Raw genomic sequence first — 144,179 nt, forward strand, 5'->3', positions numbered from 1 at the left:
AGATAAAGATCCGATTTGGAAAGACATCAAAAGTAAATGGCACGAAAAGACACACACACAGATTCGGCATTATTATCTGGTTAGAAACAACATACTGTTCAAACGCTGCACTGTTGATGACAAGCTATGGGTACTTTGCATTCCAGATGATTTTGTTAATAAGCTCATTTGGTACATTCATTTCAGCTACGTACATTTTGGTCCACGAAAATGTTATCATATTCTTCGGACGACTTGTTATTTTAACAATATGGAAAAGAGAATTCGAAGAGTCATGTCTATTTGTAAACTTTGTCAAAAGGCGAAACCATCTACTACCTCCCATCGTGCTCCGCTGTTTCCTATCATTCCTTCTAAATTAAAAGAATTTGCTGCTGTTGATCTCTTGGGACCGCTTGTCAGAACATCTAATGGAGTTTCGTACGTTCTAGTCGCTGTTGAACTTACTTCAAAATTTGTTTCTTTCACTCCGTTACATAAAGCCACTGGACGGTCTGTATCCAACGCCTTTGTTAAAAATTTCTTACGTGAAGTTGGACACGTTAGTAAAGTCATTTCAGATAACGGACCGCAATTCAGATCTGCTGTTTGGTCACGCATGCTTCGAAATCATAAAATCAAACCTGTTTTTATTTCATTGTACTCACCGCATTGTAACTCCTCAGAACGGATTATGAAAGAAATCAATAAGCTTTGCAGACTTTATTGTCACAGAAAGCATCAGCATTGGGACAGATATTTACACTTATTTCAAAACGTGTTGAATGAAATGCCTCATGACTCCACTACTTTACCACCTACTCTTGTACTGAAGAATGAAGAACCACCGAACAGAATCAGAGAGCTTGTACCTTTCCGGAATACACGTAAACTTCGACACAAAGACATATTTGATTTGGCTATTATAAATATAAAATCTGCAGCAGACAAAAGGAGAAAACTACACGGTAAAGCAAATGCAAAGAAATTATATATTGGTCAGAAAGTTCTCATTAAACCTCATTCATTGTCACGTGAGAAGAAACACTTGAGTCACAAATTCTTTCTAGTTTACAATGGACCTTACAGAAGCCGACGTATACCACATGATAATTGCGTTGAAGTTGAAACTCCGTGTACTAGGAAGAGTAAAGGTTTACACCACATTTCACATGTAAAACCGTTTATTGAAAGATAATCTGCTTTTTAACTTTGTCTTTGCCATATAACTTTTCACTTTACATTACTAGTATGCTTTGTCAGACTTAGAATCTGTTAATATGCAACAATGTTTGAAGTTAAATATCCAGTCAAGAACCAAGAGAACTTATTTAAACAGAAATTACGAATGCATTGTTATTGTGAACAGACGGCACAGTGTTATTGTGTGTGTACATTCTTGCTTGTTAGTTGCACGATTATGTAACGACTATAAGGCTCACATACTTAGAACATTTACCAGTACTGCTAATGAGATTTTAATGCTACATTTTGGTTTACTTGAAAATACATTCTGGATTTAAAGTACTTTCTGTGAGATACCAGATGACACAGTGGTTAGTTTATGTGACAGCTACACGATTTTATCACGACGCTACTAATGAGTGACAATTTACAATGTTGTTTTTGCGGTGTATGTGTTTTATATCTGCACAGGTTTTCTGAATTCTTCTGGAAAGTAAAACGTGTTTTAGTAGTAACTTTTGTGGTATAGCTACAATGAGACAGCCTTTTTCGTAGCACAACAATACATTACATTATAGTACTTTCTTCATCACGGCAATAAGCATAATAACTACGATATCTATACGCAAAGCATCTCACTTTTGTTTATGGTGAGGTGAGTACATTAATTTCAGCAGAACTTTGCTTACAGGGGACGATAACTACGACACTTCAACAGAATTATCTTACAGCAAGACGCACATTTAGCGCTACAGGACTCGCATTTCAGTGATTAATTTTGTACTTAAAACATTTATTTTTAATCATTTTTGAATTACAAAGAAAGTTTTCCGTGATACATTTCATTCCATTGCTGTAATCTGTAACACCTGAGGGTATAATTACATTAATCCTCAAGGGGGTACACGCTTACTTTGTGTACCATGTGTTTGGCAAGCACAAGGAGCCCTAGCTAATATGGTATCTGCTTATACAACTTTACACTTCGGTACCATATTTATCTAACACATAAATTACACAGCTATCTGATCATTTAACTGAGAGACAAACATTTTTTTTACTACATCAGTGACACATGTTTACGCAATTACACAGTTGGATAATTTCATACTTATGAAATTGTATTTTGTCTGTACTTTGCGAACTGTTCATATTTTTTCGGAACCATTGTGATACTATGAGGGCTTTGAATGATATATTTGATATGGGATCATGATTTTTATAGTACATTTGAGGTAGATGACACTATTTAAATGAGCAGAGAATTTTATTTAGGTTTTGAAATAACTGCAGAAAGCTACGACGTTTTCAAGATTTGACTGAGGTGTTATGATGTTATTATTACGACGACGATGTGTATTATGCTGCTGAGGTATGTTTATGATCAATAAGATGATGCTACCATATATGATGAATTTGATTATGCTATGTATTTCTTATGATGAAATATTGAAGAAGTGTCGACGAATATGTATATGTGTAATAAAGTAAGGAGTAATGAACAGTGGTTAGGGTCTCTGATATGTGAAAAAGGATGTTGGAAACCAAGAATCGTACTTTAAGAATTATGAAATGTGCATACATGCGTGAATGTATTACAATGCTGTCGAAAATTTTTTGGACAGTGTTATATTTATAGGATTTTGTTTCAACACTTTTCTACTGTAATTTCTCGACTTGTGAAATGTTATTTGTATATGAGACTGTCACTGTAGTGCAAACTGGTGTCGTAAATATTTCGGTAAGAAAGTTAAGTGACCACCTGCACGTAATGCGTCATGGGCACCCAGCTGCGCGACAATCGCCTGGAAAAAAGCCATTTTTGTGTTCCTTGCAGAGGCACAGGTGAAAAAAAAGGGGGGGCCATCATTCTCACTATTGACATTCCTTTGTAGAATGCATCGCAAATACGACGCGCTCAAACTTGAAAACATATGATAACACTGTGGAGCTCTTAATTTATTATATTTACTCAAATGTCTAACGAAATGACGAGAAATATGTTATGTCTATACACCTGCTTATGACTACTGTCTTTCTAGTTGAGAGATTTTTTTTACTACCTTATGAAATGCCATATTGGTAATGAATGATGTTTCATGCCTTCCTTTGCACATATTTGCTCATTTTCTTTAATATCTAGTTTCTAGCTGCACTGCAGCATTGGTTATTATAAAATTTAATATATGTACTAATATCACTATTTTCTGTCTACAGACCCACTAAAGAATACGTTTCTCATATACTTTCTTAGAAAAGAGAGCACAAATAGACATTTCCCTTCACAGGAATTGCATAAATAATTTTTTTAATGACTTGGTAACTTTCTTGTAGAGTAAGTTTTTGTGATGCATCAACCTAGTGTTAAGATGTGACATAGGTATTAGACATGGCCATTTTTAGTGTAATATTTTTTCTGCTTGAGCTATGTCATGTTTAGATATAACTTATTGCATTTGCTGCTGCTGTTTGCCAGGCATAGTGCTACTAAATTTCACTTTACATTACTCCGTTAAGCCAGTTTTACTACGAATTTATTTTTCTTGTTTGCTGCGCATTGCCTTATATTAGTTGTAATATTGCATTTGCTTTGCTAATTTATGCTGCTTGCTTTGCCATTTGTATTTTTTATCATTGCTGTTTGTGTTAATTGTTTTGTGCTGCTGTATTGCCTCGTTCCTTAGTTTAGCATCTGAGCTCAGTAGATTTAAGTTAGCTTAAGATGGGGTAGGCTATATGAGAGAACGAGTTGTGATGAATTGGAAGAAATGCATTGAGAAGCAATAAGAAAATGGTTTGGCCAAAAAAAGTATTTTGAAAGAGGATATGAGCAAAAAGGTAGGGTTTAGGGACAACAGGTTTAGGTAGGATTTTCTTGGATATAAATGATGAGGTAAGATAATAGAAAATAAATAATGAGGTGAGAAATATGTGAACATAAAAATACAGAAAGCATGCTTGGATAGGATTTTTTTGGTGGAAACAAATGTTGAAATAAAACGAAAGATCTATGGAATGAAGTTTTAGGTTGGACTGCAGTACCAAATGTTACACTGAAAACAAACCCTGCCCTTTCCTCTTGTGTTATTCTGCTATGTGTTTCTGTACTCTTGTATATTTGTGTTTTTCCTGTCTTTATGTGTTTAGCTGATATGAGTTATGTTGTGGAATTTTTCTAATAATATGTTATTTTCTTTGTAAAAATGTTTAGACATTATTTATTCTGTTTTGCTTTAATGTTCATGTGTGAAGTTGATGTTTCAAAAGTTATTCTGATCTTTTATGTATGAACTTATGTTATAATTCCTGTAACACTGATGTATATGTTATTTTGATTCTTTTGTAAAGCCTGTACTACAAATGTTATCTGTATTGTTATGTTCTTTAATGGTGTATTTTGTACCTTTGTAATTTTATTCTTACGTTATAAAATTGTAATTGACACCAGTTCATCAAATTAAGTAACTTGTAAGTTCCATTTCACTGCACACGTTTCTGTTGGTCGTAGTATATGGACAATATGTGAGAAGTAGGGACTGTTAGTGTTTTCACATGTGTTAAAAATTCAGCAAGGGACTGGATAACAGCATTGCTGGTTCTAAGGACAATTCCAAAAACTTTGTGAGTGCACAAGTGGTGGTTATGGACTTGCTATATTGTCTGCAAGACTCTTCAATGGTGATTGTGCACCTGCGCAGTCGCAGCAGATGGCTGCTGGCCATCTCTATTACGACTACAGTGGGTCTACACCTTTGCTGACTCACCAATACCGTTATTTCTACAAGGACTGCAGTGGGTCTGCACCTCTGGTAGCCCACCAATACCACAATCTCTACCAGGACTACAGTGGGTCTGCACCTCTGATGGCCCACCAATACCGTAATCTCTACCAGGACTACAGTGGGTCTACTCTGTGATGACCTACCTACCAATATTCTTCAAAGATTCGACTGATTCTGCAGTGGGTTTGCTCTGTTGTGGCCCATTACCTGTCTGTATGTCAAGAGTCAGCACTGTCTTTTCGTTGGAAGGACAACACTACTTCTTCAAGACTGCATGGAAATCCACTACTTCCGTGTGCATTTTTTCTACTGCTCAGACTTTGAGAAAAACACTGCTATTTTACTGTGATGAACGATCAGGACTGTCTTTATGGACTGTGAGAAAATTCTAGCTTTTGACCAACATTGTATCAATAAGTGTGCGCATTTGATATCTTTGTTATTGTAATTATGAAAAATTTTATCAAATCGTTATTGGCCACTGCCCAAAACAATTTGTAAATTTTTTTGTGGGGAACATGGGGGCTATGTAAGTAGGCTGTTTATGGTTTCTTATTGGCAACGTTACATAGCGCTCTGTATGAAACTCACTGGCTGTGCTGTGTGCAGTCTGTGGCTAGTTTCCATTGTTGTCTGCCATTGTAGTGTTGGGCAGCTGGATGTGAACAGCGCGTAGAGAGAGAGATGGCGGAGTTTTGACATTTGTAAGACTGGATGTCATGAACTGCTATATATATATATATTATGACTATTAAGGTAAATACATTGTTTGTTCTCTATCAAAATCTTTCATTTGCTAACTATGCCTATCAGTAGTTAGTGCCTTCTGTAGTTTGAATCTTTTATTTAGCTGGCAGTAGTGGCGCTCGCTGTATTGCAGTAGTGCGAGTAACGAAGATTTTTGTGAGGAAAGTGATTTGTGAAAGGTATAGGTTAATGTTAGTCAGGGCCATTCTTTTGTAGAGATTTTTGAAAGTCAGATTGCGTTGCGCTAAAAAATATTGTGTGTCAGTTTAAGGACAGTCATGTATAATTGATCAAAGGGGACGTTTCAACTGGTCTGTAGAAAACAAACTAATGATAGTAGCACACAGAACAGTGTATATTATATATAAGCCTACAGGCTTTCGTGGCCGTTGCCAGTGAAGTTAAAATCTTCTGGGTTATTAGGCCGCGTCATGTTTCTTCTAGCAGTAGTGGACATCAAAAGAACCTGAGGAAGATCCCAGCAGAGGGGTCGATACGTCGAACATTTTAGAAGAAACATGACGCGGCCTAATAACCCAGAAGATTTTAACTTCAGTGTATATTATATTTGAAGGAACATTATCAAGAATGAGAAACCCCTGAATCAGAATACATGACCACCCTATGAAAAGAAAAGAAGTGTAAAGTTATCTTGGAAAAGCAAAACTTTCATGCACATCTGTATATTATCTGCCAGATAGGTATTAAAATCCTAAAGAAAATAGCAAAAATTTCCAATAGAAGTTTTTCAGCTGCCACTAATAGGATTAAGAACGTACCGCAAAAAAGTCTTACTCGCTATCGGGAGCAATGGGTCTAACGTCTGGATCATAGAGCAAGACAGGTATGGACAGCATAGGCTCTGCGGCGAACCAAGAGAAAAGTACTCTTTCGCCCGACAGGTCCGTGAAGATCAACGTCGACTGAGACGCTGCTGGTGATAATAGGGTTGCTACCTCTAGATCTAGCAATAAGAAAGAGAGATATACAATATTGGCTCTTAAAGGGCTAATATGACAGTCTACAGTAGATAATAGGCACAAGATGAACATCGATTGAGGAAATAAAGGCATGCATTGATTGAGAATGGCAAAAAATCTGAGACAGGGCAGAAACAGGGACGAGAACCTTACATAAAAGGACAATAAGCATGTAACACTTCCTCCTGGCCAGGGGAGCAATGTGAGCTATGCACTACCTGTCGGAACATGGTCAGTGTCCCAGCTGCCTACTAAAAATGCGGCAACGCACCACAGACGCGGTATCCTGGATCACATCGTCTTGGAATATGCCGTTAGGCCAGATGTTACAGTTCAGGACAGGAACGCAATACAACCGTCTATAACACAATAAGAAATGAGAAACTGTGAGATAAGCTGCACTCGCTGGCAGCTAATATATCAGCTTATGAACGGTAAGCCTACATGGCTGAGAGAAACCAAGAAGAGGCCATACATCGTGATAACGAGAGAACATACGCCTGCAACAGCCTTTCGGAAGCACTGAGGAGACGAGCCTCGGAGAGGGCCAGGAAGGATGTCCTGAGAACCTGACAGCTTTCTTTCAGTGTCTGTACCTTGAGTGGCACAGCAGCGTAGCCACTGTGAATCCTCAGTTGTACATTAGCGCACTGGGGGCCAACAATCCAGACAATGAGATATCCTGCTTGTTTCTGATACCAAGAATAGCATAATAGTGTAGTGTTCTGTAGTGGAGTGCTGTGTAGTGTAGTACTGTACAGCTGTATAGTTCAGAATTACAAAATTGTGATCTGCCATTGCCACATAGTGTAGCAGGTCATTAGCGTGCGCCTTCTGGATACAGGATGAAGAGATATCTGTGCGCCAGATGGCCAAATGGCAGTATGTATGTATTTATTTTTTTATTAATTTTGTAAATTGTAGATATTCTATATAGATTTTTCCCATAAAGATTATAACACTTATACGGGGTGTTCAAAAAGTCTGTCCGCAGTGCCTATAATTGTTTGCTGCGCGTACCGTATGCCGCAGTGAATATGCCGAAATGAAACTCAGTGAATTACAAGTTATTAATTTATTGAATATTCATTTTTACTTACAAATTTTCACATTAAATGTTGAAAGTGTCCCCCCTGTTGTTGAATACACAATTCAGTTCATCTAATCATGTTTCCAAACACAAGCTGTAACATTTCTTCTGTAACAGAAGCAGTGAAAGTGGATATTGCCGTTTTCAATTCATCGGTGGATTTGGACGGTTTTTATAGACAGTTGTCTACGCTACACCCCAGAAGAAAAAGTCAGGTGGTGTTAGGTCAGGCGATCGTGGAGGCCAAAGTCCCTGTGAAGTTATGCGATCACCAAAAACATCAGTAAGCAGTGACATTGAAACGCGAGCTGTATGCGCGGTTGCACCATCTTGTTGAAAATAACCGTTCAGTATTTCACTTAACACAATTTCTCCTATGAATGTGTACAGAATATCACTGCAGTATCGTTGTGCGTTTATTGTTTCGTTGAAAAATATGGACCCAAATCCGACGTCTTGAAATTGCAATCCAAACTCCTATTTTCACAGAATGAAGTGGTTCCTCATGAATACGTAATGGATTTGCGATACTCCACATACAAGAATTTTGCGAGTTCATGTACCCGGATCAATGAAACCTCACCTCATCAGTGAAAACCGTTTCATTAAGAATATCCCTTCGATTTTGTTGAACGAAATTTTTGAACCATTGACAATTATGCAGTCTCTTCCCACGATCAGTATTTTTCAGTTCTTGCACGACTGTCACTTTGTATGGGAAAAGTTCTAATTGTGTCCTTACAGTTGTGTGGGCCGTTCGACACTAACATCGATTTCTTGGGCGAATTTTCTTACTGACTTGTTTGGACTCATGGACATTTTACCGGAAATATCGAGTAGTTTATCCTCAGACAAAACGCTTGGACGACCACTTGTCGTTGCATCTGTCACTGAACCCGTACTTCGAAATTTGTTAGTCAAATCTAGCACAGTATCGCGATGTGGGAGCGTTGTTTCCGGGAAAACTGAATTAAATGTTTGACGAACAGAAACTGTGTATTTGCCGCCAGCTTTGAACACTTGTTCGACTAAAAACACACGTTCTTCAATAGTTAGCATTTTAACAGTGACAAAAACGAAACAAACGAACAAAGGAACTAAATTTAAACGTTCACGACAACACGTGACGACACACACCAACGATGCTACTGACGCTGGCTGAGATAAACGAAACAGTGGAATGTTGGGAGAGTCCACTTGAAGGGAAGTAACCCAAGCAGGCGAACAATCATACGGCACGCGTGGCTAACAATCACACGGCACTGCGTAGAGATTTTTTGAACACCCCGTACTAACAGATATGAAATTATTTTACAACATTATGTTCTACATTGACGAAAAAAAAGATCTCTACAGTAAAAAAACATCATTGTAGACTAGTAAAACTCTGGAAACGGCCGGCTGCAGTGGCCGAGCGGTTCTAGGCGCTACAGTCTGGAACCGCGCGGCCGCTACGGCCGCAGGTTCGAATCCTGCCTCGGGCATGGATGTGTCTAAGATTGGTGGACGTATGTTCTTATTTGATTTTTGCTATTATTTTGGATAGGAAGTGCTCCGCAGCGTGAAACGACGTCATGAACCAACAAAAGCTGCCACGCAAACAGTGATTCGTATTAGCTACTTATCGTAACACTGTCTGAACGAGCGCCGTCTGTCACCTACACAATGTTGATATGAACACTGCTCGCATATATTGAAACAAGTCGGACAGAAGCCCTCGGCAACACAACTCGAGAAAGTCATGCCCACGACTCCCACAATAAGTCCTGCACTATCCCCAAAACTCTTTGATGAGTGTGGAATTTCAGCTTTGATGTTACGATTTTAGTCTTCATAGTAACAGTGCCAAAACTGTAGGTATGCAGTTACAGGGTCATTGCCAAGATTCGTCATTCTACTGCTACGAGTAAAGCTTCGTCTGCTGCCTCAAGATGTTCCTGTTGAAGGAATAGAATGTAACTGTATGGGCGACAGGCAATATTCAAGGTCCAGCATAACAAGTGTGGAGAGAAACACTACGGACGATATTGTTCAAGGTCCAGCACTACAACAGTTCCGTGTGAGGAGGAAACAATATTTATTACGCCACGTCTTCGATGCGCTAGTTCCATTTGTACTTACAACGAGAAGTTGCAGGATGTGACATATTTCCTCGTCTTTTGTTACAGTTCTGAAACTCCCTAAGCCGACAGATTACAGCAGTCGGACCGCCTACTGCGTCGGATCATTGTGAAAATTCATACAAGATACTAAATTTATTTTCTTGCATAATATTACCGTACAATTAGAAACATTACACTGCAAACAAGACATGAGATGAACTGGATAACGTTCTTAGAGTTTCACGCAGCTGCTTTGCTGATATCTGGTTGTGAGATCACCAGAGCATAAGATAGAGCATTAGCGGTATGGAGAGACATGTGGACAAATAGAGGAGGTGCGCTTCAGTCGTTTACGAGACAGGATAGGTTATCGCGCTGTTTTCGCCACGTGTCTCGCTGGAGACGGCGGTACTTATAGCGCCGGATATAGACATACAGTCTATTTCTCGGAAAAGGGCTGGGAAAAGTACGACCGCAGCAAACATAATTTTACTGGAAGAACTCTCTGGTATGTTTCAGTTTTACGTAATTTTCCAAGTCCTTTTACTGTTACCAGCCGGAGGTTCATAGACACGTCAGACTCCAAAACTTGTGTATTACCTATTATCGAACTCATGCATCTCTAACGTATATAAAGGGAGGTTCAGAGAGAGCGCCTGTTTTGAAACGGCTGGTTAATTATTGTTTGTCGGTTGGTGACACTGTTTTGATTCATTGCTATTATCAGGAATTTTCCGATTGTTGACTCAGTTCGAATTTCCAGAATTCGGTGTCTAATCATGAGGCAGTTCACTTGTGCGCCATGTGTGCTGATCGTGAAAACATTTTATCACTGTGGAGAAAGTTATGCAGCAAGCGTCAGGCGATTTCAGACGAATCTAGGGCGTATTGAGGCATCAAATGAATCAGAAGTTAACAGACTTATGAAAAAGTTCTTTGAGATGGGTTGAACAGTAAACCGTAAAAGTCCTTGGCGTCGTCATTCTGGCCAAAGTGGGCAGAACGTTGCGGTTGTTCGTGACAGTGCGGCTGTTAGTCCAATGAATTCTCCAATGCGGAGAATTCTCCGGTATGATTTCCGTTACCACCCTTCTAAAATACAGCTGACGCAGCAGCTGAAAGTGACGGAACACCGGAAGAGACGACAGTTTGTTGACTGGGTCCCGAGAGCACGACAGGACGACGACAGCTTCGCGTACAAAATCATCTTCAGTGATGAAGCTCATTTCCACTTAAATGGTTTTGTGAACGAGACAAACTGCCGCATCTAGGGGTTAGAAAATCCTTGCATTATCCAACAAAGGTAAAAACATCCACAACCAGTGACAGTTTGGTGCGGCTTTTGGTCGGGAGGGGTGATCGGCCCGTATTTTTTTGAAGGTGAGGCATACATTTTGTGCAAAGCTAATAATCAGTGGTCATCAAGGTCATGTGACTTAAATCGTTGTGACTTTTTCGTTTGGGGTCATTTAAGTCGGTGGTGTATGCCAATAAACGCAGAAACATCCACGACTTGAAGGAGTTGTCAGCGAAATGGATGTGGAAACTTGCGCAGTCATAATGCGTTTCCTCTCTCCCACATATATCCTTTACCGTCTCATTAATTCTCACTTCTCCTCATCCTCCCTGAATACCTCCAAAACTCCTACACTATTCACAAATTACTCCACCCATTGTCTCCTCTTTGATCACCAATTCTGGTATGCAGCCACACCTTCAGAAACACGTCTTACCGTCCTTGCACCTATACACACTCCACGTCCTGTCCCAACGCAACTCCAACCAACTCCCACTCCCAGACAATGAGCGCCACCCCCATATTTATCTTTCTTACCAATATTTACTCTTTCCTACCTGTGGCACTACCCATCACGGCTCCTCTCGTCCTTTCCCTATCCAAACACTCATTTCCCTCTCCAAAATCACACACACACACAGTGATGGATTTCCAGCTTAATGGGACAGAAGTAAGAGCTTCAGTTAGTCATGTAATTGAAAAGATGCTAAGTTTCAAACAAATGTGGTTCATTGTGTTTAGTAAGTCTTGCTACATCAATGCAAAAAACGAAACGAAAGAAAAATTTGGAGAAGGAATTAAAGTTCTGAGAGGAAGAAATACAAACTCTGAAGCTTGCCAGAGACACTTTAATTCTGTCAGACACAGCAAAGGACTTGGTGGAGCAGCTGAACGGAATGGACAGTTTCTTGAAAGAAGGATGTAAGATGAACGTCAACAAAAGCGATACAAGGGTAAAGGAATGTACTGGAATTAACAAGTAATGGATTTGATGAGTATTACTATTTGGGCAATAAAATAAATTACGATGGCCGAAGTAGGGTGATATAAAATGTACACAGGCAATAGAAAGGGAAGTGTTCTTGAAGATGAGAAATTTGTTATCATCAAATATAAATTTAAGTGTTGGGAAGTCTTTTCTAAAGACTGGAATGTAGAGGTGTGCGGAAGTGAATCACGGACGGCCGATACACAGTGAAGGCAGCAAGAGAATCGAAGCTTTAGAAACGTGATGCCACAGAAGAACGCTTAAGATTATATGAATAAATCACGTACCTGTTGAGGAGGCACTGAACAGATTTGGGAAGAAAATAAATTTGTGGCGCAATCTGACTAAAAGAAGGGATCGGTTGATAGGACACGTTGTGAGACACCAAGCGATAGTCAGCTTAATATTTTAGGGAATTTTGGGGGTAAAAATTTCAGAAGAAGACAAAGAGACGAGTACAGTTGGCAGATTCAGAGGGATGTGAGTTTTAGTAGGTATTGGAAGATGAAGAGTATTGAACAGGATATAATGACGTGGAGAACTGCATCAAATCAGTCTTCAGACTGAAGATCACACCACCACCACAACCACCACCACCACCAACAACAAGAACAACAAACACAACAACAGTTACTAATACTACTACTACTGCAAAATGATAGTGGTGAAATATCTCAGAGTGCTGTAAAACTATAACTGACAATGAACCCATTCAGAGGTAAGTGGTTGAAATAAATGGTATCTTTAACATACTGAAGCAATATTGTATTTCTTGTTCAGGTGTGGCACCGGTGAAATCTGAGCACACGCGGATCCAAGGTAGTGGAGACGGAGGGGGCCGAGAAGGTCATGAACCTCTCCCCCCCTTTTCTAACAATAGCCGCTTCACTACAATCGCTTACATTTTTTACTTAAATCATTTCCTAAATTACTCTGCCAACTTTCGGAGAACAAACTAGCATGAAATCTAAGCATTCTAGAAAATTATAAGCTGCTTTAACACAATACCAGTTGCTTGCTCGAGTACGTGGATGGTCTCGCTGCCTGATGGGCTGTAAAAACCTTTCCAGGGTAACGTTTCCTTCTAATATAAAAGTCCTCTAGTACGCTGATGATTTACGTATTTACGTTTCATCCCTATGGGTTATTTATTGTCACTTAACGACGCAATGACAGCACTCCATGCATGGTCACTAGAAACGGAACTCATGCTACCAAAAGATGTATCACAAAGAAGGAGCTGACATCGACAACAGATATGACTGTTGCTGCATAGCTCGAGTAGTAAACCATGTGTCAGATTCCTAGAACTGTGTCTAAACAGGAGATTATCGTGGTCCGACACATAGAATAAGTAACGTTAAAAAGCGGGGGAGAGCTGTATATCCTCGGATCCATCTCACACACACACAGGCGGGATCTGCGCCAGATACTCTCCTGATCCTCTACACACCATTAACACGCTCTGTGCTAGACAGTGCGAATAAATCTTACGGGAGCTTGCCAAACTCCGTAAGACAAACTGGACCAGCTACAACACAGAACAATGAGAACATGTTTCGGTGCCTTGTCGACATCACCGACCAACGTACTCCCTGTCGAAGGAAAACAAAGTACAATCCACATTCGGCAACAGTTATTTGCAAAAAAAAGTCTTAGTAAAACGACACTCGGACCCCAAAAACCAGACGACCAGGAAAATACTACTGCTAGGTCAGCTCCTATAAAAAAAGCAAGAACCTGTAACGAACCAGTGAGACCTCACAATGGTAAGCCTACATTTCCCCAAAGTTGGCTACATCTCCTCACTTTACAGTGAATTTTACATACGTTACTGATTTTTTGCATTGTTGCTTCAGTGATGTCTGGGCATGATGGCGGATGCATTTGCAGCTACAAGACAACAGTTAAAATCATATTTTAATAATGTTAAAGTACATTACATTGATTCCAAGAGCCCAAACCCGGTTTCACTTTGTAACCTCCCCACAAAAAATAATAAAAATGAATAAAATGAATATTATTGGGTTATGATTCTGATTTTAGTGTAACCTCAGAACAAAATTGGTTCTTTCACATTTAACCTCCATACAAAATTTGTTTCCCATTTAATGTACGCACAAAATTCTTTTCTCATTTAATGTCAGTTCGAAACAGAAAAATTCCTAAACCTCGTAATAAAAAATAAATTCAGTAACCTGGTAAATTTTGGGCGACAGCACTGCTGCGTCATGGCCCTGTAAGATCATTCTGAATAAAAAAAGGAAAATTCTTACCTCAATAAAAACGGCGAATATATCTGCTCTTATATAAAATTTTTCCGGCACAGCTCTGTGCAATGCTGGCAGATAGATTTGTCATTTATGAAAGGAAGCAACTGATTTTTCTTTTGCAACAATAGGAATGATCATGGATTGGAGAAATTAGTAAATTCTTTAAATTGAAATGAATGCTTGTTAAAAATTACTTTATATCACAAAGATTATTATTAGGACATTTTTAAAACATTTACTTGGGAGTTCACATAATATTACTAGATATGCGCGAGGCTGCTTTTTTACCTTATACAATAATACTCAGACTCCGGCGTCGCAGCACCGCGACCGGCCCAGCCAACACGATACACTATACCAGACCAGAGCAGACTCCAGACAAGCGCAGACAAGCGCAGACTAGCGACAACTTACTGCTACAGCTACACAGTTCCTACTCAGTCAACACTGCTCTCTGGTCAGCGATTCTGTTATACCTTGCATATCGCAGGCAGCGCATGAGCAATACATCGAAATTACATCTGCTCGGAGCTCTTACATAACATTACATCTGCATTACATCTGCTCGGACCTCTTACAACATGCCAACAGCACGTAAGTTAAACACTGGAAGTATTTAAATGAAACTGTTGGAAACTCTAGCAACGAAATAGCAGATAACAAAACATTCGCAGAAAAACGGAGTAAGGCATACGCAATTATCTGGAATATGTAAGTAGGCTGTTTATGTTTTCTCTATGTAAGTAGGCTGTTTATGTTTTCTCTATGTAAGTAGGCTGTTTATGTTTTCTCTATGTAAGTAGGCTGTTTATGTTTTCTCTATGTAAGTAGGCTGTTTATGTTTTCTCTATGTAAGTAGGGTGTTTATGTTTTCTTATTGGCAACGTTACGTAGCGCTCAATATGAAAATCACTGGCTGTGCTGTGTGCAGTCTGTGGCTAGTTTGCATTGTTGTCTGCCATTGTAGTGTTGGGCAGCGGCAGCTGGCTGTGAACAGCGCGTAGCGTTGGGCAGTTGGAGGTGAGCCGCCAGCAGTGGTGGATGTGGGGAGAGAGATGGCGGAGATTTGTAATTTGTCATGAACTGATATATATATTATGACTTGTGATGATATTAAGGTAAATACATTGTTTGTTCTCTATTAATATCTTTCATTTGCTAACTATCCCTATCAGTAGTTAGTGCCTTCAGTAGTTTGAATCTTTTATTTAGCTGGCAGTAGTGGCGCTCGCTGTATTGCAGTAGCTTGAGCAGCGAAGATTTTTGTGAGGTAAGTGATTTGTGAAAGGTATAGGTTAATGTTAGTCAGGGCCCATTCTTTTGTACGAATTATTGAAAGTCAGATTGCGTTGCGCTAACAAAATATTGTGTGTCAGGTTAAGCACAGTCATGTAGAAATGTTCAAAGGGTACGTTTCAAATATATACAACAAGAAATCGCTGTTCATCAAAGCCAAACTTTGTCACTGGCAGATAGTCGTTTTTATAAAAGTACGCTATGCAACGAAGACGCTGTCATTAACAACCAACGTCAAAGACGTCGAGAAAATATAAAGACGTATACTGAGAAAAATATTTGGCCCGTATACTGAGAAAAATATTTGGCCCCAAGATTCAAGATAGTATCTGGGTACGCAAAAGCTCGGAAGAACCGTATTCGCTGACTGAGCGGTTCACCTCACTTGCACAGAAAAGATGTATGTAATTTTACGGTCATGTACCACGAATGGAAGATTCTATCTTCACCAAGAAAGTCTTCCACGTCATCAACGGAACCCGACAATATAAAATACGGTAGACATTCAAAGAAACCTCACAGAAATCTGTATTGACACAATGACACGTACAGGGACTACATACAGGCAGAAAGTCAATACACATAACTTCAAACCCGAAAACAGGGAAGAAGGAATTTGAAAGTTGAAACTACGGGGATGTAAGAAAGAAGACAGACCGAAAATGAAAGGATGAGGAAGTTTTGGGAAAAGAAGAAGTGCTAATTAGCGGCTCCGCATCCTCTTTAGAAATATAGGCCTATTAATGAGTGTTGGTGCATATAAAAACAATGATACTGTTTTGAAGCTAATCTGAAACAGAAGCTTATGACTAGTCCTGATTTATCAATGTTACTGCCACTCAGCTTTGGATACACTGTTTTAGAAAAAGTCCATTTTCAGACAGTGGGTAATAATTTTTTCTTTCGGACCTACTATGACACAAGTATCGTGTGCAAAAGGAATCACTTATGCTTAGTCAATGTCAAGTGCAATGTGAAATAGGAGTGGACCCAAAATTGAAGTGGGCCCAAAAGTGTACAGTTCGGCACTCCCTTAATGATTCAAGGTTGTTTGAATTGTGCATCACAAATTATTACATTCTATTTGTTAAGTATGACTCAAGCCATCTATTCGTAAAGCCAATAATTCCATAAACTTTTTCTCAGAGAGTAGTATCATTTACGCAATCAAAGGCATTGGAAAGGGCACAGGATATACCAACTGGCAATATTTTATTATTTAAGGCTTGTAATATTGATGAATTAAAAATGAGAATATCGGCAAGCTTTACTGAGGAGGGTGGTGAGGGGGGTGACAAGGGGGGGGGGGGGTACAGAGACGTTGACAAACTGTTTCTTGAAGTAGACTTATTTTAAAAATTTACATTTGACATGCATTTGTGTACTAACTAGGGCATATTTTATATTGAACTCAGTGACGGCACGAAACCACATAATCGTCAGTAAGGCATGCGGTCTGAGGCTTCGAGTCCTCCCTCGGGCATGAGTGTGTATGTTGTCCTTAGCGTAAGTTAATTTATGTTAGGTTAAGTAGTGTGTAGTTTTAGGGGCTGATGAACTCAGCAGTTTTATCCCAAAGGCCTTACCACAAATCTCCATTTTTTTAAAAAATCTTTAGTCTTTCGGAAACAGTTCGTTTGTGAACTCATTTTTACAGTGTACTGTTTGATTCTCCTATCAACCGCTCGAGTAGCCGCGCGCTTTAACGCGACCGCTACCGTGATTGGATGTGTGCCGGCGTCGTATGGTGCCACCCGGACGATTCGGTGTGCCGACCAGCCTGGACGTGGATTTTGGGCAGTTTTCCACATCAAACTTGGTGAATACAGGAATTTTTCCCATGTTCCGCCTCAAATTACCGACATGCAAACATTTTGAGCATTTTCTCACAATTGAATCAGCAGCTTTGATACACATTATGTAAATTGAAGTTGGAGGGGGATGAAAGGAATGGAAATGAAAGGAATTCATGATGTGAACTGCGTCGCGACCTCATGCGGAGTCAGCCGCGACGAGAGATATGTGTGCCGGACCAGATAGATGGAGCTAGGAGGTAATGTGTGTCGGCCGAGGAGTGTGCCCAGACATTCCACGCAATTGTAGTAAATACTGTGTCTGGGTGACGCAGCGGTTAACGTAAGTGCTTAGTAAGCAGGAGATCCTTGAGTCAGATCCCAGTCCAGCACACATTTTCAGTAGCCACTGCTGACTCCGCGTAAAGTCACGGTGGACATGACATCACTAATTCCTTCCTTCCATCTTCAGTTTACATTTGATGAATGGAGTGCTGCACGAGGTACTACTGAGTTGCCTACCCAATACCCAGACATTAGTCCCATGAATTCTCCAGTCTGGGGTGTAAAAAAAAGATTTATTCCGGGAAGGTTCGCGATGTTGAGAATTTGATGGAACGTATCCAATAAGAACTTGAAAACCCACAGTCCCCGTATATTGGGGACAAAATTTGTAAATCTGTGTTGAGAGGATGCAATTTTTGCTTAGAACAGCGTGGAAACCACTTTGAGCATCTTTTGTTCACGTATTTCTGTGTTATTTACAAACATATATATTTTAATTTGTTTAATTTATTGAATTAAAAGCATTTTTGACAACTGGCTTATGGCATACTCAGTATTTCTCGTCGCTGAGCACACTTGTAGAACGCGAAACGTGCGTGGTAGAACGTAAATTACGTCTATTCAGTTTCACACGGAGGTAACCTCAAAACAATCGGGAAGGAAAAACTGTTTTCTACATCTACATCTACATCCATACTCCGCAAGCCACCTGACGGTGTGTGGCGGAGGGTACCTTGAGTACTTCTATCGGTTCTCCCTTCTATTCCAGTCTCGTATTGTTCGTGGAAAGAAGGATTGTCGGTATGCCTCTGTGTGGGCTCTAATCTCTCTGATTTTATCCTCATGGTCTCTACGCGAGATATACGTAGGAGGGAGCAATGTACTGCTTGACTCGACTCCTCGGTGAAGGTATGTTCCCGAAACTTCAACAAAAGCCCGTACCGAGCTACTGAGTGTCTCTCCTGCAGAGTCTTCCACTGGAGTTTATCTGTAATCTCCGTAACGCTTTCGCGATTACTACATGATCCTGTAACGAAGCGCGCTGCTCTCCGTTGGATCTTCTCTATCTCTTCTATCAACCCTCTCTGGTACGTATCCCACACTGCTGAGCAGTATTCAAGCAGTGGGCGAACAAGTGTACTGTAACCTACTTCCTTTGTTTTCGGATTGCATTTCCTTAGGATTCTTCCAATGAATCTCAGTCTGGCATCTGCTTTACCGACAATCAACTTTATATGATCATGCCATTTTAAATCACTCCTAATGCGTACTCCCGGATAATTTATGGAATTAACTGCTTCCAGTTGCTGACCTGCTATATTGTAGCTAAATGATATGAGATCTTTCTTTCTATGTATTCGCAGCACATTAAACTTGTCTACACTGAGATTCAATTGCCATTCCCTGCACCATGCGTCAGTTCGTTGCCGATCCTCCTGCATTTCAGTACAATTTTCCATTGTTACAATCTCTCGATATACTACAGCATCATCCGCAAAAAGCCTCAGTGAACTTCCGATGCCATCCACAAGGTCATTTATGTATATTGTGAATAGCAATGGCCCTACGACACTCCCCTGCGCCACACCTGAAATCACTCTTACTTCAGAAGACTTCTCTCCATTGAGAATGACATGCTGCGTTCTGTTATCTAGGAACTCTTCGGTCCAATCACACAATTGGTCTGATAGTCCATATGCGGAAGCCAAGAAACACTGCATCTACCTGGGAACCCGTGTCTATGGCCCTCTGAGTCTCGTGGACGAATAGCGCGAGCTGGGTTTCACACGATCGTCTTTTTCGAAACCCATGTTGATTTCTACAGAGAAGATTTCTAGTTTCCAGAAAAGTCATTATACTCGAACATCATACGTGTTCCAAAATTCTACAACTGATCGACGTTAGAGATATAGGTCTATAGTTGTGCACATCTTTAATACGAAGATACGAAGTGCAACAGTTTTCCGTTGTTGAGAACGGCTCCCGCTACGGTGCTCGTAACTAATTCCTGCAGTGGCGTCAGTCCCCGTGCTCTGCACCTGCTGACCCAGTTCCCGCCACGTAACCTGCTGACGTCACGAGCGGCTGCATAACGCGGCGATCCGCGCAGCAGACGGGACGAGCCGCTTCTCCGTTACCCATCGCGACGTGTGTACAGTTTTAACGGATATGTAGCGGCGAGCCGGAGAGAGAGAAAGAAAAAGGACGAGCGCGCGAGGGAAAAACCTCCCTAGGTGGGGACGTTATATAATAGGTGCTGTGGCAACGGCTAATCGGCGCCGTCTGTTACTTCGTACCGCGAGCTAGCGGCGCCAGACGAGGATATGTAAATGACTGGCGCCGGAGTAGGAGAGGGAAGGCGAAAAAGTGGGGGAGAGGCGCTGGAGGAGAGAGAGAGGGACGGGGAGAGCGAGCGGCGGGGAACGGCAGAGGTAATATGACGAAAGAGCGCGATTTTAAAACCGCACAGGGAGAAATAAAAAGCGATGTATGCAGCAGTAGGGAAGCAAATGAGGCGTGCCGGTCGACCTTCGCGCGGCTGCTGGCTGTCGCTCGTGCCTTCACCGCGCCGATTGCCGGAAACATTCATCAGGAGCACGCGACCCACGCGAGGAGAGGATAGACTGGGGCCAGCTCAGCCGAAAAGCCCCGCGCGGCCCGCGTCACGGCTGCTGCCAGTAGCTGCTACTGGTAGGTTGTAGTGGGCTGGATGCCGCTGCCCGCGTGCGACTGTTACGCACTGCGAGGCCGAGCGCACAGTCACAGGCACGCAGTGGGCGTCGCCCGCCCGGAACTGACACAGGCGGAAGTTGCGAGACCGAAGGGATGCCGACGCTGCAGGGGCCGCCGTGGACGATCTGTCTTGCGCAGGCTGACAGCTCCCTGCTTTAACATTAAGGGGAGGTTCACTATCTTTGGCCCGAAAAAAGCATGTTCGTTGAGAATTTTTTCCTCGGGATGTGTTTTAGATATCAATGTCAAATTTGTTCAAAATGTTTATCGATATTTCCTCTACAAACTGGAATTTTGTCGACCGGAAATGTACACTCCTGGAAATTGAAATAAGAACACCGTGAATTCATTGTCCCAGGAAGGGGAAACTTTATTGACACATTCCTGGGGTCAGATACATCACATGATCACACTGACAGAACCACAGGCACATAGACACAGGCAACAGAGCATGCACAATGTCGGCACTAGTACAGTGTATATCCACCTTTCGCAGCAATGCAGGCTGCTATTCTCCCATGGAGACGATCGTAGAGATGCTGGATGTAGTCGTGTGGAACGGCTTGCCATGCCATTTCCACCTGGCGCCTCAGCTGGACCAGCGTTCGTGCTGGACGTGCAGACCGCGTGAGACGACGCTTCATCCAGTCCCAAACATGCTCAATGGGGGACAGATCCGGAGATCTTGCTGTCCAGGGTAGTTGACTTACACCTTCTAGAGCACGTTGGGTGGCACGGGATACATGCGGACGTGCATTGTCCTGTTGGAACAGCAAGTTCCCTTGCCGGTCTAGGAATGGTAGAACGATGGGTTCGATGACGGTTTGGATGTACCGTGCACTATTCAGTGTCCCCTCGACGATCACCAGTGGTGTACGGCCAGTGTAGGAGATCGCTCCCCACACCATGATGCCGGGTGTTGGCCCTGTGTGCCTCGGTCGTATGCAGTCCCGATTGTGGTGCTCACCTGCACGGCGCCAAACACGCATACGACCATCATTGGCACCAAGGCAGAAGCGACTCTCATCGCTGAAGACGACACGTCTCCATTCGTCCCTCCATTCACGCCTGTCGCGACACCACTGGAGGCGGGCTGCACGATGTTGGGGCGTGAGCGGAAGACGGCCTAACGCTGTGCGGGACCGTAGCCCAGCTTCATGGAGACGGTTGCGAATGGTCCTCGCCGATACCCCAGGAGCAACAGTGTCCCTAATTTGCTGGGAAGTGGCGGTGCGGTCCCCTACGGCACTGCGTAGGATCCTACGGTCTTGGCGTGCATCCGTGCGTCGCTGCGGTCCGGTCCCAGGTCGACGGGCACGTGCACCTTCCGCCGACCACTGGCGACAACATCGATGTACTGTGGAGACCTCACGCCCCACGTGTTGAGCAATTCGGCGGTACGTCCACCCGGCCTCCCGCATGCCCACTATACGCCCTCGCTCAAAGTCCGTCAACTGCACATACGGTTCACGTCCACGCTATCGCGGCATGCTACCAGTGTTAAAGACTGCGATGGAGCTCCGTATGCCACGGCAAACTGGCTGACACTGACGGCGGCGGTGCACAAATGCTGCGCAGCTAGCGCCATTCGACGGCCAACACCGCGGTTCCTGGTGTGTCCGCTGTGCCGTGTGTGTGATCATTGCTTGTACAGCCCTCTCGCAGTGTCCGGAGCAAGTATGGTGGGTCTGACACACCGGTGTCAATGTGTTCTTTTTTCCATTTCCAGGAGTGTAGAAGAGCAAAGCCGGAAGTGCCGTCGGAACGAAACAAAATTCCGATGTAGACCTCCACTCGCGATATGTCACAGGTCAACCGGCTCGTCTGAAATCAAAACTGAGTTGACGTTAGCGAGGTATATGAGATTCTTTAGGAGTTGTACCTCGCTTAAGTTATTTGGACCATAGGAAACAAAATGGCGCCCATTTGGAGAAAATCGGTTTTTTTAATCGATTTTTCGAATTCGTTCGAAAAGGAAAAAGTATTTATAGTTGATGGATCGGAATAAAAGTGATACAACTCCTAGACAACCTACACTACTGGCCCTTAAAATTGCCACACTACGAAGATGACATGCTACAGACGCGACATTTAACCAACAGGAAGAAAATGTTGTGATATGCAAACGATTAGCTTTTCAGAGCATTCACACAAGGTTGGCGCCGATGGCGACACCTACAACGTGCTGACATGAGGAAAGTTTCCAACCGATTTCTCATACACAAACAGCAGTTGACCGGCGTTGCCTGGTGAAACGTTGTTGTGTTGCCTCGTGTAAGGAGGAGAAATGCTTACCATCACGTTTCCGACTTTGGTGAAGGTCGGATTGTAGCCTATCGTGATTGCGGTTTATCGTATCGCGACGTTGCTGCTCGCGTTGGTCGAGATCCAATGACTGTTAGCAGAATATGGCATCAGTGGGTTCAGGAGGGTAACACGGAACGCCGTGCTCGATCCCAACGGCCTCGTATCACTAGCAGTCGAGATGACAGGCATCTTATCCGCACGGCTGTAACGGATCGTGCAGCCACGTCTCGATCCCTGAGTCAACAGATAGGGACATTTGCATGACAACAACCATCTGCACTAATAGTTCGACGACGTTTGCAGCAGCATGGACTATCAGCTCGGGGACTATGGCTGCGGCCACCCTTGACGCTGCATCACAGAGAGTGAGCGCCTGCGACGGTGTACTCAACGATGAACCTGGGTGCACGAATGGCAAAACGTCATTTTTTCGGATGAATCCAGGTTCTGTTTACAGCATCATGATGGTCGCATCCGTGTTTGGTGACATCGCTCTCAACGCACATTGGAAGCGTGTATTCGTCATCGCCATACTGGCGTATCACTCGGCGTGATGGTATGGGGTGCCATTGGTTACACGTCTCGGTCACCTCTTGTTCGCATTGACGGAACTTTGAACAGTGGACGTTACGTTTTGAGATGTGTTACGACCCGCGGCTCTACCCTTCATTCGATCCCTGCGAAACCCTTCATTTCAGCAGGATAATGCACGACCACATGTTGCAGGTCCTGTGCAGGTCTTTCTGGATACAGAAAATGTTCGACTGCTGCCCTGCCAGCACATTCTCCAGATATCTCATCAGTTGAAAACGTCTGGTTAATGGTGGCCGAGCCACTGGCTCGTCACAATACGCCAGTCACTACTCTTGATGAGTTGTGGTATCGTGTTGAAGCTGCATGGGCAGCTGTACCTGTATACGCCATCCAGGCTCTGTTTGACTCAATGCCCAGGGGTATCAAGGCCGTTAATACGGCCGGAGGTGGTTGTTCTGGGTACTAATTTCTCAAGATCTATGCACCCAAATTGCGTGAAAATGTAATTACATGTCAGTTCTAGTATAATATATTTGTCCAATGAATACCCGTTTATCATCTGCATTTCTTCTTGGTGTAGCAATTTTAATGGAAACAAAGATTCGTGCCAATCGGTTCAGTATATTTGAAGTTACCATATCAAGCTATAAGAGAACGTCATTTCGAGAAAAACTCGTTTGAAGGTTTGACTAAAGATAAATGCAATATTATGCAACGTACGTTCAATCTGCTATTCCGGGCACATAAACTAATCCTTCCTCTTCCTCATAGAGGGCGTTCTGCTCGATCTGGGCCATCCTGCGCTGCTCCAGAGCCGCTCGTACGACCATCCTGTGGTCGTCCGAATGCTTGGCGAACTGCGTCGTATAGAGTCCCAGGGTGACGTTCATCGTTGATATGGTCATCACAATTACTGAATACCCTTCGTTGAAGCTGCTCACTGCCAGGAATGTCACAATCTCCATAGTCTTCGCACCAGAATGCAAATGCTTGGGGACAAACTTCCAAACATACGCGTCCAAACTTTCATTTGAATTTTGTGTGTTTCCTCCCAAGCACCGGTACAATAACTCGTCCTCCGAAAGATGAAAACTAGTGCGTGAAGCAGGCCGATTTCAGGCAGGTGCATTATTTTGTTCAACCATGAATAACAAACATTTCCGTTCCGCATTCGGAAAAACCGTTTCAGGGGTGGATTCCAAACACTTTTATGGATCCAAAAATGCAATTTAAGAAAATCGACTTTTTGAACCAAAAGATGGTAAACCTCCCCTTAACATCAGTTGCAGAGCAGAAGTGGAAAACGTTCAAAGTCCAAAATCTCACATTCGTCAGGAGGGGGGGAAAAATAGCTCCCTGCGAAAAGGAATTTCGCTCTGAGTGTTCCTTACATACTTAATAATGTATGTAGACAGCATACTCACTTCAGAAATCGAGAATCGCCACCATTTTTGCCTGCTATCGACACTGACACTGGCAGCATATCAGTCCCGGGAAATTCAAGACTTTCTAGAATGTATAAGTTTTGATGAGTGAGTTTGCGAATATCAAAATATCTGACATAAATGGCATAAACTCCATTGACTCAGAAGCTTACATTTATAACACCACCAGGGAACTGTAGTCCTTTGTATGCGACATACATTTCAACTCGATACGTATATCCGCTTCTGAGAAGAAAAGGGGTCTTAGCAGACGGACAGAGAGACATTCGGATACGAAATGACAGAAAGAATATGTTTTTCATGTTACATAATTACAAATTAACATTTGCCGGACTTTTTTCCTTTACTTGTACTGTGAACCTTGCTTCTTGCCAAATTTAATGATTCTAGGTCAACGGTAAGTACCCTATACGTCTTGAAGAGTGAGTTTGCGTATATTTCGACTTCATTGACTTCAGGGCTAACATTTATTACACCGCTATGGTTCTATGCACCTTAGTACGTGATATAAGTTTCAACATGATACGTGTACCTGTTTCTGATAAAACAGAGGTCTTAACAGACGGACAGACCGACAGATGTGATAGAAAAAATATGTTCTTCTTTCTGTATAATTGCATATAACACTTTTCGGTTTTTTTCCCCATTACTTGTACTGTGAAACCTTGCTTAATGCCATATTTCATGACTGTATGTCAACTGTAAGTACTCTATAGGTTTTGAAGATTGAGTTTCAGTATCTTAAGATTACACTGACATAAAAGTTTACATTTATTACACCATTAAGTAACTATAGGCTTTATTATGTGACACAGATTTCAACTTGATAAGTCTACTCGCTCCTAAGAAAAACGGTTTTTAGCAATCAGACAACAGACAGACAGACAGACAGACGGAACGACGGACAAAAATTTACCCTATAAGGGTCCCGTTTTTACCTGTCGAGACACGAAACCCTCAAACACTGTATGTACATAACTTACTTGCATTCAAAAAATTGAGAGGCTCTTCTGATTCCACAGTATTATGCTGATCACCTCATCGCAGCAACAAATAATGAGGTAAATTAGAAAATAAATAATTTATTAACAACGTTCTGTATGACACACCAGGGAACTGACTGGTTGTAAGCTCCAATACGAAAGCGTTTCTGCATGATGCCATCTTGCTTTGAGCTTTAATTGTTTTATTTTACTATTGCAGTTTGGCATGGAGCCATTTTCAAGCGCCTACGAAACATAATACGACGTAATGAGAACAATGTAAAGTGGGATTAACAGTACGTACAACCAGTTCTGTTAGCCTGTTGATATTCATATAGTTACAAGATCTTGACTTAAAGGTTTACGTTGGGCAGAGATAAAAACGTAATATGTACATCGAAGAACAACTATTCAGTGATACTAGTCAATATTCCATTTTATGTATTGCAGTTCTGGGTGGACTGTATATAACCACACATATAAAAGTCTGCACTTACAATAAATTAGGGTAAATGTGCAAAACAAATGAACAAATTTTTATTTCTGATGTCTGTTCATTGAGTACGTATTATGGCCGTTCCCTGAAAGCACTATAAATTTCATTTTCTTCGAGAGTATCCATTAAGCTGCCTTTCTCTGTCATTTGTAGTACCTATAAAGATTTCTCGATGCTGCTGCTTTTATAACTGTAGTTCTGTAGGTGTGCACTGAATGAAGACTTACATTTATCGCTTATGTTTGTATGATCTCTGAATCTCACTAGAAACATCTACCTGTTTGCCCCACATAGAAATTTCCACATTCTCCATGACTCTACAGAAGCTGTGGGCCATATTAAAAGAATGTAAGGAAGTATTTGTTTCAAGAGCAATTAATACTGAGGTACTACGTAGTAACTGTGGCAACACAGGTACAGAAATACAACAGTAATGTTTAACTATTGAACCTGTAGTCAACAAAAACTATTTCTCATACCATTTACATTTTCTGTAGGAGTAGAGCAAAATTAAATTCAAAGTAAAAGTGTTGGCTTCCCACACAAGTCTGTGCCTACGATCAAATGTCAAAAATATTAGTGTAGATCTCCTTGTGCTCCTGACGGAGATATGGCAACATAGTCAACAGGTCTTTATGTGTTGTAAATGGTAAGAGGGGTTCGTCTTTCGGATGAAGTAAGTCGTGCCATATATCAGCCATGGCCTTTCCTCTTTCTAATACACTGTAAAGTTTCCATCCTTCTTTTCCAGAGTTATAATTACTAATTTATATTTGAGATGAGAGACGAGACACTTTGATCATCGAGATCTTACATGTCTGCACTGACGACAAAGCTGGAGCAGTATGTTTAAACCAAAATAGTCATTTGCATGCTGCAGAATTATAAGGAATGGGATCACAGCTTTAAACGGCTCAGTAATCTCGTGTAAGTCTTACATAACAAATGTCTTACCTAGCTTTCTTTGTTTTTCTACAGTTGCAAAATTTCAGTCGCATCTCAAATAGCTGTACTCTCTCTCCAACAGCTTGTATGTTACCTCTTACATCTATCGCAGACGCAAGGTACCTGGAACATCATTGGGAAACTCTGCTTTGCAATAAGACCATCCACCATTTAGTAATGCCTGCTTAAAACGTTTCGTCCGCGATTTGGTACTTGACATGCAGGTATCGAGAACACAATAGCACTGACAATAAATTTTCTCAAAAAATTGTACTTAGAACGTTTAATGTTCTCATTCTTCACTTGATAATTGCAAAGGGACTTACTATTTACTAAACCAAACAACTGCTGTTGTATTAGAGGTATGTCGATACGGTACGGAGATATATTCGTGTGGACCAAGGGGTATGCTGAAATTGCGAGGACTGAGAAAGCAAAGCAAAGAGCACAACGAAAAATGAAATACAAGACCGATGTATTAATCCTGCAAGACGCAAGTAAAAGAAACGGGACGGCTCTGCTGCATACGTAACGATACAGTGGCCTTATGTAACGGCAACAAGCCTTAGAAAATATTGCACAACCTGGTTGACAAGAGACTAGTCCATCATAACGTATGAAATAGACATCGTCACATTACATGTACTCGTTCTTGACAAAAATAAAGTGAAACCTGCCCAGCCAGAGTGGCAACGCGTTCTTAGAATCCTCCATCGAATGTATTAACACTTTCGGCAACAGCTGTAACAGACACTCATAATTTACTTCTGGAATTCTTGTTAAAAGTTGGGATTAAGTTGTAACCGTTAAGTTGTGTGTGTTCATGTGTGTGTATATGTGTGTGCGTGTGTGTGTGTTTTTGTGTGTGTGTGTGTGAAGCTATTATACTTAAATACGTATTATCAACCATGTCAATGAAATTCTTGTCCTGAATTCCTGAGAGACTACAGAAAGGATGTACTCATTCCTTCAATGTCAAGGCCACCCTATATTTATGCTGCGTAAAGCTGAAGGTTGCTTGCCTTGTGAACGGTACACCTCTTTTTTCCTTTTTTCTTACAGTTTCGGAAGGAAAGATGATGCAGTGATTCCAACAGAGGGAACAAATGCTTGTACCACATCAAGTATGTAAAAATGAATAAAGCTACCCCCATGCAAAGGTTTGTTTTGACTGCTATGATAACTGGTCATGAAATTTTAACTACCACATACATAAAACAAAGTTGCAAGTAAAAGAAGTTAATGATAAGTTTTTCTTTGTTTTCAAGTGTGTCTACAAACGTGGTATACACTTACAACCAGGCGCCACAGTATCTTAACCAACCGCTAGACGAGACAAAATGACGTGACCCACTGATAAAGAGGGGTTGCTGCGACGACTTCTTGAAGCCTCAGGATGTGCCCTAACAAATGATAGCTTCCGCTTAACCAGTTCGATTCAACAACTTCTCATTAATTATTCAATCAACCCATCTAATCTCTAGCATTCTTCTGCATCACCATATTTCAAAAGCTTCTAGTCCCTCCTTATTTGAACTGTTTATCCTCCACGTTTCACTTACGTAGAGTACCTTTCAGAAATAAATTCCTAAATTTAAATTTATTAAAATCATTATTTTTTCTGTGACACAGACTCTAAATGATTTATAAACGAAAGCATGGGGGTAGTAGGCTGTAACGTACATGTTCTATATTGAAATCGTGCACTTAGCAAATTTCGATAATAACTCATAATCATGCATGGAGGAACATCACATTGTTGGAATATATATCCATACAGTGCCATGCATGAATAACACACTACACTACTCGCACTAACACATGGAATTACCGTGCAATATTTCGAATTACATGTTTGATTTTACAAATAACAGTTATCAGATTGAAACTTCCTGGCAGATTAAAACTGTGTGCCGGACCGAGACTCGAACTCGGGAGTTCCCAAGTTCGAGTCTCGGTCCGGCACACAGTTTTAATCTGATAGGAAATTTCATATCAGCGCACACTCCACTGCAGAGTGAAAATCTCATTCTGGAGTTATCAGATTCTTTTACTTTAAGCGTGTATGTCCAGACGTCATACTCCGTAATTACATTAGGAATAGTCCCGGTGGAGGTTCGAGGGCTCCCTCGGGCATGGGTGTGTGTGTGTTTGTCCTTAGGATAATTTAGGTTAAGTAGTGTGTAAGCTTAGGGACTGATGAGCTTAGCAGTTAAGTCCCATAGGATTTCACATACATTTACACATACACATTACGAATAAATCAACATCACAAACGTTATAACCTCACGGCAGGAATTGGTAACTCTACCGTAAGTATTACGGCTCCACAGCATCTATTACGATGTTGTCAAATATACACATATACCCAAACATTGAGAATTCTCGATAGCAAATACATAGAGCACATTACACATATTACTGGTATGCCAGACTTATTTGATGCATCGTATAAACGATAATCAGTGATTATAGACCACTCAAAGGCATACAGATAGACGTAATACAATATTTTACGCAGTACATCAAAAGAAATGTATGAAGTAGGTAAAAATGGCATAAAATATTAAAAGATGAACAATCTATTAATTTCTGGCGCGCCAGACTAGACGAATGTGTCATATAGTAGGTCATCAGTGCCTGCAGATACACAGAAACCAACCTCCTGACACTTTGTACAGAAGAGTTACCTGTTGTTGTTGTGGTCTTCAGTCCTGAGACTGGTTTGATGCAGATCTCTATGCTGCTCTATCCTGTGCAAACAAAGCAAAGCAAAAGTAAAAATTTTGTAATATTTTGAAACTATATTATCGCTGCAAACCATCAGAATCCTTTTACACGTAATGTAATATAAACTTCATTCTTTTCTACTTGACGCTGCGTTCCCGTGTTGTTTGGAGTACAGATGGTAAAAAACCTATTGTGATGATGTTGTGAGTGACTGCGGCGTTCGTTGACCATTCCAGTGGTTGGTTTTGGGAGTATTTTGGACATGGATGGATTCGTACAGAGCATTGATTAGCAAGACTATTTTAACCCTGTCTTGTGAGCATTATAGCTTTGGCACGAGGGGCGTTCAATAAGTAGTGCAACAATTTTCTTCTGAAATCGGGTTGGCTTTATACAGGATTCCAATACATTACATTATTCCCCACTCTCTGATCTACAAAACTGTATTTTTCAATATACGACGTCCTTACACCACGTTCCTGGGAGGCCTTTTGTGTCTGCACTGCACCAATCTACTGGTCGATGTAGGAGCCAACGTGATGCTGCATCAGTAACCTCACCTTCATCCACGTATTGCTTCCCACGGAGTACAACCGTCATTGAGCCACTGAGATTTAAATCGGAAGGAGCGAGATCCGGACTGTAGGGTGGACAGGGAAGCTTTGCGAGCCCCTTTCGTATGCGCAGACTTGCGTTAGGCCTTGCGTTGTCCAGTTGAGCAGCGAAGGCTTCGACTGCGATCCATCGATCAACACGAATGAGAGTATCTGCATCTTCCAACACTGCAGGAGTCGCAGCTGCGTGCGGCTGGTCGGGACGCGGGACATCGGACAGATTTTCGCCACTTGTTACGATGATGACAGACGCCTCGCCCAACAACTCAGCGTGCTTTGTTCACTGCCAGGTCTCCGTAGACATTCTGCAAGCCACTGTGAATATCTGCAATGCTCTGGTTTTCCACCTAAATAAACTCAATGACAGGTCTTGCCTGGAAAGCACCTCATTAAAGAAGCCATTTTGAAGTCTGCGTATAGCGTCACTTTTCGGAACTTCTTGGATGTGTCGGAGCTGAAGTGGGAATATTTCACGATGTCCCGCAACAAAATCTGCTTTTCTTCAAGCTATATGGGCCGAGTAAGAAGTGTATTGCATCACTTATTAAACGCCCTCGTAATATATGTGTGTACAGCCTTGCATAAATATAAACCGTGTCCGTGATCAAAAGACTCCGACGTCTATGGAGCAATACGTCATGTGATTTGTCTCACGCTGCGCACAGTTAAGAGAGTGAGTGGACTCTGGCCGCAGACACGAGTTGGGCTCCGCAGGACGCCACGGAATCTCCATGGACAGGAAGAGGAGACGCGTTTCAGCTTATTAATGATATCGTGTGAAGTTATCGAACGAAAATGACCAAGATGTTCTAGTTTCGTGATTTTTATGACACCAATATGTGACTGAAAATATATTTTTATTTAGCCGTTTCATGAATTTTATTCTATACGTCTATGAGTTGCTGATGAAGGGAATTTAGCGCTGTCAATATATTCTACAGATAGGTTCTAATATTTTATTCGTATGTGGGGTGAAAACGTCTTGCAATCCATGAACTGGAAACTATTTAGCACTATTTTTCAAAATTTTCATAAGCAGCTCTTCCTTAAATTAGAGTCAACTTGTTATTTCTCAAATTATTCGTATCACCCGCGTAGGAAAAAAAAAAATTATCATCTAGCTACGTAACTTACGAGAAGTCTTTAAATACACATGCGCCGTTGTTATGACACCGGTTTTTGTTTTTATCAACACCGAATGAGACATTATCATATTTTAATTCAGTTAAAAGTGCGTTGTGATTTGATGCAGTCAAATTACTTTCAATAGACACAGTAAATGTTAGCAGCTTTTAAGTTTATTGTACAATCCATTAGGCATGTTCTCGCTGTTTGCGTAAATAGTTTTCTCAGTTTTGTGTGTATATTTAAGAAAATGTAGTTTCCAAACTATTTGAAAATGCTAGCTACAGTGAAATTGGACGGAAAGGGTTAGATTCATTTCAGAAAACGGTAATAACGAAGTGTGCATAAATGCAACGGCAACATAACGGTAAACAACCATTACAGAACACGCAGTAAATTAATAAACTGTTAGTGGGAAGATAGATACATTAACTTGCAATAGCCTCAAGGACATACGAAGGCATACTGACAAGTAATACCTCCAAATCTACATCTACCTCTACATCCATACTCCGCAAGCCAGCTGACGGTGTGTGGCGGAGGGTACTTTGAGTACCTCTATCGGTTCTCCCCTGTTATTCTATTCTCAACATCTGTTGTAGTGTTACGTGTCATGCATTTTACCCGGTCGACTTTGCAGCTTCGCTGGCGTGAGTTGCAACCCTATGCCGCTAGAGGGCTCCGAACTTCAGCGTGTAACATGGTGGTGTGTAACGTAACTACGTCGGTGCGAAAGAAACAGCATGCTGTAATCGAGTTTCTTAGCCGCGTTGGGTAGCCGCGTGGTCTAGGGCGTCTTGTCACAGTCCGCGCGACTCCCTCCGTAGGAAGTTCGAGTCCTCCCTCGGGCATGTGTTTGTGTGTAGGCTCAAATGCCTCTGAGCACTATGGGACTTAACATCTGAGTTCATCAGTCCCCTAGGACTTAGAACTACTTAAACCTAACAAACCTAAGGACGTCACACACACCCATGCCCGAGGCAGGATTCGAATCTGCGACCGTAGCAGTCGCACAGTTCCAGACTGAAGCGCCTAGAACCGCTCGGCCACAACGGCCGACATGTGTGTGTCGTCCTTAAGATAGGTTAGTTTAAGTCCACTAAGTAGTGTGTAAGCTTAGGGACCGATGACCTCGGCAGTTTGGTCCCATAAGATCTTACAACAATTTTCCAATTTCCGAGTTTCTTACCATAAAAATCGTGCCGAAGACTTCGTACACAAATGTAGCGCCCTCACATTCAGCATGATAACGCTAATCACACAAGAGTGCTGTGACATCTGCAACGATCCGACGCCTTGGGTCCATTGTCATTGATCGTCCTCCATAAATCGACATGGCTCCATCTCCTTTTCACGTGTTTCCAAAACTTAAAGAGCACCTTCGAAAACTTCACTTTGACAGTGCGAAGCGGTACAAGCAGAGGTGAGGTTGTGGCTCCGTCAACAAAGTAAAATGCTCTGAAATGACCCTGTCAGCAATGTGGTCTCTCGTTGGGAGTAACTATGTTCACAAATAAATACGTAGACACGAAGAATAATGATGTTAATAAAGTTCGTTTTATTTTAAAAGCTTTTGAAGTTTCTACCTAAAGTATTCGGAGGATTTACATATCAGTACGCACTCATAAAAATTGTAATCAGGCAGCGGAAAAGGTATCTCACATTTTCGCATTTTGTCGCTCAGAACTTTGATACTGATGAGATTCTCAAAGGAACCCATATACACATCAGTTGGATGAAAAATAAAAGTTCAAAGCGCAGTGCTCATCTGCGAGTGTTTCTCTGTTCGTTCCTTGAGTCACAGGCTGCGTCACACATGTGATCAACCCGACTGAGCGCCGAAGGAGTGAGAATTGGCACGAAATGAATGGGCCCCTTACGTCAGAGTAATTAAGAGACTAAGGCGATAGCAGCATTCTTATTCTTCACGGAGCCTGGTAGTTCCAGAGCCAGACGGCCTGTCCCTGACCCACACACAGCGCGTGGTCTGCCTGGGGCGCTACACACGCAATATGCCCCTCCCCCCCTTCCCACCAACTGTCTGCACTAAACATTTTGTGCTCAGTCAGCGCCGATACACTTCGCGACAGAACACTTACTGTTTCTACGACTGTCTGGAGCAGAACGGACAGCATCTGTCATAACTAGAGAGAATCGAAAGAAAACAAGACCACATAGAAGATACAGATTTTACAAAGAAAATCACACAGGTACCCAGCCACAGAAGGACTCTTAAAATCAAGAGAAGCACAGAAATAAAGGCACAAACACTGATTTAGATACGATCGGTAACCACAGTGAAGGAGACAGGCATCAAATGAGAAGGACATTCTGCGCAATTATGTGTTGTTTTGTTGCGGTCTTCAGCCTGAAAACTGGTCTGAAGCAATTCTCCACGCTAGTATATTTTGCGCAAGCCTCTTCAGCTGTGCTTAGTTACTGCAACCTACAACCATTTAGATCTAGTTACTGTAGTTGACTCTTGGTCTCCCTTACAATTTTTGCTCCTCAAACTTCTTTACTTTAACAAACTGACCATTCCTTGATGCCTCAGGATGAGTCCTATCTACCGATCCCATCTTTTAGTCAAGCTGTGCTACAAATCTCTTAGTTTCCCAGTTCAGTTCTTTCTCATTACTTACTCGATCTACCCTTCTAATCTTCACCATTCTTCTGTAGCATCACATTGCAAATTCTTCTAGTCTCTTATTGCCCGAACTGCTTATTCTTCACTTTTCACTTACGTGCAATGCTACACTCCAGAAAATTACCTTCTGAAAAGGTTTCCTAATATTTAAACGTGTCTGTGAGCTTAAAAAATTTCTGTGTTTCAAAAATGCATTTCGTGCGGTAGCCAGTCTGTATTTTATTTCCTCTCTACTTCGTCCGTAGTCGATTATTTTGCAGCCCAAGTAGAAAAACTTTTCTACTGCATTTCGTGTCTCACTTCCTAATCTAATTTCTTCAGCATCAGCTGATTTATTTCGACTACTTTCCGGCACTCTTGTTTTACTCTCATGTTGTAACCGCTTTTCGAGACACAATCCAATCCATGCAACTGCTACTACAAATATTTTCCTATCTCTGAGAGAATAACAAGATCATCGGTGAACTTCAATGTTTTTATTTATTCTCCCAGAGTTTTAATTCCCTCTGAATTCTTACTTGGTTTCTTTCACTGCTTGCTTAATGTACAGACTGAACAAAATCGGGGATAAATTACAGCCCTGTCTCACTCCTTTCTCAACCACTGCATCCCCTTTGTATCCTACGGAAATTATAGTTGCACTCTGCTTTCTGTACGAGTCGTAAATAACCTTTCGCTGCCTGTGTTTTACTCATACTACCCTCAGAACTAGAAAAATGTATTCCAGTCAACATTGTCAGAATCTTTCTCTAAATGCCAGAAGTTAGAAACGTAGGTTTGCTTTTCTTGAGCCAAAGATATGTCGTACAGTGAGTTCCACCTCGTTTATTCATAAATTTGTCCAGAAACCCAACTGATTTTCCCCGAGGTCGGCATCTACCTGCTTTTCCATTCTTCTGAAAATAACTCGTGTCAATATTTTGCAAGCGTGACTTGTTAAACAGGTCAGCACTTGCCTTATTTCGAATTCTTCTGTAAGTTTGAACGTTACACCTGTCTTATATATCTTGAACAACAATTCTGTCATTGCTGCCTCGTCAGGAGACGTCACTAAAGCTGACTTGATATCGTCTCCTGCAAGGGCCTTGTTCAAAATCAAATCTTTCGTTGCTCTAATTCTTCTCTCGGTATAGTGACCGCCAATTCATCTTCATTTACTTACTTTTTGCCTTCTATAACATTATCTTCAAGTTCTTTTCCCTTCTGTAGCCCATATATGTTTTCCTTTCACTTTTCAGGTTTTCCTTCTCTGCTTAGTGCTGGTCTCCTCACCGGAGCTCTCAACATTCATGCAGATGTTTCTTTTTTCTCCAACGGCTTCTATAGGACAGGGTGGGTGGCGTATACTGAAATACTCGGAAGATATTCCCAAACAACTTCTGAAAACTTGTTAGGCTACTGGTTCATCCGGCATAGACACTTGCTCCGTTTCTTATAATGTTGTCGTTATCGCTTTCCTCATCTTTTCCATCAAGTCGTTGCTAAGTGAGAAAATACGTAATTATTTTCCAAATACTTCGCAGAGTTCAAATCGTGTGGCATATACGTGAGCGACATTACGCAACAAGATATTATGAATGTGTCTGATAGAAAACGTGCATCCTGTAGCGCTTAAAGACCGGTCCTGGTAGATTTATTGCGTTACACAGCTGTTAAGGGGATCGCTTCAGCCCTAATAATGGCATTGTTCTTCGCGAGGTTCAGGCGTACGCATGCAAATGTACTTTCTTACACTAGATCATAATCGACTTCTTTTGCAGGTGAGCGGTTGCAGCAACGTCACGACGATTCGAAAATATCATTTATTGCTTGGTGCCTTTCGACAACGCTGTTCTACTCTACAAAAGAAATTGACTTTCCAAGCGGCTTCACGTCAAGGACTCTGCTATTTCCCCGTGTCGCAACAGCCGAGGCAGCAGTTTACGCAAAAAGCTCAGGCACGCATTGAACCTTCAGAGTGAAAGTTCGCATAGTAGATCCGAGCAGTTAATGGCTTGTGAAGACGACACGTCAGAGAGGTATTTCTCAGTCACCCCTTTTGAGTAAGCGACACGATCTTCAAACGAAAATTGAGGGTAGTGGAGTTGATGAGGGCTGTACTGGCGTGCTGGCAAACACGTACACTGCTCACTGGCGCCAGCAGCCTTCGACGGAGCAAGTTCGTACACTGTTTTTAGTTGCGTCACTGCGGCAGACGTAAAATTACGTTGCGATGCTGGCGGCGGTACTACTGTTCCATTAACAAATTAAAACTAATTCCTACTGAGAGATGAAACGATTTATTATCTTCTCTTTTGCTAAGAACCATACATGAAAAAGAAATGAAAGATACTGTGCTTATGATCACAACACGAAAATACAAATTCAGGCCAAGGTCGCTGTAAAGACTAAGACGTGGACAGGTGCTATTCAGTAAACTAATGCAAAGAGTTTGCAAAAGGAACCATTGTGGGGCAAATTCTTATCGTGAAAACTGTTCCCCATAATCAGTTCGCTGTGTTTAAGAAGTCAATCTCATACGATGATTCCTGCGAATTTTGGAACCCTCAGCTAATGCTAATAATGTAGGGAACATAAAGCAATTGATACGGAAGTTGAAAATGATGACACACCCGTATAGACGCGCGTCAGTAGCACATCGCTTCCGGGATTTGGGGAAGCGCGCAGGCCCCGGACTGAATCTGTCCGTCGGATTAACGACGATATTCCGTGTGCCGGCCAGTTTGAATGTGGTTTTTAGACGGTTTCCCACATTCGACTACTTGAATACCGGGCTGGCAGATATGCCCCGCCGCAGTTACACGTTTAAGAAATGTTTCGAGAACATTCTGAAGGTAAATGTCATCAACATTTCGCGGCCCTGTCAGCAACTGTGTGAATACTAATTTTAATTTTAATAATTAACAGCCTCAGTTGCACTGTTTGCCTAGAATGTACCTAGGTTTCAGTCAGGATAACCCAACCTTCTTCAGAATAACAGTAACTATCGTCTTTCCATAGTGATATCCACATGTCCACTATGGAAAGACGGTAGTTACTGTTATTCTGAGTATGGTTGGGTTATCCCGACTGAAACCTAGGTAAATTCTAGGTAAACAGTGCAACTGAGGCTTTTAATTACTAAAATTAAAATTAGCATTCTGAAGAGATAATACTAGACACAGACAGATGGCGTGTACAAATTATTCCCGGGAGAATAGGGTTGGCGACACAAAGGGCTTCCAGCCACACCCTAACACTAACAGTGCCAAATTCAAACAAACAAGCCGATTCCGTGAAGATACTGGAGAAGGCCAGAAAAACGAGGAAGGGAGAAGGGAGTTGAATATGACGTAACCCTATGCTACCCGAGACGTTTAAGTAGAAGCCAGTGTACCTACAACGAAGCTTATTACTCGATTCCTTTACTTATACTTACAGAGTATGAAATCAAGACACTTCCACAGGATGTGCGGACTTAGAAAAAGAGTCCAACGACGTAAAATGGTAGAATTTGTTCGAAATCCTCAGAAAAATAAGCGTAAGCTATAGCGAATGAAGTATAGTGAGGATGGAAAACCAAGAGAGAAAAGCTCAGATCAAAAGAGGCGCAAAGCACAATATAGCCTTTCTCCCCTACAGCTCGACCTGCACGACCAAGAAGCAATGAGGGAAATAAAAGATTTCTCAAGAAGTTAAGGAAATAAAATATATTTTCAGGAGTGAGATTAAAATTTTGGGTGAGAGGATACCAATGATAAGATCGGCCACTAACATTACAGCCCCCAATGAAAGTGAAGAAGAAATACAAGAGCCGTTGAACGGAATTAACGGTTTACTGATCACAGAATATGGACTGGTAGTAAACGAAACAAAGACGAAATTAATGAGAAGTAGGAGAACGAATGTTAGCGAGAAACTTAAGATCCGATTTGCTGATCATGTAGTGAGCGAGGTGAAGCAGTTTTGCTACATTGGAAGAAAAATAACGCATGATCGACGAAATAGCAACGATATAAGAAGTAAATTATAACACTGAAAGCATTTCTCGCTAAGGGTTATCTGCTAGTATCCCTCATAGGCCTCATTTTAAGGAAGAAATTTCTCGAATGCACACCTGGAGTAATGCGTTATAGACTGTGGAAAAACTGTTAAAGAAGTTTTAACAATTAGTATGTCATGTGACAAGATATTAGACATTAAGTGGCCAGGATAACAAATGTGGAAGCTCTTCAGTAAACCATCGAGGAGCCGAGGATACGGAAAAACTGGCTAGAAAAAGAGGCAGGACGACATGACATGTATTAAGAATCCATAGAACGATTTCCAAAACACTAGAAGATGCCACAGAGGCAGAAACTATAGTGGAAGATAGAGACCGTAATACTTCAAACAAATGCTTGGAAACGTTGTTCCAAGTGCTATTCTGAGATGAGGAGTTTGGCACAGGGCCGGATGTCATAGTTGCCCACATCAGATCAGGCGGAAGAATGATGAAAAACTACGTATTCAGATGAAGGTATACTTTCTAGCCAAATTTTCATTTAGGGGTTTCAGCCAAAGAAAGAGCAAGAAATATAATGTAACATAACGTTGTTATACACAGAACATGAGAGAGCACAGACCATAATCAACTGCTGTTTGCCGTGGCTGCCGCCACCGAAAGAGTGGTATGAACGCGTACTTCGCGCTGACCGCTTCAGCAAGAAGGAAAGACGTATGTACATCGCTCGTCGTTCCTTAAAACATAGAGTGGCTACTGTAGACATTCTAAAAATATCAACTTGACTCAGGATTAATGGAAAGACAGTTACTGTGCATATGGATCTGGTTTAATTGCTAAGCTGACAACAGACACATTATGATTTAGTGAAAGGCTTGTCATACATCAAACATATAACACCATACTTACGACCTGGGTACTGTTTATTTAGTTGGTCGTTCCGAGTGGAAATTTGGCTGGTCCGGTTTACACAGATATTCATGTTCTGTGTACGACTGTGTGGCAAAGTTCATGATGATTTCAGAATTCGACAAGAGCAGACGTAACTTAATCAGATCTGCAAGAAACAGGCGTTGAGGGAAGGGAGTGCTTGCTGGAATTTCAATTTGCCTGGTGATTAGCGCAGGCCCAGAAGGTGACTCATCCAAATACACTCCTGGAAATGGAAAAAAGAACACATTGACACCGGTGTGTCAGACCCACCATACTTGCTCCGGACACTGCGAGAGGGCTGTACAAGCAATGATCACACGCACGGCACAGCGGACATACCAGGAACCGCGGTGTTGGCCGTCGAATGGCGCTAGCTGCGCAGCATTTGTGCACCGCCGCCGTCAGTGTCAGCCAGTTTGCCGTGGCATACGGAGCTCCATCGCAGTCTTTAACACTGGTAGCATGCCGCGACAACGTGGACGTGAACCGTATGTGCAGTTGACGGACTTTGAGCGAGGGCGTATAGTGGGCATGCGGGAGGCCGGGTGGACGTACCGCCGAATTGCTCAACACGTGGGGCGTGAGGTCTCCACAGTACATCGATGTTGTCGCCAGTGGTCGGCGGAAGGTGCACGTGCCCGTCGACCTGGGACCGGACCGCAGCGACGCACGGATGCACGCCAAGACCGTAGGACCCTACGCAGTGCCGGAGGGGACCGCACCGCCACTTCCCAGCAAATTAGGGACACTGTTGCCCCTGGGGTATCGGCGAGGACCATTCGCAACCGTCTCCATGAAGCTGGACTGCGGTCCCGCACACCGTTAGGCCGTCTTCCGCTCACGCCCCAACATCGTGCAGCCCGCCTCCAGTGGTGTCGCGACAGGCGTGAATAGAGGGACGAATGGAGACGTGTCGTCTTCAGCAATGAGAGTCGCTTCTGCCTTGGTGCCAATGATGGTCGTATGCGTGTTTGGCGCCGTGCAGGTGAGCGCCACAATCAGGACTGCATACGACCGAGGCACACAGGGCCAACACCCGGCATCATGGTGTGGGGAGCGATCTCCTACACTGGCCGTACACCACTGGTGATCGTCGAGGGGACACTAAATAGTGCACGGTACATCCAAACCGTCATCGAACCCATCGTTCTACCATTCCTAGACCGGCAAGGGAACTTGCTGTTCCAACAGGACAATGCACGTCCGCATGTATCCCGTGCCACCCAACGTGCTCTAGAAGGTGTAAGTCAACTACCCTGGCCAGCAAGATCTCCGGATCTGTCCCCCATTGAGCATGTTTGGGACTGGATGAAGCGTCGTCTCACGCAGTCTGCACGTCCAGCACGAACGCTGGTCCATCTGAGGCGCCAGGTGGAAATGGCATGGCAAGCCGTTCCACAGGACTACATCCAGCATCTCTACGATCGTCTCCATGGGAGAATAGCAGCCTGCATTGCTGCGAAAGGTGGATATACACTGTACTAGTGCCGACATTGTGCATGCTCTGTTGCCTGTGTCTATGTGCCTGTGGTTCTGTCAGTGTGATGATGTGATGTATCTGACCCCAGGAATGTGTCAATAAAGTTTCCCCTTCCTGGGACAATGAATTCACGGTGTTCTTATTTCAATTTCCAGGAGTGTATAATGTGACGGGAACTGATGGCTCTAAAGTTGTGGGTTACCCCCCCCCCCCCCCCCCATATTAGAGATGTTTGATTCCTGATTCCTGCCAAAACGTCATCTGTTAGGGTACTGCCTGTCAGGTTGCTGTGAATGAAATTTATGTTGGGCAGTGTGGTATCAGTGTGTCTCTACATCAAATCCAAATATTCATATGGGAAGACCTTTCCTCATGACGAGCTGAAATATCCTTGATCAGAATGTTCAACTCTAGGGACTTGTATGTTCTCCTGAAGCATTGTCTAAGCGAGTTGTTGTGGTGGTGCATACGTAAAACGGAGTGAGTCTAGGAAGTGAAGAGATTAGTTCTTGGTGGTTCACTTGGAAAATTAGGTGTTTTTTTCAACTATTTCTGGCAGGACACTAAGCCAAAATCAGCCAAGTGCCCAAGAAACAGGTGAACATTATACCTAGTCAAATAATTGCTGTTGGTACATCAGGTTACAAACATATGTGCAATGTTACAGAACTTCCCCACTACATGACAGTGACTTCTATGTGGAAATTCCGCTTTTCTTTCTAACAGCAGCCTACAGAAATAACACTTAACTGAGTATTTCGGTAGATCATCACTCTCCTGCGAACTCTTTACTGGAACACTGGTGTCATAAATCTGATCAGGTTTAAGCTCAGAGAGTAATTATCTTGCAAGATTATCCCTTGTACGAATCGAAATGGTTAAGACTATAGTTATATGTGCGTACAACTTGATAGACCATCTCAAATGTTATATGCATATCTGTGAAGGTTCTATGGGAGACACAGCGATCACTCTGAAAGTGTGTCATAGGAGCTACAAGGCACTCGGAGCCAGTGCATACTACAAAATGACAATGTTTTTAACTGCGGTAATGCCTGTTCCTTTGTAGAGCGATCTATAAGATGCCTTGTCAAACTCTCATTCATAAAAAATGAGATAAGACATCTAGGATAAAAATATCATGCAAAATTATGTGCACTTGACTGGGAGGAAAGTGTTTTTGATCCGTACAGAGTGTTTATTCATCCCCTTGGAGAAAAGGAAGAAAATCACATGTTTGGGGTGATGAGAGACTACTTTGTAAAAGTAGAGGAGTCTGATGACTTAATGGTTAACTTTATTACCCTACACATCATGGCCCTTGTGGTGGCTTGATTTCATGTTCCCTCTTCATGCTGTAAATGTGAACTGATATACCTAGATTGCACCTTTCAAATTTAGGTACTTCCTGAAGTTTAGTGGGTAAACTGATATCGTCGTAGCTATGATCGTGGTGGTAATTTCCTATGGGACCAAACTGCTGAAATCATTGGTCCCTAGGCTTACACACTACTTAATCTAACTTAAACTAAACTACGCCAAGGACAACGAACACACCCATGCCCAAAGGAGGACTCGAACCTCCGATGGAGGGAGCAGTGTGAACTGTGGAACAGGACCTCAGACCGCTCGGTGTCATTGCTATAATACCCACGATTATTGTCACTCACATTGTAGCTAGTCACACTCTGAGCATGTTTGCTGTAATTTCATTTACAAGCAAGAAATTACCGAGCAAAGCAAAATTCGTCGTCTTTATTCTGGACAGTAAAACAGACCTATAAGCAGCTATATCCTGGGGAAATATGGTACAACTAGACCCCCCTACCCCCACCCCCCTCACACACACACACATTTAATGGATCATAAATAAGAGCGTGGACATTCTAGAAGAGTATACAACTGACTGGCTTACTAGACCTCCTGTCCTGTGTATCACAAGATTGGCAAAGTATGATACATGAGGTGAAGTCTCAGAATCACTCAGCATAGGCATCTCAGAGCATCATCCCATCACCCCCACTCTCCCATATACAGACCATAGTTTCCTTTCTCACACCATTACCATCTTGTTTCTGAGGGTATAACGTTTCAGAGTATAAAAAAAAAAATGGTTCAAATGGTTCTGAGCACTATGGGACTTAACATCTCAGGTCATCAGTCCCCTAGAACTTAGAACTACTTAAACCTAACTAACCTATGGACATCACACACATCCATGTCCGAGGCAGGATTCGAACCTGCGACCGTAGTGGTCACGCGGTTCCAGACTGAAGCGCCTATAACCCCTCGGCTCAGAGTATAAAACTGCGTAGCAATTAATGGTGAGATAACAGTAGATTTTGCGAAGCTTACTTTGCCAAGCCGGCCGGAGTGGCCGTGCGATTCTAGGCGCTACAGTCTGGAACCGCGCGACCGCTACGGTCGCAGGTTCGAATCCTGCCTCGGGCATGGATGTGTGTGATGTCCTTAGGTTAGTTAGGTTTAAGTAGTTCTAAGTTCTAGGGGACTGATGACCACAGTAGTTGAGTCCCATAGTGCTTGTCAAACGGGGAGACATGCCTTCAGGAAAAGAAAGTTGATAACCTGCAGTAGAATTATCAAGATGGGTATATAGGATCCCGATCTAAAATAACCCTACAGCCACAGAGAATTATAAGTTGGCATGGTACTAACCTGGTGATGCTGCCCCAAACCAATAGGAAGGACAAGAAACCTGCTGTTAGCCTATTATTAGTATAAGCAGGGGAGGTTGATGGCTGGGATGTGTGAGACAGTGCATGATGGAGTGACAGTTGATGCCAAAGTGAGCGAGAATGTCATCGATATTGGCGAGGCAGTCGCGTCTTTCCAGGACTCAGCAACATCCGCTGAGGTGCTTCCGTCTCCAGTCCCTACCTTGCTAGTTGAAATGCTTCTGCGATGGTAAAATAGGGAGATACATAGATATTATTTGTGAGACTGTAAAGATTCCGAAAACATGATGGATATATGCATATGTAAATTATTTTTTGTAGTTGCACAGAGCTTCATCAGCTTCTTTGTTAGTCCATTCCACTCTCATTTCATCATCTAGTGGCTGAAATTAAGATATTTTGTTAATTATAGCCCTGAGCTCGACGTCTGTACCCGCGTTACTCATTTCACATCGTTATCAAAACTCCCTAAAAACAAACCAGCATCTCTTAAGGCTATGTGGATGTGTAAAATATTCCATTGGAAAATTATGGCTTAGAGAATGCCAGTTGGTAGACTGGCAGAGCACTTGTACCACATCATGGGGCTGTTAGCTATCTAGTGAAGGTGAGAGATGAAAGTCATGGTCTTGGTGAGTAATTAAACCTTGCTTGCTTCCGTGAAAAGTAGAAGAAGTCTGATTCCTGTGTGACCCTTCACTTTTAAGTTTTTATACTGTTTTAGTCCTTGTGTGATTTCTACGGAAATTGTAAGGAACTACACGGAACAGGTGTATTCACTGCCAGGTTTTACAGTCCACTAATCGAAACATAGAAACTTCGATAGTGCAGTCAGATAGCTACAGGATTTTATCTTTAATGAAAGAGTAGTGATGACTGTAACCTTGCATTGTTGATCAGGAAGAGAATGAAGACCCATGTAACGAGTGCTTTAATACTGTAGCAGTGCCATGAATTGATTCAGATCTAACGATAAATCCTTCCTTAACCGATCATTGGTAAATTGAGCCCTGTATTGGTTCGTATCGACAGAAGGTTACCCTCTTTCGTATCTTTGACTCTGTCATGTCGCTGGAAGTACCATGACGTCCGCTACATTTTGAGGTCCATTTTCTGTAGTTAGAAACTTGACTACAGCACGCTATTTCGCTCGCACCGACATTCATACGTTACGCCGCCACGTTACACTCTAGAATACGGAGCCCTCTACTGGTAGACGATTGCAACTTGCGCCCACGAAGCGAGAAAGAATACCGAGTAATATACATGACATGCAATGCTTCAACCTATATTGCGAACAGAATTTAAAAAAAAGTCGACGCATTACTTTTCAGCACACCCTCATAGTTACTACACATATGCTCATAAATTAAGCATAATGCTGATACATGGTGAAACAACGCTCTGGGGGGGGGGGGGGGCGGTGGGCGGGCTTAAATCACCTCGGGGGTATAACCATGCGGTGAATTTGACCTGTGGCCGTCGCACGGTGGTGCTGGCAGAAGTCCATACACGCAGAGGTGTGTTGGTGCATTTAGAGTACGGTGCAGCTAGTAAGTGTGCAGACGTTTTCAGACGTGCTAATGGTGACTGTGCGTTGAAAATGGCTCAAAGAACACATGTTGACGACGTTATGAGGGGTAGAATGCTAGGGCGACTGGAGGCTGGTTAAACACACAGGTCGTAGCACAGGCCCTCCGTGTGCCACAAAGTGTGATCTCAAGATTATGGCAACGATTCCAGCAAACAGGAAACGTGTCCAGGCGCTAGAGTACGGGACGTCCACAGTAAACAACACCACAAGAAGACCGATGTCTCACCATCAGTGTGTCGTGTGATGTCCTTAGGTTGGTTAGGTTTAAGTAGTTCTAAATTCTAGGGCAGTGATGATCATAGTGCTCAAAGCCATTTGAACCATTTTGAACCATCAGTGCCCGCAGACGGCCACGGAGTACTGCAGGTAGCCTTGCTGGGGAATATACAGCATCCACTGGAACAGTTGTCTCCAGACACACAGTCTACAGACGACTGAACAGACATGGATTATTCGCCCGGAGACCTGAAAGGTGAATTCCACTGACCCCCGGTCACAGGAGAGCCTGTAAAGCCTCGTGTCAAGAACACAGTACATGGTCATTGGAACAGTAGTCTCAGGTTATTTCACGGACGAGTCCAGATATAGTCTGAACAGTAATTCTGACCAGGTTTTCATCTGAGGTGAACCAGGAACCAGGGATCTGTATGGAGGTCGTAGTTTGATGGTGTGGAGTGGGATTATGATTGGTGCACCTCTGCATGTCTTTGACAGACGAACTGTAACAGGTCAGGTGTATCGGGACGTCATTTTGCACAAGTATGTCCGCCTTTTCAGGAGTGCAGTGAGTACCACCTTCCTCCTGATTGATGATAACACACGGCCCCACCGAGCTGCCATCGTGGAGGAATACCTTGAAACAGAAGATGTCAGGTGAATGGAGTGGCCTGCCTGTTCTCCAGACCTAAACCCCATCGAGCACGTCTCGGATGCTCTCGGTCGACGTATCACTGTACGTCTTCAAACCCCTACAACACTTCAGGAGCTCCGACAGGCATTGGTGCAAGAATGGGAGGCTATACCCCAGCAGCTGCGCGACCACCTGATCCAGAGTATGCCAACCCGTTGTGCGGCCTGTGTACGTGAGCATGGTGATCATATCCATATTGATGTCGGGGTACATGCCCATGAAACAGTGGCGTTTTTTAGCACAAGTGTTTCGGGACGGTTTTCTCGACTTGTCACCAATACCGTGGACTTACAGATACGTGTAGTGTGTGTTCCCTATGAGCCTATGCTATTAGCGCGAGTTTTATGTAGTGCTACGTTGTGTGGCACCACATTCTGAAATTATCCTTAATTTATGAGCATGAGTTTATATATGGCCAGTGTACTGAGTGTACCTTGTAATTTTCAAATTTGCCAGGTATATGTCTAGTCTTGGCAACAGAGGCCGGTTAATTCTTGTAAATGGCGTTTACTAACTAACAAACATTGTAATAAATGCAGGTCTGGAACGTGATTAATGCCTTGTATGTCATCTTAAGCCTCGCGGCAAACACTTAGCTTTTTATTGCTTTGGTGCAGTATAGGATTCAAGGAATTAAATAATGTGTTAATGTACCTTACACTCGCCAAAATCCTAAGATCTGTGCAGCCACAGCGCAACTTGGAATATGAATAGAAATTACCAACATAAAAGAAAATATTTTACTGGTATATGGCTTCAAGCCTTTGTTCCAGAAAACCAAATTCTGAATTCTTCAAACTAAACCCATAATTCTAACGAGTGCAAGCCATCTAATTTATACAAAATGAATGTGCATTACTCAGTAAGGTGCAAACAAGTGGACAACGCTAACACCAATATAATGAGTGTATTAATGTGTACAAAAAGGTGGTCATGCCAGGAGTATCTCCTTCTCATTTCGACAACTATGATTTTTGCTCAAGCTTCAAGTGTAAAATACTTTTTATATGCTAAGTTTTTAAAACGAAGCAAAAACCCGTACCTGTGATTAACAAGGGCAGATAGTGCAGATAGTCTCTAAAGGTGACTTATTTCATGTTGCAGGACAGACATCCAGATCATTCCTCTTAGCGGACGATCAGTCATAAATGTTTGTTTCAGAACACAGATTTCGGTAAAATCCGTAATTTATTTGTGGTTTCCTAAAATAAGATTTCCTCTGGTGTTCTGTATTGAAAACTATTGATTGCATTTTCGCAGGTTACTGCAAAGATGTTTTGTCAGCGGACACCAGGAAAGAGACCAAAAATTCTGACGTTGTCTGAAATGTTTCACTGTCTTTGCTTGTTATTGCTCGTGTAACAGCTAATATAGGAGATAAAATATGTTGCTACGAAAAGAGCCCTGAAATACTTTTTAGGGATGCTGTGCAGTGACTTTCTTTGGATCATTAATTTTCAACAAAACGAAATACATTACGTTCTTATTATTCTGGATCTGGCTTTCTATTAAAGGAACATTGTTTAGTTACTGTAACTCGCTATAAAGTTCAACATGTCTTCCTTACTTTACTGTTATTGAAAAGGTTACTGAAAATTATTTCGTTATTAATACTGTTGTTACAGTACGCAATGTTTGTTCAACATCAAAATTTTGCAGTGGATTTTTGTTAACAGGAAAACACCAGTAAGTAACACGACTAACACGAGAACATGAGACTATTATCAGAGAAAAAATGTTTTTACAATAATGTTTGCCAGACCAGAACTACGCACAGCAAGATTTCTTTTATGTCATGAAGGTAAATCATCTTTTTGCACTGTTAATAATATAACATCATCCGCAGCCCGCGTCAACCTGTAAAACACATCATAAAATCTGCTGCTCTGCCCTGCAAGCCCGAAAGCTGGAAGAAATAATTTTAGTTCGCTATTACCTGTCCGCTTCTTTGCGGTATGATTGGTTTCATTTAATGCAGTGTGAATGCGCCGCGGCAGCGGCTCGTTCGTTCGTAGCGCAGCTCTGCGCCACGAATAGTATTTAAATAGCTGAAAATGTCTTAAAAGGATGGGATAAAATACCAGGCAAGCTTATTACAAATCATTATGCACGTTTTCACTAAGTAACTCTATTCAAAATGTGGTGTCACCGCCAGACACCACACTTGCTAGGTAGCCTTTTAAATCGGCCGCGGTCCGCTAGTATACGTCGGACCCGCGTGTCGCCACTATCAGTGATTGCAGACCGAGCGCCGCCACACAGCAGGTCTAGAGAGACTTACTAGCACTCGCCCCAGTGGTACAGCCGGCGTTGCTAGCCATGGTTCACTGAGAATTACGCTCTCATTTGCTCTACGACCTAGCAAGGCGCCATTTATCCTTTGCTATGTATCTAATGATGCATATACTGTATCAACAAGACCAATGTTCACCAATTGTGGATTAAAGTTAAGTATTCCAGCAGCTACGTACTTTTCTTTATAGCATTCTTAACGTACCCTGTTTCAGACCTCACGCCAGCCTGCGTGAGTTTAAACGCGTGCCTTTCGGTTACCCGTCACTGTGCACTGGCTGTCTTGTCAGTCCACAACACAAAACATTTAGACCCATTAAATTCTTACACACCTTTACAAATCAATTCCTAATAGTGTCCTTCTCTCAATATTGACAAAAGAATGCTACACAAGCATACAATATAGCGTCACAGGCTCTTCCTGCTCTTGTAACTCCAAGAAGACGACAGAGAATTTAATGCTCCGTCACTACTATTTATAGATTGACATATTCTCATCTTTGTTTGACATTTAATAAGTATCGTCTGTGGTGGTTTCAGTACTCTCTGACAGATATTATCTTTAAAAAAATCGGTACATAATTCTATATAAGTATAAAACATGACACATAATGGTTTCCATTTATTACATAAAGATCATACAATCATGGTCCATGCAGAAATAAAATTACAATGATCCAGTTCAATTATTTTTTTCTTTTTTTTACCACATGTAATATGTGTTTTGCCAGGAGACGTTACAATTGTTACGTTATAGCTCGTGATCAGCTGTTTCGCCATGATGAATTCCCGTATGTGTAGCGTGATTTTATAATTGAGATAGATAGATAGAGAGAGAAAGAGAGAGATATATGGAGAGGGAGGGCGAGGGAGAGGGCGACAGGAAGGAAGCTGGATGGAGGTAGTGTGGGCGAAAGGGATCATGTTACTTCGAACGTCTTTCTTCGCTAGTTGTCGTAGCTGGAGGCGAGAGTAACTTTCCAAGAGTTAGCCAAGGACTAGATGTCACACGACATTCACTCTTCATTCTAAATAAATATTTTAAATTAAAGGATTCTGAGACCATACGTACTGTGGACAGTCCACGCAAAACATTACGTGTGTCGCAACAACGTTAAAGATTCCATCTGTGACAATCTGCGTCTGAATCACGGGGACCCATGTTCGACTCCCGGCCAGTTTGGGGATTTTCTCTGACCGGAGACTGGGTGTTCGTGTTGTCCTCATCATTTCATCATCATTCATGAACATGGCGAGATTGGGCTGTGTAAAGATTGGGACTCTGTACGGGCGCTGATGACCGCGCAGTTGAGCGCCCCACAAACCAAACATCATCATCATCTGGGGCAAACATTGTTCGTGCCAGCACCAGAATTCAAATCGACCTGAGTCTGCTGAAAAACTTTTTTTATTTGATATGTATTATAAATATCAACTATTACTGCACAGAATCTCAGTTTGTTCAACATTCCAGAAGTAAATTACGGTGCAATAATTGTTACAAAGACGCATAAGCCCGCTTTTGTAGCTTCATCGTATTTATCTGATCCAAACAGATCTTCACTGTAATTGTACACTACAGTTATCTTGTTTATGCGCCACTGCAGACTGCGCTAGATCTCAAGGTTTTGACATACTCTGGAGCAGGTCGGAGTGGCCGAGCGGTTCTAGGCGCTACAGTCTGGAACCGCGCGACCGCTACGGTCGCAGGTTAAAATCCTGCTTCGGGCATGGATGTAAGTGATGTCCTTAGGTTAGTTAGGTTTAAGTAGTTCTAAGTTCTAGGGGACTGATGACCTCAGAAGTTAAGTCCCATAGTGCTCAGAGCCATTTGAACCATACTCTGGAAAAAATGAAAAAGTGTTTCAGATAGGAAGAAACAGTGTCTGCCAATATAATGATTGTCTTGTTCATCAACCTCATTCGCAACGGAGAGTATTTTTGTGCTGACAGCATAAGTCGCGGAAGTGGTAATGGAATCCATCGACCTCGCCGTGAAAACAGCCGCGTCATTGCTATTACAGCGCACACAGTCTGGTGAAAAATTACTGCGATAAACTGCACATTTACCACGGCACTTAGGTGGCTCTGAGTCACGCTAAACTCCTACCCGCTACCTACTGTTTCTGCACTTCTTTTCTTTGCCGTCGCGCACCATAGACGTAAACAGTAACTCACAGACTGCTAAAGGCAGAAATGTACTTTTTGCAAAGCACGTCGTCCCCTGTAGTTCTGCTGAATTAGCTGTGACATCCTTTTAAACATCGTAGCTTGATTTTCGAAATCATGCTTTCACACAGAAACATACATTAGACGTTACTGGTCAGTTCATACATCAGTAGCTTTTATTACTTGTTTACAAATTATGTGACATCTTTTGCATATGCAAACGCTATAGTCAAAATTTCTCTGTGCATGCAGTCAATTTGTGTGGATCTTAAGTCATAGACCGGGCTCAGAACCCAAAACCTCGTCTATCCGCTGCAGTGCTATTCCTTTCTTCCATCAGTGCTAAGAGATCTGTACTAATTAAGAAACCAGAAATCACAAAAATTCTGTAGCACTAGGTGTTATTATCGACTATTTCTCTCACACAGTAGTAATCATTTCTCCGTGCACAGTATTTTTTATGTTAATCAGCAACAGCAGACAATTCAATCACTTGTTGAGGTGGCTTCTTTGACTCGGAGTGTAACATACGATCCCTGTGGTTTCTTCCGTTTCTGCTCACATTGAGCTTCCCGTTGCCAGTTCAGTGGGGTTGTCTTTCTCAAGTCTCTGTCCCATCTGTCTGGTGGCCTTCTGCGTGACCTTTTTTGGTAAACTGGGTTCCAATCTAGTAGTTGTTTTGACCACCTGCCATCTTTTCTTCGAGCGACAGGACCGGTGCAATTACATTTCAAGGTATTTACTCTTTCCATTATGTCACTGGCCTTTTCTGTCGGCCTGATATCAGCTGCTTCCTTTCTGGGTTTTTTTCCTTTTTTTTGTGTAGTCCTACATTGCTCTTCCCATTACTCTTTGGGCTGCTGTCAGGGTTCTGACAATGAACTCATTTAATATCTATGTCTCACAGCCGTACGTTATTACTGGCGGTATACATGGGTCAAAAAGTGTTTTCTTCCGCTCGGCCGTCATCTTTGACTTCAAAAAAGAGAAGTATCCTCCATAATATTGCCAGCCTAAATTAATACGTCGAAATATTTCTGTTCTTAGGTCTCCTTTCATATTTAGCAGTTGGTCTAGACAGATGTATTCTATGACCTTTTGTATTTGCGTGCTTCTAACATATTTCCCTCCAGTGTCTTTTCGTTCATTATGATCTTGGTTTTATCATAGATCATTTTTAAGCCAACATCTGAGTAGACTGACGCAAGTTCACTAACCAGTATTTGAAGATCTTCCACACTAATTGCAAATAGAACAATATCATCGACGAACCTCAGGTTATTGACTCTCTTTGCCAGGATATGGGTTCCTTTTGTTTTCCAGTCGACTCTAGACATTTCTTTTTCGAGGACTGCTGAAAATAGTTTTAGAGATACAGAATCACCTTGTTTTACTCCCTTTTCAGTTGGAAATTTATTGGTTATTCAACTGCACTCACGAAAGCTGTGGAGGTTTTGTAAATGTTGTATAAAACTCTACTATAAGCCTGTGTTATTCCTTGATGTGTTATACCCTCAAACACAGCTGAGTCACTGATCGAATCGTATGCTTTTACAGAATCTATCACGACAAGGCAAAGAGGTAAATGGTATTCATTTGTTCTACTAATTGATCGCGTAAAATGAGGATATGATCAACCGTACTAAACCCCAAGCGGAACACAAGTTGCTCAACGAGTTGGATACGGTCAGCTGTAGTGTTCAGTCCAATAGCCAAATTCTAGTAAAAACTTTGTATTATGTGGGCAGGAGTCTGATAGGGAGGTAGCTCTTTATATCTTTAGCACTACATTTCTTATGTATTACATTTAGTTTGGATTTATTGCAGTCTCTTTGTAATTTTTCACTGTGCAAACAATTTGAAAATATTCCATCTAAATGGTTTATAGGTTCGTCACATATCCGCTTTTAAGTATCGATTGAGAGGTCATCACTGCCTAGAACGGTTTCTTTCTTCATCTATCCTACAGCACGTTTGACTTCTTAGGTGGTGTTTGGGAAACAGAGGCATCCAATTCGTCCAGGATTATGATATCATCACTGATTTTTCTGCACAGGTTACTATCAAAATTCTTAATGTATTCGAGTACTTCTTTCTTATCTATCGCTATTAACTGATTCTTTCCAATTATAAGCTTCCGCTTGGCTATTCTTCAACCAGATTTATTTTCAAGACTGTCTTTCAGCGTGTCTTCTTCATCCTTCTTGACGTCGTCTTTCATACTCTTTCTGATAGCCCTAAATTCCACCTTACCGTGATACGTGATATATGACTTAACTGTCAAGGTTAGAAGGAACTGTTAACTGACATTGAGAGTAACACCAAACAAAAAGAAATCGTACCAGGTCACTAACAGAATACGTAAAACTGAAAAAAAGTACTCTTGAGATAAAAATGACAAGCATTACACGGGAAAGGAAAAAGGTCTTATCGAACTTTTAAATAGTGTACTCAATTTAAAAAAAAAAAACAAGGGTCGCATCCCAGTAAACGAGGATTCTAAGTTTGGTTTTTGGATTCCGTACCTCAGTAGGTAAAAACGGACGCGTTGTTACGTCTGTTACGAGCCCTTTTCCTCAGGAGCGGGTAGAGGTACTAATCTGAAGTTTATGTCAAATACTAAGGTCTACAGTCCTCTTGGCGCTGTAGTAAAGTCAAACTCCTGAGGCAGAGCAGTCAAAACACACGTCAATCTATGCCATGTGTTTGTTACATTAGGATTGTTATTTTTTAGGTAGATCCGCCCACATATCTGAGTGGTCGGCGCGGCTGACTGCCATTTGGCGATGCGGGTTCGATAACCGGTACTACTATGTGGCAGAACTGGTGTGTGCTGCCAACTGAGGAGCTGCTTGACCAATTAGGAGCGGTTGCAAGGTCAAGAAACCCAATAACGACCGGGGGAGGGGTGTGCGGACCATAAGTACCTCCATACCGCCATTGGTAGATGATGTCACAGCAGACGGTCGGGCCCGATTTGCCCGTCAGGCAGCATACCTTCACCTTCACCTTTACCTACCTACTTCTTAGGTAGATACGGTGTAGAAAAACCTACTCTATGTGTGAGACCCTGGTCCGACGCAAAGAGGACCTGATAGTCCTAATCAGATGAGATTAAAAACATAACTTTTTATTTTTCTCCCTTCTCGGGTACGAGCTTGTCTTCATTGTTCCAAACATCATAAAACTGGCAGTAGATGACCGGAGCCTTGTAATGTGGTCCGACAAGCCGCGGTTTTACTCCTATCCAATGACGCAGGAAGTCGCGAGTCAGCGGTGCCCGCTCGCATCGATCAGTCGGTAGCGGTAGTGGGGCACAATCTTTGGTTGTTCTCCACGCGACGAGCTTTGACCGGTCCGAGAGTGACAGTGGGAATCTGCGGGCCATTTGGAAGAAGCACTTGCGGGGCCCGAGGCCGGTTCACCTACGCAATTTGGCTGCGATAGTAAACGACTTTTGCGGAACACAGATCTCATCCCGTTCAGACGTTGTTTTGGGTTGGCTGCAGTTGCGGTGGGACGCTGTAAATTGGTCTGTATCGAGCGTGTAGTCATTTTGAGCGGCACTTCGCTACCGATTCTTCAAGTACTTTTCGGTAAGACTCTTTCGCTGGTTTATCCGCCTTGTTTTGTTAAAGTCATAGTGCTGCGACTAGTTTCTCCTTCCCGGAAGGTCTGCTATGTTTCCTGTTAATGGGGCTTCGCTGCGAAAGAACTGATGTTTATCTTAACGGAAGACGTTAGTCGCAACCGTTCGTGAAATGTGTGAAAGTTGCGTAGTCTGTGTTACACAGCTAGTGGAGCTACATCAGTCAGAACCACCAGTTAAAATTGGTCTTATTTCGAGTGCCTTATGTGGACCCTGTTGAGAGAGGAACTGTGTGTTGTTCTTCCCTTTAAATGTAGTGAAGTCTAATTTCATCAGAGTGCCTTTTCACTGTAATCACTATAATTAACTATATGTAAAACATTTTAGTGGTGTTTTAAGTTGATCTTCTCTAAGATTTTCTATGGTACATTTTGTTAAATAAGAATGTGCTTTTCCACTGTAGTTGTTACAGGCAGCGTAGTAAACCAAGTTTGATGCCTGAGATTTGGTTGCTTTTTTTTTTTTTTGTCATCAGTCTTCTGACTGGTTTGATGCGGCCCGCCACGAATTCCTTTCCTGTGCTAACCTCTTCATCTCAGAGTAGCACTTGCAACCTAAGTCCTCAATTATTTGCTGGATGTATTCCAATCTCTGTCTTCCTCTACAGATTTTGCCCTCTACAGCTCCCTCTAGTAGCACGGAAATCATTCTCTCATGTCTTAACAGATATCCTGTCATGCTGTCCCTTCTCCTTACCAGTGTTTTCCACATATTCCTTTCCTCTCCGATTGTGCACAAAACCTCCTCAATCCTTACCTTATCAGTCCACTTAACTTTAAACATTCGTCTCTAGCACCACATCTCAAATGGTTCGATTCTCTTCTGTTCCGGTTTTCCAAAGTCCGTGTTTCACTACCATACAATGCTGTTGACCATCAATCCTGACGTTAAATTTCTAGCTGTTCTCATTTCTACTACTTCTCATTACCTTCGTCTTTCTTCGATTTACTCTCAGTCCATATCCATAAGCTGTACTCATTAGACTGTTCATTGCGTCCTTCACTTTCACTCAAGACAGCAATGTCATCAGAAAATCGTATCATTGATATCCTTTCATCTTGAATTGTAATTCCACTCCTGAAGATTTCTTTTATTTACGTCATTGCTACCTCAATGTATAGACTAGGGGCGAAAGGCTACATTCTTGTCTTACTCCCTTTTTAATACGAGCACTTCCTTCTTGGTCGTCCACTCTTATTACTCCCTCTTGGCTGCTGTACATATTGTATATACCCGTCTCTCCCTACAGCTTACCCCTATTTTTTCAGAATTTCGAACATCTTGCAACATTTTAAATTGTCGAGTGCTTTTTCCAAATCGACAAATTCTATGAATGTGTCTTGATTTTTCTTTAGACATGCTTCCATTATTAACCGCAACGACAGAATTGCCTCTCTCTTGCCTTTACCTTTCCTAAAGCCAAACTGATCGTCATCTAGCGCAAGCTCAATTTTCTTTTCCATTCTAGTATATACTATTCTCGTAAGCAACTTGGATGCATGAGCTGTTAAGCTGATGGTGCGATAATTCCCGCACTTGTCAACTCTTGCCGTCTTCGGAATTGTATGGATAATGCTTTTCAGAAAGTCTGATCGTATGTCGCCAGAATAATACATTCTACACACCAACGTGATCGTCGATTTGTTGCCAATTCCACCAACGATTTTAGAAATTCTGATGGAACATAATCCATCCCATCTGCCTTATTTGGCCGTAAGTCCTCCAAAGCTCTTTTAAATTCCGATTCTAACACTGGATCCCCTATCTCTTCTAAATCGACTATTGTTTCATCTTCTATAACATCAGACAAATCTTCCACCTCATAGAGGCTTTCAATGTATTCTTTAAACCAATCCATTCTCTTCTCTGCATTTAGCAGTGGAATCCCCGTTGCATTCTTAATGTTACCACCCTTCCTTTCAATGTCAACGAAGGTTGTTTCGACTTTCCTGTTTGCTGAGTCTGTCCTTCCGACGATCATTTCTCTTTTGATGTCTTCACGTTTTTCCTGCGGATATTTCATCTTATCTTCCATGTGCTTCCTATTTATTTCATTCCTCAGCGACTTTTATTTCTGTATTTCTCAGTTTCCCGGAACATTTTTGTACCTCCTCCTTTCATCGATCAATTGAAGTATTTCTTCTGTTACCAATTGTTTCACAGTTACCTTCTTTGGACCTATGTTTTCCTTTCCAACTTCTGTGATGACCCTTTTTAGAGATGTCCATTCCTCTTCAACTGTACTGCCTACTAACCTATTCCTTATTGATGTGTCTATAGCGTTAGAGAACTTCAAGAGTATCTCGTTATTCCCTAGTACTTCCGTATCCAACTTCTTTGAGTATTGATTCTTCCTGACTAATGTCTTAAACATCACCCTACTCTTCATGACTACTATATTGTGGTCTCAGTCTATATCTACTCCTGGGTAGCCGGCCGGAGTGGCCGTGCGGTTCTGGGCGCTTCAGTCTGGAACCGAGCGACCGCCACGGTCGCAGGTTCGAATCCTGCCTCGGTCATGGATGTGTGTGATGTCCTTAGGTTAGTTAGGTTTAATTAGTTCTAAGTTCTAGGCGACTGATGACCTCAGAAGTTAAGTCGCATAGTGCTCAGAGCCATTTGAACCATTTTTACTCCTGGGTACACCTAACAGTCCAGCATCTGAGTTAGGAATCTCTGTCTGACCATGAAATCTTCCTGTATCACCCGGCATTTTCCAAGTATACCTCCTGCTCTTGTGATTCTTGAACAGGGTATACGGTATTACTAGCTGAAACTTGTTACAGAACTCAATTAATCTTTCTCCTCTCTCATTCCTTGCCAATATTCTCCTGGAACATTTTCTTCTATTCTTTCCCCTACTACTGCACTACATTCCCCCATGAGTATTATATTTTCATCCCCTATATTGTCCTTTCAATATCCTCATACCCTTCCTCTATCTCTTCATCTTCAGCTTGCGACGTCGACATGTATAAAGAACAAGCCTGTCGCTGAACTGTTCACAGTAACACACTCTCTGCCTTACCTTCCTATTCATAACGAATCCTACTCCCTTTATAACATTTTCTGCTGTTGTTGATATTACCCTATATTCATCGGACCAGAAATCTTTGTCTTCTTTCCACTTCAATTCACTGACCCCTACTGTATCTAAATTGGCCCTTTACATTTCCCTTTTCAGATTTTTTAGTTTCCCTACCACGTTCAAGCTTCTGACATTCCACACTCTGACTCGTAGAACGTTATCCTTTCGTTGATTATTCAATCTTTTTCTCATGGTAACCTCTCCCTTGGCAGTCCCCTCCCGGAGATCTGAACGGGGGACTATTCCGGAATCTTTTGCCGATGGAGAGATCATCATGACACTTCTTCAATTACAGGCCACATGTCCTGTGGATACACGTTACGTGTCTTTAATGCAGTGGTCTCCATTGCCTTCTGCATCCTCATGTCGTTGATCATTGCTGATTCTTCCGCCTTTACGGTCAAAAAAATTTATGTGAAATCTTATGGGACTTAATTGCTAAGGTCATCAGTCCCTAAACTTACACACTACTTAACCTAAATTATCCTAAGGACAAACGCACACACCGATGCACGAGGGTGGACTCGAACCTCCACCGGGACCAGCCGCACAGCCTATGACAGCAGCGCCTGAGACCGATCGGCTAATCCCGCGCGGCCTTTAGGATCAGTTTCCCGCCCCTAGGACAATAGAGTGCCCTGAATCTCTGCCCGATCCTCCACCCTCTTTAACAAGGCCGTTGGCAGTGTGATAGTCACTTCTTATGCCGGTAGTCTTCGGCCGCCAATGCTGATTATTAACTAAAATTCACGCAGCGGCGAAATTCAAACACAGGACCTACAACGTCTTGATTATGAATCAAAATCACTACCCCTAAACCACGCGTAGCTATTTCAAATTGAGAGGTTTACATTATTAAACGTGGCCCGATCTGTTACTTATTGTAATGTCTTACTGCAAAATGTGTTAGAAGTCAGCGAGTTCGAATTTTCTTCCATTTCAAAATAGTGTTTAATGATTGTCATTACTGCTTAATTGGTATAAGTCAATCTTTTACAATTAATTTTGGGCGCATGTAACCCGTATTAGTTTCTCATTCCCTTAATCAGGTGGCTACAAAGTTGTTAAGTAATTTGTTGCTTATTATCATATTCGCTAATTCGGCAGAAACTTTTCTTTGTTTCTTCATATTTAACTCTTAATTGGTAACAAATAGATCAAAAAAAGTTCCCGGGACTGCTGAGGATAGACGTTGACCCCTCATTGATGATATAGTATCACAGACACAGTCCCTATGACTGTTCAGAGATGTCACTAAACACGCCCAAAGATGTAAATAACCAAGCATGAGCAGCGCCTATTAGAAGGAGGGGATCCGACAGCCGATCAGTTCCAGTCATTCCACCAGGAGGGAGGTACATGGCTCGTGTAGTTAGTAGTTCAACCAAGCCTAGACAGTCAATACCGCTGTTCGATCGCGTCCCCATTTGTGCCAGGAGAGGAAGTGTCCAGGCACCTCGGAGTGAAAGAAAGCGATGTAGTTCGGACATGGAGGAGATACAGAGAGACAGGAACTGTCGATGACATGCCTCGCTCAGGCTGCCCAGTGCTAGTACTGTAGTGGATGACCGCTACTTACGGGTTATGGCTCGGAGGAACTCTGACAGCAACGCCATGTTGAATAATGCTTTTCGTGCGTCCCCAGGACGTCGTGTTACGACTCGAATTGTGCGTAGTAGGTTAAATGATGCACAGCTTCATTTCCGACGTCCTCGGCAAGGTCATCTTTGTGACCACGACATCATGCAGCGTGGTACATATGGGCCCAACAACATTCCAAATGGACCGGTCAGGATTGGCATCACGTTCTCTTCACCGATGAGTGCCGCATGTACCTTAAACCAGACAATCGTCCGAGACGTGTTTGGAGGCAACACCATCAGCATTGCCTCTCTCGTGCCTTTACGTTTCCTAAAGCCAAACTGATCGTCATCTAACGCAGCCTCAATTTTCTTTTCCATTCTTCTGTATATTATTCTCGTAAGCAACTGTCCATCGAGTGCACCAAGGTGGAGATTCCCTGCTGTTTTGGGGTGTCAATATGTGGGGTCGACGTACGCCGCTGGTGGTGATGGAAGGCGCCGTAACGGCTTTACGAAACGCGAACGCCGTCCTCTGACCGTTAGCGCAACCACATCGGCAGCATATTGGCGAGGTATTCGTCTTCATGGACGACAATTCGATCCCTCATCTTGTGAATGACTTCCTTCAGGATAACGACATCGCTCAACTAAGGTGACCAGAGTGTTCTCCAGACATGAACCCCATCGAACATGCCTGGGATAGATTTAAAAGGGCTGTTTATGGACGACGTGACCCACCAACCACTCTGAGGGATCTACGCTGAATCGCCGTTGAGGACTGGGACAGGCTGGACCAACAGAGCCTTGATGAACTTGTGGATAGTATGCCACGACGAATCCAGGCATACATCAAAGCAAGACGATGTGCTACTGGGTATTAGAGGTACCGGTGTGTACAGCAATCTGGACCACCACTCCAAAGGTCTCGCTGTATGGTGGTACAGCATGCGATGTGTGGTTTTCATGAGCAATAAAAAGGGCGGAAATGATGTTTATGTTGGTCTCTGTTCCAATTTTCTGTACAGGTTCCGGAACTCTCGGAACCGAGGCGATGCAAAACTTTTTTTGATGTGTGTGTAATGTAATACGTGCCGCCTTTTGTAAATCAGTACGCTGTCACTAGTTTTCTAAATTTAGTTCTTAATCTGCCGTAGTTCACATTGTACGAGACCTGCCCCATCCACCAGCACACCAGCGCGTGGCGATTTCAAGCCGCCCACCCCGTCTGTCGGTTTATCCCGCTTGTCGCGTTGCTGGTTTGTATCTGTATAACTTCTCCTGATTCTGAACTTATGTCACCAATGGACGTGACGCATTGCTTGTTTTGCTACTGTTAATCGTTACCAAATTTGCTGCGAACATTTAAGACTTTATATTTAAAAGCCAATCGAAAAATGTTGTAAATGTTATTTTGATTATTAATATACAGCTTGGCTGACTTTAGATGCGTGTTAATGTTTGACGGATTGCTTAATTTATTAATTTTTAAAAGATCTTTTGTTGACGTTGACTGTTAATCTCATTTCCTGGTCAATATACGACAAGTTTTTTTTTATTTCTTACTTGTTTTGAAAGGTTATTTCTCTCGCGTTATAAGGTTGTTGACTTTTATTTAAATGAAAGATTATGTATGTTTTCAACTGTGAACTCTGCTTTCTTGCCTTCTGGCCTAGCCCTACCGCTCAACGGTGTATTATGCTCCTCTAGGGTAACTATAACAGTTTGGAGAGCACCGATGGTCCAATGAGATGTTCAACCTGCTGTGTGTTGAGGGCGTAGTTCTGGCAGGAGGTGGTTTTGTGATGATTTGGTGGTCTTGTTCGTACCACCACTTGCGTCCTCCGCTCTTCGCAGAACATCTGTTTCAGCAAGTGTCCTTTCTTCTATGTCTTGGAGTGTGCTGCCGTATTCCAAGTTCCGAGCAGTCATATTTAAAGGGCTGTGCGCATATGCTCCTGGTTTGACGAAAATCCAGGCACGTTATGATATCTCAACAGGCACTCTAAATCACCCGATCTTAGTTAACTTCTTAGACTGCTTGCAACAGCAGATGAAACTGAGCAACCAGCATCCCAGAAATTTGGTAGCTTCAGGGAGCGGCTGCATTTGAATGTCTTGTACCTGAAAAGACTTGTGAACTTTATTCCTCGGGTACTTGATACCATTATCAAGGCTAAGGTTCCATTGCGCGGTATTAGCTTGATGTCTCCTGGAGTTTTTTTTCCGTTTACTTGTGATACACGTTACACAGTTGGCATCTTAATTTTTCCGTAGCGCCTCGGCTGAGAAATGTAGAGCAAATGTCAGGTAGGCAATGATTCGAGTCGATCCCGTTGGCCTTGAATGCCAACGCAGCGACCAGCAGCTGGTCTGATGCGCCATCGCCGTTGGCTGACTGCTGAGACCTTTTCTAATTTTCACTTAATACTGACACTTAGGTGAAATCAAAAGCGAAGGTGATAACATTAAGTCTACAATGGGAATTCCGCTGTTAAACGCAGAAGAGAGAACAGATAGGCGAAGATTGTACACAGAAGGCTTCTATGAGGGAGAAAATTTGTTTGATAACGTGATAACGCGATAGAAGAAGAAATTGGGATCGATATGGAAGACGAAGGGGATATAGTGTTAGAGTCCGGATTTAAAAGAGCTCTGGAAGACTTGAGATTCTATAAGCTAGAAAGGAGCGGAAAGGACACATAAAATTCCATCGGAATTTCTAAAATCATTGGTCAAATTGACAACTAAACGACTGTTCATGCTGATGTGTAGGATCTATGAGACATTTTAGGATAAATATCACCGGCAAAATTTCTAAAAAAAAAATGGTTCAAATGGCTCTGAGCACTATGGGACTCAACTGCTGAGGTCATTAGTCCCCTAGAACTTAGAACTAGTTAAACCTAACTAACCTAAGGACATCACAAACATCCGTGCCCGAGGCAGGGTTCGAACCTGCGACCGTAGCGGTCTTGCGGTTCCAGACTGCAGCGCCTTTAACCGCACGGCCACTTCAGCCGGCCAAAATTTCTAAGATAGCAAAGGAAAGTACGCGTGAAAACTGCCGATAAGTCAGAAGAACAGCTCACACATCCAAGCTGCTGTCAAGAATAATACACTGAAGAATGGAAAAGAGAACTGAGGATCTGTTAGATGGCGATCAGTTTCGCTTTAGGAATGGTAAAGGCACCAGAAATTCATGTTCAGACGTTGCGCTTGATAATGGAAACAAGGCTGAAGGAAATTCAAGACATGTTCAAAAAATTCTTCGACCTAGAAAAATTGTCCCTGTTAGTAAAAGTGCGCAAGATGTTCGAAATTCTGGGAAAAACAGGAGTAGGGAGTCGGATTACAATTAAGAGTGAAAGAATATCAATGATGAGATTCGATGACTGCATTTCCGTCCTGAGTTGATGTGAAGAAGAATTACAAGATCCTTATACAATGGACTGAGCATAAACCGGAAAAAGATATATGTAATGAGACGAAGCAGAAATGAAAAACAATTTCAGATGTGTGTGAATTCCTAAGTGAGGTCATAGGTGCCTACTCTTACACACTACTTAAACTAAGTTATGTTAAGAACAAACACACACCCATGCCCGAGGGAGGACTCGAACCTCTGGCGGGAATGGGCGCGCAATCCGTAACATGGAGCCTCAAACTGCGCGGCGAAACAGCGAGGCAAGCAGAAATGAGATTAGGGAGAAATTTAACATCAAAACTGATGATGACTAACTAAAGCAGTTCAGGAATTTTGCCTCCTTGAAAGCAAAATAAACCATGACCGACGAAACAGGGAGGACATAAAAAGCAGACTAGCACAAGCAAAATCGGCATTCCTGGGCAAGAGAGTCTACTGGTATCAAACATAGACCTTCATCTGAGAAAGAAATTTATGAGAATATACATTTGGAGCACAGCATTTTATGGCAGTGATTTATGGACAGGGGGTAACCGGAAACCAGAAAAGAAGAGAATCCAAGCATTAGAAATGTGTGCTACAGAAGAACATAAAAATTAGCTGGACTGATATGATAAGAAAAGATGACGTTCTCTGCAGAATCTGTGAAGGAACAAACATATGGAAAGCACTGACAAGAAGAAGGGACAGAATGGTAGGACACATGTTAAGGAATCAGGATGTAACCTCCATGGCACTAAAGGGAGCTGTAGAGGGTTAAAAACTGTAGGGGAAGACACAGAATTGAATACATCGAAGAAATAATTGTGGACGTAGAGTGCACGTGCTACTCTGATGTGATGAAGTTGTCGCAGGACAGCAATTCTGGCAGGCCGCATCAAACCAGTCAGAAAACTGAAGAGAAGACACTTGGCAACGAATGTGAAAGTACATACATCCCTGACTGCAAGGCTGCAAAAGAATGTAGGCGTGAAGACGAATAATTACGCTTATGTCGCCCTATAGTGTCAAGTGTAACAAGATTCATCGCAATCGTCGCTAGCAGATGAGGACCATATAGCTAAGCAGTGGCAAGGGGAAACATAACACACATCACCACAAAGTGAAATTAGACACAGAGCAATGATCCTTCTTACACCGATACTACCTGCAATGTGATGAACGTTTTCATCCTTCAAGCTGATTTGTTGACATAATTTTCGTCGCAGTCTCTTCCGTAGACCACCCACTACTTGTGTGGGTGTCATACGAAGGATCAGATGACACAACAACCTGAAAATGTGGCAGGCGGGAATAGTGCCAATCCAAGGAATGGCGGCCACATATTGACGAGAACTTTGATAAGATAATCTGTGTATAACCATGTATAGTTGTCCGGTGAACGTCAAGCTAAACCTCATAAGAAACAGGGCTGCAGAATCTCTTCAAGTTACAGTCATATTTTCAGAAACTGGTGTCGTGGTCTCTGCTCTAGGGTTAGCTACCAGCTCAAATGGTTCAAATGGCTCTGAGCACTATGGGACTTAATTTCTGAGGTCATCAGTTCCCTAGAACTTAGTAATACTTAAACCTAACTAATCTAAGGACGTCACACACATCCATGGCCCAAGGCAGGATTCGAAACTGCGACCGTAGCGGTCGCGCGGTTCCAGACTGTAGCGCCTAGAACCGCCCGGCCACACCAGCCGACTACCAGCTCAGATAGTGACTAAGTGTGGCATGTGTCTTCAGAGAGAATGGGTATAATTCACAGAGCAACAGTCTGTATCTTCAGTCCGATTGGGATTCCGTGTTGCTTAAGACGCTGCAGTCGTATTTTGTCGGAGCGGGTATCCACTTTCTCTTTAGTAACTCAAGCACCTGTTTTAAGTAATTCTGTTTCGTTAGTAATTTCTGGCGAATGCCGACAGCAATGGAATGAATTTAATCTGAATATAGTCTTTTTGAGAGCTAACACTCAACCTGTAGTGATGCTGATGTTAACGATACTAGTGCTAAACCCTTACATTTTCATCTATGTAATGTTAAAGATGATATTTATTCTGTGTTTGTACCTTACCCTCCGAAACTAACGTCTTTTTCAATGCTGAATAGGATAGTCAGTGAAAGTCTGAAGACGGCCTTGTAAGCCTAAGACGGGCTAAGGAAATAAATTAATACTGTAGAATCAACAAGATGTCGTTGTAACCCATTTCATCACGTATCTGATGTTAACGATACTAGTGCTAAACCCTTACATTTTCATCTATGTAATGTTAAAGATGATATTTATTCTGTGTTTGTACCTTACCCTCCGAAACTAACGTCTTTTTCAATGCTGAATAGGATAGTCAGTGAAAGTCTGAAGACGGCCTTGTAAGCCTAAGACGGGCTAAGGAAATAAATTAATACTGTAGAATCAACAAGATGTCGTTGTAACCCATTTCATCACGTATCTACGTAAAAATAAACTGCCACTGCCATATCGGATAAGTACCACACGTTTTTTCTACGCTGATACCGTCTATTACTCTATGGATTGCTTTTCGTTTGTGACACTGGGATGATAGTTTAAATCTAGCTGGAGGTAAATTACTCATTACGCAAGACAGACCCTCCTTACACAGCTTCCCGTGACTCTTCGTCTCGAAACACTCCTGTGAACTCGTCGGATGATTTCAGTAGTTTGATCATGTCACGGTTTGCCCTTCCTAGCGTAATATATCAGCACCACACTACGGTGATCCCAAACGACACTCAATATCAGCTTACTTGATGACGGTTTTGTCTTCGCTTTTTTCGGCGCTGATGAATCCACGTGTTTGGACTGTTTGCTTTGTTCCTTTGTCTTGGGATCATTTTGACACCGAGAAGTCTTCGTGCTTAGTCATGTGGAGTGACATAGCTGCACGATTGGCCTCCTTTGTCGGGTTCAAGAGTCATGCGACATGTTATAAATTTACCTATGCCTAGTTTTACGCGCTGAAAGGAAATTATTTTTCGTTCTTAAGTATTAATTACACGTTAGTGTTGGTAATGGGGACGGAATTGGGAATGTGCGAGGGGGGATAGTGGTGGTGGAGCGGTGGGAGGGGGGAGAACGCACTAGCTAACATCTGCTTTCATTCACGGTTAATAGCCGTGCAGGGTAGCCCAGCGGTCTAGGGCGTATTGTCACGGTCCGCGCGGCTTGCCTCGTCGGAGCTTCGAGTCCTCCCTCGAGCATGGGTGTGTGTGTCGTCCTTAGCGTAAGTTACTTTAAGTGAGATTACACAGTCGGCTCTCAGCCGTGCTAGCGTGCGGAGCTGCTCCGCGCGCCGTCCGACGCTCCGCTCTCGGCGGTGTTTACTTCCGCGTCGCGGTGTTTGTGTCTATCGAGTCCAGTACTAACGTACACCATGGCGCACTCGTACCGCCGTGCAACGATCAAAGTAACGTTTCAGGCCGAACATCCAAGACCCCGAGCTTTCGAAGTCGAACAGTTCATACGTGAAGATCTACGTTTGAACCCCCAGGACGTCATCGGCATACATTTTTCCATCACTGGAAGTGTTGTCTACATCAAGATGTCGACGGAGGAAATTTGCAATGACATCATTCACCGTCATGCCACCGGACTGAAATTTAAACACTCTGATGGACATATGGGTGCTGTCACAGTCGCCCATGCTGGATTCGGTCTCCGGACATTGCGGGTGTTTGAGCTCCCGTTCGAGGTGCCTCAGGATGTGGTCATTGCCGCTTTCCAACCATATGGCACCGTCTTGGGTCACGTCGCGGAGAAGTGGCAAACATTTACGACCTACCCGGTATTAAATGGCGTCCGGCAAATAAAAATTGAGCTGACGAAACATGTCCCATCGTACCTGCTGATTGGCGGTGTGAGGGCCATCGTCATACATCGTCATGTATGATGGACAGCCACGAACGTGCGCAGGATGTGGCCAGGAGGGACATGTACGTTCCGAATGCTTACACCGCCGTTTAATACAGACGCCGTTACGTGAAGAGACCCAGGCTTCGACGGTCACGTCTTTACCCATCACATACGCCAAGGTTGCACAGGACCCCGTCGTACCAATCTCGATTGCGCCAGCAGCATCGTCAACGCCACCCGCCGCCGCACAACGCGCCGAGAACACAAGCACGGCGTCGCCTCCAGTGCTCGCTTCAGGACCGTCCGGTTTGCTGACCGAAACCGATGTTCCTGTTGGAACCATGGACGTCGACCTCGGTGTCGTGCCGACGTCTGCCTTTGTCCAGACGGGTTCGGCGTCAGACGACGGGCGACCACATTCTGATTCAGAAGGCCACATCAGAAAACAGCGGTCGCCTCGCAAACACAGGAAACGACGACGAACGCCTTCCGATGACGCCCATTCTCAGACGGCCCTGATGTCTGACGGTGATCTCCCACATTGCGTCCAGTCACGCGATGTGGCAGCAACAGGCGCCCCTCCTGTGACGCCTACTCTCCCAGCCAGGGACGTGTCCTCGCCGTTGTCAACGACTGATGACGGCGGTCCCCCTGCCACTCATGTTGCGGAATCCACAACGCCCGTTCCGGAAGTACGTGACCATCACATATCCACGTCGTCAGCTTCCTGGGCCGATGACGTTGAAGAAGAAGTGGAACAGACTGCCAGCGTGTCTGCACAGGGGTACACCTCGGCGACACTGGGGCTGGCGCCCCGCCGGTAATAATCACCACGGCGGGACCACCGGCGGGTTTCCACCTGCCGGCTACTTCTACCGCCCGTTCTGCAAATGCTGAGGATGGCCGTACACAACAATATCGTATCGCCACGATGAATCTTGCCACCATTCGTGCCCCCCATAAACTGGCCATGTTCAGAGACACTATTTACTCTGCGGATGTGGATATAGCACTCTTACAAGAGGTGTTTGTGGCTGACTTCCTAGTTCCCACCGGATACAACGCCCATGTTTCCCCCGCATCTGATACCGGTAGCGGCGTCGCCATCCTGCTACGCGACGGACTCCCTGCAGAGGACGTCATCTACCTCCCCACTGCGCGAGGTATGGCCTTCACACCGTTCGGCGTGCGTATTATTAATATCTACGCTCCGTCCGGCACTGGCCGCCGTCATGACCGACAAACTTTTTTGCCGAAAGCGTCACACCCCTCTTCACCGGTCCGCAGGACGATTTGGTACTCGGTGGGGATTTTAACTCGACACAAGAGCCCACGGACCAACTCCCGCGACATTTCCCTTGTGTATCTCTCTCAGTGGTCATCGACCGTCTCCGACTTGTTGACTCATGGAAGAAGCTCCACGGAATTCAACCGGGCTATACATTCTACACTTCTCACTCGTCAAGCCGCATAGATCGCATCTACCTTACCCGCTCCCTTGCTGATGGCACACGTCATGCGGAAGTCTGGCCCTTGGCCTTTTCAGACCATGATGCGTACCTCTGTGACGTCACTCTCGCCCGACAGCAAGTGTGGCATAGTCGTGGTCTGTGGAAACTCAATGTCGCTCACCTGACCTCCTCAGACTGTCGCCGTATGGTCGGAGAAGCGTGGGCACGCTGCCACCATCGTCGAGAAGCCTATAACTCCACCTTATCATGGTGGCTCTCCTGTGCAAAGCCGACCCTCAGGAAGACTCTGATGAGTTATGGGAAGGAATTAAAGGCGTGGCAAACTAATACCCTGCACTTCTACTACACCATTCTACGTGACTGTACGACGATGCCTTTCTCGCCAGCCCGGCGGTCGATGGTCCATCGCACGAAGGCGCAGATCTCCTTGATCATGCGGCGTAACTTGGAAGGCACTGTAGTCCGTTCTCGAGCTTCTAATCGAATCCCTCAAGAACGTCCATCGATGTACCACCTCCTTCAGGAAAGACAACGACGACGACGAGCTCTGATCCAAGTCTTCACTGATGTGGAAGGGCGCCGGCACGACACCCAACAAAGCATCGGTCGTGCTCTCCATGCTCATTTTGCCGGGCTATACGCAGCCATACCGCATTCTGCAGCACTGATCACAGAAGTCGCTCAGCTTACTACGAACACTCTTCCAGAGGATGCAGTGCATGACCTCCAAGACGACGTAACCACAGATGAAGTGGTAGACGCTATCAAGGCGGGTTCCGATAACAGATCTCCTGGACCTGACGGTATACCCATCGAATTTTATAAAAGTTTTCACTATTTGTTGACTTCCACGTGGACGGCAATCGCACAAAAGCTGATGTCACCGATGACAGTGGTCCCGAGCGCCTTTCTAGAAGGAATTATTATCCCCGTACATAAACCGCGCGGGTTATCGAGGGTCCAGGACTATCGACCAATTACTTTGCTCAACAGCGACATGAAAATATTCACACGGCTACTGGCATTGCGACTCAAGAAGGTCGCACGTTACGTTACATCCTGCGACAACAATATCCGTACGGCCCTTTGCCGTTACCGAGACATGATAGCATTAGCGCATCATCAGCGTCTCCCTGGCGGCTTGGCTTCACTGGACTTTAGCCAGGCTTTCGACCGTGTTGACCACTTCTATTTACGGACAGTTCTGCATCATATGGGTTTTCCTGGCGTTATTGTCACAGTGGTTATGCGCCTGTTGAGTAGTGCAACCTCTAAAATCATGTACAATGGTCGTCTTACACCTTCCCTGGTCATCGCACGATCTGTACGACAAGGATGGCCTGTTTCCACGATTTTGTATGCTTTCGCCTTGGAACCCCTGCTCCAGGGCATGCGCCAACGTTTGGAAGGCATGGCTGTGCAAGGCCACCGTTTTTGTTGCACAGCCTACGCAGACGACATAGTACTATATCTGCGCAGTGAAGATGAAGTACGAGCAGCACTGACATGGGTGTCGACTTACGGCGAAGCGTCAGGGAGCTGCCTCAACGTGTCAAAATCCAAGGTCCTGCTCATTGGTGAGGGCTTGCCGGAGAGATGCGCTGCCCCCCTTAGTGTCGCCGCCACCATACGGTGTCTTGGACTTGATTTCACATCAGACCTGCGCCGCTCAGCGACTATCAATGGTAGACGCTTGCTACAGACAATCAGAGCAAATCTCGCAGATCACCGGCTACGAGCTCTCGACGTTATCCAACGCGCGCAATACGTGAACATGTATCATGCATCCCGTATACCACACGTGGCTCAAGTACTACCAGTCCCAAATCTCCTGGCGCGACGACTGTTGATGGCTTTCGGCTCCTTCGTCAGCTCGGGGATGTTATTCAAGGTGCAGTATGAATCCCTTGCACTGAAACGAGATCGTGGCGGGGTGGGACTCATCCACGAACCGACTCGTGTCAAGGCACTATACGTCAGCTCCCAACTAAAACTTCAGCATCGTTGCCCGCAGAGCCTTACTAGCCTCCTGCTTCACAACTTTGCACCGGCCTCCTTGTCCGCCCCGGTACTTGTATCGACCATTCCAACCCCCTTTTATTACATCCAACGATTTTTCCTGGAGTTCAGTTATATCTTCCCGTCCTTACCGCTTACATGTTTGTACCTCACGAAAACAGTCTCCGAATTGTTACAGCAGTGCCGCCCGTCCAACCCCATCGAACGTAAGTATCCACAGTACGTGTGGTGACACATATGGAAGGCGATCCATGCGCATTTTCTCGAATCGGACGTTCAATCAGCGTGGTACATCACCGTGAATGGCAAACAATTTAACCGAGATCGTCTGCACCGCATCCATCTCGCCGATTCATCCCTCTGCACCCACTGTGGCGTGGATGACACGGATGTCCACCGGTTCCACTGTGGCACAGCGCTAGACGTCTGGACACTTGCGCGGCGAATTTTGGCGTTTCTTACTCGCCAGACACCGGCTCAGATCGACGTCCACATGCTTTTGTACCCCGATAAGACCTTCTACCCCTCCGCCAAAACTAACTCTGTGAATTGGATCTGTGGCCACACGATCCGCTATCTTTTTACTTCTGGCGACAAGTCTACGCTAGGATATTGGACTTATCTCAACGAACGACACTGCGTCCTGATACGCAACCCACGCTATAAACAATATTTTTCCAATTTCTTACGGAGCACTTTCGATGACCCACCTAGTAGCTGGAACGTCCAAGCCCTGAGAAGCTGAAAACTGTATAAACCGAACCGAACTGAATAGATCTGCTACCCAGAACCCACGCCTACGCCATGAGAAGACACGTTTCGACGAGCTGGCATGCTGTGGGCGAATACACTTCAGGAGCTCCTGTAAGAACTGGACTTTAACTACAAGTCGCACGACGACTTAAAAAACTTTTCCTTCTTTATTCCTCATTCTTTGTTCTTAAAGGAAAAAGAAATTTGATTTTGGCTTTGAGAAACTTTTTTTGTTCCAAAAGATTGCTTCTTCGCCAACAAGACGAAGGAGACTCATTTTGTTTACTGGAAGGAGAAACCAGTATAATTGGAGTCTTTGTTCTCTTTAGAGAAAAAAAAGAAAAAAGGAGGTCCTTGGTTCAAGTAAAAAAAAAAAGGGGGGTCTTGTCACGGTCCGCGCGGCTTGCCTCGTCGGAGCTTCGAGTCCTCCCTCGAGCATGGGTGTGTGTGTCGCCCTTAGCGTAAGTTATTTTAAGTGAGATTAAGTAGTGTGTAAGCTCTTTTTTTTTTTTGGTCATCAGTCTACTGACTGCTTTGATGCGGCCCGCCACGAATTCCTTTCCTGTGCTAACCTCTTCATCTCAGAGTAGCACTTGCAACCTACGTCCTCAATTATATGCTTGACGTATTCCAATCTCTGTCTTCCTCTACAGTTTTTGCCCTCTACAGCTCCCTCTGGTACCATGGAAGTCATTCCCTCATGTCTTAGCAGATGTCCTATCATCCTGCCCCTTCTCTTTATCAGTGTTTTCCACATATTCCTTTCCTCTCCGATTCTGCGTAGAACCTCCTCATTCCTTACCTTATCAGTCTACCTAATTTTCAACATTCGTCTATAGCACCACATCTCAAATGCTTCGATTCTCTTCTGTTCCGGTTTTCCTACAGTCCATGTTTCACTACCATACAATGCTGTACTCCAGACGCACATCCTCAGAAATTTCTTCCTCAAATTAAGGCCGGTATTTGATATTAGTAGACTTCTCTTGGCCAGAAATGCCTTTTTGGCCATAGCGAGTGTGCTTTTGATGTCCTCCTTGCTCCGTCCGTCACTGGTTATTTTACTGCCGAGGTAGAAGAATTCCTTAACTTCATTGACTTCGTGACCATCAACCCTGATGTTAAGTTTCTCGCTGTTCTCATTTCTACTACTTCTCATTACCTTCGCCTTTCTCCGATTTACTCTCAAACCATACTGTGTACTCATTAGACTGTTCATTCCGTTCAGCAGATGATTTAATTCTTCTTCACTTTCACTCAGGATAGCAATATCATCAGCGAATCGTATCATTGATATCCTTTCAGCCTGTATTTTAATTCCACTCCTGCACCTTTCTTTTATTTCCATCATTGCTTCCTCGATGTACAGATCGAAGAGTAGGGGCGAAAGGCCACAGCCTTGTCTTACACCCTTCTTAATACGAGCACTTCGTTCTTGATCGTCTACTCTTATTATTCCCTCTTGGTTGTTGTACATATTGTATATGACCCGTCTCTCCCTATAGCTTACCCCTACTTTTTTCAGAATCTCGAACAGCTTGCACCATTTTATATTGTCGAACGCTTTTTCCAGGTCGACAAATCCTATGAAAGTGTCTTCATTTTTCTTTAGCCTTGCTTCCATTATTAGCCGTAACGTCAGAATTGCCTCTCTCGTCCCTTTACTTTTCCTAAAGCCAAACTGATCGTCACCTAGCGCATTCTCAATTTTCTTTTCCATTCTTCTGTATATTATTCTTGTAAGCAGCTTCGATGCATGAGCTGTTAAGCTGATTGTGCGATAATTCTCGCACTTGTCAGCTCTTGCCGTCTTCGGAATTGTGTGGATGATGCTTTTCCGAAAGTCAGATGGTATATCGCCAGACTCATTTATTCTACTTCCCCCAATGATTTTAGAAATTCTGATGGAATGTTATCTATCCCTTCTGCCTTATTGGACCGTAAGTCCTCCAAAGCTCTTTTAAAATCCGATTCTAATACTGGATCCCCTATCTCTTCTAAGTCGACTCCTGTTTCTTCTTCTATCACATCAGACAAATCTTCACCCTCATAGAGGCTTTCAATGTATTCTTTCCACCTAACTGCTCTCTCCTCTGCACTTAACAGTCGAATTCCCGTTGCACTCTTAATGTTACCACCGTTGCTTTTAATGTCACCAAAGGTTGTTTTGACTTCCTGTATGCTGAGTCTGTCCTTCCGACCATCATATCTTTTTCGATGTCTTCACATTTTTCCTGCAGCCATTTCGTCTTAGCTTCCCTGCACTTCCTATTTATTTCATTCCTCAGCGACTTGTATATCTGTAGTCCTGATTTTCCCGGAACATGTTTGTACTTCCTCCTTTCATCAATCAACTGAAGTATTTCTTCTGTTACCCATGGTTTCTTCGCAGCTACCTTCTTTGTACCTATGTTTTCTTTCCCAACTTCAGTGATGGCCCTTTTTAGAGATGTCCATTCCTCTTCAACTGTACTGCCTACTGCGCTCTTCCGTATTGCTGTATCTATAGCGTTAGAGAACTTCAAACATATCTCGTCATTCCTTAGTACCTCCGTATCCCACTTCTTTGCGTATTGATTCTTCCTGACTAATATCTTGAACTTCAGCCTACTCTTCATGACTACTATATTGTGATCTGAGTCTATATCTGCTCCTGCGCACGCCTTACAATCCAGTATCTGATTTCGGAATCTCTGTCTGACCATGATGTAATCTAATTGAAATCTTCCCGTATCTCCCGGCCTTTTCCAAGTATACCTCCTCCTCTTGTGATTCTTGAACAGGGTATTCGCTATTACTAGCTGAAACTTGTTACACAACTCAATTAGTCTTTCTCCTCTCTCATTCCTTGTCCCAAGCCCATATTCTCCTGTAACCTTTTCTTCTACTCCTTCCCCTACAACTGCATTCCAGTCGCCCATGACTATTAGATTTTCGTCCCCCTTTACATACTGCATTACCCTTTCAAAATCCTCATACACTTTCTCTATCTGTCCATCTTCAGCTTGCGACGTCGGCATGTATACCTAAACTATCGTTGTCGGTGTTGGTCTGCTGTCGATTCTGATTAGAACAACCCGGTCACTGAACTGTTCACAGTAACACACCCTCTGCCCTACCTTCCTATTCGTAACGAATCCTGCACCTGTTATACCATTTTCTGCTGCTGTTGATATTACCCGATACTCATCTGACCGGAAATCCTTGTCTTCCTTCCACTTCACTTCACTGACCCCTACTATATCTAGATTGATCCTTTGCATTTCCCTTTTCAGATTTTCTAGTTTCTCTACCTCGTTCAAGTTTCTGACATACCACGCCCCGACTCGTAGAACGTTATCCTTTCGTTGATTATTCAATCTTTTTGTCATGGTAACCTCCCCCTTGGCAGTCCCCTCCCGGAGATCCGAATGGGGGAATATTCCGGAATCTTTTGCCAATGGAGAGATCATCATGACACTTCTTCAATTACAGGCCACATGTCCTGTGGATACACTTTACGTGTGCAGCATAGTCAGCAGTGACATCAGTGGGTGGTACCCACAGTTCCTGCTACGTGCCATCGTCTCGACACGTAATCACTGGGTATAATATTGTATAATTTATGTTCAACTCGATGTTTATTACGTTACATGTTTCCCGCTATTCTGTTGTACTCTCGGTGTGGCCGAGCGGTTCTAGGCGCTTCAGTCTGGAACCGCGCGACCGCTACGGTCGCAGGTTCGAATCCTGCCTCGGGCATGGATGTGTGTGATGACCTTAGGTTAGTTCGGTTTAAGTAGTTCTAAGTTCTAGGGGACTGATATATATAGTTAAGGCTCACCGGCCATTTGACCATCTTTTACTGTGCAGATGCACAAACACTGCCCGAACTCTTACCGGAATCGGCAAAAAGCCGCGAGTAACTAGTATAATGGGCAGGGGCACTACGAATACAGCGCGGGCCAATACGTTGGGAATGTGGGTCTCACGGGAGGTGTGTCAAAGATAAATTCCCGTAGTCGCATTATCCTCTGTATCCTCGGTGGCTCAGATGGATAGAGCATCTGCCATGTAAGCATGAGATCCCGGGTTCGAGTCCCGGTCGGAGCACACATTTTCAACGGTCCCCGTTGACTTATATCAACGCCTGTATGCAGCTAGTGGTATTCATTTCATTGCATATACATAAGTTTATGAAACTTCCTATCAGATTAAACTGTGTGCCGGACCGAGCCTCGAACTCGGGACCTTTGGCTTTCGCGGGCAAGTGCTCTACCAACTGACCTATCCAAGCACGACTCACGCCCCGTCCTCACAGCTTTATTTCTGTCAGTACCTCGCCTCCTACCTTCCAAACTTTACAGAAGCTCTCCTGCGAACCCTGCAGAACGAGCACTCCTGAAAGAAAGGATATTGCGGAGACATGGCTTAGCTTGGAGGATGTTTCCAGAATGAGATTTTCACTCTGCAGCGGAGTGTGCGCTGATATGAAACTTCCTGGGAGATTGAAACTGTGTGCCGGACCGAGACTCGAACTCGGGAGTTCGAGTCTCGGTCCGGCACACAGTTTTAATCTTCCAGGAAGTTTCATATCAGCTCACACTCCGCTGCAGAGTGAAAATCTCATTACGTAAGTTTATGTGGAGGGTCAAGTACCAGTCAGTGCAGGTCATTATGTATTTTGCTACAACTTTTTGCCTTGAGTATGATCCTGTGAACACCCTCATCGGAGTCCCGAAGTTGCGAATGTAGTGGTCCCATGAGATTTCGTTCGGATACTCCCTTAGCTAATTGTCTCCGTTAAGAACACCATGCTGTGTTATGACCTAATCTCATACTCGTCTGATATACATCGTTCATTATACAGCATTGCAGAACTGTATCGAACGCGTTTCGGAGGTCAATGAACGCGACATCAACTTGGGCGCTGTTGTACGTGACGGTAGAGAACAAACAGGATAAGCTGGGTTTCACACGAGTGTTGTTTTCAGAATCCATGTTAAATCCTACACAGGAGATATTACGTCTCAATAAAAGTGATATTAAGCTAACACAAAAGGGTTTCTAAATTTTTACAACCGACTGACATTTACCATAAACGCATACTGTTGTAGACGGTGATCTAAACGTAAAGATGAAAGTAGTTTAGGCATGATGTGTCAAAAAAACTGCTACAGTACAGTACAGCATAGAGCAGAAAGATATACGCATTGAGACGAACAGAAATGACACTTTTATTCAAAGACAATCGTTCTACTGAAGTCACCGCGAGGCATGATGGGTACAATGCTCCCATTCTGGCCACAAGTTTCGTGACGGGTTCTTGTGGTAGGGCGTTTCCTTCTTCCAGCACCGTGGTTGACAACTGGGAGGAGGCCGTAGGTGCATGTGAATACGTTGCATTACGTGTCCCCAACGCATCTCACACGTGCTCGATGGCACTTCAGTCAGGGAACGCGCAGGTCAGTCCGTTCGCCGAATGTCCTGTCGTTCCCAGAGCTTCTGCACCTGCGCCGTTCGATGCTGTCGAGCATTGTCAGCTGCAAAAAATATACCTACGGCCGAAAGCACCCCTGAAACGGTGCAGGTGGGGAAGGAGTACCGTGTCAATGACGTTGAACCGTGAGTGTACAGTGTTCAAAAATTTGAGAGAAGTACCAGGTGCAACATTATGCCTCCCCACCTCATAGCACGTGCACCAAGCGATAATGTTCGACAATGTTCCAGGTTGCGTTAACTGTTCGCACCTCACGCCATACGAGAGTAAGTACAGAATCACGACGCAGGCTTAATGCGCTCTCGTCCAGTCCGCACGCCCTTAGCACCATCACAAACGGTGCCCCCAATACGTGGGCGTAAACGGAATGCAAAGTACTCGTCGTCGGGCAAAGACCACCAGCGTGCCACTAAGGAACATGAGACTGCGTGCCTTGCAGACCTGTTAAAAAGTCGTTGCGATTGCGTCCACTGTTTGACATGGGTCCCTTCTTGCCTGTTGCAAAATGTACCGGTCATCAGCTGCTGTAGTTGTCCGTGGTCAACCACCTCTTCTCTTTCGAGCAGCAATCCCTCTCTGCGGCTTGGAAGACTTCCCTTGGATGTGAAACAACGCTCTAAGCAGTACCAAATTCTCGTATTACACCCGTCACACTTCATTCTTCTTCAAATATCCGGATGATTCTTCCCCTTGTGAAGTCATCTAGATGTAGTCTCCGGGGCATGTTGTAGTGAAGTACAGCACCACAGTGCACTATAACTGCTCGCTCGTAGACACAGACAGCTTTTCTTGTTCCTTCAACCGTACCGTTTTGCAGGACCAGGTCCATTTGGCGTTGTAGTGACGCTGACCTCACGCCATTTAACGTCCAGCTACCTGTGCACGACTGGAAGGCGTCTGGTAAAAATACTACCGCACTTTCATTCATTTCCACCAAGTAGTTAGTATGTTAAGTTACTTTATATACCTATTTCGTCAGTTAAGTTCCGCAGACTGGAAATGCCTTGCGCATTTCCAACTATTTTCGTAATTCTGAATCAAACGATTCTGCACCTACGAGTGACAACAATAGCCGCCACGGTAATACATGTTCTCCCCAACAGTAACCGACAGACACTGCCACGCTGACTGAATGTACATGAAATAGTATTCTAAGGCAGCAGGCAGATTCTGTATTGGTAGATTTCCGCAATGCATTTCAACAGTGCCGCACTGCTGTCTGATAACAAAAACACGAGCATACAGAACAGGTTCCCAGATATGTGAGTGGCTCGATGACTTTTTAAGTAACAGAACCTGATACGCTCTCCTTGACGGTGAATGTTCATCAGAGACAACGGTATCGGAAAAGGTTCCCCGGGATAGGTGCGACAGGACCGCAATTATTCTCTATAAACACTTAAAAAAGTACATGTATAGACAAACAAATGTTTAAAAGTGGTTCAAATGGCTCTAAGCACTATGGGACTTAACACAGGAGATCATCAGTCCCCTAGACTTAGAACTAGTTAAACCTAACGAACCGAAGGACACCACACACATCCATGCCCGAGGCAGGATTCGAAACTGCAACCGTAGCAACAGCGCAGTTCCGGACTGAAGCGCCTAGAACCGCTCGACCACAGCGACCGGCAACAAACGATTACAATTTCAGAAAAATTTGATGCTTTATTCAAGAGAAAGAGTTTCAAAAATTGAGCTATTCAAAGACGCATCGGTCCAACTCTGGCCGTTATGCAAGCAGTTACTCACTTGTCACTAATTGACACAGTTGTTCTCTGTCCTCTTGAGAGATATCGTGCCAGATTCTGTCCAACAGGCGCGTTAGATCATCAAAACACCAAGATGGCTCGGGAGCCTCGCCCATAATCCTCCAGACGTTCTCAAAAACATTACAAAGAACGAAACTTGTCTAGATTGAAGGGGGAAACCAGATGGCGCTATGGTTGGCGGGTTAGATGGCGCTGCCATAGCTCAAACGGGTGTCAACTGCGTTTCTCTAAATAGGAACCCCCATTTTTATTACATATTCGTGTAATGCGTAAATAAATATGAATGTTTTAGCTGGACTACTTTTTTCGCTTTGTTATAGATGGCGCTGTAATAGTCACAAACATAAGGCTCACAATTTTAGACGAACAGCTGGTAACAGGTAATTTTTTTTTAATTAAAATACAGAACGTAGGTAGGATTGAACATTTGATTTCGGTTTTGCAATGTGATACATGTACCTTTGTGAACTTACCATTTCTCAGAACGCATGCTGTTACAGCGTGATTACCTGTAAATACCACATTAATGCAATAAATGCTCAAAATCATGTCCGTCAACCAAAATGCATTTGGCAGTATGTGTAGCGACATTCCTCTCAACAGTGAGTAGTTCGCCTTCCGTAATGTTCGCACATGCATTGACAATGCGCTGAAGCATGTAGTCAGGCGTGGATCACGATAGCAAATATTCTTCAACTTTCCGCGCAGAAAGAAATCCAGGGACGTCAGATCCGGTGAACGTGAGGGCCATGGTATGGTGCTTCGACGACCAATCCACCTGTCATGAAATATGCTATTCAATACCGCTTCAGCCGCAAGCGAGCTATGTGCAGGACATCCATCGTGTTGGAAGTACATCGCCATTCTGTCATGCAGTGAAACATCTTGTAGTATCATCAGTATAACATTACGTAGGAAATCAGCATACATTGCACCGTTTAGATTGCAATCGATGAAATGGGGGCCAATTATCCTTCCTCCCATATTGCCGCACCATACATTAACCCGCCAAGGTCGCTGATGTTCCACTTGTCGCAGCCATCGTGGATTTTCCGTTGCCCAATAGTGCATATTATGCCGGTTTACGTTACCGCTGTTGGTGAATGACGCTTCGTCGCTAAATAGAACGCGTGCAAAAATCTGTCATCTTCCTGTAATTTCTCTTGTGCCCAGCGTCAGAACTGTACACGACGTTCAAAGTCGCCGCCATGCAATTCATGGTGCATAGAAATATGGTACGGATGCAATCGAAGTTGATGTAGCATTTTTGAGATTCCCGATTCTTGCGCAATTTGTCTGCTACTGATGTGCGGAATAGCCGCGACAGCAGCTAAAACACCTACTTGGGCATCATCATTTGTTTCAGGTCGTGGTTGACGTTTCACATGTGGCTGAAGACTTCCTGTTTTCTTAAATAACGTAACTATCCGGCGAACGGTCCGGACACTTGGATGATGTCGTCCAGGATACCGAGCAGCATACATAGCACACGCCCGTTGGGCATTTTGATCACAATATCCATACCTCAACATGATATCGACCTATTCTGCAATTGGTAAACGGCCCATTTTAACACGGGTAATGTATCACGAAGCAAATATCGTCCGCACTGGCGGAATTGTTACGTGATACCACGTACTTACACGTTTGTGACTATTACAGCGCCATCTATCAGAAAGAAAAAAAAGTGGTCCAACTAAAACATTCATATTTCTTTACGCACTACACGAATATGTAATAAAAATGGGGGTTCCTATTTAGAAAAACGCAGTTGATATCCATTTGAACTATGGCAGCGCCATCTAGCGGGCCACCCATAGCGCCATCTGGTTTCCCCCTTCAAGCTAGACAAGTTTCGTTTTTTGTAGTTTTTCCGTTTGACGCTTTTTTCGTGAAATATTTGGCCCGGTCACGATCAATGGACCATCCTGTATACGCTAATTACATGACGTGTGCGTGTACATGTAATGCCACATACCTCCACAAACCCACCAACTGACTATCGGAGTCCTGATACGCAGAATCAGCGAAGTATTTCGTTCGAAAGACGGGAAAAAAACTATTAAGCAAATTGTCCTGATGTTTAGGTTCGTCAGTGTATAGAAAGTCGCTTCTCCATTTCTCTGTTTGCAATGGGAACAGAAAAGGAAATGACTAGTTGTGGAACAGGGTACCCACCGCCATGCACCGCACGCTCGTACGGACAAGAGAACCTAATTCACCTGTCGGAAGTAGACTTGGCCACTGTTTCTATGTTGCGATACAGTGTATCGATACGTGGAACTGTTTCAGTGTTTCGGAACGGCTGTGGTTCACTGTTTCGAAACAGTGGTGTTTCATTCCGCCCCTGTCTCGGATAACCGGACCAGATTCGATTTCGAGCCAGACTCAGAAACTGCATCGTTGTTTCAAAATAAGGCTGTTTCAGTCCACCTGTGCTTGGAATGGACTAATTGTATCGAAACAGTGATGTTTCATTCCGCTCTTTGTCGGACGAGTTTCGGGCTCGGCACAGGTACTGAAACACAACATACCACTTCGTGAAACACTTTCAAGAGTGTCGAAATCTTTTTGACAAGCAATAGCATGAAGCTTAAGATTTCCGAAAACAAAGCTTCGTTTCTTGCTGACTGTCCTATTCCGAAATGGCGTAACATCTGCTTTATAAACACTAACCAAACAATAAAACAACGCATACAAAATAATAAATATGTGAAAATCATTCAATTAAATTACACTTTTTTATAACATACGCTTCTCTGTTCATGTACAGTAATCACATTAAGAAACGCAAGTAAGCCTGCAACATTTTGAATAAAAAAAGGCTTAGAGGGAGAGTTATTAGACGTATACATAAATTTGATGTAGGTATAATTGCAAGAACTCTGTTTGACATGTCACTGATAGCGTAATGGTGAACGGGAAGTGCTGGGAAGGGTGATTTTATAGTAACGGTTCGAAACACCTTGAAAGACAAAATTTTTTTCTGTTATATTTTGTTATTTATTCGAATTATTTGGCATTATTTGTGAGTCTATAGTCACTGTGCCTATTATCCACAATGATTCACTTTGTGCGCATGGAAATTAGCAGGATGGGTATATTACCCATACTAATGGAAAGTGGGAATCCCAGTAGCATATCCGTTGTTTCTGCAGTTTGCTCCCACCTCCAATTCCGCTCGTGGTGGTTCTTCTGTGTTCAGCTATGGCTGTCCTCAGCCAATTGAAAAGTATGAAAGTCACACGACCCGAAAGCAGCGCATTTGCTGCATGAAATACGAAACTGCCAAGACGCCTAAGTGATAGTTTCATACTTTCTGCGATATGATTAGCGCTCTCGCACCTGATTTGTGTTTATATGGACATGCTTATACAGTAGACATTCAAGATGATAAAAATATGTAGGTTTATTAAATTACAAAACACAAACTGTTTCACTGTTTCGAAACAGCGTATCGAAACATTACATTGTACTGTTTCATTTGTTTCGAAACAGTGACGTGTTTCAGTTTGCCCATCTCTAGCTCGGAAGACTACACACTCGACAAGGAACTGCAGTTCGGCGACAGAGGCGCCACAAGCGGATGTCCGGGCGGTGCTGCCGTGCGTAGCCTGGGGGGAAGGCGCGGGACGGCAGGCGGTGACAATGACAGCAAGGCTGCAGCAGCGGCAGCAGCAGCCGGCAGCTGCGCGCCGCGCGGAAGGTCAGCCGGCCGGCCACGCCTTGCTGCGGGCGCCGCGCAGCCGCGGCCTTGGCGCCCGGGGGTAGTGCCGGCTGCTGGCGGCCGTCGTCCAGCTACCGGCCGTGGTCTCGGGAGTCCGATGCGGCGCAGCCAGCGATCTGCAGCTCTTCAACTGTCTCACCCGTTATCGGTCTGTCTCAAACGTTCTGTAAAATGAAGAAACCGCACGGCAGTTGCCTAACCCACTATCTTTTATTGTCTACACGACTGGTTGCGGAACACGTAAAGTTCCATCATCTGGTGTAAACTGGAATAACAAAAATATGCTGCCAACGAGAACAGGAGGGTATCCCCAAGTCTGAAATATCAGATACGGGACTTGAAAGAGAACGATCAGTCAGAACATAATGGCCACCGATCTGCTGTCGATACAAAGCCTTTCATCTACATCTACATGTACATTTATACTCCGCAAGCCACCCAACGGTGTGTGGCGGAGGGCACTTTACGTGCCACTGTCATTACCTCCCTTTCCTGTTCCAGTCGCGTATGGTTCGCGGGAAGAATGACTTCCGGAAAGCCTCCGTGCGCGCTCGAATCTCTCTAATTCTACACTCGTGATCTCCTCGGCAGGTATAAGAAGGGGGAAGCAATATATTCGATACCTCATCCAGAAACGCATCCTCTCGAAACCTGGACAGCAAGCTACACCGCGATGCAGAGCGCCTCTCTTGCAGAGTCTGCCACTTGAGTTTGCTAAACATCTCCGTAAAGCTATCACGCTTACCATATAACCCTGTACGAAACGCGCCGCTCTTCTTTGGATCTTCTCTATCTCCTCTGTCAACCCGACTTGGTACGGATCCCACACCGATGAGCAATACTCAAGTATAGGTCGAACGAGTGTTTTGTAAGCCACCTCCTTTGTTGATGGACTACATTTTCTAAGGACTCTCCCACTGAATCTCAACCTGGCACCCGCCTTACCAACAATTAATTTTATATGATCATTCCACTTCAAATCGTTCCGTACGCATACTCCCAGATATTTTACAGAAGTAACTGCTACCAGTGTTTGTTCCGCTATCATATAATCATACAATAAAGGATCCTTCTTTCTATGTATTCGCAATACGTTACATTTATCTATGTGAAGAGTCAGTTGCCACTCCCTGCACCAAGTGCCTATCCGGTGCTGATCTTCCTGCATTTCGCTGCAATTTTCTAATGCTGGAGCTTCTCTGTATACTACAGCATTATCCGCGAAAAGCTGCATGGCGATAGCAGCGTCACCTGGCAAGTAATGACTGCTATAATCCGTCTATCATAAGAATAAACCTAACGTAAACATTGCACTATGTATTCTTCCACGTTTGCTGGAACCTCATTGGATTTCCGTTTTACGTGGGACTGCAGCCAAGCAGTCTGGAGTAGTGTCAAGTAGGACAATAAGGGTGTCTTTTGTGCTGTGCGTTACGCGCACATCGACTTAGCGGTAATACGGTGCAACAGCTTTACCGGTGCATTTAACTCGGACGGCACTGGCCGTTCAGCTGGTACAGCTAACCTGCAGTGACGTGGCCAGGTGCAGTTCACACGTAAAAAGAGACGAGCAGAGAGGCAATACGGCTTCAAATGCCATTTAATTTTTAAGCAGGATGAAATAATACATTGCGGATCTCCCACAATAAGCTCCTTGGACGAAAACCGCAACACGATATATTTTTAGCTAACGTACCACTGAAATCGTAATTAAATACGAGAATGATGAACATTCCTGACTTAACCATAGGGTAATTTTTCTGCATAAGCTGTATGTAACGTAAAAGAGTATTGAAAGATTTCACCGTATAGTTAAATTGGTTCAAATGGCTCTGAGCACTATGGGACGTAACATCTGTGGTCATCAGTCCCCTAGAACTTAGAACTACTTAAACCTAACTAACCTAAGGACATCACACACATCCATGCCCGAGGCAGGATTCGAACCTGCGACCGTAGCAGTCGCGCGGTTCCGGACTGAGCGCCTAGAACCGCTAGACCACCGCGGCCGGCTATAGTTAAATATTGAAGCCACTGACGGTATTACTTACAGTCAGTCGTCTGATAATGTCTTAGCTCCTTCCTTATCCGAATCTGAGAAATACATTTCAGTTCTGGAAGTATCACCTGCTACGTTGATAACGCGCCTATCAACAACAGAATCCACGAAGCCAACCAGGCGCAGAATTTTCTCTTCTTCTATTACGACGAGCCGTTCAATATCCCGCCAGCATACGGCAGTGACGTGTCAAAAAGCTCCGTGTCTTAGTTCCAGTACGTCTGGCAGCTTAACAGTCTTGTTACTTCTGGGGCCAACCCCGCAGCTTGGCTCCAGATCAGTTCTGTTGGGTTCGTATTGTAATGGTACAGTAGCTAATGTAAAAATGCAGCATTTGTATGATGTGCCCTATGCTGCGAAAAATGACTGTTTTTCATGTTTCTACGGTACTTATCTACCTCTGTGGTATAAAACGATGGACACAGTCCAAATAAAGAGGTTTTGGTTTTTCATTTTTGGCTTCAAATATTAAATTGTTATGTTTTCTTAATTTAAACAACTTTTATGAACAGTCTTTCATTTGTATTTGAAATGGAAAGACGCATTTCGTGTCCAATATGTAATTAGAAACAAGAAAATCTGAATTATTCATAAAAATGATGATGAGTTTTATAATTAAGAGATGTAGATATTTCAAGTTTAACGAGGAAAAATATTGTAATGGGGAGATTTGTACCAACACACGAATTACCGCATTTGGTTACGTTACAGACTGCGCTACACATTCAATGTAAGTAAGTTCGTTTATCAACTGCATTACACACAATGCTGGGGAAACTTCAGATGCGATTATCTCCTTAAATTTATGAAAAACATTAAGAACAGCCTATTTCTCGGCCTTTTTAACCGTGTTCCACGCGCGTGTTTCAGTACGGAACAGAAATCATCCTCAGGCATTTTTATATTGCACATTAGCAGCGCAACAATCAGAGCACAACTCTGCACAGACTGTGACTGTACACGATTTCTTAAATGAAAACTACGTAGCTAAAGCGTGATTAAGAAAAACGTTGATGGCTGTTAATACATTTGAATATCTTAAAGTTTCATGTAACGTAACTTAGTAATAAGATATCTAATACATAAGTAGGACCTACTTCCAAGAGCGTAACAACACCAGTGTACGTGTGCTACGGGTTCTGACCAATCATTGCGTTTGTGTTTGTTTACATCAGGTTTATTCTTACGATGAACGGTTATAGGCAGACACGCGATCTGTGTATGTAGTATCAGTGAGCGAGCTGGGACGTGTGTACAATGGGGAAGGCGTGTTATGTATCTAAGTATGACAGAGGGCATACTGTAATGGCCCGTAGGTTCGGCACGAGGATTTCGGAAACTTCACGACTTGTCGGGTGTTCGAGGAGTGCTGTGGTGAGTGTCTTCAGCACGTGGCGAAATTAAGGTGAAACCATTTCCAGACGTTCAAATGGCTCTGAGCACTATGGGACTTAACACGCGCGGTTCCGGACTGAAGTGCCTAGAACCTCTCGGCCACCGCGGCCGGCTCTAGACGTCGTGGGATTGAGTGGCCAGCCCTTGTTATAGATTCGGACGTCGTAGGCTGGGCAGACTGATAAAAGAGGAAAGGCGGCGAACTGTGGCGGATCTAACATTAGACTCAACTTCTGGGCAGAGTCCAACTGGGTCTCATCACGCAGTGCACCGAACACTCCTAACGATGGGCCTCCGCAGCCGACTAGCTGTGCATGTGCCAATGTTAGCACTACGACATCGGCAACTACGACTAAATGGTCACGTGACCGCAATGGTGCAGTGGCAGAGCGTTGCACGTTCTTATGAATCGCGATACCTTCTTCATCACCTCGATGAGAGGTGAACAGATCCTTGACACCTATGCTGCGGGACGGATAATAGCTGGCGGTGGCTCTATTATGCCCTGAAGGACATTCACGTGGGCATTCATAGTCCAATGGACATCGTGCAAGGCACCGTGACTGCCAAGGAGTATTGCACACTGGTTGCGAACCACGAACACCAGTTAGTGACGGCCCTGTTTACCGACAACATCCAATTTTTCAACAAGATACTGCGCTATGTCGCAAGAGCAGGAGTGTGACAGAGTGGTTCGAGCAGCATAGTGACGAGTTACAGTTGATCTGCTGGTCCCCCAGCTCTTCAGGTCTGAACCAGATCCAACACATTTGGTTCAAAATGGTTCAAATGGCTCTGAGCACTATGGGACTAAACTTCTGAAGTCGTCAGTCCCCTAGAATTTAGAACTACTTAAACCTAACTAACCTAAGGACATCACACACATCCATGCCCGAGGCAGGATTCGAACCTGCGACCGTAGCGGTCGCGCAGTTCCGAACTGTAGCGCCTGGAACCGCTCGGCCACCCCGACCGGCCAACACATTTGGGATATGATTAAATGAGGCGTCAGAGCTCATCGTCCCGCTCCCCGGAATTTTAAGGGAGTTGGGTGATTTGCGTGTGCAGATGTGGTGCCAACTCCATCCAGCGAACTACCAAGACCTCATTGATTCCATTCCACGATGCGTCACCGATCTTATCCGCTCGACAGGTGGACACACCGACTACTAGGTAGGTGTTCATAAGGCTCTGGCTGATCCGCATGTTTTCGACACAATTAATGAACGCACAGACCTGTACCGCAAAAATATTTTGGTTAGCTATGAGATTATTCAGGAATTTGTTTAACTTACAGGTCGTCCTCCCTCTTAATGTTGGGATGGTTCCGTCTCCCTTCTGCTGTTACTTCCTGTGTTTGCAGTTTGAACAATTCACCAATCTCATAGCCGTTCCATGCCGCGCCTGCGTTATGAGTCGGCTTCAGTATTCACGGCTAGAATGTACTATTACGTAGTTTTCCTGTTTGTGTTCCGGTCATTCAGCACAGGGGAACGATTTTTATGTACTGTAAGAAACCCCACGCAATACATGATTACTCTCCACCTCCTTGTAATTGCATTTTACTTGTTTGATTGTTTTGGTAACTTTTGATGTCCAGTCTCGATATCCGTTTCTTCGGATTTTTGTATGGTCTTTTTTATCCTTTTGACACGGAGCCTTTGGTTCCTGACAACATTGGGGTCAGGACGACCTCAGACAGTTATTTTATTTGTAAGTAAGATCCTATTCTCTATTTTAATTTAGAAATCTTAACGACATACATGGAAGAACCCTGGAGATACTAAAAGGTATCAGATAGATTATATAATGGTAAGACAGAGATTTAGGAACCAGGTTTTAAATTGTAAGACATTTCCAGGGGCAGATGTGGACTCTGACCACAATCTATTGATTATGACCTGTAGATTAAAAGTGAAGAAACTGCAAAAAGGTGGGAATTTAAGGAGATGGGACCTGGATAAACTGAAAGAACCAGAGGTTGTACAGAGTTTCAGGGAGAGCATAAGGGAACAATTGAAAGGAATGGGGGAAAGAAATACAGTAGAAGAAGAATGGGTAGCTCTGAGGGATGAAGTAGTGAAGGCAGCAGACGATCAAGTAGGTAAAAAGAAGAGGGTTAGTAGAAATCCTTGGGTAACAGAAGAAATATTGAATTTAATTGATGAAAGGAGAAAATATAAAAATGCAGTAAATGAAGCAGGCAAAAAGGAATACAAACGTCTCAAAAATGAGATCGACAGGAAGTGCAAAATGGCTAAGCAGGGATGGCTAGAAGACAAATGTAAGGATGTAGAGGCTTATCTCACCAGGGGTAAGATAGATACTGGCTACAGGAAAATTAAAGAGACCTTTGGAGATAAGAGAACCACATGTATAAACATCAAGAGCTCAGATGGAAACCCAGTTCTAAGCAAAGAAGGGAAATCAGAAAGGTGGAAGGAGTATATAGAGGGTCTATACAAGCGTGATGCACTTGAGGACAATATTATGGAAATGGAAGAGGATGTAGATGAAGATGAAATGGGAGATACGATACTGCGTGAAGAGTTTGACAGAGCACTGAAGGACCTGAGTCGAAACAAGGTCCCCGGAGTAGACAACATTCCATTGGAACTACTGACGGCCTTGGGAGAGCCAGTCCTGACAAAACTCTACCATCTGGTGAGCAAGATGTATGAAACAGGCGAAATACCCTCAGACTTAAAGAAGAATATAATAATTTCAATCCCAAAGAAAGCAGGTGTTGACAGATGTGAAAATTACCGAACTATCAGTTTAATAAGCCACAGCTGCAAAGTACTAACACGAATTCTTTACAGACGAATGGAAAAACTAGTAGAAGCCGACCTCGGGGAAGATCAGTTTGGATTGCGTAGAAATACTGGAACACGTGAGGCAATACTGACCTTACGACTTATCTTAGAAGAAAGATTAAGGAAAGGCAAACCTACGTTTCTAGCATTTGTAGACTTACAGAAAGCTTTTGACAATGTTGACTGGAATATTCTCTTTAAAATTCTAAAGGTGGCAAGGGTAAAATACAGGGAGCGAAAGGCTATTTACAACTTGTACAGAAACCAGATGGCAGTTATAAGAGTTGAGGGACATGAAAGGGAAGCAGTGGTTGGGAAGGGAGTAAGACAGGGTTGTAGCCTCTCCCCGATGTTATTCAATCTGTATATTGAGCAACCAGTAAAGGTAACAAAAGAAAAATTTGGAGTAGGTATTAAAATCCATGGAGAAGAAATAAAAACTTTGAGGTTCGCCGATGACATTGTAATTCTGTCAGAGACAGCAAAGGACTTGGAAGAGCAGTTGAACGGAATGGATGGTGTCTTGAAGGGAGGATATAAGATGAACATCAACAAAAGCAAAACGAGGATAATGGAATGTAGTCGAGTTAAGTCGGGTGATGCTGATGGTATTAGATTAGGAAATAAGACACTTAAAGTAGTAAAGGAGTTTTGCTATTTGGGGAGCAAAATAACTGATGATGGACGAAGTAGAGAGGATATAAAATGTAGACTGGCAATGGCAAGGAAAGCGTTTCTGAAGAAGAGAAATTTGTTAACATCGAGTATAGATTTAAGTGTCCGGAAGTTATTTCTGAAAGTATTTGTATGGAGTGTAGCCATGTATGGAAGTGAAACATGGACGGTAAATAGTTTGGACAAGAAGAGAATAGAAGCTTTTGAAATGTGGTGCTACAGAAGAATGCTGAAGATTAGATGGGTAGATCACATAACTAATGAGGAAGTATTGAATAGGATTGGGGAGAAGAGAAGTTTGTGGCACAACTTGACCAGAAGAAGGGATCGGTTGGTAGGACATGTTCTGAGGCATCAAAGGATCACCAATTTAGTATTGGACGGCAGCGTGGAGGGTAAAAATCATAGGGGGAGACCAAGAGATGAATACACTAAGCAGATTCAGAAGGATGTAGGTTGCAGTAGGTACTGGGAGATGAAGAAGCTTGCACAGGATAGAGTAGCGTGGAGAGCTGCATCAAACCAGTCTCAGGACTGAAGACCACAACAACAACAACGACATAGTTCCTCACCTGATATTTCAGACTGGAGGAACCTCTCCCATTCTCGTGTAACAGAAAATTTTCATTATTACAGCTTGCACCAGATGATGGCTGCCCTGTAAAGACGAACTCTTTGCATCTCAAACGTTGCCTGTCTCAGTTCAGTTACTGTTGGAGATTAAATTAGAACCGAGTACATTGGATAGAACATTAGTCCCTCCCGTGAGTCATCACGCTAATGATCTGCATTTATTGTTAAATTTTATTTGATGCCATTTACAAATAACTTGCCACTTGATGAGTAACGCAAGTTATCAATTTATAAAGCAGCGACGATTGCAATAATCATTTACTTAAAAATTATGACCGGTGTCGGCCTTCATGCTGACCATCATCAGATCTAACGCACCGGTGGTCCACGAAACAGCTGCCTGCAGTCACAGTCACAGTCAGTGTTGTGATTTCACGCAGCTGTTTCATTCACCGCCAGCTGCAGCCATATAGTGTGTTAGACCTGAAGATAGACAGCATAAATGCCGAAACCAGTCATCACTAAATGAATAATTATTGCCATCTTGACTTTTTTTATTAACTAATGACTTACAATAGATGGCTGTTAGATCTCCAAACCATGTTATCTGAAACTAAGATAGGTTCTTATTTTTACATGTAACTCCGCCTCAGGCGTTGACAATGGGCTTAAGGGGAGATGGAACGTCGTACACTGACAATGCTAAATTTTGTTATTAGACTTCGCTGTATTTCAGAAACACACACACACACACACACACACACACAGATACACACAAACGCGCGCGCAGCAGCTGTCTGTGATTCTGTTGCTCATTAACGTAAATGTACTCTCTGACTCTTCCTATTCATCTTCTGAACAGAGCAATAAACACAGGCTGCTTTATTTTTATTAATCTTACACCCACAACCAAGTGTTATAAGACCACTACCATTTGCGACTTCGTAACTCTCATGAGTCTCATCTCGGATCTCGCACAAAAAAAGAAAAAAATGTGAAATGTAGGATGACCTTCAACAAAACAAAATGCACCCGACTGCACATAAACTGCTGAAAATACTCAAAACTTACCGATTACCCGAATGTAGAAAAATCAGTTAATGCGTTCAAATCCATTAAACTTCTAAAAATATCTGTACGGAGCAGCTTCAGGGCGAACGAACGCATGAAACTATTTATAAAAATGGCATGTGTGAGACTTAAAGGAAGAACCCTAAGGAGACGCAGTCCACTGACGAAGGATGTAGCTTACAAAAGTTTCGTACGACCGACACTTGAGCATCCTTCGTCAATGTGGGACCGACTTCGGTAAATTATGTCCCAGGAGTAGCTCGACAAAGATATCAACCATGTACGTAACGCTACAGTTCACGCCACGTTGAATTTATATGAGGTAAAGGCTAACGAAGGTATATTTTTAACTATGGAAAATTTTTATTTTTGGGTAACATTTTTCCTTCTTGGAGCAGTTCAGAAAAGAAGTGTACACTAGTGGTCCGACAACCGTCGCTTTGAACTGGACTGAACAAGGTATGGCAAGGTATAGCACACACATATTTTAAAGTGCCATTTACTTCCAGGATTTCATAATTTTTAGAGAGAAATTCTTTGAACAGAGAGGAAAGTACGAAAAGTATCAGAAACTTAACATTAAAATTCGTAATAACGAAATAAACGAAGTTAAGGAATTCTGCTAGCTTGGAAGCAAAATAACTCTTGACAGATGAAGCAAGGAGGACAAAAGAAGCAGACCTAACACAGGTAAAATTGGCATTCCTAGTCAAGAGAAGACCACTGGTATCAATCATAGGCCTTCATTTGGGGAATAAATAGCTGAAGATGTGTGGTTGGAACACAGAATTGAATGGTAGTGAATCACGGACAGCTCGAAACCCGGCACAGAAGTGAATCAAAGCGTTTGAGATGTCGTGCCACGGAAGAATGTTGGAAATCAGCTGTCCTGATAAGGACTGAGAAGGTTCTCCATATAAATGGCGAAGGAAGGAACATATGGAAAACAATGACAAGAATAAGGCGCAGGATGACAGGACATGTTTTAAGATATGAGGTAACAACCTCCGTGGTGCTAGAGGGAGCTGTCGAGGGTACGAATTGCAGGTGAGGACAGAAACTGGAACTGATCCAGCAAATAATTGAGGTCGTAACGTGCAAGCGCTATTCTGAACTGACGAAGTTGACGCAAAGCTGTCAGAAGACTGATGACTGTGTTACTCGCTGGCATGTAGTTTACATTTGTTCACAACAACAAACCCTGTAAACTTATTTTCTTTACTTTTGAAACATTTACTTCAAAATTTCGTGCTTCATTCCGTCACTCTTTACAACTGCAACATTCTACCTTTTATTTATTTAGTCTCACTATTAGATCTACCACAAGAAGTTGTCGTTTGAATTCAGTGAGAAACGATTCGTATTATTCACTAACTGCTCGTTATAAGCGATAGTAGACAGACTAACGTGTTCACTCTAATCACCGAGACTATGCCATATCGTAGGTTGTAAATGTTTACAATCCGTCTTACCAGAAGAGCGTGTTACTATTTGTCCACGGTTTCCTTTAGCCGTTTTCATTTATCAAATGCAATAAGAAACTTAAACAAAATCTCAGGTGATTTGTTGTACTTGAATTTATCCCTTAAATGTTTTATCAGCTTTCATGCGTGCTGCTGAGTCACAATTAGTTGTTGCTATGTTTCAACACAGTTATTTGTTGTTGTGGTCTTCAGTCCAGAGACCGGTTTGATGCAACTCTCCATGCTACTCTATCCTGTGCAAGCTTCTTCATCTCCCAGTACCTACTGCAACCTACATCCTTCTGAATCCGTTTAGTGTATTCATCTCTTGGTCTTCCTCTTCGATTTTCACCATCCGCACTGCCCTCCAATACTAAACTGGTGATCCCTTGATGCCTCAGAATATGTCCTACCAACCGATCCCTTCTTCTAGTCAAGTTGTGCCACAAATTTCTCTTCTCCCCAATTATATTCAATACCTCCTCATCAGTTATGTGATCTATCCATCTAATCTTCAGCATTCCTCTGTAGCACCACATCTCGAAAGATTCTGTTCTCTTTTTCGGTTAAACTATTTATCGTCCACGTTTCACTTCCATGCATGGCTACACTCCACACAAATACATTCAGAAAAGACTTCCTGACACTTAAATCTATACTCGATATTAACAAATTTCTCTTTCTCAGAAACGCTTTCCTTTCCACTACCAGTCTACATTTTATATCCTCTCTACTTAGACCATCATAAGTTATTTAGCTCCCCAAATTGCAAAACTCATTTACTACTTTAAGCGTCTCATTACCTAATCTAATTCCCTGAACATCACCCGATTTAATTCGCCTACATTTCATTATCCTCGTTTTGCTTTTGTTGATGTTCATCTTATATCCTCCTCTCAAGGGACTGTCCATTCCGTTCAGTTGTCTTCGAGGTCCTTTGCTGTCTCTGACAGACTTGCAATGTCATCGGCGAACCTCAAAGTTTTAATTTATTTTCCATGGACATTAATTCGTACTCCGAAATTTTCTTTTGTTTCCTTTACTGCTTGCTCAATATACAGATTGAATAACATCAGGGATAGGCTACAACCCTGTCTTACTTCCTTCCCAACCACTGCTTCCCTTTCATGCCCCTCGACTTTTATAACTGCCATCTGGTTTCTGTACAAATTGTAAATAGCCATTCGCTCCTTGTATTTTACCCCTGCCAATTTCAGAATTTGAAAGAGAGTATTCCAGACAACATTTTCAAAAGCTTTCTGTAAGTCTACAAATGCTAGAAACGTAGGTTTGCCTTTCCTTAATCTATTTTCTAAGATAAGTAGTGGGGTCGATATTGCCTCATGTGTTGCAACATTTCTACGGAAGTAGTATCGTATTGGATATCAGATACAGAACTTACAGTGACCGTTCACACCCCAAGCTAGCTAAATTCAGACCATGTTGTTGGTTCATACATCGAGGCACTTACTTCTTCCACTTCATTTGACGAACAATCCACATGTAACATTACGATGCTATTCGCTTGTAATAATAGGCCCACCAGCATAGCCGCCACCCTGCGTCGCTTTTGTGGCGAGTTCCATTGACCCTCTGACTGGCGCCTCGCTAGTCACCTGTCCTTACGTCGCTTTGCTCATTCCAGTGTATCGCGGCAGACGCAGTCCTGTTTCCGTCAAGGTCAGCTGCAACTCAGTTGCAGTACCTGTTCGGCGGATGCAAGTCAGCAGGCGGATACGTTAGCGAAAATTACGACTTTGCATGTATAAATTTTCATTAGAATAAATAAGCACCGCAGTTAACGTCAAATTTCAAAGAGACACCGATCACATATTGTAATAACTATAAAGACCTTTGACATTCAGCGCAGTATAATACGTCACTACCTGGTGAAGTAATATCAGCATTATGTACTGTGACAAATTGACTGCTAGACCCAAACAATAATGATGTTCCAAGACTTTACTTTTCTGCACTTTGTGGAAGATAAGCCGGTCGCTGTGGCCGAGCGGTTCTAGGCGTTTTAGTCCGGAACCGCGCTGCTGCTACGGTCGCAGATTCGAATCCTGCCTCGGGCATGGATGTGTATGATGTCCTTAGGTTAGTTAGGTTTAAATAGTTCTAAGTCTAGGGGACTAATGACCTGAGATGTTAAGTCCCATAGTGCTAGAGCTATTTGAACCATTTTTTGTGGAAGATAACTCATGACTCCCATGTGTATGTAATTCTCAACCTATTTTCAAAAGTCACACAACGAAAATGCAGAGCATCTCCCTCATATGTCGCATCAGCCAAGGACTTGTCACTTTAGAAAGTGCTACGGCGATGTTTAAAACGTGTATGTGCTTATATCGCACACAAAAATACACACATCAGAAAAAGCTTTGCATCATCTCGGTTCCGACTGTTCCGGAACCTGTACAGAAAACTGGAATAGAGATCAACATAAACATCATTTCACCCCCTTCTATTGCTCATGAAAACCACATATTGGATGTTGCGTCACCATACAGCGAGACCTTCGGAGGTGGTGGTCCACATTGCTTTACGCACCGGTACCTCTCAGTAGCACGTCCTCTTGCATTGATGCCTGCTTGTACTCGTCGTGGCATACTATCCACAAGTTCATCAAGGCGCTGTTGGTCCAGATTGTCCCACTCAAAAATGGTTCAAATGGTTCTGAGCACTATGCGACTTAACTTCTGAGGTCATCAGTCGCCTAGAACTTAGAACTAATTAAACCAAACTAACCTAAGGACATCACACACATCCATGCCCGAGGCAGGATTCGAACCTGCGACCGTAGCGGTCACGCGGTTCCAGACTGAAGCGTCTAAACCGCACGGCCATACCGGCCGGCTGTCCCACTCCTCAACGGCGTTTCGGCGTAGATCCCTCAGAGTGGTTGGTGGGTCACGTCGTCCATAAACAGCCTTTTTCAATCTGTCCCGAGCATGTTGGATAGAGTTCATCTCTGGAGAACATGTTGCCCACTCAAGTCGAGCGATGTCGTTACCCTGAAGGAAGTCATTCACATGATGTGCACGATGGGGGCGCGAATTGTCGTCCATGAAGACGAATGCCTCGCCAATATGCTGCCGATATGGTTGCAGTATCGGTCGGAGGATGGCATTCACGTAAGGTACAGCTCTTACGGCGCCTTCCATGACCACCAAAGGCGTACGTCGGCCCCACATAATGCCGCCCCAAAACGGCAGGTAATCTCTACCTTTCTGCACTCGCTGGACAGTTTGCCTAAGGCGTTCAGATGACCGGGCTGTCTCCAAACACGTCTCCGATGATTGTGTGGTTGAAGGCACATGCGACACTCATCGGTGAAGAGAACGTTGACGCCAATGGTGACCGGTCCATTTGGCATGTTGTTGGGCCCATCTGTTCTACGCTGCATGGTGTCGTGGTTGCAAAGATGGACCTCGCCATGGAGGTCGGGAGGGATGTTGTACATCATGCAGCCTATTGCGCACAGTTTGAGCCGAAACACGGCGTCCTGTGGCTGCACAAAAAGCATTATTCAATATGCTGACGTTGCTGTGAGGGTTCCTCGGAGCTATAATCCGTAGGTAACGGTCATCAACTACAGTAGTAGCCCTTGGACGGCCTGAGCGAGGCATGTCATCGACAGTTCCTGTCTCTCTGTATCTCCTCCATGACCGAACAACATCGCTTTGTTTCATTCAGAGACGCCTGGACACTTCCCCTGTTGAGAGCCGTTCCTGGCACAAAGTAACAATGCGGACGCGATCGAACCGCGGTCTTTACCGTCTAGGTGTACCTGAACTGCAGACAACACGAGCCGTGTACCTCCATCCCGGTGGACTGACTAGAACTGATCGGCTGTCGGAGCCGCTCCGTCTAATAGACGCTTCTCATGCTTAGTTGTTCACATCTTTGGGCGGGTTTAGTGACCTCTCTGAACAGTCAAACGGACTATTTCTGTGATACAATATGCACAGACAATGTCTTTCTTCAGGAGTTCTGGGAACCGTGGTGATACAAATTTTTTTTTGATATGTGTAGGTTTCGGAAGAAATTACCGGGAAAACGAATTAATGACCTTATGGTACAGTGTGAGCACGAGCGCGCGCGCACACACACACACACACACACACACACACACACACACACACACACACACCCATAAACACACACACACACACACACAAACACACACACACACACACAGACACGCACACACGCACGCCATTTTAGATTGAAAAAATGCGAAATTTTTTGTTGGATGGCGTGTAATATTTCCGCGTCTGCCCCTGCACTTTCGTGAAGTTCTGATAGGTGGCGACGCCACACATAGGCTTCAAAGAGGCATCCACAACTGAGGGCCGTTCCAAGCAGCTGTCATTGAGTGTCTTTCGGCAGAAACAATATCATCGTGGTTATTCATAGGCTCTTGCAGAATGCGAATGGAGACCTGACAGTAACAGAAGCACGGCGAGTCGTTGGGCGAGGTTTCTGCCTTGACCGCAACAAGGTCGCTCAAACCTGTGGGATCTCCCGTGTGCCAGCTGGTCGCACACAGATGTGATCCCCGCAATGTTGAAACGGGCGGACACTCTCAGTCGAGGTGATCGACGGACCGTAGTGAAAGACCTCGCTGCTCAACAGGACGTCTCTGTCGGGAGAAATGACACATTTGTCCACCAGTTGGGATACTCAGAGGTGTGTGTGTGCCCGCTGGCTTTCACGCTGCCTAACAGAAGATAGCAAAAAGCAACGAAAGACCATCTGTGGGGAACTGCTTGCGAGTTACTAGGTTGAGAGCAACAATTTTTTCTCGAGCATCGTCACAGCCGGTGAAAGGTGCGTTCGTCATTGCGAACCGGAAATAAAATGGCAAGCCGTGGAATGGCGCCACACCGCCTTCCCTCGTATGAAAAAGTTTAAAGCTGCATCCTCAGCCGGTGTAGTCATGGCAATAGTGTTCTGGGACTGAAGGACTATTCTGTGTCCTCCCTCACGATGCGACAATCAACTCTTAAGTGTATTGTGCTACCTCAGGAAATTAAAGACAGGACTTCAGCGCGTTCGTCGCCACAAAAATGAAAACAAACTGGGATAATGTCGTGGCTCCTGGACCACCACCTCTGAAGGTCTCGCTGTATGGTGGTATAACATGCAAAGTGTGGTTTTCATGAGCAATAAAAACAGCAGAAGTTATGTTTATGTTCATCTCTATTCCAATTTCCTGTACAGGTTCCGGAACTATCGGAACCGAGGCGATGAAAAACTTTTTTTTCATGTGTGTAGATCCATTCGAAAGTGAGTGTACTGTCGTAAAGCATGCGTTTCACGCGAAAGAGAAGTTCATCGGCACCAAATCTGAGTTGCCCATGAGAGAGGGAAACCACAACGGTCGTTGCAGAACTGTACACGAAGTTAGTCTCTCACGTAAGTGTTATCTGTCAAAATCATGTCGTAACGTGCTATTTGACCAGTAGTCAGCTAATGTATTGATTTGTTGCTCGATCACCAGACAGCATCACAATAGATCCTCGAAGTAATATAATGTAACAGAAAAAACGATTTTATGTAAGTCTTTTATTAAGTGTGAGAGGATACGCTCCGCCGGTCGCGGTGGCCGTGCGGTTCTAGGCGCTTCAGTCCGGAACCGCGTGACTGCTACGGTCGCAGGTTCGAATCCTGCCTCGGGCATGGATGTGTGTGGTGTCCTTAGGTTAGTTAGGTTTAAGTAGTTCTAAGTTCTAGGGGACTGATGACATCCGATGTTGAGTCCCATAGTGCTCAGAGCCATTTGAACCATTTGATACGCTCCAAGAACAATCTGGTAAAATCTCCGTTCAATTTCTAGGCGAACTGAGTTGTTGGTCACCAGAAATTATGAGTCTACTACACACTTCACGGCAACAAACTCTAAGTAACACTGAAAGTTTGTCAAAATAAAAAATAAATAAGAAACTGAATACGAGTTTTGAAGCATATTAAACTTTTATAATAACATTTCAGTGTTCAATGATTGGTAAAATATTCATGTTCAGTAGCTAGCTGTAACAATTCTGATATGTATTTGGAAACCATATCAAAATTTCTATTTAAGATTACTACCTAAAGTGAGTCCAGCTAGTATATACAGCATACGGCTATTTCTCTGAAATACCCTTGACTGACGAGAAGTTATCGCCATTAACAAATTTTTCGCACTTGAATTTTTTTACGACTTTAGTCGTCCTACTTTTTAGGAGTTAACATGACTTTCATCTGTGACACCGTTGTGTTCTGAGCAAGGTCATAAGGGATGAGAAAGACACACCGAGGAATAATAACCGTGTTAGAAAAATTGCTACGTAAACCAAGAGAGCTTCATCACAGATTCAAGAGAAGTCACCCTAGTTAAGAAACGAAAGCTAAACGAATCGTAAATGAGCGAAAGTTAAATTTTATCCACCGATCTGAGTAAAAATCCAAAGCGATTTTGCTCTTACGTAAACCAGTATTCGGTTCGAAATCCTCTGTTCATTCAGTTAACGGCAATACTGGCACCGAAACTGAGGATTACAGAGATAAGTCTAAAATACTGAATTCGGTCTTCCGACATTGTTTCACAAGGAAGATCGTAACACGATTGAAACGCTGTCTGATAGCGTGGTAAGACTAGTCCCCTGACTTGAGTAAAACCTGTATCCCTATGTTGTGAAGATACACACCACCAGCAAGAATTGTCACTCTCCCTGTTCTGTGCAAGAATGTCTGAATGCTAAAGAATCGATTTGGTCCCGTGATTAATGACAGTTACATAATTTACGTTAAATAATCGCCCCCAAAAATGTGACTAAGTGCAGGATATTCAAATGGGCTTCTATAATTACTGAAATGATAACGGAATGTAGAATCATAATGAGTTTTTTTTGATTTAAAGAACAAATAAATCCAAGCTTCAAGTATGATGACAACATGTGGCTATTCAAATACATCACAAGTACGACAAGCTTCCATGAATAATTAGTTGGAGAAGTTGAAGTGAGGGCCTATCAAACGATTGTAGTCGCTTTTCGTCTACTATGAGAGAGCTGGTTATGTTAACATATTACTAATTCGCTCATTTATGGTACATTGATCGAGTAACAGAACTCATCTATACAATCCCACATGTAAATCAGATCTGCTGTGAATACCATGTGAGCAGGCGTTTTGCTGAGAGCGTCGTACTGGAGCTGCCATGTTACCAAACACCGAGCTCGATTCATGTGGAGTCAGCTCCCAGCGACGGGCAGCACTGCAGGCTGCAATTACGATTGCTGATGACCCTGACGAGCTGCGGCCATTGTCGATGTTCTGATCTACAAAGACCCTGTCAGGATTACCAAGACAGTAAATACTTTTAACTCGACCAATCTCTGGTCTCTGCTTCGCATTCTTCTATAGCACCACACCTCAAATGCTTTTATTCTCTTCTGTTTCGGTTTTCCCACAGTCTCAATTTCACTACTATACAATGCCATGCTCCAAACGTGCGTTCTCAGAAATTTCTTCCTGAAATTAAGACCTATGTTTGATACTAGAAGACTTCGCACAGGGATACCCTTTTTACCAGTGCTAGTCTGCTTTTTGTGTCCTCCTTGCTCTGTCTATCATGGGTTATTCTTTTCTTTTCTTTCTTTTCATAACTTACCTACTTCGTGATCATCAATCCTGCTGTTGAGGTTCACGCTGTTCTCCTTTCCGCTACTTCTCTTTACTTTCCTCTTTCTTCAATTGACTCTCAGTGCATATTCTGTACTCATTGGATCGTTCATTCCTTTCAGCAGATCCTGTAATTTTTCTCTTTCACCGAAAACATTAGTGTCATCAGGGAATCTTACCACTGACGCCCTTTCACCGTGAATTTTAATTCCACTGTTGAACCTTTCTTTCATTTCCGAAACTGCTTCTTCCGTTGTTACTATTCGCTCTTGGCTCTTGCACATATTGCATATTAACCGTCTTTCCCTACAGCTTACCCAAATTTTTCTTAGAATTTCGAACATCTTGCACCATTTTACATCGTCGAACGTTTTTTCCTGGTCGACAAATCCTATGAACGTGTCTTCATTTTTTTTCTAATCTTGCTTTCATTATCAACCGCAACGTCAGAACTGCGTCTCTGGTGCCCTCATCTTTCCTAAGGCCAAACTGATCGTCATCCAGCACATCCTCAGTATTCTTTCCCGTTCTTCTGTGTATTGCTCTTGTCAGCAATTTGGATGCGTGAGCTGTGAAGCTGATTGTGTGATGATTCCCTCACTTGTCGGATCTTGCAATCATCGGAGTTATGTGGATGATGTTTTTCGAAAATTCAGATGGTAGATCGCCATACGCCATACTCAAGCAACCTTCACACCAACGTGGAAAGTCGTTTTGTTGCCACTTCCGAAATGCATTTTAGAAATTCTGAGGGAATGTTATCTATTCCTTCTGCCTTATTCGATCGTATGTCCTCCAAAGTTCTTTCAAATTCTGATTCTAATATTGCATCCTCTATCTCTTCTATATTGGCTCCTGTTTCTTCTTCCATCATGTCATCAGAGAAGACTTCCCCCTTATAGAGGGTTTCAGTGTACTCTCTCCACCTACCCGGCCTCTCCTCTGGATTTATCAGTGGAGCTCCCATTGCTGAGAGTTACCGCCCCTGCTTTTAAGTTCACCGAAGTTTGTTTTGACTTTTCTATGGGCAGAGTCAATCCTCCCGACGGTTATTTGTTTTTCGATTTCTCCACATTTATCATGCAGTCATTTCGCCTTTGCTTCCCTGCACTTCCTGTTCATTTCATTCCTAAGTGATTTGTATTTCTGTATTCCTGAATTTCCCTGAAAATTTTTGTACTTCCTGCTTCCATCGATCAACTGAAGTATATCTTCGCAGTGGTTTCTTCGCAGTTACCTTGTTAGTACAGATGTTTTTCTTTCAAAATTCTATGACTGCCCTTTCTAGAGACTGCCATTGCCACTGGATCACAACATTAATTTCCCAGGATTACAGACGATATATTACATCAGTCTTACGAGAAACAAGTCTGTGCAGGGACTTATCGGATGCACAAATATCGTCTGAAACATTCGGTGAACGTACCGATATCTAAATGACAAACACAGTAATGCACCTCGTGTGCGTGGAGAGAGACACAGAAAGATTTCGGCCTGTGGAATGTAGTGAGAACTGAGTGAGATTCCTTTCACGCCAGGTATTGGTACAAAATGGGACAAACACGACAGAGATGGCAGTGATGTTAACGTACGGCATCCAAAGACAAACCGTGAGAAGAAAATGTGCAAAGTAACGACAAAGCTTGTTCGTAGGATCACTCGTCAGTCAGTACAGTGACAGTGACAACCATCTATAGAATGTCTTCGGGGTCATTTTGCCGCGCCATTTTAGGGCAAAAAACATGATTTTCACGATTTCCTCCGTCTTTGTCAGGTGCGTTAATTGCTTATTCATTTTGCCGCGCCATTTTAGGGCAAAAAACATGATTTTCACGATTTCCTCCGTCTTTGTCAGGTGCGTTAATTGCTTATTCTTATTACAAATTACGGGTGGGCCGAGCTCGCAACGGGTCAGATCCACTCTTTAGCCAAAAATGTACATAATTTTAAATTGTAAACAAAAAATTGAAGACATCTTATTTTATTTAATGCAATATGTAGTAGATAATTTAATTGTTTAAAACAATAAAGGTAGACGAAATTTTTCATAATTCTGGAGGCAGGTGGATTTTCACAACAGGAAAAACGCATACGGATAACGATGTCGTCGCGATTTTGTGGTAGTGTATGACACTGATCATGCATATACTAAAGGCGAAAAAACTATTCCCTTGACGAGGCCGTAGTAAACTCACAGAGTCATCTGTCAATTTTTGGAATATATTATATGCTTACCATAGAGGCGATGGTTTGATAATGGACCTCATGTCCAAAACTAGTCACCGCAAATTGAAGATACTTCTCGGTTCAGTTTCGATAGAACAGAAATAACTTATTTATGGCAGAATCTATGTTACTAACGATATACACCGTAAATCTCTAGAAGCTGCAGAAAATAAGAGGTTCCTGAATGAAAAAGTCAGTGGCGATCAGAAATTCGATCACCTGAGTAAAATAATAATCAACTTGTTGCAGTATTGTGAGGTGATAGAAGACATTGCTTTTCTCAGCACTTTTTCGAAGCAAACTCTTGTTTGTGAGGCACAGTCTCTATTTTACACCATAAACAGGTCGGGGTACTTGGGGGTTTCTGTGAACCATGAATCTTCAGGCATCTTGTCCAGAAGCGACAGACTATTTTTTTCTGTCGTTAGGGCTGTAATTTCATCTTACCTGTTACTACATCTCACAGCTCTTACATGTGCGTGAAAGGCACCAAGGACAGTACACGTGGAAAAACCAGAAGCCCTATGCAACTTAGGAGACAGTAATACCAGATCCTCTCATTTACGACCTTGCATAGCTGAGCTATACGGATTTGCACTCACTGTCACAAGGAGAGAGTCACAAGATAATAAACTCTGAGAGTCGTAATGTATCTGTTCAGAAAAGGACTCTTCGATAGTCTACTGCTCCGTGCATGTGCGTAAGGGAACGGCGTAATGAGCGACAGTGGGACGAGGTATCGAGGAGCTGGTCGGCTGTTGTTTCTTGTAATTGTGAAACACGGGATGTGATTACCTATAAAAACGTATCGGGATCATTGTACTTGGCAGCTCGAAGGAAAAGTTATTAGAAATGCCTTGTCCCTTCTAACCCTTTACGAGAACCAGGACCGCAGCTGAAGACATCTTCAACACAGAAGTTTAGCAGAACGTCGTTCTCCTCCCTCACAAAGGGAACAGTCTTATCACTGAAACATCCTGCCGTAAACTTTGCTTTGGTGTAATCACCTAGGCAAACATCGAGAGACATCGCATGACTATTAAGAGAATAATTTTTTATGAATGCATTACAGCCGGTAATAGGTGTTCGAACAACGCTCTCTGCGACTGCAAGACTGTATCTGTCAGTTATTCCGCCGAACACGGTACACCAGTTTCCGCGAGTGCTGTGCTATGCTGTAGTGCGCCGACTAGTCACCCAGTTCGCCTTCACCTCTGTTCTCGGAATGTAATTCACTAATCGTGCTTCGTTCAGCTGATGATGCTTCGACAACGTGCACGGCCTTCGCGTTCTTCGGAAACAAAATGCCGTCTAAGGCAACGTGAGCTGATCAATCGGTAGGAAATCACATTCACGCACACACACACACACACACACACACACACACACACACACACACACACACACACAAGTTAGTCCACTCCGGATTTACTCGGAAATATTAAGCACACCACTGTGCAACTGGACGAAGGACAAACGCATAGTGCCATACGTTTCTTTAGTTATCTTGTTACATCTTGTCGTCAGAATGTGTTACGGCTCAGTCCGGAACTATCGCCGAGCAACAAGGCTTTGTATCGCACTGTATCAGATATGCCATCGAAGTTTTTTTGATGCGGCCTCCTTGCATAGAATCCTCTCGCTGTTCGGACCGCGCCAATCGAACTCGAGCTTTCGAGGATTGTCACCCTTTTTTTCGGCTGGAGATTCCTGCCAGGAGCGAAGTCTGCTCTTTGATGCTGGCGTTCATGTTTGTCACTGATCGAGTGTCACCGCTTGGAATTTAACTTCTGTCGGCTGTGTCGTGTTATTTGCAGGGCGGGATTTGCATGAGCAAATGTAGAAAATGGGCAGTGTGGCATGGAGCCCGAACTCCTGCAACGAGCCGCGACTGAGGGTAACTGAGGCCACCCCCACCACCACTTATTCCCTTATTGTACTCCTTTGGCGTCGGTCAGTCTCAAGTGCTCGCCTGCAGGCACCTGTTATATTATAACCTCTGTCTCTTCTAAGACAGTTACTGTACATGTGTATTCATAAAGCTTCTTGTATTACGGTTATATCACAAATTGAGTCCGCCTTGGTGCAAAACACCTTGTTATTCGTTTATTTCTTTCTTATCCCAAACTAGTTTCGGCCACAAATATCACCATCATCAGTGTTTTTTTTTTAATCTAAAACATTCAACTTTTGCAGAACATCTAATGAACAAAAACCATAACCCCACTAATATCGAAAACGACCTACGCATTCTGAGAAACAGCAACAGTCTATACCGACAACTAACAATAGAAGAAAATTGCCGCATACAAAAGGCTATAGTCGAAAGGAAAATTGTAATAAAATAAAACACAACACCCTGCAACAACACACTCTTTACTGTTCTGAGAGAACTGACCAAGGACACAGAACAGGAAGCACACACACGCAAAAGAACGACTTCCCCATCACACACGGAGACATAAATAATGAACAGAAGTCATCGTAATTCACGCTACAGATTTTCATAGCCTTTCTCGCCACTTGCGATACGGCTCTCGCGGCACACGCGAACAGCAAGATGGCGTAACATTCTGGATCAGAGAGAAAGTGCTAAAGTTTTGTTTTTCTGTGTAAAAAAGCAGCCACACACCATCCAACGAACGTGAGTACACGAATAGCTAAGCAACAACTAAATACACACCAAAATAACTGGATTCCACAACACTATCACAACCACACGTATATACTGCTGACATACGAATTTCACCCTCGCTTATTTGTTTACTAACAGCCGCTCACATGGTTGCAGATGACATGCTGTTCGCTAAGTAAAAAGACGGCAACAGAAAAAAGAGCACAGAAAATACGTCACAAACAGCGCCAATAATTGCTGAAAACATGATGTAGCTTACAATATATAAGGTAGTGTGAAAATATCAATATAAAACTATATTTCAAAAGACGATTTGTAAAAATGTAGTAATGTTTTGCTGTGTTTGTACGAAACTAGTTTGTGATAATAAAGAAATAAACGAATAACAAGGTGTTTTGCATCAAGGCGGACTCAATTTGTGATATTACTGTTTTTCTACGCAAACACGGACCAAATGGAAGAGTTCCAAGATAATATTATAGTTTCTTTTATTATCGAATCCCAGAAGGTAAATGCTTGGGAGAGAATCTTCGTCTTTTCAAAGTTGATCTCACGCTCCTTCCTAATTTTATGTTCAGGTACTGGTGATTTATCAAGATATCATATATTAGCTGTCCGCCTGCTTAGCTGAGGGGTAACGTGTTTGCTTACCATGCAGCGGGCCAAGGTTCGATTCCCGGCCAGGCTGGAGATTTTCTCCTCTCGTGGACTGGGTGTTGTGTTGTCCTCATCATCATTTCATACTCATCAACAGCACCAAGCCTCTCAGTGTGGCGTCGACTGGAATAAGACTTGCACTCAGCGGTCGAGCTTCCCTGGGCGGCGCCTCCCGGCCAACAATGCCACAAGATCATTTCCTTTTCATTTCATCAGCCGTCTGTGATCACTGCAGTACTCGGATACAGTGCTGATCGTCTGCTCTAAGTAATTTTCGCCATATTCACATGGCACACTGTTGCATCGGGCACTGTAATAACAAATGCAGGCTATCTTTCACTGGGTCAGCAAATCATTAATTTTCCGCGAATGCTGGAATACTAGGCTAATATGATATTTACGTAATATGCACTCAGTTTTGCTTGAAACACTCCGTGGATTGGAAGAAATGCTGTTAGTTTGTCTTCCTCCATTGTGCTGCATGGGTTGGTGTTATATCCGTTTTTCCTGAACTACCCACTTGATTACTGTGTCCATTTATCTGGACTCTGTATAATAAAGTGCTCAAGACAGAATTCTTTTGAGATGGCGGACGGAAACTGCGCTCATTTAAATAAAGATCTGCATGAGTCAACAATCTCTACACAGATGACTCAATTGTCCACCCAATTTGTGTTCAGCCAGCATGTGAAATAATGACATCATGGCGTCCGGTTCCATAGTAAATGTAATGTCCGCATGTATGAAATTCACGTGTTTTAAGAACTGACTCATTGTGTCAATTTCGTGAGACCAGATTACAAACTTATCACCCAGATACCTATAAAGCGAAGATGGGCCGAGAAGAGCAGACTGTAAAGCTAGTTCTTTGAAATCATAAAAAAAATTAGTAATAGCTGGTGAGAAGAACCCATAGCCGCATCATCAGTCATTTCGTAATATCTTCCACTTTATAGAATATAGACGACACGTCAAGTTCTAAAATCTCGGTAAATCAATAATAGCGAAGCACGGCCTTAGGAAGAACGCGAGATCAACTTTGGAAAAACGAAGCCCCTTTCCCAGGCGTCAACGTACTGCAATTTCCTAATAAAAGAAGCGGTAGGAAACGCATGTGCAGTAGCAGTTTTAACAGAGACCGAGGTTTGAGTTGTGCCTGGTGACGAGCAGTTGAGGAGGAAATACAACCAAGAATTATTATTTATTGTTGATTTTTATTATGTGTCTATCTTGACAAGTAATGAAAAAGTTATTAATTTCCTATATTCACAGATATTTCATTTATTAATTTTGTAGTAGTACGTAAGAATCTGTTGAATCCCTGCCAACTGTATTTCTTACACACCGTTTTATTTGTGGAATTTTTGCGAAACTGGCATTTTATTTTTTTTTTCATGTTAATATTTTAACCCTTTCGGTCACGAATTATTTTTTTCCTGAAAAAATCATGACTTTGGTATCCAATTCTTCAAATTAAATTATAATTTATCAGAAGTACACTCCTGGAAATTGAAATAAAAACACCATGAATTCATTGTCCCAGGAAGGGGAAACTTTATTGACACATTCCTGGGGTCAGATACATCACATGATCACACTGACAGAACCACAGGCATATAGACACAGGCAACAGAGCATGCACAATGTCGGCACTAGTACAGTGTATATCCACCTTTCGCAGCAATGCAGGCTGCTATTCTCCCATGGAGACGATCGTAGAGATGCTGGATGTAGTCCTGTGGAACGGCTTGCCATGCCATTTCCACCTGGCGTCTCAGTTGGACCAGCGTTCGTGCTGGACGTGCAGACCGCATGAGACGACGCTTCATCCAGTCCCAAACATGCTCAATGGGGGACAGATCCGGAGATCTTGCTGGCCAGGAGAGTTGACTTACACCTTCTAGAGCACGTTGGGTGGCACGGGATACATGCGGACGTGCATTGTCCTGTTGGAACAGCAAGTTCCCTTGCCGGTCTAGGAATGGTAGAACGATGGGTTCGATGACGGTTTGGATGTACCGTGCACTATTCAGTGTCCCCTCGACGATCACCAGTGGTGTACGACCAGTGTAGGAGATCGCTCCCCACACCATGATGCCGGATGTTGGCCCTGTGTGCCTCGGTCGTATGCAGTCCTGATTGTGGGGCTCACCTGCACGGCGCCAAACACGCATACGACCATCATTGGCACCAAGGCAGAAGCGACTCTCATCGCTGAAGACGACACGTCTCCATTCGTCCCTCCATTCACGCCTGTCGCGACACCACTGGAGGCGGGCTGCACGATGTTGGGGCGTGAGCGGAAGACGGCCTAACGGTGTGCGGGACCGTAGCCCAGCTTCATGGAGACGGCTGCGAATGGTCCTCGCCGATACCCCAGGAGCAACAGTGTCCCTAATTTGCTGGGAAGTGGCGGTGCGGTCCCCTACGGCACTGCGTAGGATCCTACGGTCTTGGCGTGCATCCGTGCGTCGCTGCGGTCCGGTCCCAGGTCGACGGGCACGTGCACCTTCCGCCGACCACTGGCGACAACATCGATGTGCTGTGGAGACCTCACGCCCCACGTGTTGAGCAATTCGGCGGTACGTCCACCCGGCCTCCCGCATGCCCACTATACGCCCTCGCTCAAAGTCCGTCAACTGCACATACGGTTCACGTCCACGCTGTCGCGGCATGCTACCAGTGTTAAAGACTGCGATGGAGCTCCGTATGCCACGGCAAACTGGCTGACACTGACGGCGGCGGTGCACAAATGCTGCGCAGCTAGCGCCATTCGACGGCCAACACCGCGGTTCCTGATGTGTCCGCTGTGCCGTGCGTGTGATCATTGCTTGTACATCCCTCTCGCAGTGTCCGGAGCAAGTATGGTGGGTCTGACACACCGGTGTCAATGTGTTCTTTTTTCCATTTCCAGGAGTGTATATAACATTCCGAGGTGCCTCCCAAGGGGGGTTACAACGCGTTCCCAAATGAGGACATTGTGTTCAAGTGGGTGCAGTATAAGTTGAAAAGTCAAAGTATTTTATTTGAATTTATTTCACCAAAATACATTAATTACACAAAGCTTAGTTAATGATTTATATATGCTATGATTCTTCACTTGTGAAGAATGAAAATCTAAGAAACAGTCTTTTTTTCTACCCACACATAAGTGAATGTTACTTTTTACACAATAAAATTTGGTTTTGCCTTTGCAACCAGGTTTCTTGCACCTGTCAAATGATTTTTTTGTCACTGACCCTCTGGAAGATGCTCAACGTAGTCCAAACGAACTTCAGCTTCTGGAAGAATTTCTGCAAGGGCTCGTTTCGAAGTACTTGAACTCGCACTAGTGGGACGCCGCCTTTTCCTGGCAGCTGGCTTATCTATTTTTTTCAGTACTTTGGCCACACTTGCCCTAAAGTGAAGCAAATCAAGGGTCTTATTTTTAGGACCACGTAATTCTGATGCGTTTCTCTTGTACTCAGTCCACGCATTTACATACGCAATATCAATTGTATGAGCAAACATGCGTCCACTTTCAGGTTTCAAAACTGGCTATAAACAGTCGAAAATGGCTGTCGAAAATCGTGTTCGGTTTCGAAAGCAGCTAACTGCATGTTGTCATCGGGTCCAATAGGCGTGGCCGTCACCCTGCCATGTCCGGATACAAAACACGTGAACAGGCATCAGGCTTACCAGTCTGCACATTCAAATCTACCTTTCAGTCTTTACGATAGAATTGATATTTTTATTATTCAGCTTTACGTTGGTTGCGCTGTAACAAGTTCGTACGCAACAATAACATTTTTTCTGGCAATGCATTGTCGTTTGGATGGGACGAGTGTTTCGTGAGTAACTCAGTGTCACTTATCATGCAGTTAGCGGTCTTTACGTCTAGGCTGCTCAGCTAACAATATACCGTATGGTATGAAACGTCTAACATTACCTCCGTCATTGTCCTATTGTTCAAAATTATCGCGAGGGTCATCGGATAGATCGTCAATTTCAGATGAATTAAGGAGCTCTATAACTTCTTCTTCTGTAAGTGCCCTTCGTTTATCTTGGACACGGGGCATTGTGAAATCACCGTAAGATGACTAAAGAGACAGCGAAATAATGACCTAAATTTCTATGCTATTACAACCCTTCAGTCACAATGTACTCATTTGGAGACACGTATAAAATTATAAACATGTCACCTTTCGTTCTGAAAGACGCCTTTAGTGTTAATCTTCAAGAATGCACCTTTCTACGCACAAATATTTTTTTTACCTAAACTCAGAAGATATTAACCAACCGATGGGAGGTACAAAGATTACTGGGAAGTGTCCATGTGACTGTGCCCATTCATTATTGTATTGTGGTTCCACAGATTGACATGGGATGCCGTTATTGTTCTCAAATAACCTCTCTGCTTGTGACAATCTGAGAACAACAGTTACAAATGGCAAAATTTAACGAATTTTATATATTAAGCATTTATTTAGTATGTCCTTATATGAGGACGCCATGACTGAAAGGGTTAAGTAACGTAATATTTAAATAAGTGCTACACTTCCTACACTACTGGCCATTAAAATTGCTACACCACGAAGATGACGTGCTACAGACGAGAAATTTAACCGACAGGAAGAAGATGCTGTGATACGCCAATGATCAGCTTTTCAGAGCATTTACACAAGGTTGGCGGCGGTGGCGACACCTACAACGTGCTGACATGAGGAAAGATTCCAACCGATTTCTCATACACAAACAACACCTCACCGGCGTTGCCAGGTGAAACGTTGTTGTGATGCTTCGTGTAAGGAGGAGAAATGTGTACCATAACGTTTCCGACTTTGATGAAGGTCGGATTGTAGCCTATCGCGATTGCAGTTTATCGTATCGCGACATTGCTGCTCGCGTTGGTCGAGATCCAATGACTGTTAGCAGAATACGGAATCATTGCGTTCAGGAGGGTAATCCGGAACGTCGTACTGGATCCCAACGGCTTAGAATCACTAGCAGTCGAGATGACAGGCATCTTATCCGCATGGCTGTAACGGATAATGCAGCCACATCTCGATCCCTGAGTCAACAGATGGGGACGTTTGCAGGACAACAACCATCTGCACGAACAGTTCGAGGACGTTTGCAGCAGCATGGACTATCAGCTCGGAGACCATGGCTGCGCTTACCCTTGACGCTGCATCACACACAGGAGCACCTGCGATGGTGTACTCAACGAAGAACCTGGGTGAATGAATGGCAAAACGTTATTTTTTCGGATGAATCCAGGTTCTGTTTACAGCACATGATGGTCGCATCCTTGTTTGGCGACATCGCGGTGAACGCACATTGAAAGCGTGTATTCGTCATCGCCATAGTGGCGTATCACTCGGCGTGATGGTATGGGTTGCCATTGGTTACACGTTTCGGTCACCTCTTGTTCACATTGACGGCACTTTGAACAGTGGACGTTACATTTGAGATGTGGCACGACCGGTGGCTCTACCCTTCATTAGATCCCTGCGAAACCCTACATTTCAGTAGGATAATGCACGACCGCATGTTGCAGGTCCTGTATGGGCCTTTCTGGATACAGACAACGTTCGACTGCTGCCCTGGCCAGCATATTCTCCAGATCTCTCACCAACTGAAAACGTTTGGTCAATGGTGGCCGAGCAACTGGCTCGTCACAATACGCCACTCACTACTCTTGATGAACTGTGGTATCGTGTTGAAGCTGCATGGGCAGCTGTACCTGTACATGCCATCCAAGCTCTGTTTGACTCAATGCCCAGGCGTTTCAAGGCCGTTATTACGGCCAGAGGTGATTGTTCTCGGTACTGATTTCTCAGGACCTATGCACCCAAATTGCGTGTAAATGTAATCAAAATGGCTCTGAGCACTATGGGACTCAACTGCTGAGGTCATTAGTCCCCTAGAACTTAGAACTAGTTAAACCTAACTAACCTAAGGACATCACACACATCCATGCCCGAGGCAGGATTCGTACCTGCGGCCGTAGCGGTCTCGCGGTTCCAGACAGCAGCGCCAGAACCGCGCGGCCACTTCGGCCGGCTAAATGTAATCACATGTCAGTTCTAGTATACTATATTTGTCCAATGAATACCCGTTTATCATCTGCATTTCTTCTTGGTGTCGCAATTTTAATGGCCAGTAGTGTATGTTTTTAGGTAACTGGCTCCGATGCTGTGGCGTTAAGTTTGACTGTGTTTCTGTGGTATAAGCATCAATAATAATGTCAACGTAACACAACACTGCAAATGTATCCGTCAGAGTCGTCCCCACGACACAGATTCACACTTGACAGTCTGATATGGTGTTTGAAAATATATGAAGCCTGCCAGTAGTGGCCGATAATACACTCGTGAGCACCTAACAAAATATGACGCCCTGGTACAGTTTTTGAAGGTGACATCTTACTTACAAGGATCTGTTGTGTCTCTGAAAGCACTGGACAGCTGTTCAGGACTTTAACCACTAGATTGCCACCTAAAACACACTGCGATTAATTGAAGTTTCATCGAAGCCACGCACCTCTTTCTACAGCTCAGTGAGATTAAGACCAGGAGACAAGCAGTTCGGTGGGCCATGCTGACGTACCTATGTGCAGGGGCGTTACTCAATTCAGTCTGAAATCATTAATGAGAGATGACACGGGTCGCACTAAGGTGTGAATGGTCTATGCGAAGCTATACAAATTCAAATGGCTCTAAGCACTATGGGACTTAACATCTCAGGTCATCAGTTCCCTAGACCTAGAACTACTTAAACCTAACTAACCTAAGGACATTACACACATCCATTCCCGAGGCAGGATCAGAACCTGCGACCGTAGCAGCAGCGCGGTTCCGGACTGAGATGTTATACATCGCAGAGTAGCTACCCTTATCGATCACCAGTAAGGCAACGGCATCCGTGTCAAGGGTAGATTTCATACCATGTAAATATCTTCCACGTGAAAGTACCTCCACCACATGTATGAACATTAGCCTGTTAGCAACTGTATTAACCTAGTATATCTACTGAGTAACTTACGTGAACCAAGACACATCAGTTCAGATGAATCTGATCCATCCTTAGAGGCCGGCAGCGGTGGCCGAGCGGTTCTAGGCGCTTCATTCCGGAACCGCGCGACTGCTACGGTCGTAGGTTCGAATCCTGCCTCGGGCATGGATGTGTGTGATGTCCTTAGGTTAGTTAGGTTTAAGTAGTTCTAAGTTCTAGGGGACTGATGACCGCAGATGTTAAGTCCCATAGTGCTCAGAGCCATTTGAACCATTTTGAACCATCCTTAGATCGTCCAATGCTGTTGTTTACATGCCCTTGTTAGTCTCTGTGCCATGCAATGTACGGTGATGAAAGGAACATCTTGAGTGTCTCTTCCCGGTTGTTGTTGGCTGTGTGTCTTCCCACAGATTACTGTTCTCAGGCAATTAACTGGTAAGTGAGTCTCTGCACTGTGATTCACTTACCCTCTGTTACTATGGCGGTAGACAGCGGCGACCCCTGTTGTGGAAACAGAAGTTTGGCTGGGCGGTGAGGAATATCCCATTGATCAGGCATTCGTTGTGTGGCTGCGACTAAGTGAATCGTAATTACGCGTCATGATCATTCAGCACTCTGCTACCTCGCCGGCGTTCACTACGAAACCTGACGATATCGCAGTCTCGTAAGGCGCCGAATTTTGCCACTAACTGTGACTACAGGACCGCTTCCATCCAGCTTGAGCAGTTTTCTCTGCTGTGATTGCTCATGAACGTATTTGATATTCGCGTTGCCGACGAGAGATACTGTACAACAATTATGCAACGGTTGCTTCTGATTCCCTGATATGCAGATAATATCGGTATTATATTCTGAACCAAATAAAAATCCTTGCAAATGTTGGTATAGCTTCAGAGAATACCCTGAATGAATAGACGTATCTGAGTCACGCTATTTTTCTGATAAGACTTTCACTAAGTGTTCTCTCACGTTACCTAGATATTTCAACCATTACAAATATGTATACCACTTCATACATAAATATACCTCACTGTTGCTTACTATTTGAGCTATTTTCCTTACACACATTAATTATCAACCTAATTGTGTCTAAGAGTTTTGTACGTTAATAAGCACAGTACAGGACATGTAACTGTAACATCCCTCTGAAGTGCTTTTGAGTGCAATATTTCAATAGAACCTTGTTTTTATTACGACATTACTGAATACTATACTGGTGCAGAGTGCTCCTGCCAGGATTACCGGGAGAATGAGCATCCGGAGGGGCTTGTAAATAAGACAGGAGGTTAAAAGTCAGTACTCAACGTCCATTCTAGTGAACCAAGCACAGCAGAGATGTATATCCAGACTGAAGCAACAAGACCTTGTACCAAGACCAGGATTCGAACTCGGGTTTCCCGCTCACTAGTCAGATGCGCTAAACACTATGCCACCCTGTCACAGTGGCTTTGCACAACTGTACGGAGCACCCTAACACGCTTCCCTTCTCAACCCAAATTCCCATTCACCCCTCAGCCCAAAGAGGTTCTCCAATAGAACAGCACCTCAGCATCGAACGAAACGGGGAAACATGTCTAAAACATTGGCAAGGGAGCTTTAATCAGCTGAAGCGAAATGGCTCCAGAGACCTTTCCAAGTCTCAAACAGCTGTGGTGTATGTATGTAGCCTGAAGTGACGAAGGAAAATTTGTACTCTGGCTGGGGTTCGAACCCGGGTCTCCTGGTCATAGCAGATGCACTAACCATTGTGGTCGCACACAATTGTACTGACTACTATAGCATCCCTGGCTCTGCACTGCAAATTCCCACTCACGCATCAACCCCCTTAGTACTCTCCCTAAACTATAGCAGCTTCGCAAAGGCTCTGTACCTGTATTGGAATAGCACCTCCGCATCGAACGAAACGGAGCATGAGACCTTGATACAAATCTTCATTCGTCCCTTCAGTCTGCATATATGATACTTGGAATTGTCTCTGGAATCACTTAGTTTGATTTGACAGTTGGGTGTATTCTGGGGATGTACAATAGAACATGAGTCAGTCCGGGTGGCCATGGAAGGTGTCATTTTTCAATGGAATGAAGTCCGAGGACCATCAAGAGAGAGCGGAGAGCTGGGGTCAGAGAGCTAGTCCGTCTGTTGTCCGAAGCTGCAGTCACGTCTCGCACTAGGACACGACTTACCTCCTCGACATCGTTCCTCTAGTGGCGCGTGTAGACTTGTCAGTCAGCGTATTTGCGAGTACAAACATCGTCTGCTGATGCGGTGCTTCTATTTCGCACGCAGACCACAGTAGCAAGTACGTTGTTACTGAGACCGCCAAGTGAAGTGGAAAATTTTTTAAACTGATTCCCGGTACCCCCTAGACCAGGTTCGTCCAAGAATTGCGACCGGCGGGCGCGCCCGCGGCCGCCAGGCATTGTAGTTCAGCGCCCCGTCCGCGACCGTGTGTCGCTAGTGTCGCCATAGGAGCGAGAGAGCCAGCTGCGGAGCGAGTGAGACTGCACACCACTGCTCTGCGCTCGACTGTCTCGCGATCAGATCTAACGCAAACAAAATATTCTATTTTAGAATTAATTTTATGTAAGGGATGTAGAGTCTCATTCTTACTGTTAGTAGTTACTAGTAAGTATTTTTTGTTATACTTCGTGCTACAATTTTTTTTATCCCTTTTCAGAGTTCAGAAATCGGATCCTTAGTATGCTGTTTTGTACGTAATATTTTTAACTGACCAAGTTTGAAAACTTATTAAAATAGAATTAAGGTTATAAAGCTCCTTAATTCTTACAGTCAACATTGTTAAAGAAGACAATTAACATTTTACACGTTTTTCTTTTTCGAGGAAACGATTTTGTCTAAGCTTGGTACAATATTCTGTGAGACTGCTAACCTCGAAGAATTGGTCAAATTTTTAACGCCAAGGAATGAACGGTTCTTAGTTTTAGCAAGCTTTAAAAGAGAGAAAAAGCGCTCACAAACCAAACATTGAGAGAACTTTGGCCGCGTGCTTGTGCAATAGAGGATATTTATCTCGTGGAAGACAGCTGTAAAAGTCATCCAAAGTTTTAAACATAATAAAGCGGTCCTTCAGGCGTATATGGCGCTGTAGGTCAATCAGCTCTAGTTGAAGCACTTGTGAGACGTCCTCTGCCCGAAGGGAAAACGGGCCAACAAATACATCTATCGGCTGGCGTTCGGGCGGTCCGCACGGCCAGCTAAGCGACACGGTTCGGCCACTGCAGCAACACACGAATTCGCCCGGGGCGCTGGCCGCGGGCGATCGCGGGCGCTGGCGCCACAGGAGCACAGTTTGGACGAGCCTGCCCTAGACTGACGATGCACTGCACAATACTTATTTGTCATACTGTTTGTATGAGACAGGCGAAATACCCTCAGACTTCAAAAAGAATGTAATAATTCCAATCCCAAAGAAAGCAGGTGTTGACAGATGTGAAAATTACCGAACTATCAGTTTAATAAGTCACAGCTGCAAAATACTAACACGAATTCTTTACAGACGAATGGAAAAACTAGTAGAAGCCAACCTCGGGGAATATAAGTTTGGATTCCGTAGAAATACTGGAACACGTGAGGCAATACTGACCCTACGAATTATCTTAGAAGCTAGATTAAGAAAAGGCAAACCTACGTTTCTAACATTTCTAGACTTACAGAAAGCTTTCTACAGTGTTGACTGGAATACTCTCTTCCAAATTCTGAAGATGGCAGGGGTTAAACAGAAGGAGCGAAAGGCTATTTACAATCAGTACAGAAACCAGATGGCTGTTATAAGAGTCGAGGGACATGAAAGGGAAACAGTGGTTGGGAAGGGAGGTTGTAGCCTCTAACCGATGTTATTCAATCTGTATATTGAGCAAGCAGTAAAGGAAACAAAAGAAAAATTCGGAGTAGGTATTAAAATCCATGGAGAAGAAATAAAAACTTTAAGGTTCGCCGATGTCATTGTAATTCTGTCAGAGACAGCAAAGGACTTGTAAGAGCAGAAGAACGCAATGGACAGGAGGTTATAAGATGAACATCAACAAAAGCAGAAAGAGGATAATGGAATGTAGTCGAATTAAGTCGGGTGATGCTGTGGAAATTAGTTTAGTAAATGGGACACTTAAAGTAGTAAAGGAGTTTTGCTATTTGGGGAGAAAAATAACTGATGATGGTCGAATTAGAGAGGATATAAAATGAAGACTGTCAATGGCAAGGAAAGCGTTTCTGGAGAAGAGAAATTTGTTAACATCGAGTATAGATTTAAGTGTCAGGAAGTCGTTTCTGAAAGTATTTGTATGGAGTAAAGCCATGTATGGAAGCGAAACGTGGACGATAAATAGTTTGGACAAGAAGAGAATAGAAGCTTTCTAAATGTGGTGCTTAGAAGAATACTGAAGATTAGATGGGTAGATCACATAACTAATGAGGAGGTATTGAATAGAATTGGGGAGAAGAGGAGTTTGTGGCACAACTTCACTGGAAGAAGGAATCGGTTGGTAGGACACGTTCTGAGGCATCAAGGGATCACCAATTTAGTATTGGAGGGCAGCGTGGAGGGTAAAAATCGTAGCGGGAGACCAAGAGATGAATACACTAAGCAGATTCAGAAGGATGTAGACTGCAGTACGTACTGGGAGATGAAGCAGCTTGCACAGGATAGAGTAGCATGGAGAGCTGCATCAAACCAGTCTCAGAACAACAACAACTTACTGTATCTGACGACTAAAAGAATTTTTACTTGTTTTATTGAATTAGTACAGCGATGACTAATTTAATATATGTCAAATGCCGGCCAGAATGGGCCGAGCGGTTCTAGGCGCCACAGCCTGGAACCGCGCGACCGGTACGGTCGCAGGTTCGAATCCTGCCTCGGGCATGGATGTGTGTGATATTCTTAGGATAGTTAGGTTTAAGTAGTTCTAAGTTCTAGGGGACTGATGACCTCAGAAGTTAAGTCCCATAGTGCTCAGAGCCCTTTGAACCATTTTTATATGTCAAATACAGTACATCGAGTTTAACAGTAGTATCACAAACGACCAGCGATACATTTCCGTGCTTATAAATTTACTGAGGCCAACCAGCTAAAGATGAATGATAAGAATTCGGATACGAAAAGGACGTCTAGGGATAAAATTATCTTTTAGTCAAAATTGTATAACCACCATTGAAAAAACTACACTCAGAAAGACTTTTCAAAGTGAGGCACAACGGTCAGGTTCAATGTAATGATTAGGTAGAGCGCGTCTTGTATAGCAGTACGATTAATCTAGACATGTCACTGGCAGCGTTTCATGGCAGTTATTTAGCCAGGCCGGAAACAATTATTTTATGTCAGGTAGCACGTACGTCATGAGAAATTGTGCTGCCGAAGTTTTTACTGCAATTAATAATCACGCGTGGAAAATTGAGACGTATAATGAGTAACTCGTATAGTTCTAACCGATAGTTTCGCACGTAATTGGAATGGCGGGGAACAGAACATAATAATAATGTGACGAACGACGATATTTATCTCGGCACGTGAGAACGTGATATAAATCGAAAGGCCCTCGCGTTCTTTTTGCTACAACTTGACAGCGTTTCCCGATCTGCCCTAAGCGCTCCCGGCCGCCGGTGCAGAACGACTGAGGAAACAGCTGTAGCACCGGACGTACCGGCACGCGGTTCACCGTGCCGGAATGCAATTCCCCGAGCGACGCGATCGCGGTACGCCAGGTGACGTCACACCGGCGGCACTCGCAGCCGACAAGACAAGGATGCCGCACTGGGCCGGCCTTGGGTTGTTGACTGCGGGTCAAAGCCGAGCTGCCGAGGACCTGGATGGCCACCAGCCGTGAGAGCAGGCCGGCCACGCCCGTGGCGGGGCGCAGCGCGGGCGGAAGGTGAACGCGTCGCCGTGCTGGCCGAGTTGCTGCAAGGGTCGCCGCTACCTAGCGCGCTCTCGCTGCCGGACAGCATAAAGTCACCACTCGCATCCATCCGTATTATCATCAGCATTGCGACGCAGCCACCCGATCCGTCTCTAGCCATTTCTTATTATTAGTATTGCGAGGTGCCGGGGCTAGCAGTATATTTAACACTAAATTCTTCTAGAATCTTCATATGGAAGTGATGCTCTAAGCCCCCCCCCCCTTTTCTAACTCCGACTTTTGATGTTGCACATGGATTAAGAAGAAACGCGAACTGAGTGTAGTCGACCCTCCAAGTGGAGTAGAAAACAGTTTGGCACCTGCAAAAATTTAATTTGATAGAAATCAATTCTGATACAGGAAAGTTTCATTAACGTAATGAGAAATGAAAGGGTTGGTTTACAGATCCACAGAATGAAACTTCTGTCCGAAATAACAATTTGATTTATTATGCCTGCCGGAGTGGCCGTGCAGTTCTACGCGCTACAGTCTGGAACCGAGCGACCGCTACGGTCGCAGGTTCGAATCCTGCCTCGGGCATGGATGTTTGTGATGTCCTTAGGTTAGTTAGGTTTAATTAGTTCTGAGTTCTAGGCGACTGATGACCTCAGAAGTCGCATAGCGCTCAGAGCCATTTGATTTATTATGACTAAACTCAAAATAATAAACAAAACTCATGAAACATTTACAATACGTCAAATTGGACACTCAAATGCTGTGAAGGTGGAGTTGTCCATAAACTAGATTGTGACGTTTATGACCAAGTGGTATGTGGAGCCAATTCCTTGCAACTCAAATTTTAAGAGAATCACCCAGGCAACCCAACATTAACTGCTGCTGCAGTATTGAGAACTCAGACAATGAACACAAAAGACAGAACCACGTTAGAAAAGACGGAAACAGGCGCGCTCTGCTGAGCTATGATTCTCAGATAGCAAAAATTCCTTGATTTGCCGGTGCTGTGGACATACTTTTCCAAGCTGCCTTCTCAACTTCACGGACACGATCTGGCATAGCGGAGGCGATGGCTGGTTGCTTCGACGTCCCGTCGTGTTGATGATAATGTCGCGAGTATAGCCCGAAACAAATTATCCTGGTCTGGTTGTTGCAGACTAAAGACTTCGTAACAACACAAATACGATTCTGAGGGAGGCGAAGAAGGCTCGTTACACAATCACTGACGATACAGTGAGTGATTTTAACAAGCGAAGTCACACAGTAACTCCGATACAGTCAACTTTTGCCAAAACTGCTCAAGGCTGACAACATAGGCCGCTTGTACGCAGAGCGCTCAATTGCCAAGTGTACTCGGAAAGTTACATTGAAGTCGGAACTTCAGCAAGTTCATCAAATAGTTGCAATTAAATGAAAGTATAGTAGCCAACGGAAGGCAGGCTGTCCAGAACAGCGAGAGCTCAGTCTTGGAACCTACTCCGACCGAAAGGCGAGAGCCGACTCTCTCAAGATTACCCGTACAAGCCGAACACAGAACATTCCCTCCCCCACGACAGTGGCCGTGGTTAAACGTTCCAATCAGCAACTCGAAAATGGGCTGAAAATTCCACTCTATTGCCGAAGCACTACCATTCCACCAATGGAGATTCTTGGCGCCAATTTCTGCGCCGATTTTGCTACGTCACAGAGCTATGCCCGGAGCAAGCCAATTACATTTACAATTTGGCAGAAAACGCGGGAATTTGCCCGACAAGACTGCCTGGGAACACAAGTCATTCCCACGCCTCGCTGGTAGCCCACCAGAAAGTGTTTTCACTAAGTTTCTGCGAAGTAACAGAATCTCTAGCCCAGCCGCTCTTTCTGGCCCCTCTGGGCGTGTCGCTCCCGCTCTTATGACAATGTCGGCGTCTGGAAAGCATCCACTCGACTCCCTCACACCCATCGGCTTAACCCTTTCAAGATCAGCAGAATCCGCGTGTCACCGGACAACCTGGGTGACGAGAGACGCTGCGTGGTAAGTCCGCGTATGAAGGAATAGCAACTTTTCACCACATGCAATTAGAGAGGAATATCGCTTTACTCAGAGTAAGATAGAAATATGAGAGGTGGCTCATGCCACCTCTCAGTATCAACTTAATGACATCTTCGCGGAAGGTCTCACAGCCAGGTACATTCAATTTAACAGCTGACAAACACAATATACAGGGTCCGCCACTGATCTTGACCAGGCCAAATATCTCACGAAATAAGCGTCAAACGGAAAAACTACGAAGAACGAAACTTGTCTAGATTGAAGGAGGAAACCAGATGGCACTGTGGTTGGCCCGCTGGATGGCGCTGCCGTAGGTCAAGCGGATATCACCTACGTTTTTTAAATAGGAACCCCCATTTTTTGTTACATATTCGTGTAGTACGTAAAGAAATATGAATGTTTCAGTTTGACCACTTTTTTCGCTTTATGATAGATGGCGCTGTAATAGTCATGGTAACAGGTAGATTTTTTAAATTAAAATACAGAATGTAGGTACGTTTGAACATTTTATTTCGGTTGTTCCGATGTGATACATGTACCTTTGTGAGCGTATCATTTCTGAGAACGCATGCTGTTACAGCTTGATTACCTGTAAATACCACATTAATGCAATAAATGCTCAGAATGATGACTGTCAGCCTCAATGCATGTAGCAATACGTGTAACGACATTCCTCTCAATAGCGAGTAGTTCGCCTTCCGTATTGTTCGCACATGCATTGACAATTCGCTGACGCATGTTGTCAGGCGTTGTCGGTGGATCTTTCCCCACAGAAAGAAATCTGGGGACGTCAGATCCGGTGAACGTGCAGGCCATGGTATGGTGCTTCGACGACCAATCCACCTGTCATGAAATATGCTATTCAATACCGCTTCAACCGCACGCGAGCTATGTGCCCGACATCCATCATGTTGGAAGTACATCGCCATTCTGTCATGCAGTCAAACATCTTGTAGTAACATCAGTAGGACATTACGTAGGAAATCAGCACACACTGCACCATTTAGATTGCCTTCGATAAAATAGGGGCCAATTATGCTTCCTCCCATAATGCCGCACCATACATTAACCCGCCAAGGTCGCTGATGTTCCACTTGTCGCAAAAACATCGTGGGCTTTCCGTTGCCCAATAGTGCATATTATGCCGGTTTACGTTACCACTGGTGTCGGAGTCCTAGGAGCACCATGTTCTGCATCCTTCCTATACAAGCTTACTGCCACGACAACCCGCTCCAACTCCCTATCTCCTCTCCTCGAGATCAGCACTTAACAGCTGCACATCTTCGCAGAGCAAAGATGACCCAACTGGTCTCCGGACAGTGCAGCATGTCTGACGAAGCTGCAAGCATAACTAAAGGAAACAAATATTTCATGCGCGTCCTAATACATCCGTGATAAGAAAATAACATATAAAATTGTATATACACACCTTTCACACCGACTACTATGTCACTCAATGCAGTGATCTGTTATCTAAATATATTTGGGAGCACCTGTAATATAAGTAAGAATAATCATGGAACATCCAAAGTCAAGATTATAAACAGAACATCCCACAGGTGCACATACAGTACCTCGTTGAGCAAGGCGCACCAGTATAACGTCATGTACCACACAATAAAACCATACTTGTGGCAAACCATCACAAAAGCTTCTTTTGTGAGTGTTTACCACAAGTGTGATTTTATTATACGATGTATGACGTTACACTGGTAAGAAACTTTTGTCAGTGTTTACAAGTACCGCATTATTATAATTATGTTATAAAACGTTGCACTGGTGCATCTTCTTCAACGAGATACGTGGACCTCTTACATGTTCTATTTATAACCTTGACGTTGGATTTTCCATAGTTGTTCTTATCTATATTACAGTGGCTCCAAAATGTGTTTATAACTAGATGATAGTGCACTACATTGTTACACAATGGTTGATGTATGTAGGTGGTATGTGGTATGTAATACAAGTATTTAGAAGAAGAAAAAGTTCGTTGTAACGAATATCGATTATTAGACCATCTACATACTATAAAATTGTACCATTTTATCAGGTCTGAAGATGGCAATTTACATTGTCAAAAATACTTAAATATGTATGTATGGAGAAGGTAAAATTTAACCTTATAAGAGGCTAACATTTTTCTAATTATTAGATTTTATATACGCACGCACTGCGTCCATCCCCATACAAACACACACACACACACACACACAAAAGCAGAGCGAGAGATAGAAATAAAGACATGTCCACCAACACCGCCGTGTTTACGTCCGAGATACAGCGAGAAGAGCTAACCGAGACCTCATTATTCTTACAAGAAGAACTCTGTTACAAGCTACACTTCCAACTACACGCGGATGCACTGCATCAAATACAGACCGACACTTTTGTTTCATAAAAATCTTCGCTTACTATTACTGCGACAGCATTTGTTCACAGTGTATTGTTTGTGGATATACGTTTCATCTGAATAAACTACGTCCCATCATAATTTTGGAACTTAATTTTTTCTTTAAAAATGTAATGTAGTGTGTCGTTTTTTTAAACTAATTAGTTACAAATTTCGTAGATCATTTGAACGACTCCTTCATCGAAATGTTGTGGAACGAGTTATTTTACAGGAAACGTATTGTGATTAATGTTAACACTAATGAATACCTTTTTCAGTCCTGTGACATATTTGTGCATAAATAGTGTAATTTATTTTACACGGTACCAGTTTTTAAATAAAAATTCGTCCTTGGGATAGAAGGAGTTGTTCAAAAGGAATTAGTTTAACATGGATTTAAAACGTCGTTTGCTACCTATCAGAAATTTTATGTTGTTGTACAAATGCCCAAAATTGTTGCTGCTGCATATTGAACTCCATTGTGTATCACTGACAGCTTAACGATCCGTAAGGTCATTTTTCCGTCCAGTGTTGTAATATGGACATAATCGTTCTCTCAAACAGTGATGGATTATTTATGACAAATTTTATTAGCGAATATACGTATTGTGAGGGCGCTGTTAAAATGTCTAGTTCCTTGCAGAAGTGCCTACATAATGTCCGCGAATGAACATTACATGTTACTCTTACTGCTCGCTTTTGTGCAAGCAGTATCTTCATTACTGGTGAGTGGAAATATGCAAAACATATTATGTGGTCAATTTGTTTGTTTCCAACACTAGCAATTATACGAATTGCAGAAGTAGCTGGACTTAATTATTTGTGTAGCGGAATAACATGCTTCTTCCAGTTCAAGTTTTCAACGATATGTGCACCCAAAGCTCTGGCGCATCCTTGTCTGTTAGTTAACTAATACTCAAGTGGTACATGAGTTGTTGTCCAGGACCAAATATATTGTGTTTCTTGAAACTAAGAGTCCATTTTTGGAGAAGTACTCAATAATTCTTTGAACTATCTCGGCTGTTCCTTTCTCTCTAATATCATTTATTATAACAGTAGTGTGGTCTGCGGAAAGTATCAATTCTGCTTGAGGTATATTGAGTGGAAGGTCATTCACATGTTTAAGGAATAGGAGTGGACCCAAAATTGAACCTTGTGGGACTTCCTTCGTGATTTCTTCATAGTCAGAAGTTTTCTATCTTTCTAGCACTGTATTATTCAGCAGAAAGTTTTGTATTGTGTTTGTTAGGTATGATGCAAATCAGTTGTGTGAAAAGCCATCATTTCCATAAAACTACAGTTTTTCTAAGAATATTACATGAACTACGGCTCCTAAGCAGTCAAACGCCTTGTAAAGATTAAAAAAAAACAGCAAGCTCAGATATTTTATTATTTATGGCTTGTAACAGTTGGTGAATGAATGTTTAAACAGCCTTCTCAGTCGATCATACCTCCCGCAATCCAAACTGTGATATGAGAAGTAAACTGTTGCTACTTAAAAGTGACAACTCTTCAGTCCATTACTTTACTCGAATATTCTGGAAAAAGGTGCCAGTAAGGACATTGAACGACGATTATTTAAGACTTTACTGTCATCATTCTTATAAAGAGCTTTAATGTCCATATTTTAATCTGTCTGGAAAAAATTCCTATGCTGTGTGGCTTGCAAAGATGACAGCTTGTTTATTCTGTCACTTTTAAAACAAAGTCACATACGAAGCATGATTTTTCTCACAGTTTCTCGAAACACAATTGTGTGTGTGTGGGGGGGGGGGGGGGTAGTTTTCACAAAGTTTCTATTTTTTTATTGGTCAGAACATCGCCGAAATTGCTACCTAATAACGCACATATCCACGTCGTCACTGGGATGTTTATTGTGTACACTTTGCTGCTAGATGCTTACATCTCATTCCCCTGAGTATCGTTCCCTCCTGCTGCCGCCATATCATCGTCGAGTTGCTCACCTTTAACATTTTACACGCATGTTCCGTCGCCTTCTCTGCCGGAACTTACACACCCTTAAAAACTCAAACCGGCCGTCACATTAAGCCACAGCAAGTCAAAATATTCCGCAATGCATTTCATTTCTAATCGCGTCATTCACACTGGCCGTCATACGACAGTCCCATAATGTCACGTCATGTGAAGGTTTCTCAAGAAGAAAGTTTTGGTGGCGTCACCGTCTTCTACCATCGCAAGTTAACCTATGATTACTGAATATAGTTCCCTATTGTTGCAACCATAACACGAGAGGCTTGCTTACCTTTAACATTTTGCTTTCACGTTCCGTCGGCTTCTCTGTCGAAATTCTCACCCCTTAAACTTCTAGCCATCAATAAACTTTATGACGTTAACAACAAGCTGTTATGATTGCTCACAAAGGCATTTTCCGCAATCAGTTTCCACACTCGTAAGTGGAGGTAACCACGCACACTGCTTTAAGTGGAGCGTGGCTGTACCAAGTCATGTGATCAAATTACTACCATGTCGGGTAATAAACTATATGCACGGCCTTCCTGTCTCACACATTCTCTCACCTTTCCTTTATTAACTTACTGTTTGACCCAATTTACTGCATAAGCCTCATGAGCTTTCAGCTGCTTTTATTCGTGTGTTGCGTAGTTGAGCGCAATATTCATAACATGTATCAATTGCAGGCACAGCTAGACTCTCGGAAATCTACCTGAAAGATTGGATGTTCAACTTCAGCCGATTTTTCTCTATGTAATGTGCATTTTACTGTAATGTTGAAGATATTTTGAACATTCTACCATGAGCAAAGCATGTTTCCTTCTTTTTTCTTACTACGTACACGCTTTGCCTTAGTTCTGATGTCGGTGCCTGTCTTTTTCGGGACAATTGATATTTTAATGCTGTTTTTCATCTTTAGTTTTGTTTTTAGTCGCTTTGGCTTCTATGTTATCGAAATCTCTTTGAACTGCATCAGCAACATGCACTGTTCCACCACTGTTTATGATTCATTCGGCTGTTCTCCCATTTTGACTTTTGTGATATTTTATTTGTGTTTTGGCGCAGAAATGAAGACAGCGGGACAGGTGAATGTAGACAGGTGTGTTGCGAATAAAGTTCATAGTTTTTCTGACAAACTGTGGTCATAACTACCATTAACAAAACTGAAGATGAGAAACTGCATTTGAATATGTCCGGTATTGAAAAAGTCAGACACAGTCATGAACATCAACAAAAGAATTTATGGCTGAAGAAAAAAATAAGGATGGAATGCCGGTAAAGAGAATCCGAAACGGTATGATAACCATGGTCAACCTGCGTAGTAATTACTTCTAAACACTGTTTCTAAACCTGGTGTGAAAGATCCTGCTGCGCTTCAACAACACGATGAAGATCGCCGGAAAGCTGATCTGTATATTTACTCTGTGCTATAGCGTATGAAGCAAAAATTTAAGAGAGGAATCAGACATTTCTGCTAATTGTGGGAACATGAGTTCCGTTAACTCTGACAGCTTAAGTAATCTGACCAACATTAGTCATATATGCCTAGGTGATTTTACTCGGGTTTCATGAAAGAATACCGTATTTTCTATGTTCTGTGCTTTGGTCACCTGCATATTCACTCGTCAAGGTAATTACATTCGTCGTTCTCCTAACGTCCCTTTATGGTCTTCTTACAGTGTTTCTGTCCTATTGTTATTCTCAGTTCCTCACACGTGTGACACACACATCTGTAAGTATCTTTCAATTCCTTCGTTGATTCACAATACATCGTGAAACTTTCCCTTAATTTCATGATTGATTTCGAGTTATAATTTTTGATCCCAATGTACTAGACATTATTTAGTTTTTGATTAATAGTGGACATATCACCATCCTGGTCTTTCCTTTTACGGGGGTATCACTTCTCGTATTCTCGTGTGATCCATTCACGGAACCAAAATGTTTCTAAGAGTACAGATTATCACTTCGAAGAAGCTCAGTCTAGGGAAAGTCCAGGATGTAATGAAAGCATACCAATTTCATATTCAGCTAGAGCAGGGGCAGAAGGAAAGACAATTGGTTTTTAGGGCCCATGTACAACGAGGTAACTAGAGGTGGAGCACAAGTTTCGATTGGAAAAGGTTAGGGAAAGAAATTGGTCTTTTAAAAGCAACAACAGTTTATGTCAAGAGTTTAAAGAAAACGTTTCACCTGGACTCCCAGAAGATATTAGAACCGCCTTCCTCCCGACTATGGCTCTAGTATGTCCACTACTATATCTGGGGCAAGAAAGCGCATTGGTTATTGTGAGTAGGCATTCGGCAATAGCTATATCCGAAATAAATGCACATTCCATGTCCACTATTTCTGCTACTATTAGGAATCAGAATAAGGAAAACTGTAATAACAATGAATGTCACATGGGTCAAACACATACCTCATTAATAATTTCTCAGGTTTTTGGTCCAAATACTAATTTTAGTTTCAATGTTTGTTATTTCAGTAATCACAATCTGGACCAAATAACTTTTTAGTGTTTTTCTTTCCGTTTTGGTCAACAAGCAACCGCTTCTCATTTATATTCCTTCTCACACAATCTTTTCGTTTTGTTCTACAACCTTTAATTTTTTCTACACGTCCCTTTATTATTTCTTCAGAACGCTCCACAACATCTCTTACTGTTTCTGGGTTGAAATCTTTCTAGATTTAAAAATTTCTTCCTGTGAATATATCATCCTGCTGCTTATTCTGATATGACTGACATTTCTGCGAATGCCTGGCCGTTTTCTGTACGCTCTTTCTTTCGTCTCAGTTTTATTAGTGGTCCTTAATATTTTTTTTTTTAGTTTTCATTCGAATTTCTTGTTTTCTGCTAATGTTGCAGGTACGTCAACACTTACATTACATCTGCATTTACTTTAAAAAGCTCATATATTTTCCCAATGAACCTTGCTTTTGATACTGTAAGAGGTTCATGGATTAGATTTGAAATTTAAGTCTTAACAGTAAGTTCTCGGATTACTTTATCTGCACTTTCACCTTGAAATGCCTTCTTGTATTTGTTAGTTATGTCTTTAGGGTTTACTAGCCTGTAAAGAGCTGTAGTTTTCAAGCTGAATATCTATACCGATGAGGATAGAGGCTCCTTCATAAACGTTCAAATGTCATAATTAATTGAAACCCTCGGTTGCCGACAGGTGTTGTTGACATACCTCGATGGGGACAGCTGCTCGGTCATCAATGGTATCTGTTCTTTCGAGAACAGTTACTATCCTCATATATATAGTTAAAGGCTATCCAGCCATTGACCTTCGACTGTGCGAATGCGCACAGGTTGCTCGAACTCTTACGGAAATCGTCACTTAGAGTGCGCTAGTAATGAGTGGAAGGGCAAATATCTATTAGGTACATTACATATGTAGATTGTGGACAGTTGGGTATGTGAGTGTCACGGGAAGCGTGCAAGGGATAAGTCCCTGCAGTCACACTATTCATCTGTGTCCTCGGTGTCTCAGATAGATAGAGCGCCTGCCATGTGAGCAGGAGATCCCGGGTTCGGGTCCCGGTCGGGGCACACATTTTCAGATGTATATCAACAACACCTGTAGGCAGCTGAGGGTTTCAATTAATTATCATTTACTCTAGAGAAGCTGCACGGTCATAAATGGTATCTGTTCTGTCGAGAACAGTTACTATCTTCATATATATGTTTGAATGTCACTCGAGAGTTTTTAGTTCCGTTCAGCAGAATTTAAAGTGAATGCTTCGTCGACAACTGTTAGGAGACGTACACCACCCATACAAAAAGTTCGGAGATTGATTGTAATCCTGGCTTACAAGTAACGTCAGCGGAATAACAATTGTGGTAGCTTGAACTTTAAACGAAAGATGTGAATTCGACCAATCAGTTGTGAGCAGGTAATGTTAAGTAGTGAACTTGCGGTCCTAGTGTACCAACGTTGGAGAAACATTTCTAAATCAAGTGCTCAAGATATACTTCAGAGTGGTTTGAAGAAGAGAAAAATGTGTACAAAGTTTGTCCCACACACCTTGACTCCCGACGCGTCGATGCCTGTCGCAAGTTGACTGAAATGCAAAACGGGGACAGTCATTTTCTGGAAATAAATCATCACGGACAGTAAGAGTTGGCGTTAGCAGTACGAATCTGTCACAAAATTCACGTGAACGATCAACGCTATGACAAAGCAACAGGAATTCAAGCCAATATGTCGCGCGTGTTGAACAGCATCCCAAATGACGATTTCTCTGAGAGTTTAACTTGGTTTTATGAACGTTCTAAGGGATGTACTCAACTGAAGCGAGATTTTGTAGAACACCTGAAGCGCTTAAGCCTCTTTGTTAACTTCTGTCTATTGCTCACGGATCTAGTCTCGAAACTTTTTAGAATGACGGGAGTCGCATCACTCTCCTTTGTTGTTATTGAAGAATTTTTGTTCCCTTTCTGACGGGATAAATGTATCTGGGCCAAAATTTCTTATTAAATTCATTTCATTAATCCACAAACATGCGAAATCCACATAAATTGTTACTCCCCAAGTTTTACCTTCAGTTATACCAAAATAGTGAAATAAAAATATTTGTCAGATGTTGCGTTACGCTATGGTAACCACCCTGTAGTAGTATTAAGAATTTCGCTCACGGGAGTTGATTCTTGTGCGGCTCACCTTGTACACAGGCAGCTGACCTACAAATTTCGAGGCGTAAGTTATGGTCCTTTTACTACTTACTTAATGCCTACTGTGTAACCGGTGTTGACAGTTACAAATGGCCGAACACTGTAATTCTAGTGTGTATTGCTGATGAGGTGTATCAAACGACCGAAAGAGAAAAAGAATACCGCCTAATTTACTCTCTGGCAGAGTGCCACGAATTCGCCTTACTAATCTCCGGGCAGAGGGATAACGAATCGTGTAGCGCGTATCATGTTTCACTTACGGCGTTTTAACTGTAAAGTAAGTAGGAAACAACAGAAGCTGAAACAACAGAAGTTGCGGAATCATCTTGAGTACTACTCTTCAGTGCATAGAACGTGAATTTCTGTGAGGCTCATTTAGATATATACGAAGGTTGTACCTAAATCTGTACGCCGTCGGAGCACGACTTCGGCCTCAAAACAGCGATTCTCGTTTTCCAGTGGCTGCTGGACTGTATCCTTGCGGACTTTTCCCTGGCAACTGCACATGGCAACACACTCCTCTGCAGGAGAGCGGCGTGGTGTGCCGCGGTGCTCGATGGGCGCGGTCGCCGATGTTACGCAATTATCGAAGTTCAAGGCGAGTGCAGCACTGGGTCCCCTGCAGCGCTCGCTCGCGGTGGGCGCACGTCCAAAATTACCGTGCGGGCCGGTCCGTGCACCCCGGACCCGCACAGCATTGCTCAGGCGCGGGGCGCTGTGAAGACTCGAGCGACCAATTCGCCGCTCGTCCCAAACCTACTACGCGCTGGTAATTCACCTCCCTAGTCTGCAAGCCCACTTTCAACCTGTACATACGGAACCGAATGTTATGGCGTAACACTGCATATTATATACATTGTTAGTAGAGAGGGGAGAAACGAAAGGGAAGGGAAGAGGCTGTTGATGTTAGCTGCATCGGGACATCACGCGAAATCTGTGGCGACGAGTGAAAATGTGCGCAGGGCCGGGATTCGAACCCGGGAACTCAAGCTTACTTGGCAGATGCGTTAACCAATGCGCCACCCTGACATAGTGTTTACCGCAAAATCGCGGACTATCTCGCCACGCCTCCCGGCCGACCCACACTTAGGGCTTTCCATGTCCTCCATTGCTCGCTACTTGGAGATTGCCGCGTGAAGTCAGATGTAATGGCACATCGCTACTGAAACCGGTGGATTCGTTGCCCATCGAGGCGAATCAGGTAAATGAATGCGTGGTGTCTGTTCATTTGGAGATTTGTGCCTCATACAGCAGCTGTCCCCCCCCATGAACCATGGACCTTGCCGTTGGTGGGGAGTCTTGCGTGCCTCAGCGATACAGATAGCCGTACCGTAGGTGCAACCACAACGGAGGGGTATCTGTTGAGAGGCCAGACAAACGTGTGGTTCCTGAAGAGGGGCAGCAGCCTTTTCAGTAGTTGCAAGGGCAACAGTCTGGATGATTGACTGATCTGGCCTTGTAACAATAACCAAAACGGCCTTGCTGTGCTGGTACTGCGAACGGCTGAAAGCAAGGGGAAACTACAGCCGTAATTTTTCCCGAGGGCATGCAGCTTTACTGTATGATTACATGATGATGGCGTCCTCTTGGGTAAAATATTCCGGAGGTAAAATAGTCCCCCATTCGGATCTCCGGGTGGGGACTACTCAAGAGGATGTCGTTATCAGGAGAAAGAAAACTGGCGTTCTACGGATCGGAGCGTGGAATGTCAGATCCCTTAATCGGGCAGGTAGGTTAGAAAATTTAAAAAGGGAAATGGATAGGTTGAAGTTGGATATAGTGGGAATTAGTGAAGTTCGGTGGCAGGAGGAACAAGACTTCTGGTCAGGTGACTACAGGGTTATAAACACAAAGTCAAATAGGGGTAATGCAGGAGTAGGTTTAATAATGAGTAGGAAAATAGGAATGCGGGTAAGCTACTACAAACAGCATAGTGAACGCATTATTGTGGCCAAGATAGACATGAAGCCCACACCTACTACAGTAGTACAAGTATATATGCCAACTAGCTCTGCAGATGACGAAGAAATAGAAGAAATGTATGATGAAATAAAAGAAATTATTCAGATTGTGAAGGGAGACGAAAATTTAATAGTCATGGGTGACTGGAATTCGAGTGTAGGAAAAGGGAGAGAAGGAAACATAGTAGGTGAATATGGATTGGGGGACAGAAATGAAAGAGGAAGCCGCCTGGTAGAATTTTGCACAGAGCACAACATAATCATAGCTAACACTTAGTTTAAGAATCATGAAAGAAGGTTGTATACATGGAAGAACCCTGGAGATACTAAAAGGTATCAGATAGATTATATAATGGTAAGACAGAGATTTAGGAACCAGGTTTTAAATTGTAAGACATTTCCAGGGGCAGATGTGGACTCTGACCACAATCTGTTGGTTATGACCTGTAGATTAAAACTGAAGAAACTGCAAAAAGGTGGGAATTTAAGGAGATGGGACCTGGATAAACTAAAACAACCAGAGGTTGTACAGAGATTCAGGGAGAGCATAAGGGAGCAATTGACAGGAATGGGGGAAGTAAATACAGTAGAAGAAGAATGGGTAGCTTTGAGGGATGAAGTAGTGAAGGCAGCAGAGGATCAAGTAGGTAAAAAGACGAGGGCTAGTAGAAATCCTTGGGTAACAGAAGAAATACTGAATTTAATTGATGAAAGGAGAAAATATAAAAATGCAGAAAGTGAAACAGGCAAAAAGGAATACAAACGTCTCAAAAATGAGATCGACAGGAAGTGCAAAATGGCTAAGCAGGGATGGCTAGAGGACAAATGTAAGGATGTAGAGGCCTATCTCACTAGGGGTAAGATAGATACCGCCTACAGGAAAATTAAAGAGACCTTTGGAGATAAGAGAACGACTTGTATGAATATCAAGAGCTCAGATGGAAACCCAGTTCTAAGCAAAGAAGGGAAAGCAGAAAGGTGGAAGGAGTATATAGAGGGTCTATACAAGGACGATGTACTTGAGGAGAATATTATGGAAATGGAAGAGGATGTAGATGAAGATGAAATGGGAGATATGATACTGCGTGAAGAGTTTGACAGAGCACTGAAAGACCTGAGTCGAAACAAGGCCCCCGGAGTAGACAATATTCCATTGGAACTACTGACGGCCGTGGGAGAGCCAGTCCTGACAAAACTCTACCATCTGGTGAGCAAGATGTATGAAACAGGCGAAATACCCTCAGACTTCAAGAAGAATATAATAATTCCAATCCCAAAGAAAGCAGGTGTTGACAGATGTGAAAATTACCGAACTATCAGCTTAATAAGTCACAGCTGCAAAATACTAACACGAATTCTTTACAGACGAATGGAAAAACTAGTAGAAGCCAACCTCGGGGAAGATCAGTTTGGATTCCGCAGAAACACTGGAACACGTGAGGCAATACTGACCTTACGACTTATCTTAGAAGAAAGATTAAGGAAAGGCAAACCTACGTTTCTAGCATTTGTAGACTTAGAGAAAGCTTTTGACAATGTTGACTGGAATACTCTCTTTCAAATTCTAAAGGTGGCAGGGGTAAAATACAGGGAGCGAAAGGCTATTTACAATTTGTACAGAAACCAGATGGCAGTTATAAGAGTCGAGGGACATGAAAGGGAAGCAGTGGTTGGGAAGGGAGTAAGACAGGGTTGTAGCCTCTCCCCGATGTTGTTCAATCTGTATATTGAGCAAGCAGTAAAGGAAACAAAAGAAAAATTCGGAGTAGGTATTAAAATTCATGGAGAAGAAATAAAAACTTTGAGGTTCGCCGATGACATTGTAATTCTGTCAGAGACAGCAAAGGACTTGGAAGAGCAGTTGAATGGAATGGACAGTGTCTTGGAAGGAGGATATAAGATGAACATCAACAAAAGCAAAACAAGGATAATGGAATGTAGTCTAATTAAGTCGGGTGATGCTGAGGGAATTAGATTAGGAAATGAGGCACTTAAAGTAGTAAAGGAGTTTTGCTATTTGGGGAGCAAAATAACTGATGATGGTCGAAGTAGAGAGGATATAAAATGTAGGCTGGCAATGGCAAGGAAAGCGTTTCTGAAGAAGAGAAATTTGTTAACATCCAGTATTGATTTAAGTGTCAGGAAGTCATTTCTGAAAGTATTCGTATTGAGTGTAGCCATGTATGTAAGTGAAACATGGACGATAAATAGTTTGGACAAGAAGAGAATAGAAGCTTTTGAAATGTGGTGCTACAGAAGAATGCTGAAGATTAGATGGGTAGATCACATAACTAATGAGGAAGTATTGAATAGGATCGGGGAGAAGAGAAGTTTGTGGCACAACTTGACCAGAAGAAGGGATCGGTTGGTAGGACATGTTCTGAGGCATCAAGGGATCACCAATTTAGTATTGGAGGGCAGCGTGGAGGGTAAAAATCGTAGAGGGAGACCAAGAGATGAATACACTAAGCAGATACAAAAGGATGTAGGTTGCAGTAGGTACTGGGAGATGAAAAAGCTTGCACAGGATAGAGTAGCATGGAGAGCTGCATCAAACCAGTCTCAGGACTGAAGACCACAACAACAACAACACAGCAGCTGTTGACAAAGTTTATTCAAAAAATAACGTTTACGTGAATTAAGTTGTGCCTAACTATACCTCAAACGATGTCTGGGCCAGCTGCGCAATTGCGAGGGGTACTCGTAAAGATCTGTTTGAGAGTTACACAACAAATTTTTGCTTTGCTGGCCAGTATGTCCCTGCAGTTTTCGTACACACTGAAATACTTGCGTCGCAGTGCTGAAGAACGCTACTAGGGCAGCCAGCACAAAAATGATGCAACCCATTCATAAAGTGGAGAACGAGTGGTAACGTATTTTCTGCGTTTTAAGAGAAACGACGCTACAACATGTTGTTGTTGGTGGTGGTGAGGTGGTGTAGTCTTCAGTCTGAAGACTGATTTGATGCAGCTCTCCATGCTACTCTATCCTGTGCAAGCCCCTACAGCCTCGAATAACTACTTTACACTACATTAATTTGAACCTGCTAACTTTATTCGTCTCTCTGTATAATTTTTACCCCGACTTCCTCCTTAGTAGACGAATCCCTCATGTCTTAAATTGGCTCCTATTAACAGAATCCTCCTCTTAGTCATTTATGCCACTAATTTGACTATCCCCATTTCCTTTCAGCACGTCTTCGTTAGTTATACGATTTGCCCATCTAATCTTCAGCATTATTTTGTAGCTTTTGTAAGGTTTTCATATGTTTTCTGTCATTGTAAATGATTAGCTTGACACTGTAGGCCACGCGGTATTAGCCGAGCGGTCTGGGGCGCTGCAGTCATGGACTGTGCGGCTGGTCCCGGCGGAGGTTCGAGTCCTCCCTCGGGCAAGGGTGTGTTTGTTTGTCCTTAGGATAATTTAGGTTAAGTAGTGTGTAAGCTTAGAGACTGATGACCTTAGCAGTTAAGTCCCATAAGATTTTGCACACGTGACTCTGTGCAGCGATCAAATGGCTCTGAGCACTAACATCTGTGGTCATCAGTCCCCTATAACTTAGAACTACTTAAACCTAACTAACCTAAGGACATCACACACATCCATGCCCAAGGCAGGATTCGAACCTGCGACCGTAGCAGTCGCACGGTTCTGTACTGAAGCGCCTAGAACCGCTTGGTCACCGCGGCCGGCTGTAGCGATCAGTTGGATTTCTAGAGAAGGAGATTTGATACACGTGAATCCGAGATAAAAGGTCTGGAATTATTTATTAAGGAGATGAGAACTTGTTTGTAAAGATATCTTGTTGGTTATATGGACGGATAAGATTTTTGGAGGAATTTTTCTATGTAACCAATCCATGCCGAAGAATGAAATGTTTGTTTGTCAGAGCTATCAATTGAAGGATACCTTTGTTCCTCAGATACCTAGTAACATTTCTGGTTAGTGTTGATTTGACCTCTTTGTTTTAATTATGTCACAAATAAAGCAGTTCGTTGGAATATCTGTAATTTTTGTATTCATAGAATTTCGTTATTGTTTAGGTCTTCTTATATGTACAGTCTTTTATGGCAATAATCAGAGTTTGATCTTTTAAGAACGATTTTGTTTAAAGTCAAATCCTGCTCTATCTTTCCCCGTAAAGTTTTGAATATTTTGTTGTGTGTGCAATGTACCATACTCCACAAGACGCCACAGACTGTTTCCGACTTGCAAAAAAACGATTTTGTTGCGAGTAGCTTTTTTTTTCTTAACTGTTGCATCTGCTGATTTCTATTTGCTTCCGATAACGTCAGTACACCAGATACAAAACAACATTCTGAGGTAAGTTACTTTTACTTCGGGATATATCTCACTTTACGTTCTCATGAGGAAATAGTACGCAAGCAGAATTATTAGGTGTTGTGCTAAGCAAGCAGATTAATTTACAGTGAACATTGGAGGTAATCTAAAACAGATTTTTTTTTCTTCTGAGTAGAGTACTATTTTATTTTTGTGGGCATTAAAAGTCCGGAATTGCACTTCATGTCACGCAACTTGCGTAATGTTCTTCAGTATTGAGTTTCATTTAAATAGTTTGCACTGCGTATATAATTAATTACTTCTGACGTTTAAGTAGACTACTTTTCATTACTTAAAATTTCGTATGTCGCTATGTTTAAAGTTTTGTTTCACGGCACTGTTTACATACGCAACGCAGATCGTCCACGTTTCACCTCCATACAAGGATGCACTCCAGACAAATACTATCAGAAAAGACTTCCTGATACTTAAACTGGAATTCGACGTTAACAAGTTTCTCTTCTTCAGAAACGCTTTTCTTGCTGTTTCCAGCCAACTTTTTATTTCAACCATCGTCTGTATTTTACTGTCCAAACAGCAAAACTCACCTACAGCTTTTATGTCTCATTTCCTAATCTAATTCCCTCAACATAGCATGATTTATTTCGACTAAATTCCATTACGCTTATTTTGTTTTGTTGATGTACATCTTACATCCTCCTTTCAAGACACCGTCCATTCCGTTCAGCTTCTCTTCAGAGTCCACTGCTGTCCCCAGTATAGCAACAATATCATCGACAAACCTCAAGATCTCATTTCTTTTCCGTGAACTCTAACTCCTCCAATTTTTCTTTGGTTTCCATTGTTCAGCCTACTGACTGAATAACATGGATGACAGGCTAGAATCCTGTTTTAGTCCCTTTTCCACCACTGCTTTCCATTCGTGACCCTCAGCTCTTATAAACGTCTTCTGGTATTGTACAAGTTTTAAATAGCCCTTCGCTCCCTGTATTTTACAACTGCTACTTTCTGAATTGCAAAGAGAGTACTTTGGTGAACATTGTCAAAAGTTTTCTCTAAGTCTACAAATCATACAAACGTAGGTCTGCCTTTCCTTAACCTATCATCTAAGTGAAGTCGTGGAGTCAGTATTGCCTCGCTTGTTACTACATTTCTCCGGAAACCTAATTGATTTTCCCCGTGCTCGGCTTCTACAATTTTTCTTCCATTCTTCTGTAAATAATTTATGTTAGTATTTTGCTATCATGACTTATTAAAATAATAGTCCGGTAATACACACACCTATCAGCAACTGCTTCCTGCTTAAAATTATTACATTCGTTTTGACTTCTGAGGGCATTTCGTCTGTCTCACACGTTTTATACATCAAACGGAATAGATTTGTCATGCCTGCCTCTCCCAAGGACGTCAATAGTTCTCAGGGAATGTATTCTACTCCAGGGGTCTTTCTTCGTCTCAGATCTTTCAGTGCTCTGCCAAATTCTTCTCGCAGTATCGTACTTTTCATCTTATTTTCATCTACTTGCTCTTACTTTTTTTAAAATGTTACCTTCATTTCCCTTGCATAGCCTTTCTACATATTCCACCATTCGGCTTTCCATTCTTCGCTTAGTACTTGTTTCCCATGTGAGGTTTTGTTATTCATTTGATGCATTTTTGTATTTTCTTCTTTCTTCAATTACGGTTGTCTGTTTGATCCTCTGGTGCTGCACTATTTCATGTACCAAAGCTACGCATTGGTCTTGTGCACTATTCATTTCCACAGATTCAATCAATCGCTGTCTAATCATCTACCCTTCAAAACTTTGGTTGTTTAAAATTATCCAAATCTCACCTTTCGCAAGTTTTGTTCAATTTTGAACCATAACGAATAAATTTTGTTCGGAGTCAACATCTGGCCCTCGACATGTCTACAGTTTAAATTCTGGCTCCAGTTTCTTTGTCTTATTATTATATAATCAATCTGAAACATTCCAGTGTCTCCAGGACTCTTGCACGTAAGCATCCTTCTTTCATGGTTACTAAACCAATTGATTAAACTGCGTTGTGTTCAAAATTCTACCCTGCGGCTTCCTCTTTCACTCCTTTTCCCCAGTTCACCTTCACCTACTTCTTTTCTTTTTATCCCTTTTCTGCTACCAAATTCCAGTCCCCCATCACAATTAAACTTACGTCTTTTATCTCATCATAATTTTTTTCAGTTACTTCATTCTCTGCGTTGCTAGTTGGCATATAACCTGTAGTGAGTGTCAGCTCCGTATATATCTTGGCTCGCATGATGTGTTCAGTACGTTGCTCATTGTAGCATACGTGCATTCCTACTTTCTTATTGACTATTAGACCTACCCCTGGATGACTGCTAATTTATTTTGTATTTATAACCTGGACAGAAATGCTGTTCTTTCTTCCATCGAAATTCACTAATTCCCACTGCACCTAACTTCAGCCTGTCCATTTCCTTTTTAAATTTTCCAATCTACCTGCCCGATCAAGGGATCTCACATACCTTGTTTCGACTCGTAGGGCGGCAGCTTTTCCTGGTAACGGCGTCCTCCTGAGTAATCCTCGCCCGGAGATCCGGATGGGGGACTATTTTACCACCGGAATATTTTATCCAAACGGATGGAATCATTATTTTACTATACAGTAGACCTGCATGCTCTCGGGAAAGGAGTGTAGCTTTCCCCATTTTTTCAGCCGTTCGAAGTACCAGCACAGCAGGACCATGTTGGCTGATTTTGCAACCACAGATTATTAAATCATCCTGCGTTCTGCACCTGTAGCTACAGAAAAGGCTGCTGCCATTCTTCAGGAATCACACTTTTGTCTTTGCATCTTCACAGATAGCTCCCCACTGTGGTTTCATCTATGGTACAGCTGTCTGTAGTGGTGAGGTACGCAGGCACCTCGACAAAGTCCGTGGTTCATAGGAAGGGGTGGAGGACGAGCGGACTCTACAACAGTCCTATATTGGTGAAGCAGTGCGGTACCATTATATGACTGGGTGGTTAGTTGAAGACGCTTCTAGTGTAGTTAAACATGTCTGGTTGTTAGAGAACGATGTGGCCCAGTATCTCTCTGTAAATAACATGGAAACGTAAGACCAGTGTATTACAATGGAGGCGATAGTGGAGATATCAGTCCTGGATCAAATTTCGCCATCTTTTATATTTTCAAAACGAACCCACTGGATTCCGTAACTGCCCACACTCTTTCAAAACACCCACGGGACCGAGGCAGCAGTGGATACGTCCAGCTGTCAGACCAGCCCAGATGATTTCCTTAGGTGCCAGTTCACACAGACGAGTGCTGAGTGTACCATTATGACATTCAGAGACAACGGAGCGAACCAACCAGAGAAAACATGTAGATTCACCACTACCGAAAGAGGCCTGACCCAACAGTCAACTTGCAGGGTGGTACTGAGTGTTTTCTGCTATTACCATGGCGTTCTGCAAAATATTTTCTCCCAAGCGGCAGACTATCACAACAGCGTACTACAGGTATCTGCTGACGAGATCGGGGGAGGCTGTCACGATAAAGTGCAGTGGGAAGTATTTCGAACATAGTGTTTCTGAAACCTCCTCTCAGATAAGACTTGTGCGAGACAGAGATTCTAACTCGGGACCTTTGCTTTTCTAGTGCAAGTGCTCTCCCAACTGAGCTACCCAACCACAACTCACGACCTCTCCTCACAGATTTACTTCCGGCCGCGCACACTCCGCTGCGGAGTGAACATTTCATTCTGTAAACATTCCCCTGCTGTGCCTGAGTCATGTCTTCGCAATATCCTTCCTTGCAGGAATGCAAGTCCCCCAAGTTCCACAAGCGAATTTCTATGAAGTTTGAAAGGTAGGAGACGAGGTATTGGCGGACGTAAAGTTGCGAGGATGCTTCGTGAGTCATGGTTTGCAATCTCATTTGGTAGACAACTTGTTCGCGAAAAGCAAAGGTACCGAGTTAGAGTCTAGGTCCGGCACACAGTTTTAATCTTCTAGGAAGTTTCATATCAGCCCACACTCCACTGCTGAGGGAAAACTTCATTCTAGAGTGTTTTTGCTCCACAGCAACATTCCACCTTATTCGGCACAGAACGATCGTACACGCTGCTTCTTTTGGCTATGAAATTATGCCTCCCCCCCAATGTTCTCTCGGCACAGCACCCACTGACATCTTCCTCTTCATTCATACAAACCAGTCATTACGTGGCATGCAGTCTACAGTATGACGGTGTGGTGATTTTTGAGGTGAAACGTTTCCCAAACAGCCTAAATGCAGACTTTTACAATCAAGGTTTCTGCAGTCACCCACGTTGCGAAACAATGTGTGGCATTGAAGGGTGAACATGCAGAGAAGGACCAACAGCTTCGTCAAGTTCCGTGATCGATGCTTGATATTTTCCAGATGATAAGAAAAGCCTTAAAAATCATGGATCGGACACCTTTGTCTAATCAGTGTACACGGTGTCATGGGTAAAAGTGCAGGTATTTTTATTGGTGACTGCGGACAGTGTGCTGAACAGCATTGCATCAGTATTTACTCGATTTGCAGACTAAAAATTATGGCTATTAATAATATTATGATTTTAGGTTCGTTAGTACATCCAAGTACACATGGCAAGACCAAGTCATTAATGTTTATTTTCCCCTGCGCAATATATCTGGTAGTGAAGTGCAGAAGTGTGGAGACGTGGATGCATAACGGGTAGTCTATACTGACTGGTGTAATCCACTTAGCGGCGCCGTTACGACCATGCAGAACACATCAGCTAGTAAATTATGTGACATGTTACGGGAAGACTGTTAGACACGCAGGAAAATACAACTAACACACGGAAGTGGGTACGTTTTAAGGTAACAATGATCCCTAACACCCTGTGTAATCAATATGAGAACTTCCAGTGTCTCCAGGTCTCTTCCGCATCAACAACTTTCTCTCATAGTTCTTAAACCAAGTGTTAGGAATGATTCAGTTGTGCTGTGGGCCACGTTCTACCACTCTTAGCCTATAGAGAGAAGATAGATTTTAAATGGGACATAAATGTTATGTTTTGAGTATGACACGGCGGAAAGCCGTAGCTAAATTTTGACTTTTAGCGATGCAAAAGATGACTTCCAAAGGAGTGTCCACAAGTTCTGTAGACTTTGGTACTCTGCTTTGTGGTCCGAATCTAATGAATTTACTTCCCTTAGCTGGTCTAAAGTGAACTGTAGGCGAGATTCAAAAAGCGTTACTGAATGTTTGTTCCTCTGCTTGCAATCGTATGCCGTCATTTTTTAACATTACCTTCCAACTAAATCAGGAATTTTACTCCATCTAAACAGCATCTGCATGTTGGCAGGACTAGAAACCTAAAGAGGGCGCGGGTAAATCTGCAAGACTTGTTCATCCAAGTGTCAGGGGAAGGGTGCCGGGCTGGAGGGGGTTGCACATGCCCTAATATATTTACGAAAAGATCCATCGGTCAAATGCCGTTAGCGAATGAATGTATTATTCACCTGGTATGAGCAATGTTGGCATATACATTATAATTATAAAGAAAATAAAATAAATGTTCATTGTAATAAATACGTTATCTGTGAACTGTAGCCTCACAACAATCCGAATTCAAAATAAAAGTTGATAATCAGATAATAAAGCAGTGTATTCCGGTTATACAGCATAAGTGCAGGTCACTTGCGTGGGAAATTCCTTTCTCAAACATTAAACTATTCAAACCACGTGCAAACATTTAAAGTCCGAAGCACTATTTCTCCATTAACCATAAAGTGAAATGTTGTTCATTATAGCAGGTAATCGCTGCTTAGCGAGCAATCAGACTTAATCCGTGCAACTAATACGAACGGCTGCAAAATAATCTCTAAGTCCATCGGGGTGTTTAAATCCGATAAATACAGGCAGACATACGTATCCGAGTAATGCACAGTTATTAACGGGAGCACTGTCACACTCTAAATATCAGACGACAATATGAATCACTGGTCAGGACCTTTTGTCAACAATACGCGTTGCACACTCTAACATTTGTCAGCATTTATTCGCAGTATAGTTACTCGTCCGAAGAATCAAATTTTCTGCCAAATTGAGTTCAATAGCATTTCCAGTCTTCCTAATGCCTGAATTTCAAAGACTTTTTCAGAAGCTTAACAGAAAAATAAAAAAATACGATTTCCCTGACAAAAAACTACGGAACTGAAACGAGAAGAGGAAAGAGGCTTAACGACATGTTGGCAGTGAGTGCAGTAGAAGTCGACTCTCAGTTCGAAATGGAGAAAGACTGACAGAGAAATCGCCTGCAGCCTCTTTTGCAAGGAACATCCGAGTATTTGCCCCATGTGTCTTAGGAAAACCATGGTATGACTAGATGGCGACTTGAACTTTTTTTTTTTTGGTCATCAGTCTACTGTCTGGTTTGATTCGGCCCCCCACGAATTCCATTCCTCTGCTAACCTCTTCATCTCAGAGTAGCACTTGCAACCTACGTCCTCAATTATTTGCTTGACGTATTCCAATCTCTGTCTTCCTCTACAGTTTTTGACCTCTACAGCTCCCTCTAGTACCATGGAAATCATTCCCTCATGTCTTAACAGATGTCCTATCATCCTGCCCCTTCTCCTTATCCGTGTTTTCCACATATTCCTTTCCTCTCCGATTCTGCGTAGAACCTCCTCATTCCTTACCTTATCAGTCCACCTAATTTTCAACATTCGTCTATAGCACCACATCTCAAATGCTTCGATTCTCTTCTGTTCCGGTTTTCCCACAGTCCATGTTTCACTACCATACAATTCTGTACTCCAGACGTACATCCTCAGAAATTTCTTCCTCAAATTAAGGCCGGTATTTGATATTAGTAGACTTCTCTTGGTCAGAAATGCCTTTTTTGCCATAGCGAGTCTGCTTTTGATGTCCTCCTTGCTCCGTCCGTCATTGGTTATTTTACTGTCTAGGTAGCAGAGTTCCTTAACTTCATTGACTTCGTGACCATCAATCCTGATGATAAGTTTCTCGCTGTTCTCATTTCTACTACTTCTCATTACCTTCGTCTTTCTCCGATTTACTCTCAAATCATACTGTGTACTCATTAGACTGTTCATTCAGTTCAGCAGATCATTTAATTCTTCTTCACTTTCACTCAGGATAGCAATGTCATCAGCGAATCGTATCATTGATATCCTTTCACCTTGTATTTTAATTCCACTCCTGAACCTTTCTTTTATTGCCATCATTGCTTCCTCGATGTTCAGATTGAAGAGTAGGGGCGAAAGGCTACAGCCTTGTCTTACACCCTTCTTAATACGAGCACTTCGTTCTTGATCGTCCACTCTTATTATTCCCTCTTGGTTGTTGTACATATTGTATATGATCCGTCTCTCCCTATAGCTTACCCCTCCTTTTTCAGAATCTCGAACAGCTTGCACCATTTTATATTGTCGAACGCTTTTTCCAAGTCGACAAATCCTATGAAAGTCTCTTGATTTTTCTTTAGCCTTGCTTCCATTATTAGCCGTAACGTCAGAATTGCCTCTCTCGACCCTTTACTTTTCCTAAAGCCAAACTGATTGTCACCTAGCGGATTCTCAATTTTCTTTTCCATTTTTCTGTATATTATTCTTGTAAGTAGCTTCGATGCATGAGCTGTTAAGCTGATTCTACGATAATTCTCGCACTTGTCAGCTCTTGCCGTCTTCGGAATTGTGTGGATGATGCTTTTCCGAAAGTCAGATGGTATATCGCCAGACTCATATATTCTACACACCAACGTGAATAGTCGTTTTGTTGCCACTTCCCCCAATGATTTTAGAAATTCTGATGGAATGTTATCTATCCCTTCGGCCTTATTGGACCGTAAGTCCTCCAAAGCTCTTTTAAATTCCGATTCTAACACTGGATCCCCTATCTCTTCTAAATCGACTCCTTTTTCTTCTTCTATCACATCAGACAAATCTTCACCCTCATAGAGGCTTTCAATGTATTCTTTCCACCTATCTGCTCTCTCCTCTGCATTTAACAGTGAAATTCCCGTTGCACTCTTAATGTTACCACCGTTGCTTTTAATGTCACCAAAGGTTGTTTTGACTTTCCTGTATGCTGAGTCTGTCCTTCCGACAATCATATCTTTTTCGATGTCTTCACATTTTTCCTGCAGCCATTTCGTCTTAGCTTCCCTGCACTTCCTACTTATTTCATTCCTCAGCGACTTGTATTTCTGTATTCCTGATTTTCCCGGAACATGTTTGTACTTCCTCCTTTCATCAATAAACTGAAGTACTTCTTCTGTTACCCATGGTTTCTTCGCAGCTACCTTCTTTGTACCTATGTTTTCCTTCCCAACTTGTGTGATGGCCCTTTTTAGAGATGTCCATTCCTCTTCAACTGTACTGCCTACTGCTCTATTCCTTATTGCTGTATCTATAGCGTTAGAGAACTTCAAACGTATTTCGTCATTCCTTAGTACTTCCGTATCCCACTTCTTTGCGTATTGATTCTTCCTGACTAATGTCTTGAACTTCAGCCTACTCTTCATCACTACTATATTGTGATCTGAGTCTATATCTGCTCCTGGGTAGGCCTTACGATCCAGTATCTGATTTCGGAATCTCTGTCTGACCATGATGTAATCTAATTGAAATCTTCCCGTATCTCCCGGCCTTTTCCAAATATATCTCCTCCTCTCGTGATTCTTGAACAGGGTATTCGCTTTTACTAGCTGAAACTTGTTACAGAACTCAATTAGGCTTTCTCCTCTTTCATTCCTTGTCCCAAGCCCATATTCTCCTGTAACTTTTTCTTCTACTCCTTCCCCTATAACTGCATTCCAGTCACCCATGACTATTAGATTTTCGTCCCCCTTTACATACTGCATTACCCTTTCAATATCCTCATACACTTTCTCTAGCTGTTCATCTTCAGCTTGCGACGTCGGCATGTATACCTGAACTATCGGTGTCGGTGTTGATCTGCAGTCGATTCTGATTAGAACAACCCCGTCACTGAACTGTTCACAGTAACACACCCTCAGCCCTATCTTCCTATTCATAACGAATCCTACACCTGTTATACCATTTTCTGCTGCTGTTAATACTACCCGATACTCATCTGACCAGAAATCCTTGTCTTCCTTCCACTTCACTTCACTGACCCCTACCATATCTAGATTGAGCCTTTGCATTTCCCTTCTCAGATTTTCTAGTTTCCCTACCACGTTCAAGCTTCTGACATTCCACGCCCCGACTCGTAGATCGTTATCCTTTCGTAGATCATTCAATCTTTTTCTCATGGTAACCTCCCCCTTGGCAGTCCCCTCCCGGAGATCCGAATGGGGGACTATTCCGGAATCTTTTGCCAATGGAGAGATCATCATGACACTTCTTCAATTATAGGGCCAAATGTCCTGTGGATACACGTTACGTGTCTTTAATTCAGTGGTTTCCATTGCCTTCTGCATCCTCATGTCGTTGATCATTGCTGATTCTTCCGCCTTTAGGGGCAATTTCCCACCCCT

This window comes from Schistocerca piceifrons, chromosome 3 (assembly GCF_021461385.2).
Source record: "Schistocerca piceifrons isolate TAMUIC-IGC-003096 chromosome 3, iqSchPice1.1, whole genome shotgun sequence".
Lineage (NCBI taxonomy): Eukaryota > Metazoa > Arthropoda > Insecta > Orthoptera > Acrididae > Schistocerca > Schistocerca piceifrons.